This window comes from Pan troglodytes, chromosome 10 (genome assembly GCF_028858775.2).
Source record: "Pan troglodytes isolate AG18354 chromosome 10, NHGRI_mPanTro3-v2.0_pri, whole genome shotgun sequence".
Lineage (NCBI taxonomy): Eukaryota > Metazoa > Chordata > Mammalia > Primates > Hominidae > Pan > Pan troglodytes.
In genome coordinates, this window is record NC_072408.2 from 43,757,693 (window position 1) to 43,898,022 (window position 140,330).

Sequence of the window (140,330 nt, forward strand, 5' to 3'; positions counted from 1 at the left end):
TTCTGGGTGGGTGGAGGCTTATCCAACACGAACTGAGAAAGCTCGTGAAGTAACCCGTGTGTTTCTTCGAGATCTGATTCCTAGATTTGGACTGCCCTTACGGATCAGCTCAGATAACGGGCCTGCGTTTGTGGCTGACTTGGTACAGAAGACGGCGAAGGTATCGGGCATCACATGGAAACGGCATGCCGCGTACCAGCCTCAGAGTTCCGGAAAGGTGGAGCGGATGAATCGGACTATCAAAAATAGTATTATTGTCTTTCCCACTGGATATTAAAAACAATACCACAAGGGGCATCAAACCACCTGCCAAATTTGAGGGAATGTTATCCTGTCCTCCCCCCTGCCCCCGGATATTAGAGACAATAACATAGGGGTAATGTAAACCCACTGCTTTATTGGGAGAAGTATCATCCTCTCCCTTCTTGGATATTAGGAACAATATCACAGTGTGTGTGTACGCCTGTCGCAAAATTCAATGGAATGTCATCCTGTGCCTCCCTGGATATGACGAACAATGTCACGGGAGATGTACAACTTCTGAGATATTGGGAGTGATATCATCCTCTCCCCTCTGGAAGTTAGGGACAATATCACAGGGGTAGTGTACACCCTCTGTGATGTTGGGACTAATATCATCCTCCCGCCCCCTGGATATTAAAAACCATATCACAAGGGGTGTACACACACTTCGATATTGGTATTAATACCATCCTCTCCCTCTTTGGATATTTGGTGCAATATTTCAGGTGGGGTATACATCACCTGCAATATTGGAAGTAATATTATTTTCTCCCCCCCCCCCGGATATTAGAAACAATATCACATGGGGTGTGAACAACCCCTGCGATATTTGGAGGAATATCATCGTCTCCCCTCATGAATATTAAGAACAATATCGTAGGGGAGGCATACACCCCCTTTGATGTTTGATATCATCCTCTTCCCCCCTGGATATTAGGAACAATATCAGGAAGGGATGTACAGACCCTGCGACATTTGCTGTCATCTAATTGTCTCTCCCCTAGATATTAGGAAAAATGTAACCGGGGATGTGAACACCCCTGCGATATTGGGAGAAGTATCATCCTCTCCCCACTTGGATATTAGGAACAATATCACGGGGGGGGTGTACTGCCTCTGTGTTATTGGGAGTAAGATTATCCTCTCTTCCCCTGGATATTAGGAAGGGTATCAGAGGGGGAGGGTGTACATTCCCTGTGGTATTCAATGTAATCTTATCCTCTCCCTCCCAGGGTATTAAGAACAATATTAGAGGAGGGGTGTACACCCTCTGCGATATTGAGAGTCATATCATCCTCTTTCGCTCTGGATATTAGGAACAATATCACAGGGTTGTGTACACCCCCTGCGATACTGGGAGTAATATCATCCTCTCTCCCTCTGGATATTAGGAAGAGTTTCACAGGGATGTGTGCACCCCCTGTGATATTGGGAGTAATATCATCTTGTCGCCCTCTGGATATTAGGAAGAGTTTCACAGGGGTGTGTACACTCCCTGCAACATGGGGAGTAATATCATCCTGTGCCCCCTGGATGTTAAAAACCAAATCATGGGGGTTGTACACCTGCTGCGATATTGGTAAACGTTACTTCTAGTATCCCACAGAGGGTACACCCTGTGATATTTTTCATAATATCATAGGGAGATATTGCTTCTAATAACACAGTGGGTGTACACCATGTGTGTATACTCTGTGATGTGATAGCTTATATCCTAGGGAGATATTCCTTCTAGTATCACAATGAGTGTACACCCTGTGATATCATTCGTAATATCCTAGAAAGATGTTGCTGCTAATATCACAGAGGGTGTGCCCCCAGTGACATCATTATTCGTAATATCCTAGGGAGATGTTACTCCTAATGTCACAGGGGTGTACACCCTGTTATATTATTCGTAATATTCTAGGCGGGTGTTACTTTTAAAGTCACAGGGGTGTACACCCTGTGATGTTATTCGTAATATCCTAGGAAGAGGTTACTCCCAATACCACATGGGTTATCCTATGAAGAGGTTACTCCTAATATCACACTCCTAATATCACACCCTGTGATAGCATTCAGAATATCCAAAAGGGATGTTACTTTTAATGTCACATGGGGTGTACACCCTTTGATATTATTCGTAAGATCCTAGGGACATATTACTTCAAATATCACATTGGGTGTACACACATGGTGTACACATTATGTGTGAACACCTCCTGTGATATTATTCATAATATGCTAGGAAAATGGGACTCCTAATATCACAGTGAGTGTACACACTGTGATATTATTTGTAATATCCTAGGGGAATATTACTCCTAAACCAAAGTCGTGTGTACTCCCTGTGATATTATTCGTAATACTCTCATATACTCACAGTATATGAGAGGGATATTAGCACTGAAGTCACAATGTGTGTACACCTTGTGATATTATTCATAATATCCTACGGGGATGTTGCTCCTATTGTCACAGGGGGTGTATTCGCTGCGATAGTATTCGTAGTCTCCTAGACGGATGTTACACCTAAAGTCACAGGGTGTGTACATCTTGTTATATTATTCATGATATCCTAAAAAGACATTCCTCCTCATGTCCCAGGGTCTGTATACCCTGTGATATTATTCATAATATCCTAGCGAGATGTTACTTTTAATGTCACAGAGGGTGTACATCTTTTGAAATTATCCGTCACAGTTTCTTGGGATGTTACTCCTAATGTCACACGGCGTGCACACCGAATGATATTACCTGTAATATTCTATAGAAATGTTACTCATAAATCACAGGTGTTCTACACCCTGTAATGTTATTGGTCATATTCCAGGGGAATGTTACCTAAATTAATGTCACCCAGGGTGTACACCTTGTGATATTATTCATAATATCCTAGCGGGATGTTACTACTAATGTCACAATACGTGTACACCCTCTGATATTATTCGTTATATCCTCACGGGTTATTACTCCTATGTCACATGGGGTGTACTCCCTGTGATATTATTCGGAATATCTTAGGGGGATTTTACTTTTAATGTCACAGGGGGTGTACACACTGTGATATTACTCATGATGTTCTAGAAAGATGTTACTCCTAATGTCACAGGGGGTGTACACCCTGTGATATTACACAGGCTAAACCCCTGTGACATTATTCGTAATATTTTAGCGGGATGATACTCCTGAAGTCACAGGAGATGTACGCCCTGTGATATTATTCAGAATATTCCAGGGGGATGTTACTCCTAATGTCACAGGTGTGTATACCCTGTGATATTATTCACAATATACTAGCGGGATATTACTACTAATGTCACCATGTGTGTACACCTTCTGATATTACTCGTAATATCCTGGGAGGATGTTACTCCTAACATCACAGGGGTGTACACCCTGTGTTAATTATTAGTAATATTCTAGGGGGATTTTACTTTTAAAATCACAGGGGGTGTCAACACTGGGATCTTATTCGTAATATCCTAGGAAGATGTTACTCGTAATGTCACATGGGGTGTACACCCTGGGATACTATTTGGAATATCCTAAAGGGATGTTATCTTAATGTCATAGGGTGTGTACACCTTTGATATTATTCGTAATATTCTAAGGAGATATTACTTTAAAAATCACAGTGGGTGTGCACACATGGTGCACACCCTGTGATATTATTCACAATATCTGAGGGAGGTATAACTTTTAATGTCACAGTGGGTGTACACACTGTGATATTTTTCGTCGTATCCCAGAAGTATATTATTCCTATTGTCACAGGGGTTTAACATCCTGTGAAATTATTTGTAGTAATCCAGGGGGATGATTATCCTAAAGTCGCAGGGTGTGTACACCCTGTGATATTATTCATATTATTCTAGGGGGATGTTACTCCTAGTGTCGCAGATGTGTACGCGCTGTGATATTATTCACAATATACTAGCTGGATATTGTTACTAATGTCACAATGCGTGTACACCTTGTGATATTATTTGTACTATCCTAAGGGGATGTTACTCCTATTGTCACAGGGGGTGTGCTTTCTGTGCTATGATTCGTAGTATCCCAGGGGGATGTTACTCCTACCATACAAATTGTGTACACTTTGTTATATTATTCATAATATCCTAGAGGGATGTTGATCCTCATGTCACGAGGGTGTACATCCTGTGATGTTATTCTTCACATTCTAGAAAGATGTTAACTCCTAATATCACAGAGGGTGTACAATCTGTGAAGTCATTCATAATAGTTTCGGGGGATGTTACTCCTAATGTCACACGTGGTGTACAAACAGTGATATTATTTCTAAAGTTTTTTTGGATATGTTACTCCTAATATCACAGGGGCTGTACACCCTGTCATATTATTCTTAATATCATAAAGAAATGTTACCACTAATGTCACAGGCAGTGTACACCGTGTGGTATTATTCCCAATATTATAGGGTGATGTTACTCCTAATGTCACAGAAGGTGTTCACACTCTGATAACATTCGTAATACCCTAAAGCGATGCTACTACTGATGTCACAATGCAGGTACACAATCTGTTATTATTTCTTATATCCTCGGGCGATGTTACTTCTAATGTCACAGGGGTTGTACATTTTGCGATATTATTCGTAATATTTTAGAAAGATGTTACTCCTAATGTCACAGAGGGTGTACACCCTGTGAAGTTATTCACAATAGTTTTGGGGGCTGTTACTCCTAATGTCACCCATGGTGTACAAACAGTGATATTATTCGTAATATTTTATGGACATGTTACTCCTAATATTGCAGGGGCTGTACACCTTGTAATATTATTCATAATATCCTAACGAAATGTTACCTCTAATGTCACGGGGGGGGACACTGTGTGATATGGTTCCCCATATTGTAATGGGATGTTACTCCTAATATCACAGGGGGTGTTCACACTGTGGTAATATTCGTAATATCCTAAATGGATGTTACTGCTAATGTCACAACACGTGTACATCCTCTGTATTTGTTCGTTATATCCTTGGAGGAGGTTGCTTCTACTGTCACAAGGGGTGTACTCCCTGTAATATTATTCCTAATATCCTAGGTGGATGTTACTCCTCGTGTCACAGGGGCTGTGCGTTTTGTGATATTATTCACAATATCCTAGAAAGATGTTACTCCCCAGGTACACCCTGTGATATTTTTCGTACTATCCTAGGGGATGTTACTCCAAATGTCACAGAAGGTGTACACTCTGTGATATTACTCGTAATGTGTCAGGGAAATGTACTCCTAATGTCACAGGGCATGTACACCATGTGCGCACAGCCCCTGTCATGTTATTTGTACTATTCTCGAGGGATGTTAATCCTAATATTCCATATGCTGTTAACCATGTGGGAACACCTTTGTGGTATTATTCCTAACATACTAGAAGGATGTAACTCCTAACATCACATGGGGTATACGCCATGTGTGTACACATTCTGTGATATTATTCATAACATCCTAGGGAGATGCTACTCCTAGTTTTACAAGGTGCGTACGTTGTGTGTGTACACCGCCTCTGATGTTATTCATAATATTCTAGGGGAATGTTGCTGCCAATGTCACAGGGAGAGTACGCCATGTGTATGCAACCCTGGTAATATTATTTCTAATATCTTGGGGGGATGTTGCTCCTAATGTCACCTGGAGCATACACCATGTATGTACACCTTCTGTGATATTATTCGTAAATCACAGAAAAATATTATGCCTAATGTAACAGGATGTGTACACCGCGTGCATCAACCGCCTTTGATATTATTCATAATATACTAGGGGGATGTGACTTTTAATGTCACAAAGGGTGTACAAAATGTCACAGGGTGTGTATGCCTTATGATATTATTCCTGATATCCAGAAGGATGTTACTCCTAAGGTCACAGGGGGTGTACACCCTTCGATAATATTTGTAGTCTTATAGGGAGATATTCCTGTAAATCTCACAGTGGGTGTACACTACACCCACTGTGAAATTATTTGTAATATCTCAGAGATATTACAGAGTTATAGCTCTCTGTGTTATATTAGAGAGTTATATCTCTCTAAGACAGTACAAACGATACCACAGTGGGTGTACCTTATGTGTGTACACCCACTGTGATATTATTTGTAATATCCATGGTAAACATTACATCTAATATCACAGTGTACTCCCTTTGATATTTTTCATACTATCATAGGGAGATATTGCTTCTAATATCACAGTGGGTGTACATCATGTGTGTACATTCTGTGATATGATACCTTATATCCTGAGAGATATTTCTCCGAATATCACAGTGTGTGTACACCTTGTGATATTATTCATAATATCCTAGAAGGATGTTACTCCTAATATGACAGAGGATGTACACCCAGTGATATTCTTCATAATATCCTAGGGAGATGTTACTCCCAATATCACACGGGGTATACACCCATTATATTTTTTGTAATATTCTAGGGGGATGTTACTTTTAAAGTCACAGGGGGTGTACACCCTGTGATGTTGTTCATAATATCCTAAGAAGATGTTACTCTTAATGTCACATGGGGTGTACACCCTGTGATATTACTCGGAATATCTTATGGGGATGCTACTCCTAATGTCACAGGCTGTGTATACCCTGTGATATTATTCAGAATATCCACAAGAGATGTTACTTTTGATGTCACAGACGGGGTCCACCCTTTGATATTTTTTGTCGTATCTTAGGGAGATATTACTTCAAATATCACAGTGGGTGTACACCCATTATATTATTCGCAATACCCTAGGGAGATATAACTTTTAATATCACAGTGGGTGTACACACAATTTGTGAATCCTAATATCCTAAAAATAAATAAGACACCTAATATCACAGTTGGTGTACACACTGTGATATTATTCGTAATATTCCAGTGGGATGTTACTCCTCAGGTCACAGGGGGTTAATACCCTGAGACAGTATTCCTCATATTCCAGGGCGGTGATACTCCTAAAGTCACAGGGTGTGTACCCCCTGTGATATTATTTGTCCTATTCTAGGGGGACGTTACTCCTAATGTCACAGGGAGGTACACCCTGTGATATTATTCATAGTATACGAGAGGGATATTAGTACTAATGTCACAATGCGTGTACACCTTGTGATATTATTCATAATATCCTAATATCACAGGGGGTGTGTTCCCTGTGATATTATTCCTAATATCCTAGACGGATATTGTTCCTAACATCACAGGCTGTGTACACCTTGTCATATCATTCATAATATCCTAAAACTACGTTATTCCTCATGTCACAGGGGGTGTTCACCCTGTGATATTATTCGTAATAGTTTTGTGGGATGTTACTCCTAATGCCACATGGGGTGTACACAGAGTCACACAGTGATATGACCTGTAATATTCTATGGAAATATTACTCGTAAATCACAGGGGCTGTACCTCCTGTGATATTATTCTTCCTATTCTAGGGGAATGTTACTACTGTTGTCACAGGGGGTGTACACCCTGTGATATTACTCGTCATATCCTAGCGGGATGTTACTACCAATGTCACAATGCGTGTACACCCTGTGATATTATTTGTAATATCCTAAAGAGATGTTACTACTAAGGTCACAATGCATGTACACCCTCTGATATTATTCGTTATATCCTCGGGGGATGTTACTCCTAATGTCACATGGGGTGTACTCCCTGTGATATTATTCGTAATATCCTAGGGGGATGTTACTTTTAATGTCACCGGGGGTGTATATCATGCGTATTCAATGTCTGTGATACTATTCCTAATATCCAAGGGGCATGTTCCTCCTAATGTCACATGGGGTGTTCACCATGTGTGTACACCTGCTGTTATATTATTCATAATATCCTAGGGGAATGTTACTCCTGATGGCACAGGAGGTGTACACCATGTGTGTAAACCGCCTGTGTCATTATTCATAATATCCTAGGGGGATGTTTCTTTTAATGTCACAAAGGGTGTACAAAATGTCACAGAAGGTGTACAGCTTGTGACATTATCTGTAATACCCTAGAAGGATGTTACTCCTAATATGTCACAGGGGTTTACACCCTTTGATATTATTTGTAATCTCATAGAGAGATATTACTTCAAATATCACAGTGGATGTACACACATAGTGTATACCCTGTGATATTATTCATAATATCCTAGGGAGGTACAACTCCTGGTATCACAGTGCGTGTACCCCGTGTGTGTACACCCTTGATATTAGTCGTAATATCCAGGGTAAATATTACTCCTAATATCACACAGTGTGCACACCCTGTGATATTTTTCATGATATTTAAGGGACATACTGCTTCTAATATCACAGTGGGTGTACCGCATGTGTGTATACTCTGTGACAGTATATTTTATATCCTAGGGAGGTATTACTCCTAATATCACAGTGGGTGTTCACCCTGTGATATCATTCTTATTTGACCTTGCTGCCTTTTTTAACCCACACTACAAAAGGAATGGAACAGATAAGAAGATATTGAGATTAGACAGTGCTGCCGTGCGGCCGCCGCAAGACACTTTTAATATCCCTGTTTCCCAGGCTATAGATAAAGGGGTTAAGCATGGAAGTGACCGCCGTGTACATCACTGCAGCCACTGCACCCTTTCTGGGGGAAGATGACACATCTGAACTGAGGTACCCTCCAACGCCTGTTCCATAAAATCAGCAAACAACTGACAGGTGAGACCCACAGGTGGAGAAGGCTTTATACTTCCCACCTGATGAAGAAACCCTCAGAATGGAGGAAACAATTTTATAGTAAGAGAAAAGGGTCCCCAAGATGGGAAGAAAACCAAATATGGCAGCAGGGAAATACATGATTATGTTATTGATGAAGGTGTCACAACGGCAAGATGGGGGAGTTGAGAAGGGTCACAGAAGAAATTAGGAATTTCCACCTCCTTGAAGCAGGTCATTAGTAAGGCAATCAAGTTGTGCAGCTGGGAGTCCAAAAGACTGAGAAAAAAAAAAAGACAGCAAAAGTAGGAAGCCACAGAAACATGGGTTCATGATGGCTGAATGATATAGAGGGTGACAGATGGCTACAAACTGGTCATAGGCCATCACACTCAGGAGCATGTCTCTCTTCCATGCCTCCAAAAATGGCAAAGAGAGACTTCTGAGTCAGGCAGCCTGCATAGGAGATGACTCTGCTGTGAGACTGGATGTCCACAGTCATCTGGGGGACCGTGGTGGAGGTGAAACCGATGTCAGGCAAGGACAGGTTGGAGAGGAAGAAGTACATGGAGGTGTGGAGGTGGGAGTCAGGGCTCACGGCCGGATGATGAGCAGGTTCCCCAGCACCGTGACCAGGCACATGGACAGGAACAGTCCAGCGAGGACTGGCTGCAGTTCTGGATCCTCTGAGGGTTCTAGGAGGAGGAATATAGAGACATCTGTTAGATTCTGTGGGTCTGTATAGTTTGGACAACTTTCGCCTAGAAAAGAGCGTTGAGAAATCAGAAACAAGTAAACCAACACCCAGCATTGTGTCTGCATTTTGGATACAAGCAATTCACAAGTAATGTTTACAGATTCCAGAGCAATCCACACTCAGGAATATTTTGCAGTTCTGACAAAATCAATTGTCTTATAATGCTTTCATCATTGATTCTGTGTTATTCACTTCTTGCTGTACACACCTGCCTTAGAGACACTAGATTCAAGAATGTTCCAAGAACCAGATCATCATATATAACAAATTCATAATTGCTAGAAAATACAGCCTATCTTTTCCGAAGAAAAATATGTAATAAAACCATTCTCTTCACTTTAAGAAAAAGGTTATCCTAACTAAAGGAAATTAAGAACTCAAATATTTTTTATTCTAATAGATTGATACAAATTCCCTTGATTTAGAACATTTATAAACACTGCATAACAGCTGAGACCATGCCATCTGGAAATGAACTTAAAGTTGATAGTTCATAAGCAGAAAATTCTTCCACATGCCAGTTAGGTCCTAGTGATTTCATCATTATGTTTTCTGACTTTTCTCCTTCAAAAGAGTAATTGCTTACTCAAATCGGTGGGTCTTGTTTTAAAATTCATGTAAGCTATAACTCCTGTCCTTAGCTTAGGTGGACTTAGAGTTTTCATCAGAAAGTTTGGCCAAACGCGGTGGCTCACGCCTGTAATCCCAGCACTTTGGGAGGCCTAGGAGGGCAGATCACGAGGTCATGAGATCAAGACCATCCTAGCCAACATGGTGAAACCCCGCCTCTACTAAAAATACAAAAACTTCACCCGGTATGGCGGAGGGCACCTGTAGTCCCAGCTACTCAGGAGGCTGAGGCAGGAGAATGGCTTGAACCTGGGAGGCAGAGGCTACAGTGAGCTGAGATCACACCACTGCACTCCAGCCTGGGCAACAAGAGCAAAACTCTGTCTCAAAAAACAAAAAACAAAAAGAATCACGTAAGTCGAAGTCACACTGATGACAGCCAATTTTTGTGAACCAAGGAAGTGTCAATTCAATAATTCACATAGATGTTTACTTTTGCTGTCTCCTATGTGCCAAGCAAGATGTAGGCTCTGGGGAGTCAGAAACAAAAGAGACTCACTTGTTCCTCTCACAATACTCAGTACTTACTGAGATAAGGACAAAATAAAATGTCCTGTCTGGAATGCAGGGAAACCAGAACTTCAGGTCAGGGGATATTTCCATTGAATTGTATGGAGTTTAAGCTTAAAATATTAACGAATGTATCTAAAATTCACTTTACCTTTACTTTATGCATCCATCATAGAGATCATGCAGCGGGCGCCCACGATCGGTTTAATCATCACTCACTTCCATTGGATCAACTAGAAATCAACTCAGACGAGAGTGCTGAGTCTCAGAGGATGGACATCTCACCCCTTGCCATACAGATAAGTAGAAAGGGTGGTATTCAAAATTAATGGCCAGACTCTAAGTCCCAGATACTATACTTCATGGTCTTCCAACTCTCAAAAAGTTGTGGGGTTTTGTTTTTGTTTTTTTGAGACGGAGTCTCATTCTGTTGCCCAGGCTGGAAGTGCAGTGGAGTGATCTCAGCTCATTGCAACCTCCGCATCCCAGGTTCAAGCTATTCTCCTGCCTCAGCCTGCTGAGTAGCTGAGATTACAGGTGCCCGCCACTATGCCCGACTAATTTTTTTCTATTTTTAGTAGAGACGGGGTTTCACCATGTTGGCCAGGCTGGTCTCGAACACCTGAGCTTGTGATTCGCCTGCCTCAGCCTCCCAAAGTGCTGGGATTACAGGCGTGAGCCACCGCGCCCAGCTTCAAAAAGTTTAAAGCAGAGCTCAGAGGTCTTAACCACAGGTACATCTGAGGAGCATTTTTGAAACGGTTTCCAGCTTCCTCAACAGGAACGGAAGCCAAACTCCGAATTTATGACTCCTTTGAGGAAGTCGAGAGCTGTAAGGAAAGCCAGGAACGGGGCAAGGGAGAGATACATCCCGAATGATCCTGTGCCAATTCTTTCTGGAATCTTTGATGTGATCTCAGCTGCCCTTTCTATACTTGACACAGTGATTGTGGCACCCACTGGTCTAGCTGTGGTCTACAAGGAACCCCCAAAGGGAAGGGCACAGTGAGGAGGGGCATCGGCCTGAGTGACAAGGATTTGAGAGGGCAGGTTGGATGCAGGGAGAGGACTGGCCAAATGCCATGTGTCTGGACTTAGGCTGCCTGGTTCAAACTGGACTTCACCCTTTTTGACTTCATGATCTGGTACAAGTTATATGAAAATGCGTTGCTCCTTTTCTAGTCTGTAAAATAATAATGAAATGTGCACTAATAACTGGGAGACTACGCAGAGGAAATGAAACAAGCTGCATAGACCACAGAGCTCAGAGCCTGGCCTTTAGGAAGCCCTCAGTAAGGGTTCATGATGCCATGGTGTCTGTCATCATCCTCTTTATCCTCATCATCACCTTCATAATCTTTTTATTGTTCTTAGGGAATAGTTTAGAGGGACTCATTCCCTGCTATCATGGGTGAGATGTCTATGAAAAGGACAACCAGTGGGGGAGGAAAGCAAAATTTTGAATAAGATTTCTGAGACCCCCCCCCCACACCATAACCAAGAACAGAAACTCCACAGTCTGCTGAGCCGACAGTTTGCACGTTGGTCTCCTCCCATCTGCCCACTGCACTCTCCTGTTTTTTTCCTGAGGATGAGGATACAAAACAAGGCTCCCAACCATCCCTCAGCACTCACTGAACTGCCCTTCCCCTCTGCTGGGCCATGACCACGGAGAACAGGTCCACTGTTCTCCCTGCGTGGTGCACGATGGAGGCTCAGACTCCGTCCTCAAGGCTGGCAAGAAGACAGGGTGAGACATGAGCCTCCTGATACAGGTGACGGGTGTGGAGCCCACAGGACTGGAACCTCACACTGCAGGGCTGGAGGCACAGACTATTTACTACTCTATGGCCTGGGGGGCTCAAGGCACAGAGCTCCTCATTAGCCAAAGTCGCCCAAGTTCCCCAACCTTTAAGGATTTCCTCATAATAATGCAAGAAGAAGAAGAGAAAAGTGAGTGTCCATAGAAGCTTTGGGGCTCTTCCTCTAATCAGGAGAAAGCTGGTGTGTATTATTCACTTCTTTCTTTTCTTTTTAAAGATCCAACTGCTTTAATTTTAATCTTTCATTATGGGAAAATATACCACATATAAATATTAAAAATTATAAATATATATTATTTCATATAGAATGGCCAGTATAAACATTTACAATTTCCACTGTTTTTCAGTTTACAGTTTAATGACATTAAGTACATTCACATTGTTGAGCAACCATCACCGCCATCATCTCCAGAACAGTTTTATCTTTCAAAATGGAAATTGCATCCATTAACCAAACTCTCCATTCCTCTCTCTCGCCCACCCCTGGGGGCCACCATTCTAGTTTGCAACTCTATGAGTTTAACTACTCTAGACCCTTGATATAAGTGGAATCATACCGTGTTTATTTATTTATTTATTTATTTTTTGGAGACAGTCTTTCTCTGTCGCCCAGGCCGGAGTGCAGTGTTGTGATCTCAGCTCACTGCAACCTCCACAAGTTCAAGCGATTCTTGTGTCTCAGTCTCCCGAGTAGCTGGGATTACAGGCGTGTGCCACCACACCCAGCTAATTTTTGTATTTTTAATAGAGACAAGCTTTCACCATATTGGCCAGGCTGGTCTCGAACTCCTGACCTTAAGTGATCTGCCTGCCTCAGCCTCCCAAAGTGCTGGGGTTACAGGTGCAAGCCACTGAGTCTGGTTGTGTTTATCCTTTTCAGATTTATTCATTTCACTGACGATAATGTCTTCAAGGTTCATCCATGTTGCAGCCTGTGTCAGAAGTGCCTGTCTGTTTTGTTTTTTGGTTTTGTTTTTTTTTTTTTTTTTTGGTTTTATTTCATTTTGTGTTCACATGGAGTCTCACTCTGTCACACAGGCTGGAGTGCAGTGGCACAATCTGGGCTCACTGCAACCTCCGCCTCCCGGGTTCAAGCGATTCTTGTGCCTCAGCCTCCCGAGTAGCTGGGACTATAGGCACACGCCACCACGCTTGTCTAATTTTTTGCATTTTCAGTAGAGACAGGATTTCACCAAATGGCCAGGCTGGTCTTGAACTCCTGACCTCAGGTGATCCTCCCACCTCGGTCTTCCAAGATGCTGGGATTACAGGCGTGAGCCACCGCACCGGCCAGAAGTGCCTGCCTTTTTAGGGCTGAATAGTCTTCCATTGTATGAATGCACTGCAGCGTGTTTTTTCATTCATCTGTCCACGAACCCTTGGCTTGCTTCCACATCTTGGCTGTTGTGAATAATGCTGCTATGAATATGGGTGTACAAATATCTCTTCCACTCCTGGCTTCTAATTCTTTTTGGTAGGAACCCACAAGTGCAACTGCGGGAACATCTGATGATTCTGTTTCTAATTTTTCCAGTACACGCCATACTATTTTCCCTGTTCCTTCATGGTTTTACATTCCCTCCAATCATATTCGAGCATTCCTACTTCCCTCTAGTTTCACCAATGCTTGTTTGTTTATCATATCCATCCTAATGTGTGGTATCACATTATTGGTTTGATTTGTGCTTCCCTATGATTAGTGATTTGAACATCACTTTAGATGTTTATTGGCCATTGCTATATCTTCTTTAGGGACACGTCTACTCGAATCTTCTGACCATTGTTAATGGGATGCTTTGGGTTTCTTGTTGTTTAGTTCTGGCTGTTCTTTATATATGATGGATATCAGCCTCTTTTCAGATATATGATTTGCAAATATTTTTCCTAATCCACGGGTTATCTTTTCACTCAGTTCACAGTGTTTTTTGATGCACAAAAGTGCCTGTCATTTAGATGTAATCCAAGGAATCTAATTTTCTTTTGTTGCCTATGCTTTTGGTGTCACATCCCAGAAAGCGTTGCCCAATCTGATGTCATGAAAGTGTGGCCAATGTTTTCTTTTAGGCATATTATACTTTTAGCACTTGGGGTGAGGTCTTTGATCCAGTTTGTGTTAATTTTTGCACCTGGTGTGACATAGGCTCCACCTTCATTCTTCTGCATGTGGAGATCAAGTTTCTCCAACACCATTTCTTGAAAAGGCTGCTTTTCCACCAATGAACTTTCTTAGCACTCGTGTTAAAAATCATTTGAACATATAGGTGAGAAGTTATTTCTGGGCTCAAAAACAAACAAACAGCAAGAGACAACAGATAAAGATACAGCATGGGCCGAGCGCAGTTGCTCACGCCTGTAATCCCAGCACTTTGGGAGGCCGAGGTGGGCGGATCACCTGAGGTCAGGAGTTCAAGACCAGCCTGACCGACAGGGAGAAACCCCCGTCTCTACTAAAAATACAACATTAGCTGGGCGTGCTGGCACATGCCTGTAATCCCAGCTACTCGGGAGGTGGAGGCAGGAGAATCGCTTGAACCCAGGAGGCAGAGGTTGCGGTGAGCCAAGATTGCACCATTACACTCCAGCCTGGGCAACAAGAGCGAAACTCCATCTCAAAACAAAAAAAAACAAAAAAAATATGATTTCAAGAGCAGAAAGAGAAGAGCTTAAAAACCAGCATAATGAGAAAGTTAGGAAGCTTCTTACCAAAGCGTCTGGAAATATGCAAGAAATTCTTGTGAGTTAAATTTTCATACTGTACTATCAAACACTAGAACTCACTTATTCCATCTTTCTGTATTTTGGGACCCAATTATCCACTTCTCTTCATTCCCCATCCCACCCCTTTTCTTCCTAGCGTCTGCTAACCCCCTTTATACTCTCCACCTTCCTGAGATTCCTTTTGTGTGTAGGTGTGTGATGGAGTCTCTTTCTGTTGCCCAGGTTGGAGTATACAGGCACAATCCGGGCTCACTGCAACCTCCGCCTCCCGAGTTCAAGTGCTTCTTGGGCCTCAGCCTTCCGAGTAGCTGAGACTACAGGCACACGTCACCACACCCGGCTAATCTTTTGTGTTTTTAGTAGAGACGGGGTTTCACTATGTTGGCCAGGAGGGTTTCGAACTCCTGGCCTCAAGTGATCCGTGCGACTCGGCCTCCCAAAGTGCTGGGATTAGAGGCCTGAGCCACCACACCTGGCCAAGATTTTCTTTTTTGTTCCTATGTATAAGTAAGGACATGTAATATTTGTCATGCTGTGCCTGGCTTATTTCACTTAATATACAGACCTGCAGTCTCATCCATTTTTTTCTGCAGTGGAGAGGATTTTATTCCTTTTTAGGCTGAATAACACTTCATTGTTTGTGTATACCATAGTTTCTTAATTGAAACAAATTTCTAAAAAGCAAATATTTTTTAAATGTCTTGGAATGTGAAACTTTAGGGATACTGTGCCCATTTTATTCTTTTCTACTTCCCATTTTATGTATATGCAAGTGTATGTAATAAAGCAGCAATCAATGTGTGTATCAATCTATAACTTCAACAAATGTAAAATGAAAATGTTAAGTGGTGGCTGGGCGCGGTCACTCACGCCTGTAATCCCAGCACTTTGGGGGGCCGAAGTGGGTGGATCACCTGAGGTCGGGAGTTCAAGACCAGCCTGACCAATATGGAGAAACACTGTCTCTACTAAAAATACAAAAAAAGAAAAAAAAAAATAGCTGGGCGCGGTAGCGCATGCCTGTAATCCCAGCTACTCAGAAGGCTGAGACAGGAGAATCGCTTGAATACGGGAGGCAGAGGTTGCAGTGAGCCGAGATTGTGCCATTGCACTCCAGCCTGGGCAACAAGAGTGAAACTCTGCCTCAAAAAAAAAAAAAAAGAAAGAAAGAAAATATTATTCCCGTTATCGCAGGGGGTGTTCACCCCAATGATATTGTTTTCTAATATCCAGGGAAGGAGAGTATGATATTACTCCCAATATCACAGGGGGTGTACACCTTTTTGTGATATTGTGTCTAATATCCAAGGAAACAGAGGATGATATTACTCCCAATATCGCAGAGGGTGGACATCCCCCTGGAATATTGTTCCTAATATCCCAATGGGGAGAGGATGATATTACTCCCCATATCGAAGGAAATGTACACCACCCCTGTGATATTGTTCCTGATATCCAGAGAGGAAAAGAATGATATTACTCCCAACAGCGTAGGAAATGTATACCCGCGCTGTGATATTTTTCCCAGTATCCAGGGGGGGAGAGGATCATATTACTTCCAATATCACAGGGTATGTACACCCCCTGTTATCTTGTTGCTAACATCCAGGTTTGGGGAGGATGACATTACTCCCAATATCGCAGGGGAAGTACACAACCCCCCCGTGACCTTGTTAGTAATTTCCTGGGTGGAGAGGATGATATTACTCCCAATATCACCAGGGTGTACACCCCACTGTGATATTTTTCTAAATATTCAGGGCAGGAGAGGATAATATTACTCCCAATATCGCAGAAGGTGTACATCCCTCCTGTGATATTGTTCATAGTATCCAGGGAAAAAGAGGATGATACTTTCAAAATAGCCGGGGTTTTCCACGACCCCCATGCCATGATGTTGTTCCTAATATCCAGGTGGGCAAAGCATCATATTACTCCAAATATCGCAGGTAGTATACAACCAACCCCCTTGTAATGTTGTTCCTAATATCCAGGGAAGGAGGGAATGATATCACCACCAATATCGCACCAGCTGTACAACCCACTGTGATTTCGTTTCTGAAAACCGTGGAGGAGAGGATATTACTTTCTATATCGCAAGGATGTACACCCCCCACCCCGTGATACTGTTCCTAATATCCAGAGGGCGAGAGGATGATATTGCTCCTAATATCACAGGGGGTTTTACACCAATATCCCAGGAGGTGGACACCCCCCTGTGATGTTGTTCCTAATATCCAGGGGGAGAGAGGATGATATTACTCCCAATATCGCAGGGGATGTAAACCACCCGTGATATTACTTCTAATATCCAGGCAGAGAGAGGAAGATATTACTCCCAATATCGCAGCAGGTGTACAACCCCCGTGATTTGGTTTTTAACATCCAGGGGGCACAGGATGATATTACTACTCATGTTGCAGGGAGTGTACACACCCCTGTGAAACTCTTCCTAATATCCAGAGGGCGACAAGATGATATTACTCCCAATATCGCAGGGGGTGCACACATCCCTGTGAAACTCTTCCTCATATCCAGAGGGAGAGAGGATGATACTACTCCCAATATTGCAGGGGGTGTACACAGCCTGTGATACTCTTCCTAATATCCAGAGGGAGAGAGGATGATATTACTCCCAGTATCGCAGGGGGTGTACACAACCCTGTGATATTGTTCCTAATATCCAGAGCGAAAGAGGATGATATGACTCTCAATATCGCAGAGGGTGTACACCCCTCCTCTAATATTGTTCTTAATACCCTGGGAGGGAGAGGATAAGATTACGTTGAATATCGCAGGGAATGTACACCCTCCCCCTCTGATACCCTTCCTAATATCCAAGGGAAGAGAGGATAATTTTACTCCCAATATCGCAGAGGCAGTACACCCCCCCCCCCGTGATATTGTTCCTAATATCCAAGCGGGGAGAGGATGATACTTCTCCCAATATCGCAGGGGTGTTCACATCCCCGGTTACATTTTTCCTAATATCTAGGGGAGAGACAATTAGATGACAGCAAATGTCGCAGGGTCTGTACATCCCTTCCTGATATTGTTCCTAATATCCAGCGGGGAAGAGGATGATATCAAACATCAAAGAGGGTGTATGCCTCCCCTACGATATTGTTCTTAATATTCATGAGGGGAGATGATAATATTACTCCAAATATTGCAGGGGTTGTTCACACCCCCTGTGATATTGTTTCTAATATCCGGGGGGGAGAAAATAATATTACTTCCAATATTGCAGGTGGTGTATACCCCACCTGAAATATTGCACCGAATATCCAAAGAGGGAGAGGATGGTATTAATACCAATATCGAAGTGTGTGTACACGCCCCTTGTGACATGGTTTTTAATATCCAGGGGGCGGGAGGATGATATTAGTCCCAACATCACAGAGGGTGTACACTACCCCTGTGATATTGTCCCTAACTTCCAGAGGGGAGAGGATGATATCACTCCCAATATCTCAGAAGTTGTACATCCCCCGTGACATTGTTCGTCATATCCAGGGACGCACAGGATGACATTCCATTGAATTTCGCGACAGGCGTACACGCACACTGTGATATTGTTCCTAATATCCAAGAAGGGAGAGGATGATACTTCTCCCAATAAAGCAGTGGGTGTATGTTACCCCTATGTTATTGTCTCTAATATCCGGGGGCGGGGGCGGGGGAGAGGATAACATTCCTTCGAATTTGGCAGGTGGTTTGATGCCCCTTGTGGTATTGTTTTTAATATCCAGCGGGGAAGAAAATACTACTACTCTCTATATCACAAGAAATGTACATCCCCCCTCTGATATTGCTACTAATATCCAGGGGTAGAGAGAATGATGTTACTCCCAATATCGTCAAAGTGTCCATCCCCGCTTTGGTATTGTTCTTAATATACGGACGGCAAGTATCATATGACTCCCATATGGAAGGGGGAATACACGCCCCTGTGATATTGTTCCCAGTATGCAGTGGAGGAGAGAATGATATTACTCCCAATATCGCAGGAGGTGTACACCCCTCTGTGATCTTGTTCATAAGGTTCAATAGAAAAGATGATCTTACTGGAAATATTGTAAATACACTGTGTGTCCACAGTGGCTGCTAACATGCAGGGAGGGACGGGGGTTGATATCACTCTGCGCATCAGCGGGGAGTGTCCACACCCCAGCGATGTGGCTCGTACTATCCATGGGGAAGGGGGGTAGATATTACTCCCTGCATCACTGGGGGTGTCCACCCCCCTGCAATGTGGCTCGTAATATCGGGGGGGGGGGTGATATTTCTCCCCGCATCGCGGGGGTCGCCCGCCCCCCTGCGATGTGTATCGTAATATCCAGGGAAAGAGAGGGGGGTGATAGTACTCCCCGCATCGTGGCGGAGCCTATGACAGGTCGGGATACTATACACCCCCTGGGATATTGGGAGCAATATCATACTCTTCCCCCCTGAATATTAGGAACAATATCATGGAGGGGGTGTTCACCCTCTGCCATATTGTGAGTCATGTCATTTTCTCTACCCCGGACATCAGGAACAATATCACAGGAGTGGTCTACAACCCCTGCGAAATTGGGAGATATATCTTCCTCTCCACCTTTGGATATTAGGGACAATATCACAGGGGAGGTCTACACCTTCTGGATTATTGGGATTAATACCGTCCTCTCCCCGCCTGGATATTAGCAATAAGATCACAGAAGGGATGTACACCCAGTGCGATATTTGCAGTAATGTCGTCGTCTACCCCTGGCTATTAGGAACAACATCACAGGGTGGTGTACATTTTCTGCGATATTGTGAGGAATGTCGCAATATTACGTATCGCAATTAATAATATCAATTATTAATTGATATAAATTATCAATATTAATAACTGATAATATAATTTTTAAAATCACTACCGATAATAATGACAATATTCAATAGTTATACTGACGATAACAATAAATTATTAATATTAATTATTAATAATGCCTGATATTAATAACCGGTACTGATCTTATTCATCAGAAAACAGTAATATTAGCTCCTAATAATTACTATTAATGTTAATAATCCAAAAACTTTTTATTATCAATTATTTCTTAATATTAATATTGGTAATTAATATTAATGTTAATAATAAATGAGTAATAATTAATACTAATATTACTCCTAATACCACAGTGGGTGTACACCCACCTGTGATATTGTTCCTGATGTCCAGGGAGGGAGAGAGCATGGTATTACTTTCAATATCGCAGTAGGTGTACACCCACCCGGTGATATTGACCCGAATATAATATCCAGGGGGTGGAGTATGACGTTACTCCCAATATAGCAGTGGGTGTACATCCACCCGGTGATATTGCTTCTAATATTCACGGAAGAAGAGAATGCTATTACTCCCAGTATCGCAGGAAGTGTACACCCCTTCTGTGGTATTGTTCCTAACATCCGGAGGGGGAGAGGGAGATATTACTCCCAATATTGCAGGCTGTGTACAGCCACCCTGTGATATTATTCCTAATAGCCAGGAAGGGAGAGGACGATAAAACTCCCCATACAACAGGAGGTGTACACCCACCACGGGATATTATTCCCAATATCCATGGAGAGGAGAGGCTGATATTACTCCCAATATCGCCAGGGGTGTACATCCATTCTGTGACATTGTTCTTAATATTCAAAGGCGGAGAGGTTGATATTACTCCCAATATCACAGAAAGTGTACAAACCCATGTGATATTGTTCCTAGTATCCAGAAGAAGAGAAGATGATACCACCCCCCATATCGCAGGAGGTGTACACCCACTCTGTGATATTTTTCCTAATATGCAGGACAGGAGAGGATAATATTCTTCTTAACAGTGCAGGGTGTGTACAGCCCCCTGTGATATTGTCCTTAATATTCCAAGGCAGAGAGGATGATGTTACTCCCAATACCGCAGAAAATGTACACCACCCCAGTGATATTGTTCCCATGATCCAGGAGAGAAGAGGATGATATTACTTTCAATATCGCATGGGGTGGACACACCCCCAGTGATATTGTTCCTAATTTCAACGTGGGAGAGGATGATACAACACCCAATGCCGCTGAGGGTAGAAACACTCCTGTGATATTGTTCTTAATATCCAGGGGGAACAGGATGCTATTACTGCAAATACTGCAGAGGATATACACCCGTCTGTGATATAGTTGGTAATTTCCAGAGGTGGAGAAGACATTACTGACAATAACGTAAACACGCTATGGGACCACCGTGGATCATAATATCCAGCGGGGGAGAGGGGGGTGATATTACTCCCCGAATCGCGGGGGGCGCCCGCCCCCCTGCGATGTGGATCGTAATATCCAGTGGGGGAGGGGGGGAGATGTTACTCCCCGCATCGCGGGGGGCGCCCGACCCCCTGCGATGTGGATCGTAATATCCAGCGGTGGGGAGACCAAGGAGCGTGGATCACTTGAGCCCAGGAGTTCAAGAACAGCCTGGGCAACATAGCGACATCCCATTTCTACAAAAAAAAAAAATTTTAATTAAGTGGGTGTGATGGCACATGCCTGTAGTCCCAGCTACTCCAGAGGCTGAGGCAGGAGGATCGCTTGAGCCCAGAAGGCGGAGGTTGCAGTGAGCGGAGATCACACCACTGCACTCCAGCCTAGGTGACAGAGTAAGATTCCATCTCAAAAAAAAAAAAAAACCAGGGGGCAGGGGTGTAGGGTGGGCAGTCTATGTTCCCTCTCCTTGAATCTGGACTGGCCTTGTGACCTGCTTTGACCATTGGTCATATTATAGCAGAAGGTCATCAACTAACTTCTTGGGACCTAGCACCATGTGAATACGCTCAAGCTAGACTTTAAAATGAGAGACCCAGAGGAGAGACAGAAGCTCCACTAAATCCAAAGAACACCTAGATGATCAACAACAGAGGAAGCAAGGACAGCAAAGGGCACTGCAGAGGCCAAGAGGTGAGAGCACAGCAGGAGGGAGGAGCAATGAATGGTCAGCCACAAGTGTGTTTGGAGGCCAAGCCATACCTTGACCAACATCCCAGGGGGTACAGAGGCGCAGGTTACCTGGATGTGCATGGAAGAGTTTCCCTCTTTGAGTGAGCCTTAACCCAACAAGAACAAAGCTTTGTGTTGGCCGGGCACAGTGGCTCAGGCCTGTAATCCCAGCACTTTGGGAGGCCAAGGCAGGCAGATCACCTGAGGTCAGGAGTTCGAGACCAGCCTGGCAAACATGATGAAACCCTGTCTCTACTAAAAATACACACCAAAAAAATTAGCTGGCCATGGTGGCACACGTCTGTAGTCCCAGCTACTCGGGAGGCTGAAGCAGAATTGCTTGAACCCGGGAGGCAGAGGTTGCAGTGAACTGAGACTGTGCTGCCACTGCACTCCAGCCTGGGTGACAGAGAAAGATGCCGTCTCAAAAAAAAAAAAAAATCAAAAACTTCATAGGAATTGTTCAAGTTAGATTTTTCTTTTTTTCTTTTTCTTTTTTTTTTTTTTCCGGAGATGGAGTCTTGCTCTGTCACCCAGGCTGGAGTGCAGTGGTGCAATCTCAGCTCACTGCAACCTACGCCTTCCAAGTTCAAGCAATTCTCGTGCCTCAGCCTCCCGAGTAGCTGGGATTACAGGCACCCACTACCACACCCGGCTAATTCTTCTATTTTTTGTAGAGACAGGGTTTCACCATGTTGGCCAGGCTGTTCTCAAAATTCTGACCTCAGGTGATCCACCTGCCTCGGCCTCCCAAAGTGCTGGGATTACAGGCGTGAGCCACCATGCCCCACCCGGCCAGATTTTTCCAAAAGGGTTGCTTTTGTTGAATGATAATCCAATTGAATAAAGAATCTGTCCATTTCTATTATGTTAGTCCGGCAATAGAGCCGACCTGACAATCTTCAGCCATAACCACAGAAGCCAGCATTACAACCCAGAAGCTAAAGTTCCAAATGTATAACATGATAAAAACATATCAAGATAAGCTTGATTAATTTAGTAAAACATTACCAGTCTCTCGGCCAATACAGCCAACTTCCCAGCAGAGACAGCGAGTCAGGCCTTTAGGCTCCCTGGGTTTGGCCCCGAATCCCCATACCTCAGCCAACGGCGCAGCCTACTGACCCCAGTCTCTGGGTCAGTTCATTTTAGACAACAGGGTTGCCGGGCTGCCACAGAGATCAGCAAACAAAATAGTCCACCTGCAAGGAACAGGCCTTCCTTGTGACAACCGTGCTACAGGAAAACCAGCCAAGTTGCCGGAACCACAGAGTACAACAAAGTTTGGGTAAAATAGTTGTGGCAAAAATGAAATTCTGGGGCTACATTTCCATCCTGTATGAAACTATTGAACATCCTTGGCCAACACTCTCTGTAGAGATTTGTTTTATGTAAGTTGTAGTTCCAAAATGTGTGGGGTTTTTTGTTTGTTGTTGTTGTTGTTGTTGTTGAGATAGGGTCTCGCTCTGTCGCTAGGCTGGAGTGCAGTGGTGAGATCTCAACTCACTACACCCACTGCCTCCCGGGTTCAAGTGATTCTCCTGCCTCAACCTCTCGAGTAGCTGGGACTACAGCTGTGCACCGCCGCACCACGCCAGTCTAATTTTTTCTTTATTTTTTTTTTGTATTGTAGTAGAGACGGGGTTTCACCGTGTTAGCCAGGATGGTCTCGATATCCTGACCTCGTGATCTGCCCGCCTCGACCTCCCAAAGTGCTGGGATTACAGGCATGAGCCGCCATGCCCAGCCCAAAATGTGTTTTTTCTAAATCACTGTTTAAAAGAGTTTTTTAAAAAACTACTTTACTAAAAAAAAGTAAATTTAAATTTAGTAACATGGCATTACAATCCTTGGGAATAAAATTAATTTTATGCTGTTGTCCTGACAAAGCAAAGGAAATGCATCTGAAGTGGCATGGTTTGGTTTGGTTTGGTTTTTTTCTAAAATTGTTCTACTCTTCCAAAGGGAAGGTTTTAGAATGTTTCCCAAAGCATGAATGTTGGAATGGTGGTCCCATGAGATGCTCCTCTAAAAAAAGAAGGAGGTGAAAGAATTATTTGGCCAAATCTGCTTTGAAATCCTCTCCCTTTTAGATTCATCCTAATATTGGCATAGTAATGCCTCTTTAAAGAACTACAATAAAGAAGCCTGTTTATCTTTGCTTAACACAGAATCCTCAAGTTATTAACCACCTTTTTTCAAGTAACACCCATAAAAGTCCCTTGGCGCTAGAGGACCTTGGAACCCACTGAAAGAAACACCGCCTTGGTCTCTGGGGGAGGAGAAGTGCGACATAACTCCCTGCTTTCTGACAAATGGTTTTGAAATATTCATCATTTCTCTCAAATGACAAAGGATGAAATATTGTTTCTACTTTTAATTCATTTCCCCTACAACTCTTGTAACGTTTGGTTTGTAACAAAGACATTTTAAACAAAAAGATACATTCAAAATTGGGAACCAGCAGGCAGCAAAGGGTTCCATTCACCAGCCAGCTGTGCCTTTGAAGTGGTTGAGTCTGTTCCCAATGTTTTCATAGCCTTTGGAACGCCCTCCCAGGTACAAGAGCATGCCGTTCAAATTTTCAACCAATTACGTGGCCGTGTCACTCTCCACCCCGCCTGCACACTGGGAGAAAACGCAAATCCATGAAGGTGGTATTTAAAGAATTGACAGCCTTGAAAACATTTTGGAATTATTGGATTTCCTCACAAAACTTCATTATTGCTAAATCCAAAAGATGAGCCTGACAATATCTGTAAGTCTACCAACTGTCCTCCTTAAACTTTGCTGTTAACACTTCCCTAAATCTTCTGTTCACGCCAGCAGCATATCATATGACCAACTCCAATGTGCCTCCATCAGATTCTGGGACATTTCTGGGAGTTCATACATTTTTGTTTGAGAAAGTTAAGGAGCTATCATACATCTACAGTTCCACCCTCCTCCCCACTCTATGATCAAAGGAAAAATTTAAGGGGCAGTTCCACTTGTTCAATAACATTCAATAACATATTTCTCCATGGTCCTCCATGTGCAGTGCAAAACAGCAGAAATCCCCATCCTAACAGAGCTGGCATTTGAGCAGATGGCTCGGGCAGGGAAGTTCCCAGCGAATATAGTGTCTCTTATCATGCAAACCGGTCCAAGAAGCAGACACATCCACCTTGAGCCAGATTTATTTGCAAGGAATGGGTTCAAAGTCATGAAAAGAGGAGAGTTCACATAGACTCAATTTCAACAAAAAGTAGCTCTCATAGGGGTGAATGGGTTTAGGTTGCTCAAGAAGAGAGAGATTCCAAAGATGGAGCTTGAGTTGAAGCCCCCAGGAGCTCCCCCTGCAGAAAGAGCAGAGGCTCAGGCTGAGGACAGCTCCCTGAATGGCCACCTGAAACCTGAAATCCGTGATGGGAACGCAGAGGGGACCATGGAGCAAAAACGCCAGGGAACTCTATATGGTGGAAAGGAGATAGCCAGATGTGGTGGCACACCCCTGTAGTCCCAGCTACTGGGGAGGCTGAGATAGGAGGATCACTTGAGCCCAGGAGTTTGAGACTAGAATGAGCCATGATTGTGCCACTGCACTCCAGCCTGGTGAAAGAGTGATACCCTGTTTTCATAAGAAAAAAATAACAAAAACAAAAACAAGAAAGGAGAGAGTTGGCTAAGCTTTATCACCTTTGTGGGTTTGGAACCCTTACTTGATCCTTCACTAAAGTACTTCTTGGGCGTCCAGTGAGGTTCAGTGTGTATTGAGAGGATGGTGAGGATGGCAGCCAGGCGTGGGACGTGTATTCAAGAAGAAGCTGCCCCACTCGCTGGCCATGTATGGATTTCCAGCCAACAAGCATTTCCAACCACCTATGGATTTCCAACAACTGAGAACTCATGAGACTGGCTGCCCGGTCTTTCCTCTCTGCCAGAGCATGAAGAGGCCTCCATCATTTCAGGTTGACGCTCTGGTTCGAGCAGAGCACACTCTTCAGTGGCTTCCTGAGAAAATGTGCAAGACAAGTCCATTTTCTGGCTCTCCATGGAAGACCCACTTCACCTGCAGCCTCTCTGTGTTCTCATCAGTACTCCCTGCTCACTCACCGCAGCCGCAGCTCCCTGGGCCTCCCCATGGTTCCCCGACCACAGCAGGCGCGCTCCTTCCTCTGGGTCTCAGCACTTGTTCCGTGGCCTGGAGTGCTTCCCCCCCGCTCCCTCCCCACTCTCTCTATTGCCCATTCTCATTCAGGTCTTTGCTCTAATAACACTTTCTTGGCCGGGCGCAGTGGCTCACACCTGTAATCCCAACACTTTGGGAGGCTGAGGCAGATGGGTCACTTGAGTTCAGGAGTTCGAGACCAGCCTGACTCAGCCTGCCCAACATGGTGAAACTCCGTCTCTACCAAAAATATAAAAAATTAGCCAGGTGTGGTGGTCGCGTGCCTGTAATCCCAGCTACTCAGGAGGCTGAGGCAGGAGAATCGCTTGAACCTGGGAGGTGGAGGTTGTAGTGAGCCAAGATCACACCATCACACTTCAGCCTTGGCAACAGAGCAATTCTCTGTCTCAAAAATAAACAAACAAACAAACAAACAAACAACACCTTCTTGGCGACACTTACCCTGATGATTCCATTTAAAATTCCAGCCTTTCCCCTGCTCTCTCCATGCACCCTCCCTGCTTTGCTTTGCTCCATAGGTTGAACTGTGTCCCCCCCAAAAAAGACGTGCTAAAGTTCTAACCCTGAGTACTTCAGGATGTGACCTTATTTGGAAGTAGGATCATTGCAGATGTAATTAGTTAAATTAAGATGAGGTCATACTGAACTGGGGTGGGCCCCCAAATCCAAAAGGACTGGTGTCTTCATAAGAAATTTGGAGACAGAGACGCGGGAAGAACACCATGTGATGGGACAGAGCTGGGCTGTGCAGCTGCAAGCCAAGGGACACCAGATATTGCCGGCCACCACCACCGGTCACCACCGGAAGCGAGGCGGAGGCAAGGACGGATTCTCCTGCAGGTTTTTGTTTTGTTTTGTTTTGTTTTTTTGAAGGCGGGGGTCTTGCTCTGTTGCCCGGTTTGGAGTGCATGGCACAATCATGGCTCACTGCAGCCTCAACCTTCCAGGCTCAAGTAAGTCTCTTGTCTCAGCCTCCAGAGTAGCTGGCATGCACCACCATGCCCGGCTAATTTTTTAATGTTTTTGTAGAGATGGGGAAGGGGGTCTCACTGTGTTGCCCAGGCTGGTCTTCAATTCCTGCACTCAAGTGATCCTCCTACCTCAACCTTCCAAAGTGCTGGGATTATGGGTGTGAGCCGCCCCACCCGACCCCCCTACAGGTTTCAGAGGGAGCATGGCCCTGCCAGCACCTGGGTTTCCTACTTCTGGCCTCCAGAACTATCAGAGAATAAATGTCTGCTGTTTCAAGCCACCCAGCTTGTGGTATTTGTTATGGCAGCCCCAGGAGCTAATACACCATCTGACAGGCTCTATTTTTAAATTGTGTACTTTATCATCTGTCTCACATCACAAGAAAGCAGGCAGCACAGGGGCAGGGAATTCCACCGGTTTTGTTCCCTTGGTGCCTGGAGCAGTGCCTGGCACACAGTACAAGCTTTACAAGCAGCGGCGGCTGGATGAGTGAGGGGTGAATGGTTGGAGCCTAGCACTCCTCCACGGCCACTGAAGACTCGGTGCCTGGCAGAGGGGTGGGCACAGCATCCTCAAAGGCCCAGAAGACTGGAGATGGTGGAGCACGTGAGGGACAGTAGTGAGAGATACAGGAGCAGGGAATCAAGAGGGCAGCAGTTTGGGGGGCCACAGGAAGATGCCATCCTATGAGCAGTGGACATCACATTGAGGGAGTGTGAAACAGGGACCAGACAGTGTGGCCAGACAGAACGCGCCTCTGCTGAAGACGACTCTGACAACAGTGTGGAGGATGGGTGGGCTGAGAAGCCCCAAGGGACACAGGGACCAGGTGCAAGGCGAGGTGGCGGCCGGGGACATGAAACGAAGCTTTCCGTCAGGCAGAAGGGACCATATTTGGTGACGCACTGGCTGTGGAGGGGAATCGGGGACAGCTGCTGGGGTGGAGAAACCATCCTCTAAGATGCAGAACCTGCCAGGGAGACGGCTCCTGAGGGAAGAACCTGGCTGTGGGTGTGCTCTGGCACCTTCCACAGTCCTTCCCCATCCGCACTAGCCTCTTGGTGTCCCTTCAGACACGCCAGGCTCATTCCCACCCCAGGAGCTTCCCGCCCCTCTGGCAGGAACACTGTGCCCCAGATCTTCCCTGGCTGAAGTCACCTCACAGGCCAGGTCTCAGCTCAAGTGTCACCTCCTTGGAGAGGCTTTCCCTGGCCACCTTCACGAAAGTCTCCCACAGGTTTCCATCCCGTCACTCTGCTGTCTTTCCGTTGCAGCACAATCACTCTCTGCAGGCACCTCATGCATTTGCTTACAGGTACACTGAAGGGCCCTTCCCACCAGCAAGTGCGCAGGCTCTGTGGGACAGCGACCCCTCTGTCTCATGTACAACACATTCTCCAGTGCCTGGGACAGTAGCTGCTCAATAAATCTCTGTAGAATGGGTGGGCAGATTAACATGGCATTCAGGGGCCAGGTTAGGCTGGAGCTGCTGATTTCAGAGCCACGGGCCGAGAGGTGGCGATTTTCATCCAGGGAAGGGCAGGGAGCCCAGGGGAAGATCTAGGAGAGAGCCCAGAGGAACTTGGTGTTGGGACAGGAAAGAGGAAACCCTGGTACAAGACTCTCAAGGAGAGACGGGAGATGCCCCAAGGGCAGGCCTAGGAGCTGAGGGAGTCTGGATTCAACCCGGCAGGCGCTCCAGAGCCCCGGCGCCCAGACACTAAGGTGCGCTTCATCTCATTTGAGTGTTGCCAAGTGGGCATGATCACTATCTCATTTTCCTAAGGATGGAGAGGATTTAACTCACACAGCAAGTGGCAGACTCGGGGGGAAGACCCAGCAGTGTTCTTCTGGAATCCAAAGTCTCATCCTTTCCTGTTGATGGCACCGAGCTTCTTCGGGAACTGCCACAGGAGCAGGAGGAGATCTGTGAGAAGGGGTCAGCCACAGCAGATGTGGCCAGGAGAGCAGCCGCTGGAGCAACCACCCAGGGGATCTGACGACCTGGCCGTCAGCTTAGCCGGGTGGAGGCCAGGCTGGAGGCCAGGCTGAAGAGGATGGAGACATAAACAGGAGGCAAGGAAGTGGGGACGGCAAGCGTGGGTAACTTTGGAGAAGTTTGGCTGTAAAGGCAAGTGAGACATAGGATAGTAACCGGAGGCGGCAGTGGGTGCAAAGAGCGCTATTTTAAGGTGGCAGAAACCGGAGTATGCTTGGACGTGACAGCCAGCAGAGGAGCAACTGAAGAATCGAGTTAAGGAGGAAGCGGGGTGGCTCAGCACCGGGATGGAGGGGCTGCAGAGGCGGAGGCCCGGCCCTCCTCTGGCCACTTATTTTCCATGGGAAGTAGGAGGAGGAGAGGGCACCTGAGCAGAGTTGGGAGGTGGGAGGGACAGGTTTGAAAGAGCAGGGAAGGCTTGCAGTAATGCAGCAGGAGAGAGAGCTGGCTGCAGCAAGGGCCAGGCAGTGGGACCCCGTGACCATTCTCAGTGCCATCAGTCTGCTCAAGGGTGTGATGTTCTTTGGGAGCACCCAGCAGCCTGGGTAAAAGTTCAAAGGACAGAGAGTTGAAGTCATCCAGGCATGAGGTTTCACTGGGATGGTTCTGTGGATGGAGTGAAGTTAGGACATGGGCAAGACAGTGACTGAGGTAATGAGCCAAGCAATCTACACTGGAAGTGGGGCAGCCGGAATAGGCTGAGGGTCAGGGAGGAAGCAGAGGTAAAAGAGGTCAAGGGACCAGAGTGACAATGTCAGAGTGAGCAGGTTGAAAGAGTAGAAGGCATGGCCATAAAGCACAGCCTCTCAAGGAGGGATTCCAGAGAGGCTGCAGCTCTGAGCCAGGGCAGGTGGACACCCAGAGGAGCCGTGGGCGTGGGTGTGCGGCTGCAGCCTCGGCCTCTTGGCAGGACTCACAGAAGCCTCGTGGAAGTCAGCTGCGGCTAGGAAGGGCAGCCTGGCAGCTGTGGAGCAGGATGAGGATACTTTTTGCGTGTTTGTTTGTTTTTATTGTCTTATTATGCCTAGGTGAGACATGTGCCTGGGATAGCATTCATACAGCATGAAAGAGTATATTCTAATAAGTCTGTTCTTCACCCTGCAGTGGGCTCACAGACCAGAGGCAACCACACCACCATCTTCCTCTGTGTGGAGCTTTTCTTGGAGCCTGAGGGGTAGTGGTGGTTGCAGCTCAGATGGGCAGAAGGCTTCCCCACTTCTTCCTTCCAAGGTCCCAGGCTGCAGGTCCCCTCTCAGCACCCCAGAACTGCTCAGGGTATGGAGGCCCCTGGCCAACCCCTCAGTTTCTGAAATCCTCTCTTCCTCAACTGCCAAGAGAGCCCACTCCTCGGGCTCCCTCCCCCATCCCTGAGCACTCCTTGTCTGCTCCTGCCTTTAAGTGGTGGTCCAACAGGGCTGCGTCCTGCATCCGCTGCCTTCTCGCCTCATTCTGATGCATTCCTGCAGCTTTACTTTCCACCTCCAGCAGCATCGGGGCTCAGAACTCTCTCTCCTGAACTCCAGTCCTATATACTCATTGTCCACCTGACAGCTCGCCTCCAACTCAAGGAGCCACAGCTGAGCTCATCAGCTGCCTGTCTGCCCATGGCCCCATCAGCAGCGGACATGAGTTATCTCATGGCCACCCAGCATCTGTTCACCCCAAGACTGAACAGGCCCAGATTTGGTGCACAGACAGCCCTCTGCTTTGGACCCTGTGGTCTGTGGTGTTCCTTCCACCTCTACCCCAACCCAAGTACAGCATGTTACCAAAATCTAGAACATTCCATACTCTCAGCGTAGTACTGTTTCAGGGTTAGCACAGAGTCAAACAGGCCCAATAGCAGCAAACCCCAGGGTTTGGCCCAAGTGACATGGGAGAAGACCTCCCTCTTTCCTGATAGGTTTGAACCTGAGAGGCTTAAAGCCAATGTCCTGCCTCACATGGAGGCCGGGAACGCACACCATCAATACTCACAGTGCATTTTCTTGGCATGAGGTATGTGCCAAGCACCCTAAATGTGTGGATCTCACTTCATCCTAACAAAACATGGCACGAGCTAGGCCCTATTTTTCCCCACCCTAAAGAGGAGGGAATTGAGCCACAGAGAGGTTCAGGGCCTTGTCAGGCCATGCAGCTAATAACTACGGTGCCAGAATTTAAATCCAGACCATGTGATTCCAGAGTCCTTGCTCTCAACCACCAGGCTCTACTGCCAGAAGCCGACACAGGCAAGCAGAGCTACAAGAGGAGGGGAAACTGAGGCCTGCTCCCACCATGGAGCCCTGAATCATGCTGGGCCTGTGGCCAGAACCACCCTTAGACTTTTCAGTTACATGGGACAATACGCTCCCTTCTGCCTGAGCCAAATATAGTTTGGGTTTTCTATAAATTCAGACCAAAAAAGTTCTAACTGATAACACATCCTCTCAGTGGGTGGCGCCACCGCACACACAGTATTCAGGCTGGAAACCAGAACATCGTCCTCCCCTCCTCCCTCTCCCTCATCCCTCACATCCAACCAGTGACCACAGCTGGTGTCTCAGCCCTGGCCCTCTTCTTACCCCTGGTCCAGGCGACTATCATTTTTGTTGGGTTTTGACAACAGCCTCCTTGCCTCCTCTCTACTTCCAGCCTGCTATCCCCACCACAGACTTACCCCCAAGTTCTTTAAGATCCAGATCTTAACATGTCACTTCCCGTATGAAACCTTCCAGACACCTCACTGCTCCTGGGGTAAGCTCCAACTCCTGCCCAGTCTGGCCCTACCCACCACCCTGGTCACACCTCCCTCATCCGCCCTGCCCCAGCCCCCCTGCTTCCGAAGCTCGCTGCTTCACACCTCCAAATCTCTGCCTGAAATGCTCTTGCCCTCTTCTTGCCAGGTAAATGCCCAGTGGTGATGCCACTTCCTCTGTGAGTTGTGCTTTGCTAATCCCAGCAGAGCTCTCATTCTCTGCTCTCGGCTCTTTCACTCTGGGCTCTTTTCATTGTCTACTTTAACTTCAGTTTTGTGAGCACCACTGTTTACTAGAATGTGAGCTCTTCAGGGGCAGGGGTTCTGTCTTGTTTTTTTGTGGTTTTTGTTTGTTTTTTTTGTTTGTTTTTTTTGTGGTTGATGTTGTTGTTGTTTTGAGATGGAGTCTTGCTTTGTCACCCAGGCTGGAGTGTAGTGGCATGATCGCGGCTCACTGCAACCTCTGCCTCCTGGATTCAAGCAATTCTCCCCATTATAGGCATGCACCACCACATCCAGCTAATTTTTGTATTTTTAGTAGAGACGGGGTTTCACCATGTTGGCCAGGCTGGTCTCAAACTCCTGACCTCGTGATCCACCTGCCTCGGCCTCCCAAAGTGCTGGCATTACAGGCATGAGCCACTGCACCCAGCCCTGTCTTGTTTATCTCCTCATCCCCACGTCCCAGAGTATGCCTGGCACAGAGCGGTCACTCAGTAAATACTCATGGAAAAGAGAATAAAATGAGTGTTCCCAGGAATAGAGGGCTGGTTCTATACCACTTCTCTCCTCTCCTCTCCTCTCCTCTTCTCTTCTCTCCTCTCTTCTTCTCTTCTCTCCTCTTCTCTTCTTCTCCTCTCTAGGAATGGTCAGATTCAGGGAAAATAATGATGCCACAGGATGATTACTATGCAGAAAGACTTTTTTCAATAAATAAGCATGTTACCTATTTGATCAATGACAAACCTATGATATTGTCACCTACATTTTATAAACTAAGAGACTGAGGTTTAGGAAAGTTTTGCAATCTAGAATTCCATGCACTTGCTCACGATACCCACTCCCATCTCAAAGCCGAGGCTCAGGCTGGACTCTGATGAGACAGACCCCAACAGTGACTGGTTTAATGAAGCGGTGCTCTTGCCCACACTGGCCACAGGGGGGCAGCCGAGTGCTGGCGTGAGGGTGGCTTTCTGCCCCACTTCACACCCACCCTCGGAAGATGTGGATCTGAAGGTGCAAGGGGAAAAGCCACCACTGAGGAGAGGCCAGGGGACAGGGGCTGGGGTTGCTATATCTGCTAGAAATAGGTAAAACTGGAGGGGAGTCGGGGAACAAACCACTAATTCCTAGAGTCAAAGGCTGGAGACAGATCATAGACCTGAAGCTTGCATCACCAGCATATTTAATAACAGGCCACAGAAAGCGATGCAGCATTCCTGGATTGAGGGGGTGCTGCAGGCCTGCAAATGAGAGGCACTGACTTGCAGCAGGGGCCGGTCACTGTCAGACCATTGCTGCCTCACACCAGACAGTACAGGCGCTGCACTCATGTCCTCAGAGGCCAGAAGGCAGGGGGCACAGCCAGCACCTGCTGCACCAGGCATCCAGGATGTGTGGCCACTTCAGTGCCCAGGACATGCAGCAGGCCTCAAGCGGGCTGGAAGTGCAGGTCTCCCAGGTCCAGGCCCACACCGAGCACTTCCAGAGGTCCAGTGGAGCAGTTCAGAAGCAGCAGCTGGGTGCAAGGATCCCAGGTTGAGGTCTCACCACAAGCCAGGTATCTCCCAGTCTGTCATCTGCAGCAAGAATGGGCTGAAGGTGGCAGGGGATCCCAAGCGGCAGCAGGAGAGCAGGCTCTCTTGCTGGCAGACGATGTGGGGCTCAGGAATCTGTAGAGAGAGCCACCCCCGTCTTTGCTGCAGAGGGAGCTGCACTATGTGGAGACTGAGGAATGGACTCCATAAACCTCTCACAGGCTTTCCCAGCTTAGGGAAAATCTCAGGGGCTGGAGGAAGGTTAGGGCAAAATCTGAACCCATCAGCCGCCCCAGCCCTTCCCCTATGGACGGTGCAGGCTAAGTGAGCTGGCTAGGAGTTCGGGTGCCTGGCTTCTCTCCCTGGCACTCAGACCTGCACCCATCCCCCACATCTCACTCCCAGCTGGAGCCTGATGGGGTAACAGCAGCACCCACTTCCCAATTTTCCACATTCTTTCCTGCCCACTCAGCCTGACAGCCTTGACCAGGGTCAGAATTCCACAGCAAACATCTCAGTCCCTTCCCACAGGAACACTGAGGTCCCTGGCACACCCCACGCCCTGCCCTCCAAGCACTGGACTCAGGAACAGCAACGGGAGGAAGTTGGATGAAGAAAGCCTTTGCCCCCACCTCTACACCCCCGCCCCAGCCCTGTCCTGGGTGTGAGCAGACACGATGATGCTGGGGGCACAGCCCTTCCCGGCACCAAATCACTCTACACCCTCACACCACAGGAACTTGAGCCCAAAGGCCAAACGGAAGGTCATCAGCCTTCGGCCCTGATCCCTCGGCTCTGACCGCTTGGATTTTTTTCCACGGATGTTTATTCCAGCTGACCCTCTAAGCCCATCCCCCCTCAGGTTCAGGCCAGGAAAGCTGAGCCCAGCTGGCTGAGGAGCTGCTGCCGGCATCTGGAAGACTGCTCCCCACAGCAAGAAGGTAGGCAGGGCCCCGGGGAAGCAGAATGGGAAGGGGGCAGTGGCACAGGGGTTTGGGGGTCCATCCCTGATTCGCAAATGTATGAAGAGAGGCCGCGTTTTGCACCAGCATCTCAAAGAGTGATGAGAAAGCAGGGAAGGGAAGAGGACAGAGTGAGAGGGGCCCCCAAGTGCCAGAAGGGGGCCTGAACTTGGAATCAGGGCCCAGGGTCTGCTTCCAGCTCTGTCATTCATGTGAGCATGTCACTTACTGTTCTCCCGCGTGTAAAAGGAAGGGGTTCCCAGTGATCTGGAGACCCTCTCTCCCAGCTGAGAAAGGAGAGAAGAGTATGGGGCCAGAGGGTGACAGGCAAGTCAGCTGGGTGAAACCGGGTACAATCAAGAGAGGAAGTTCCCACCCTCTCCCCCAGCAAAGGGAGGGGGGAATGTCCCCTGGGCCCAGCCCCCTGCCTGTGCCAGGTGCAGTAACAGACACACCACACACACGCCTCAGGGCCCTGGACAACCCTCCCTCCTAGGGGGTGGAGTGGGGGAAGCTGAGGGGGCCCTGAGGTGAGAAGTCCCTGGCTCAGCAAGGCCAGTGTGGTGCCGCTGCCCAGGATTAGTGCCAAATCCTGGGCTGCTGGGCAGGGATCACACGTTGTCGTTAGCTTCGCAGCTGCTTAGCTGCACCTGCCCACACCCTCCCGCTGCCCCTCACAGGCACTCAGCCTGACTCCTTTCTCGGATGGAAACTGGGACCCTGCCCTACCCCAGATAAGCAGGGGAGGGGCTCCAGAATCGGGGGAGGGGGGGCAAGAGAGGCCAAAGTCACCCCTGACAAACACTCCCACCCACAGAAACCCCCAGGGCTCCTAGGTACAAAGCTGAACAGAGGGAAGGAACAGAGAAGGCCTCTCCAGCCCCTGTGGCTCTGTCCCAGGTGGATTTCGCCTGTAGTTACCTTGTCCTCAGGCCATCCAGGCCCTTCCCTCCAGATGGCTCCTGTCCTTGGAGAGACAGAGGGAGACACCCAGACAGAGCCCCCACAGCTGGAAATCCTCAGCCCCACTTCCCGGAGCAGCGCTTCCGAGGCCCCCCAGCTGCGGGGAACCCTGCCATCCACACCCCCCCAACACACACCACACAAAGCTCCTTGCTCTGGGCTACATCTACTCCCCCACCCCTTACCACCCCCTCCCCACGACCTGCGCAGGGTCCAGGGAAGGGCCTTCCACACACCTCCCCATTCCCCAGGGCCACCCAGGCCCCTGGATCTGCCCTCAAACATGACCACACTCCCCTCCCTGTCTCAAGAGGGAGGCCAGGCAAGGAATCTCCCTCAAGCACCCTCCCAGGGAAAAGCCTTCAGGAAGCTGAGGCCAAAGGCTGGAGCCGTCTGCCTGTCTCCTCAGCCCCGTGGAGTGGGCAGTGCTGGGGCCCGCAGAGTTGGGCCTAGGACCTATAGGGGCTGGGGCAGATGCAGACCATGGAGGTGAGGGTGGGGGCTAGGGAAGAAGCCCCCAAAGCACACTGTGGCCTCCAGACTCTCTCCTCTGTCATCCTCCTGCCTCCACAACCACCCCACAGTTACACAGCAGCCTCTGTTCGTAGAAAACATAAGGCTGAACACTTAAGATGGGAGGAGGGGGCCAGAGCTGCAGGAGACACAATCCGGGGCGGGGCGGCCTCCTCCTGATCCCGCACACCTGGGTGGGCTGCAGCCCCACCGGCCGTGGACTTACAGAGCTGGGAACCTGAGTCGCTGAAGAGCGACTCATTCTCCAAAGACAGGTGCCTTGCCGCGCCCCAAGAAGCCTCCTCAGTAAGGAAGCTACTGTAGCCCCCCGAACCCCCGCGCCCACACTCCCGCTACCCTCCCTCTCACCTGTGTGGGGCGCGCCGCTTCGGGTAAGGGGTCGGGACCGCAGCAGCCGTCGGGCATGCTCCGGACCGCTCGGAGTCAGGGGCTGCCTGGAGGCCGCGACCACCGAGCGCAGCCGGGCGCCTAGGAGTCGTCGTCGCCGTCCTCTCCGCTGGCACTGCCCGGCTCGGGCTCGCGGGACGCGCGCTGCTCGCGGGTCAGCAGCGCTGTCAGGCCCTGGGCGCGGAGGAGGAGGCCGCCGCCCAGGAACAGGACCCCGCAAAGCACCAACAGGGACAGCACGCCGAGCACCACCGCCTGCACCGCGCGCGGCCCCTCGGGGGGCTCCGGCGGCGACGCCGACTGGTTACAGCAGGAGCTCAGCCAGGCGGCCTGAGCCGCGGCGCCCGCCTGAGAGCCGTTCATACTCCAGCGCCGGCTGCCCAGATGTGGCGGGATCGCCAGATGTGCAGGAGCCCAGACTGGCGGGCGGGCCGGCGGCTGCGTCGGGGAGGGAACCAAGGGGCGGACCCCAGGCGCCCTACGCCCCTACCCCTTGCGCAGAGCGCTCGGGCACTTCCTAGACAAAGAGCTCCAGCCGTTGTGGCTACGGCCCTTTCTCCACAGGCCCGGACTCCGGGCCTGCTGTATTTCTTCTCATCCCCAAGGCCCACAGGCACCCCCATGCAAGTCCAGTCAGCCAAAATCAGGAGCCCTGTCCCCAAGAGTCCCTCCCCTTCGCAAAGTGGGCCAAGAGGTACACCTGGGCAGAGCCCTGAGAAGATCCTCAGACCCCATCCCAGCTGCAGGCTGGGGTGCTGCCCCTCTGAGCAGGACACAAGACAAAGGTGATTGTCTCCATTCTTGGGCTTTTTATCCCTAGACCAAAGTTCTATGCTGCTAGGTGGCCCAGGTGGCTGCTGAGCCAGGAGGCACACGGGCAGCCATAAGGGTGAGTCCCACCCTTCCTCGTCCATCATCCCCTTCAGAAGCCTCCTGGGGCTGGACAAGCAGGCCAATGCCTCCTCCACACTCCACAGCAGGGAGACATTCAGGTATAGCAGAGCAGAGCAGAGCATGGGGAATTTAAGGCCCACCCCCACTCCTTTTCTCAGGCCCCATAGGCCAAGGAGAGTCACATTTACAGACCAATGGGAGAGCACAGATTTGATCCACCAGGACTGCAGTCCTGACTCTGGATAAATTAGTCCCCCACTTCAGAAAATCGCAATGCCATAAGGGAAGGGAATGTTACTGTCCCGTCTACTAGGGTAGCCCATTGCCAGCTAGGTGTCCCACAGCCAAGCCAGGGTGGGAGAGTGGAGCAGAGTCCAGCTGCAGAAAAGCAGAAAGACTGGAAAAGTGGACAGAGAAGCAAGACCCTCCTGCCAGGTCTACCAAAAAATTCTGTAGCAAGCCTTGAGTCCTCTTCTAAAAAATAAAGTCACTGCCAGTCAACTACCTGTACCAGTCCCCTCAGAAGGGATTAGATTAGCTGATGGCTGTCTGGTAGGAAAACAGGAAGAGTCCCCAGACTGCAGCAGGCCAAGTGGGGGACTTGCTAGAAATTGGCCTTCTTCAACTATAAACCCTCCTCCTGAGTCCTGCAACTCTCTGATGCCCCAGAGATCAAGAGTAGAAACATCACATGGCCAAGGGTGACTCGGAATGGGAAAAGCGCATTCCAAGTGCAAACACTTCCTGGTCATCCTGACTACCTACCCTGCTCCAGGACCATGGACAAGACCCCCCACTCCCACCCCATTTCTCCCTCAGCATCCCTCCCTACACACAATTCATTTAGTCTGGTTAGAACTGGCCCAGAAACAGCCAAAAAGCATTGTAAAACATGGACTGTATTGATGAGAGCATAGCACACAATGGGGGCTTGAGTATGGGGGTACAGAAATGAATGTGAGTTACCGAGGCAATGGCAAGGGCCAGCCCAAGCTGGAAGAAGTGTCACCAGATGCCGGATAGTCTCAAGCTGGCCAATGTGTCTCCAGACATGACCCACATCAAATGACCTTTCTGGTGCACATGGGGATCTATGTGCTCTATGAAGACAGAGAAGATACTCTCTGGGGCCATGGTGAAGCAAGACCAGACAACATAAAGGCCAGGGATGTCACAGCTTCCTTAGAAAAGGTGGAGATAACACAGGAACAGAAAACCAAATACATGTTCTTACTTATAAGTGGGAGCTACATGATGAGAACACATGGACACACAGCGGGGAACAATGCACACTGGAGCTTTTTGGAGGATGGGAAGAGGGAAAGGATCAGAAAAATAACTAATGGGTACTAGGCTTAATACCTGAGTGATAAAATAATCTGCAAAAGTTTACAAAAAAAAAAAAAAGGAAAGTGAGTTTGGAAGTGTTGAAATAGGGAGTCGATTGGTGGGGGGAAAAGGGAGGAACAGCTCAGTCACATCCAAAAGCAACAGACCCTCACCCTACAATGCACCTTCCTTCATGAGACTGGCTATAGCCACATCTGGATAACACCTGTTTTGTGTGAATATCCAGCCAAGTACAAAATCTGTCCATTTTCATACACCTTTAATCCCATCCACCCACCCCCCTCATCTTGGAGCAATGCCCTCAACACACACCTGTGTCCTCACAGGAATGCCAGAAAGTGTTAACACGTCAGGCAGACACAAGACAAGGGAGAGATGGCTCAGCCCAAACTCATGTTCTCAACTTTATTCCCCATCCCAGTGGTGGCTCTTCTGTACAGTGGAGAAAGAAGGGGGACCCCACCAGGGCTATGGAGAGACAGTAGAGGCAGGACTCAACCGTCAGCAAAGATTAAAAGGATGACCAGAAGCTGGCAACCACAAAACCAAGAAGCCAGCGGGGGCTGCCCCTTCCAAGTCTCACCAATGACCCAGAGCAGGTTCCAGAGCCCAAAGGCCCAATAGTACAATTCCCAAAAGCCAAGGTCTGGGAGCCATCAAGGAGCATCCAGAGATCCAGCGATGCTCAGAGGGCAAGGGTGTCTTTGATGAGCCTGCGCATGGTGGTGGTGACTGAGGTGCCCAGGGCATCAGTGATCTGGAAGGAGATCTTGTACAGGTAGGGCTGCACGTCCCGCAAGCCTGTGTCAAACACGTTATCCACCTCCGACTGTGTGGGCATCTTGGGCAAGTACTCATGCCGATTCATCACCTCCACGATGTTGATGATCTTCTCGCAGAGTTTCTCACCCACCTTCTCCCGGCAGATCTGCCGCTCCTGCTCTGTGGCCAGGGCTACCACATGCACCTTGACCGTCCACACTTCCCATGGGATGCACTCGTCTGAGAATGGCCAGCGAGACTTCTTCTTCTGGTAGAACTCCAAGGACATCTGCCCCAGCCCATCGCCACCAGAGTTGCGCAGTGCATCCTGGGAAGAAGGGAACGAATGAGCAAGCCAAGGCCTCTGAGTTCCCACCTGTGAGGGCCTGCTTCCCACACCCCAGGGAATTATGCTCTCTTAGCTCTAGTCATCATCCAAGCATGGCAAGGAAACAAGACTGGGAGAGGGTAAACAATCTGGGCTTAGTGACACAACAAACTGCCAGCCTGAAATTGTGTAGTTCAAGCAAACCAACAAAATCTGTCTCCAAGCCCAACTCCTCCAGCTTGGTGAAGAACTGATATTACAGGAATAACTACTGGTCTGCAGGCACGTATTCTGTGCTAGGAACTTAACACACACAATCCCACTGGCTCCTCCCAACAACCCCATCAGCTTTCACCAAGGCACAATGAGGCTTAGAGAAGTAAGGTAACTTGCGAGAGTCACATGCCTATGGATGGCTGGACCAGGGTTTGAATCTGCATTGTCTGATTTCTAAATCCTTGCTTTTCACCTTTGCATTGCATCAAGGGCCTCCTCCTTCCACACCACCCCTTTAGCCCATATCCTTCAAAATGTTCTAATCACCTCGTCAACATTTCCCTCTTCCCCTGTAAACTCTATTTGTCTTCTCCACTGCCAATTAAACATAATTCTTTTGATATTTTTTAAAGAAACTGGGTCTTACTCTGTCACCCAGGCTGGAGGGCAGTGGAGCAATCATGGCTCACTGCAGCCTCGGACTCCTGGGCTCAAGCGATCCTCCCACATTAGCCTCCTGAGTAGCTGATACTACAGGCACACTTGGCTAAGTTTTAATTTTTTTTATTTTGTTAGAGACGGGGTATTGTTACGTTATCCAGGCTGGTCTCGAACTCCTGGGCTCAAGCAATACTCCTGCTTCAGCCTCCCAAAGTGCTGGGATTACGGTCACAAGCCACTGCACCCAGTTCACAGTCTCTTTTATGAGCTAAGGAAGAGGGAACTGTAGAGCCCAGTGGTCCTTGCTCAAAAAGAGGGAAACCAAGCAACAGAATGGGGAAGGGAAGTTGAAGGACAGACCAGACCTGGCACTTCTCCCTCTTCTCCCCTGAGAGGCAAACAGGACCATCCAGTCCAATGATTCTGCCCTTGCCACCCCATGGGTGTGAGTGGCCCCATACTCCTCTTCCTAGGGCAGCCAGGACCCTGAAGTTCCTTTCCATCTGAGTTAATACCAACCCAGAGGGTAAGGATGCCTGAAATCCTGAACCACACTCATCAGGGAAGAGGCTCTCCTTCACTGACAAACCAAGGTCAAGTAACCTTGAATGGCTAATGCATCTGTAATGTTTACTGTGTGCCAGGCTCTGTTCCAAACACTGGGCATATTTGACTTATTCAGTCCTTGCAGTGCACACACCCTTTGAGGTAAGCAAGATTATTATTGCAATTTTGAGTGGAGCCGCTAGCCCAAGGTCACACACTTGCTGGGTGGCAGACCCCAGCTCCAAAGCCCATGCTCTTCACCACTCTGCTCCACCTGCCTCTCATGGACACCTGGAGGATACAGGGCTGAGTGCTGCTGCTGCTCTTAAGGGTGACTAGGAAACCACTTATGAACTTGCCCTTTCTGGGTTTGGAGGGACAATGAGAGACAGCTTTCACCTGACACTGGGCAACCCCCTGCAATGAGCACACAGTACCCAGCACAGTGAAGGGCTCTGCAAACATTTATGGAATGAAAGTCAGACACACAGCTCCCCCGTGTTCTAACCCCAGAGCAGATGCCTTCAGGCTCATGCCAGTAATTCAAGACCAGCCTTTAGTTCAAGACCAGCCTGGGCAACACAGTGACACCCCATCTCTACAAAAAAAATTATTTTTTTTTGGAGACAGGGTTTTGCTCTGTCACCCATGCTGGAGTACAGTAGCGTGATCATGGCTCACTGCAGTCTCGAATTCCTAGGCTCAAGCAATCCTCCCACCTCAGCTGCTCAAGCGTCTGGAACTAGAGGCATGTGCCACCACGCCCCACTAATTTTTGTATTTTCTGTAGAGATGCAGTTTCGCCATGTTTCCAGGGCTGGTCTTGAACTCCTGGGCTCAAGCAATCCGGCCATCCCAGCCTCCCAAAGTGCTGAGACGACAGGCGTGAGCCACCAGGCCTGGCAAAATAAATCTTCAAAAATTAGCCGGGCATGGTGGTGGTGGTGTACACCTGTGGTCCCAGCTGCTTGGAAGGCTGCAGTGGAAGGACTGCTCGAGCCCAGGAGTTCAAGACTGGGGTGACATAGTGAGACTGTGTCTCAAAAAAAAAAAGGGAAGAAAGAAAAATTATCTTTGCTACTTTAAAATTTAAAAGTACGCACTCAATGAAATGGTCAAACACTGTGACTCTGAACAAAGACCAGAGGAGAAGGCACACTACCACTCCCACCTCCTGAGGTGACCAACAGCAGCAGCCGGCCGTGTCCCTTCTACATCTTTCTCCTACCCAGGCACACAATGCCACACCACCAAAAGGGACACTCCCATCTTGGATGGCAGCCACCTGAACCAAGCAAGCCGTCCTCTGGGGGAGTTTCATGTGGGAAAGGAAAAGTGGAAGCAGAAGCAGAGAGAGCTGTAGCCAGAGAGGTCAAGACCACAGAAGCAAGGATGGCCCCAGGGGACCTGGCCGCCAACACTGCTCAGCTTCCTGCTCTCCCTTTTCCCCCAGGCACATTTATGAGTGTCTCCCTCCCCCACCACACACACACACACACACACACACACACACACACGCGCGCGCGCGCACGCGAGCGCCCGCGCGCCCTCCCCTGAAGAGGAGCTCTCAACACATCTGTTTCTCAGAACCTGAAAGAACCCGATTCACGCACTCAGGAAGAGAAGGCTGGTTCAACACCAAGCTGGGGTGGAGGAGCACTCGAGGCCCCCCTGCCATCTGCTATGCCACACCCTTACCTTGAACTCCCCGACACCCTTACCTTGAACTCCCCAACAACCTTGCGCAGGGCACGATCCAGTTCCTCAGAAGAGACACGCACGTAAGTGAAGTCGATGAAGTCACAGTCAACATCCTGGGTGCCCACGGTGCCAATGGAGTAGGTGCCCTCCTTCTTGTAGTGGAACTTGCCTGTGCTGCGGTGCAGAAGCACCGTGTGCAGCACAGCCAGCATGGCCTCCTCCACCTGCCGCCCCTCCACCGACACCTCCAGCACCTCCGAGCGACAGTTCATCCTGCACCCAGTAACCCACACCAAGGTGCGGAACTAGGATAAAGACAGGCGATCTTCACCCTACCCAAGGGCCACCCTGCAAAAGGAGCGCAGGTCAGAATGCTGACAAGAATAGTCCACGTGTTATCTGTTCACTTCCTTCCAGGCTCAGCTCAGCCTCTGCCTCCACTGGCCCTTCTCTGCATTTTGGCAGCACACACTATCAAAGAATCATCAACTCTCAGGATCAGAAAGTGCAAGAGCTTCAAAGTTATCAGTCCAAATGACAGGCTGGGATTCCATTTTACAGCCTTCAATGTAGTTTACAGCAGATGCTCACTGTGCAACATTTGTCAGGTACTAGACATCAAAGGCAAGCACGGCCCCTGCCCTCAGGCTGACAGGATGAAGAAAAAGCACGCAACTAAACATTATCACCATGGAGAGAGTACAGGGTGGGAGTAAGAAGTACAGAAAGATTGGAGTCTGATTTCCTGGGGCCTTGAATGAACAGGTTAAGGCATTTGGACTCTGTCCTAAAAGCAGGGAAGAGTCAATGCATCACTAAGCCAAGATCAAATCTGTGCATCAAAAAAGTACCTCTAGGCCGGGTGTGGTGGCTCACATTAATCCCAGCAACTTGGGAGGCCGAGGCAAATCACTTGAGCTCAAAAGTTCAAGACCAGCCTGGGAAACATGATAAAACCCCATCTCTACCAAAAATATAAAAAATTAGCTGGGCCTGGTGGCAGGCGCCTGTAGTCCCAGTTACTTGACGGGCTGAGGCAGGAGGATAACTTAAATGTGGGAGGCTGAGGCTGCAGTGAGCTGAGATCATGCCACTGTGCTCCAGCCTGAGTGACAAAGCGAGACCCTGTCTCAAAAAAAACAAAAATACAAAGTAATAAAATAAATTTTTTAAAAAAAGACAAGTACCTTTGGCTAAAGGGCAAAGAATGGCTCTAAACCGTATTGGGGTCACAAACTGCTCTGAGAAGTGAATGAAGCCATGAAGGCTGGGCTTTAAAAACATGACTCTCACACACACACATATACCAAATCTCACCTATTTCTAGAGACACCCACATCCACAGACTCCAGGGTAAAAACTTGTGGATTTAAGGCACAAAGGCTGGGCACGGAAGTCAGTTAAAGACCACTACAGTAGATGTAGTTACAGAAGCAGCATAATCAGGTGTGGGCGATTTTTCATGTCCTACAGTCCTGGGTTTGAATCCCACCTCATCTACATCTTGCTCTGTGACCTTAAGCAAATCACTCAACCTCTCTGAACTTCTTATCTGTAAATGGGGATAGTAGTGAGAATTAAGGTAACACATGTAAAATACAGTAGAAAAGTGGTTGAAAACGATGACTTGAAAGCCAGACAACCTGGAATGGAACTCCAGCTCTGCCACTTGCTCCATGCTCATGATCTTGGGCAAGCTGCTTAACACCTATCTGCCACATATACAAAAGAGATAATAATGGCTACCTTGAAAGGGTTGAGGGCTGAATGAGCTAGCATGTATAAAACACTTAAATAAGTACCTGACAAATGGTAAATATCCACTAAGTATTAGCTGCTATAATTCATTATTACATTGTTACTGCCAAGAGATGATGCAAGGCTATACCACAGCAGTGGTAGAGAGAGTAGGAAGGAGAGAACAAGAGACTTGAGAACTAGAACATAATAACTAAATACATGCCCAGAGGGAGAGGGAACTTCAAGTTCCTTATAACTCAGAGTATTCAGCTTGCAAACCTCCCCTGACTGGGAATTCACTAGCTCTCACAACAACCAGTCAATGTTCAGGAAGTTCTATTCAGTTATTCTGATTTATTTATTTATTTTATTTATGAAATGGGGTCTCACTCCATCACCCAGGCTGCAATACAGTGACACAATCTCTACTCACTGCAACTTCTGCCTCCCAGGCTCCCATCCCAGCCTCCCAAGCAGCTGGGAACACAGGCGAACACCACCACACCTGGCTAATTTTTTGTATTTTTGGTAAAGAAAGGGTTTTGCCATGTTACCCAGGCTGGTCTCGAACTCCTGAGCTCAAGAGATCCACCCGCCTCGGCGTCCCAAAGTGCTGGGATTACCGCACCCAGTCCAGTTATTCTTTCTGCTGAAGAATCTGTCTCTTAGTGCTTCAAACCACTTTTAGTTTTAGTTTTGGTACCCAAAGCCACACAAAATAAGTCTCACCTCTTTTCCACAAGTGAGTTTTTATTTAGGGGCAGCTATTCCACCACCCCCTCACCCTTTCTACAGGCTGAAGGTCCCCAGTCCTCAAAAACATGTCTGTTCCACATCACATCTTATCTGCATGGAATCCTAGCAGCTCTCCTCTAAGTATATTTCACTCATCTGGTTGACAGATGGTGAATATAAAAAGTATATTTCAGTTTGTGTCTGCCCCTTTTAAACTGTTGCTCAGCACAGGATACAGGGCAACGGTCTGTGGACTGCACAGAGATCAGGCCAGCTCTGCCTCTCAGCTGGCGATCAGCTCGCGTCTACCTGTACTATCAAGCACCATTACGTTGTGTTTTTGTCTCTACCACTAGGCAAACAATTCCTATATTCTGCTTATAGGGCAGAGACTATATTCCATTCATCACTATAATGGATAGTACCTTCTACAAAACAACTGCTCAATTGATCCCAACCCAGGAATTCCAGGTTCTTCCAGGGGTTGCTGGATTAGTTTCTCCTACATGCTTGGATCAAGAATGAGAAGGGCTCTCTTGCTCGTTTTGCCCTCCAGTTTTACTCCATCCAGCAGTTTTCTTCCCATCTAGAGACTCCCGGCTCTGGTCCGGCTCCCTTTCTTCCACGACTTCTCCCTCCTGTGTCCCCCGCAATCGTTCACACAAGCCACACATCTCACTTGTGCCCCAAGCCTGGGCTCCATCCTCATTCTACGTGCTATTTTAGGATCCACTCCTCCAAGAAGTCAGTCCTGACCAACCCCATTCTCCTTCCCACAGCAGCCACATTTGGTCTGTGAAAACCTTGTTGTCCCCTGCCCCACACAGTGAGCAGTGAGCAGCAGGGCCCACCAGAGTAGGGTCTGGAAAGTCTCGTCCCTCTTGTCCCCCCGAGTGGCAGAGGCTAACAGCCGCCTTCTCAAGCCTGGCTGGAGCACAGGGTGCGCCCATTCCCACCTTGAGTGTAGAGTTTGGAGCACGGATTCCTCAAGCTCGGCTCATGCCCTTCCTCCTCCTCCTCACGCCCTGGTGCGACCTCCGCAGGTACGCTTCAACCTCCGCACGGCGCTGAGCCACAAGAGACCAGCTAAAAGCAAAACCAGAAAGCTTACTTGGCTCCATATCAAGAGACTCGGGACGGACGCAGGAAGGAATTCCCGCCCGGGTCCCGTATCCCCCGCCGCCACTACGCGCGAACCTCCACAGTCCACGTAACCAGGGAGGAACGGACTCCTCGGGTGTCTCGGGGGCGGCGCCCCGCGCCCAGGCTGGCTGGACTCGGAAGCTGGAGGAGTGCCCGCGTTCCACTGCCCCGGGGGATGCCCACGCCGGCACATGAGAGGGGGCACACGGTTAAAACAGCTCCCACCTCCCCCAACCACAGTCCACGACCAGCCTCTCAGATGCCACCACTCTCCCGGCAGGCTCCAGACCACCTGGGTCGGAGGCTGAGCCGGGACCGGAAGCCGCCCCGCCCCCCGCGCGCCGGGAAGCTCACCAGATCCCACGGCCCCGGAGGGGGCACCTGCCCAGCTCGCCGGGCCCCCGCATGCATTTGCCGCCCACAACATCCGCGTAGTCACAGAAGCACACGCAGATAGTCATGCGTTGCTCTCTGATCTGGGGGCTGCTCCTTTCGTGGTTATGTCTCGGATTTTAAGAGTTGATGGTGATGAAGATCCCCCTCATGTGGACGAGTCCATTCAGCCCACCACCGAGAACGCTGTGGTGTTTCGGCCCGTACAACTCACTTCCGCCATAGAGACTGGAGGGAAGGAGGAGCCCTACGGGCTCTCGGCCGCCTCCCTAGGCCGAGCGGAGTCATCGGCGGCGAGCCTGGCCGGGAGACGCTGACGCGGTGCCCAACTCAGTCCGGACTGAGAGGTCTGGAAGGAACACTGATCACCGCAAGATGAGGGGCGTACCCCGTAGAGAGAGGTCCTGGAGATGAGCCCACACCGCTGTACTGCAGGACGCCCAGTGGATGGCAAAACTTGAGTTTGTTCAATGTGCGTAACAGACGGGATCCCTGGCCCTCCACCCACACAGATGCTGGAGAAAGGGGCTTCATCTCTCAGTGTTGCCTTTATGCAGCAGCACTACTTGATACCCCATGGTGACCAATCTGGTGACAGTCCTTCGGAGGCTAGTAATTCGGCCATTGCTTCTCTGCGTGACCCTCAACATCACTCATCCTTTCTGATGCTCTCTATAAACAGGTGGCTGTTGTGAGGATCACAGGAGATAACTCATATGAAAGATTTTTGTGACCTGTAAAGTCTAATATGAATACAAGTGTATTTTTAGTGCTGTGTAACTTCCTGGAGCGCATTTGGTTCTCCATGCAGATTGTAAGCCCAGAGCAGACAGGGCTTCGAGAGCTCGGTTAATGCACCCACCTCCAATAGGAGGCAGTATTTTTTTTTTTTTTTTTTTTTTGAGACGGAGTCTCGCTCTGTCGCCCAGGCTGGAGTGCAGTGGCGCTATCTCGGCTCACTGCAAGCTCCGCCTCCTGGGTTCACGTCATTCTCCTGCCTCAGCCTCCTGAGTAGCTGGGACTACAGGCGCCCACCACCACGCCCGGCTAATTTTTTTTGTATTTTTTTTTAGTAGAGACGGGTTTTCACCGTGTTAGCCAGGATGGTCTCGATATCCTGACCTCGTGATCTGCCCGCCTCGGCCTCCCAAAGTGCTGGGATTACAGGCGTGAGCCACCGCGACCGGCCAGGAGGCATTCTTAAGGTGTTAGCTGGGGATTACCATGCTCATTTTCTGGCCATTGGGGTGCCTCACGCCTGTGATCCCAACATTTTGGAAGGCTTAGGACAGAGCATCACCTGGGGCCGGGGGTTCAAGACCAGCCTGGTCGACATAGTGAGACTCCCATCTTTAAAATAAAAATTAAAAATTTAGCTGGGCGTGTTGGTGTACCCCTGTAGTCCCAGCTACTTCAGAGGCTGAGGTGGAGGATCACCTGAGCCCAGGAGGTTGAAGCTGCAGTGAGCTATAATCACGCCACTGCATTGCAGGCTGAATGACAAAACAAGATCCTGTCTCAAAAAGAAAAAAAAAAAAGTCGGGTGTGATGGCTCATGCCTGTAATCCCGGTACTTTGGGAGGTCGAGGCTGATGGATCACTTGAGGTCAGGAGTTTGAGACCAGCCTGGCCAATATGGTGAAACCTCATCTCTACCAAAAATACAAAAAAAAAAAAGCCAGGTGTGGTGTCAGGCACCTGTAATCCCAGCTACTTGGGAGGCTGAGGCAGAAGAATTGCTTGAACCTGGGAGGTGGAGGTTGCAATGAGCTGAGACTGCACCACGGCACTCCAGCCTGGGCAACGGAGAGAAACCCTGTCTCAAAAAAAAAAAAAAAGCGGATTTTTCTAACACATGCTTTTATCTCCCAAAACGATAATAGATAACATTTATTAGCTGGAATGGAAAGGTCATGATTTTAAATACCATATATGTGTACATATAAATTTAAACCTGATACTAATCAATCCTGCAATATAGATAAGAAATTGGGCCGGGCATGGTGGCTCACGCCTGTAATCCCAGCACTTTGGGAGGCCGAGGCAGGTGGATCATTTGAGGTCATGAGTTCGAGACCAGCCTAACCAACATGGTGAAACCCCGTCTCTACTAAAAATACAAAAAAAAAAAAAAAAATAGCCAGGCTTGGTGGCACACACCTGTAATGCCAGCTACTCCGGAGGCTGAGTCAGGAGAATCGCTTGAACCGGGGAGGCAGAGGTTGCAGTGAGCAGAGATCACACCACTGCACTCCAGCCTGGTGAAAGAGCGAGACTCCGTCTCAAAAAAAAAAAGAAAAAGAAAGTGACTGGGGAGAGGTTAAGTAAGTGGCCCAAGGTCATTCAGTAAATAACAGAGCCTTGAGTTCAAATCCAAAGCTCTTTGCCACTATGGGAGCTCTCTTTCTGGCTGGCTTCTTCAGCCAACTCTCTCCTATGTACCACCACTCTCCAATACACCCCCACCCACCAGTGGTGTCCTGATAAATGCTTCACACCTGCTCTCTGGTAAGGGAAATGCCTTGATTTGTAGCATTTGCCCATTTCCTATCATAGGTGATTTCAAACCACAAGACATCAATGAATGCAGAGTCCAGAACGGATGGATGATTGCATCTTGATCGTCAAGGTTAAAATCAGCCCTTGAGGGCCAGTGCCAGCTGGCTCCAGCACACCACTGTCACCACCTCACCCTTAGGCTTCCCCCTCCCATTCAGTTCTTCGAAACCTGGCTGCACAAGCTCCTCCTCAGGCTGGCCTTTCCACCATCATCTGTTCCCTATCCTCTTTCCTTCCTCCCCACAGTTCTGCCCTTTTTCAGCCCTTGCCTCTTATCCCAGGTGTGGGTGCCTCTCCTGGGAGAAAGAGAAAGCTGCCTGCCCTACAGACCAGCAACCTCTTCGGGAAGCTGCACAAAACCAGAAGGCAATCAGGAGGAAATATTGAGAGGGAAGGGTCTGTAAGAAGCTGAGAGAGGGACCAAGGGAGGTTGGAACCAGTCCTGGAGTGGAGGAGGTGCCAGAGCCCATCCCCAGAGACTGCCAGTGAATAAGGGAAGTGACTGATCTCTCTGGCCATCCACACACTCCACCTCAGCCCTTTGCGACCACTAGCCTGACATCATCATCATCATCATCGTCATCACTACTACCAATCATTGAACCTTGCTAGGTACAATGCCAGCACTCATAGGCCCTATTGTGCTGATTTTTCCAACTACCTTTCAAGGTAGATACAGTCCACCTCCCCGACACTCCACTCTCTGATTTACTTGATATTATAACTGAAGCCCAGTCATACACAGTGATGCATAGTGGTTTCCTGTGATGCTTAATTTTACGTGTCAGCTTGACTGGGACACAGGGTAGCTAGACAGTTGGTTAAGTATGATTCTGGGCGTGTCTGTGGGGTGTTCTGATGAGCCTAACATTGGAATTGGCAGACAGTGAAGCCGATTTCCCTTCCTGGTGTGGAGGGGCTTCATCCAATCAGTTGAAAGCCTAGTAGAACCAACAGGTTGACCCTTCAGTGAGTAAGGGGAACTCCTGCCTGACTGTCTTAGAACTGGGACATTAGTATTTTCCTGCTTTGAAGTTCCAACTGCCTTCAGATAACTGCTTCTCCTAGGTCTCAAGACTGCAATGACACCATCAGCTTTCCTGACTTCAGATCTTAGGACTTGTCAGCCAGTTCCTTATAATAAATCCCTCTCGGCCAGGCGTGGTGGCTCACACCTGTAATCCCAACACTTTGGGGGGCCAAGGCAGACAGATCACCTGAGGTTGGGAGTTCGAGACCAGCCTGACCAATGTGGAGAAACCCCATCTCTACTAAAAATACAAAACTAGCCAGGTGTGGTGGCGCATGCCTGTAATCCCAGCTACTCAGGAGGCTGAGGCAGGAGAATCACTTGAACCTGGGAGGCGGAGATTGTGGTGAGCTGAGATCTCGCCATTGCACTCCAGCCTGGGCAACAAGAGCGAAACTCCATCTCAATCAATCAATCAATCAATCCCTCTCTTTCTCCTGCCACATATGTATGGGGGAGAAACTCTCTCTCTACATTATGTGTGTCTATGTCCTACTGCTTCTGTTTCTCTGGAGAACCCTGACTAGTACACGTCCAAGGCCATGCAGCTGCTCTTTCCTCCTTCCACCAGTCTTTTCACCCACTTATGTCCCTACCCCGGCACTCACCTTTCCATGGAGCCTTGCCTACTGGACTGGGGAACATAAGGAAGGCTGAGTCCTCTCACCTCTTTATCTCACATGCTGACCCACACTTGCCTCTTCCTACCTCCCTGAATTCTTACAGGGAAATTCTCACTGCAACCCTGGGTCTCAGCCCCTCTGAGTAGTCCCATCAGGGAGGGGAGGGAGTGGTTAAAAAACTGGGATTGTGTGGGATGAATTATCTCATTCTATGCCCCTACCTCTGATGATCAAGACGTAATCGTCTATTCATTCATTCATGCCACACATGTGGAACTGTCCACATGCCAGGCCCTTGTAATACCTTGTGATGCCAAGGGGGACAAGTCACAGTTCTAGCCCTCTGGGAGCTCAGAGTCTTCAGAGGAGGTGGACCAGGAGATACCTGTGGGTAAGAAAACCCAACAAGTGGTATGAAAGAAATGGCAGCAGGTTTTGTGGGGACCCAAGAGGGCCAGGATGGAGAGATGCTGGTTACCTGGAATAAAAAGTGACACATTCAGGCTGGATGCGGTGACTCACACTTGTAATCCCAGCAATTTGGGAGGTCGAGGCGTTGGATCACCTGAGGTCAGGAGTTCGAGACCAGCCTGGCCAACATGGTGAAACCCCATCTCTACTAAAAATAGAAAAAGTAGCTGGGCCTGCTGGCACATGCCTGTAATCCCAGCGACTCGGGAGGCTGAGGCAGGAGAATGGCTTGAAACTGGGAGGTGGAGGTTGCAGTGAGCCAAGATCATACCACTGCAGTCCAGCCTGGGCAACAGAGAAAGACTCTGTCTCAAAAAACAAAAAACAAACAAAAAACAGAAAGCGACACATTCAGAGTGAAGAGGAGTCCCAAGCCCTGCTCTCAGCAAGTTGGGAAGTGACCAGGCACCAGGAGAAAACGAGGACAGCTTGAGAGAGCACCAAGCAGCAACCTAGGGAGATGGCAGGGGAGGGGGTTGATTCCAGGAGGAAGTGGGAATTATTCTAGGAAAGCTCCCTGGAGAAGAGGGAAGAAAAAAAACAGGGGGCGGGGGCAGAGAGTAGAAACTGAGGGTTCTGGGGGTGAGAGAGGCAAGGATAAGAGAGAGCAGATTTTCAGCCCGAGCCCAGAGCCACAGCTGCCAAGCAGACAGGCGACTGGCTCAGACTCTCCGAGCCATGCCTGCAGCAGAGGCCTGTGGGGAGACCTTGAAGGCCAACCCAAGACCTTGGGAGTAGGCAGCTGGCTTCGCCTGGTGAATGTGGCCTCAAATGGCCCCAACTCATCCTGGTGTGTGCCCAGGGGAGAGCTAAGCCCCAAAGCTGCCCCTGCAAGCCACCCCAGCTGCTCCAGCGCTGACCCCAGTGGCGTCACAGGGAGTGACTCAAGCCCCAGCAACAACAGTGAGTGGGACTGACGTCAGGCCAGGGCTCCTGATGGTGGCCAGGCTGGCTGGAAAGCCAGCACCCTGCCTGCTGACCCTCCAGCCTGGGCAGGCTGAGGGGGTGAGGAGGACCAGCTGTCCCTCTCTGACATCTGCCCCCTGGACCGTGGGCAGGGGCTCTTCCACCTCCCACCCTTTCTGGGATGTCACTTCCAGCCCCCACCCTCCCTGACGGGGAAAATGTCTGGGCGGATGAAAGAGTGGCAGAGAGCGTGAGAAAGGGGCGCCTCCCAGCCCCAACCTGCCAACCTCACCAGGCAGCCCGGAGACCAGGACCAAGCCGGGAGCAGCTTGTGTGCTGTCTGTTCTCCTGAGGACCCAGGGATCTGTCCATGTTGGGGAAGTGTTTTGTGGCTTTTTTCTCTTTTTTTCATTTTTTTCCAGAAAGGTCTGTGTTTGGCCAAGTTGGGGTAGAAGCTGGGCTTTATTTCTGTGCCTCCGTCCCTCGGGGGTGCGGGACTGTCTCTCCTTGCTGCAAGATCTGTTCCTTTGGCAGGCCGTTCTGAGCATCTGTCGTTCTTTAAGGAAGAGGATTCTGGGCGACTGTGCTTGCAAACGGTTAGGGGGCTGTTTATCTGCCCCAGATAAGGCAGTCTCTATATCTGCCACTGGGGAGCTGTTTTTCTGTCCCTGCTTTCTTGCGGGGCAGGGGCCATCTCTATCTGTCCTTGTGGTATCCCAGCTACCTGGGGCCCTGGGGTGGAGTCCAGGTTTCCTGCTTGGCTATGCCAAGGCTGGGCTCCCTGATTGGAGGCCTCTTTCCTCTGATGTTCTCCAGGCTAGGAGTGCAGCAACAGTCAGCACCCTGCCCGCCTGGCTTGCAGCTGGGCACTGCTCCCTGCTAACGCAGCATGTACCAGGACAGGCCCCCCCGCACTCCCCTCCCTGTCCCAGCTGCCACCCCCAGCCCCTGCGGCCACGCCAGGCCTGATTTATGGTCCTGAGTTGGGGCTGGACAGTGCCAGCGCCTGGGTCAGACCTTGAGGAGACCTCAAGTGGCACCCTTGGTCTGGCAGGGTCAGGGCCCAGGAGGAGACGATGGGGAGCCAGGGTGCTGGGGAGGATGAACACAGCAGGGGCCCAGGAGTGGCCGGCAGGAGGTGGAAGCCAAGGCCAGGGCCTCCAGGGGCCCATAGACTTCCTGCCAGCTCCAAGTCCAGCTGGGGACCTGGAAATGTGCCTCCTGCCTTCAGAAGGTCTCTGGCTTGTGTGGGAAAGGAGATATTGGAGAGTGAAAAGGGCTTTTCCTCTGCTTTGCACTGACTCCTTCCTGTACCCACCATCAGAGGCTGGAGGTTTCAAAGTCCCACTGGCCAGCCTAGGCCAAACCAGACAGTGTCCCAGCCTGGGGCCCAGGAAGAGGCCTGAGAGCCTGAAGCTGGAGCAGGATGGAGGCAGAGGTTTGGGGCAGAGACTACAGCCCGGAGCTGAGCACTGGCTGCCCCGGGGAAGACAGAGCAGCTGGTCCCTGAGCTATGAGGCTGCAAGGCTAGGCCCCTGAAGGGCTGGGTGCCAGATAGACACCCAGGGCTCACCCCTTCAACCTCATCCTCTGAGGAGGCCCAATGGCCCTGGGGCTCTGCTGCACTCAGGGACTTGTGAGAGAGGGGCTGGGGCTCGTCCAGATGTCCAAGCTAGAACTCTCTTAGGATCCCAGGCCCAGCTCACACAAGGCCACCCAGCACTGCCTCACCAGGGCACAACTCTGACGTGCCTGGCACAACTGCCTCATGGCTGCAAAAGGATGTCACTGCTGACTATCCAGGGACCACACAGTGGCCACCTGCCTCTGACAAGTCTCTCTCAGGCTGCCCTCTGCAGCAGCGGAGCTGCTGCCACACAGCTGAGCATGCTGGGTGCTCAGAGCAGGCCATGTGGACAGGACACCCCATTATAGCACGGTCTCCCATGACCTTCAGGTGCTTCTCACATCCTGGAGGCTGACCCTTGCCACACCCCTCCATAACCAAGACCAGGTGGCTGGAGCCCAGGTGTGGGGCAGCTTCCTCCACACTGGCCTCAGGGAAGGGCTACAGGCAGAGACCCCCGGAGTACAGAGCTCTCCCTCAGTCCCTAGACCTCAAAGCCACCCCTCCCCAGTCACAGTGGCACCTCAGGGCTGGGGAGGGGGCCAGGGGCCTCTGGGCACTGGGCCCAGCGTGGGTGCGGTTGGGGAGACAGAGAGGCAGGCTTCCTGGGTCTCCGCGTGAGGACAAACAGCAGACTTTGAGGCCTTGGAAAATCCCGCCTGGGATTCCAGGCCCTGCCGGCGTCACTGCCTTTTGACTATTGTCCCCGTCGGAAATGGGCCCAGCCCCCGGCCAGCCTGGACAGAGCAGCCATTGTGAGGCCCCATCAGGCTCAATGCCCCCTTGTTTGCCCTCCCATCCCATAGCAAGAGTTGGAGGCCAGTTCTTCCAGTTGCTGAGTGGAAAGAAAGGGCCTGCCTCCAGGCTCCAGCCCTTGGGCGGGGCAGGGTGGGGCAGGGTGGGGCTGGAGGAACTAGCCCCCCACCCCGTACCCTAATTGCCAAGGTCCTGAAAAGGAACCACCATCAATGGAGCTTCTTATTTTTGAGGCCCTGGGCAGGGAGACCTAGTGGTTAAGTAGCCAGATGCACCCAGCTCAGCTACTCACAAGCCAGGTGACCTTGGGAAAGTCATATCCTTTCTCTGAAATGAATTCTCCTCTTTTGTAAAAACAAAAGCTAATATTTATTGGGTGTTTGCTGTGTGCCAGGCACTGTGAAAAACACTTTGTATGTATTCACTCCTATAATCCTTATAGTAACTTCATAAAATAGATTCGTTTTCTTATTTCTAGGTGAAGACACTGAGGCACAGAAAGATTAACAAACTTGCCCCAAATCACACAGCTAGTAAGAGCTGGAGCCAAGATGTAAACCCAGGCCTCGGGCTCCAGGGTCCTTGCTTTCGCCACTCTCCCATGGTGCCCCTGTGAGGTGGGAATAGCCAGGCTGTCTTCATGGGATGGCAGCTAGGGCTGGAAATCACAAGCACAAGGGCTGGAAATCACAAGCGTCTGATGAAAAGAATCTGCCAGCGTGAACCCTAATACCCGCCAGCCTCATCCATAGATATAGAGATGCTCCCTCGGCCCCACTCCACTCCCAGCCCTGGCCCCTCCCTGAGCATCTGAGCAGCCCTCTTGCCTTCCCCAGTGCCTGTCCTGTCCTCACGTCTGTCTGTGCTAAAGGCAGGGAGCTGGAGGCGAGTGACACAAAGGAAAAGGACTCGGTCCAGCCACCTGGCGGGAGATTTCCCAGCAAGCTCTGCTCCTAACCAGCCTCACCTCCCCACTGAACAGATGGGAAACTGAGGCTCGGTGAGGAGGAGGGACTTCTCAGAGAGCAGCATGGAGTTGGAGGCAAACAGAAGCCCACCTACTGATGGCCCCATGTCGTCAGGCGCGGGTGCAGCTGACAAAGCCTCGCTCAGGGGTCTGGGGCTGGGTGGGCGATGCCAGGGATACATGTTTGGAAGTCCACAGCACTGCTGGGAGCATGTCCCAGGATCGGGACCATGGTCTCCCTACCCCAGCCTCACTCGGACCTTCAGCAGGCCTGAGGCTGGACTGTGCTCCCAGAACTCGAGTGAGGGTATGTGGATGGGGGCTCCCTGCAAGCTGTGGCTGGAGCACCAGGGAAGGCCCTTGCTTCCCCCCATCCACAGCTGAGAGCCCTATTCTGTCGGGCCCCATCCAGTAGGAGCTGCCCCTCAGCCAGCCACTTCCCAGGAGCCATGGAAGTGGAGACTTGGGGGTCCTAGGCCAAGGGCTGTGAGGAACACGTGTGAGGGCACTGCCTTCAGGCCTCCTGCTGGGTCCTAGAGAAGCAAACAGTGAGGCTGGGTGAGCACTGAGCACAGGAAGGTGCCAGACCCTGCATGATGACCAACTCCCATGGGCCTCAGGTTAGGTCCATCTACATCTGTTTCTCAGAAGGGTGGCCCCAGGCCATCTGCATCACAAGCACCTGGGTACTTGCTAAAACTGAAGGTTTGTGGGCCCCCTCACCTCCCCAAATCTGAGTCTCTGGGGGTAGATCCCAGGAATCTGCATTTTAAGCCAGCTGACTAAACAACTGATGAGCCTAGGGGGTTGGAGGGCCTACGTGGGGACACGGGCACAGGTAGGGACTTCAGTACAATCTTCTTGCCGAGAAGGTGAGGGCCGCCAGATCCCTGGATCTTCTTGCTGGGGTGGCAGGAGAGTGGGGAGGAATGTTGAGAATGGGGATGTTAAAACCCTGAATGTAACAGCTACTACCAATTTGGGCTTACTTAAACCCAGCCCATGCTAAGCATTACACACACACTCCTCTGATCGTAAAAGCTCTGTGAGGCTGGGTCTATTCTTGTTTTATGGATGTGGAAATCAAGAATCAGAGAATAATATGTCCAGCTTAGGAACCATGACAACCCTGAGATCTGCGGCTAAGTCTATTGCTAGGGCCCTGCAGTGACCCCTGGGCTAGTCGGCCACTGCAGACCCCAGCAATGAGCCAGGCACAGCTAATGCAGGCTTCCCACGTGTTAGAAATTAGTCTAAGTGCTTTGCATAACAACCTCGTGAAGCAGGTGTCATTATTATCCGCCTTTTACAAATGAGTACACTGAGGCCTGACAGCTCAGGCTGGTAACATCCAAGTTTCATCTTGAGCAGCCCATCTCTTATGTAATGATGGGGTGTGTCTGTTGGGGGAGTGGGGAGGGGGCATCAGAGACAGACTGAATCCCAGTTCCAGCTACATGTCTATTTTTTATTCAATATATTAAATATATTAATCAGAAAAGTCACATACTATAAATCCAGGAAAATACACAAATATAAATGTCAGAATCTGTCATTTGTCTTCTTCCTAGAGTGACAGTTTATGTACATGTGGAAGGAGGGTAGGAAGAGAGAGCCAGCAGGAGGCTGGAAAGGCTGCCCAGGAAGGCGGGGCCCATCCCTTCCTCCCAGCGCTGCTCCCACCTCAAGCTCTTTCTTCCTGTATTTACAGCAGCACTGGGCTTATTTACAGCACGGCGCTATGTGTTAAAAATGGTTTATCTTACAAAAAACATAAAGGCCGGGGCCAGGCTGGGGGGATAAGACAAATCGTGGGGTCACCCCCATGAAGGCATCCCCCTCCCCAAGGGCTTGAGCTCCCTGCAAACCTCCTGGAGCAGGTGAGAAGGTGGAGTCATTCTGCAGCTCAAGCCCAGGCTTGGGGATGCTCTGGGGGTCCGTGGACTAAAGGCACGTGGGGTGGCATATGAGAGTGCGCATGTGCACACGTGTTCCCAGGCGGGGGTCAGAAGGGCAGCGTGTCCATGAAGATCTTGTCAATGATGGGTGGAGGGGGCACCAAGTCCTCCAGCTTGAGGTAGAAGATGCGCTGCAGGCCCTGGGTGCACAGGGTCCGCAGCTCGGGCAGTTTGCCCAACAGACGTGACAGGCAGCTGGCTGGCTGGGGCTCGCCCGCCACAGCTGCCACGTGCTCCTTCAGGCAGCTGGCGATGCGGTTCTGCAGCTCCTCCACCCGCCGCGGCTCCTGCAGCCCATGCCGGTCTGCGGGAAGGGTACAGGATTAGCTGTACATCTGAGAACCAGGCCCCCAAAGCCCTAGCCTCCCCCAGGCCCCTAAAACTGCTGCCCCTGACCACCCCTCATGCTCTGCTGGCACTTCACAAAAGCGCATTCACATGTTGGCCATTAGTAAGCATCGTCACAAGTCTGAGAAGCAGTAACCCTCATTATCCTCATACTCCAAGTGAGAACCCAAGGCCCAGGAGGCTAATGACTTGCCCAGGGTCACAAACGGGAAATAAAATCCTAACCTAGGTTTTCTGGCTAGATCATTGGGTTTTTAAAATCTAGACTGTTCTGAGAAACCCAGCCTCAGAACTCAGCACTCCCTCAGCCCAGAGTACCTCTGATTGTGTTCTATATAGTTGGGTCCCCTGTGCAATTTAAGTGAAAAAATGAACGAGGGTGGATTATTTCCTTTAAAAAACAGAGAAATCTGAAAACCTCTGCATTCAACACCAGATTCCATCCTGCAGAACTACATTTACATAAAGTCCAAAACAGGCACAACCAATCTGATCTGCACTGTCAGAAGTCACAGTGAAGGGCTGGGCGTGGTGGCTCACACCTGTAATCCCAGCACTCTAGGAGGCTGAGACAGGAGGATCATTTGAGCCCAGGAGTTCAAGACCAGCTCGGGCAACATAGTGAGATTCCCATCTTATTTTTAAAATATTTAAATAAAAAGTAGTGGTTACCCTTAGGGAGGGCAAATGACTGGAAGGGGGCACAATAATGGGTTCTGGGGGGCAGTTATGTGCTCTTTCTTGACCAAGGCGCTGGTTGGGTAAGTGCGGTTTATGAAAATTTACGTTTGTGTACTTTTCTATATGCAGCATAATTGACAGGAAGGTTTTAAAAACAAGCCAATACCCTAGGCCACATACATGACACCTGGATCCTGACAGTCTGGGACCAAAGGCTGTCTTGGGCTTTAGAGCTGGATGCAGCTGAGCCCATCTGCAATTCCTATGGTCCCTACTTTACTGCTGGCATGAGCCCGGGGCAGTGCAGGGGCCCAGAAAGTGCTAGATCCCGGCCCACCAAACTCCCTGGGACAGTGCCCTCCTGAGAACCAGTCAACCCCCTGACGCCCATTCCCTTGGACCTGGTGTGGTGCTGGTCACTCACCGGTGATGAGGACAAGGGCAGAGAGGCAGGCGAAGGCAGGGACATCGACAAGCAAGCTGTGCAGGGACCTTGAGAAGGCCAGGATACTGTCAATCCAGTCCCCGAAGCCACGGGCACACTGCAGCCGGTGTAGCACCAGGCCTGAGCAGAAGATGAGCTTGCCCTCGCCTGGCTTAGACCTGGCAGGCAGATGGGCACGAAGAGCGATCAGGGTGGTTCACAGGCAGGTGTATCAGGGAAAGGGGCTGGGCAGACAGTCAGTAGCTCTCACCTGTACGCCAGGCGGAGGATGAAGAGCTCCAGGAAGGCCGACTCCAGCAACAGGTCCTGGTCAGCCGGTGACAGCTCAGCAAAGCCAGGGATCTTCTCCGCCCACTTGCGGATGACCTCCAGAGAACCGGAGAGCAGGTCGTAGAACTGCTGTACATCCTCAGCATCCTCCTTCCCAAAGCGGGGCAGCACCAGCTCCTGGAACTAGGAAGACGGTCCAGTGGGGTCAGCACCCCAGGCAGGCTCCTACACCCACTGCCACGTATGGCTGTGTCAGACACTTGGATGCCAGATCCCGGGAGTGGGAGTGGATCTGAGATCCTGCCCAGGCTCTCACTTGCCAAGTCTCACATATTAACCCAGGGCTGCAGCTGCCAGAAGGACATATTTTTCTAATTGGCCACCTGCCTGAGGGGGTGCATTTTCCCAGCTGGTCAGCCGAGAGGGGGATCCTCTCTTTGATCTGTTGAACTGGAGGGAGTTGCTTTTCTTTGTTTCTTTTTTAAACCTCCTTTCTTATTCAGTCCTTCCAGAGGGGGTAGCTCTCCTAACACGCACAAAGGCACTGCATGTGCTCATAGACCTCCCCAAGGCAGACGCGGGGTGGGACCTCACCTTGGAGTAGTCCAGTTTGGCAGTGCTGGGCCCTGAGTCCAGGTGTGCACGGACCAGGGAAGTGAGGAGATTGGCAGGGGAGGCATCTGGGGGCTGCTTGGGTTTTGAAGGTAGCCGGCCCCGCCGCCCCTTCAGGCTGTCTGTTCGGACAACTGCAAAGGAATGGGTAGGGGTGAGGAAGGAAGGGATCTGAGGAAGGGCCTCTCAGCCCAAGCCGTGCACACCACTGCTGAGACGCGCCCCACCGAGTCCCTAGGACCCAGAGTCCCTGAGATCCAAGGTACCCTATAGGAACCTCCCCCTGCCACCACCCTCACAATCCAGGCAGGTGTAGGCTGCCTCCCTCCAAGGCCTGGGGTTCAGAGGTGGGGTGGAAATAAGATGTGCCCTCCTCTGGGTCCTCCAGGGCAGAAGCCTGGGGGCCCTGCTGGTCCCATTCCACTCAAGCCTACCCTTGCCCCGCTGGGCCGCACCCCAGCCACACACCTTCCTTCACCATGCCCACCGCCAGGCACTTCTGGAAGCGGCAGAACTGGCAGCGGTTTCGCCGCCTCTTGTCCACAGGGCAGTCCTTGTTAGCCAGGCAGATGTACTTGGCGTTTTTCTGCACTGTGCGCTGGGTGGGGGGGCAACACGGAACAAGCTGTCAGAGTGTGGGGTGGGGAGGGGGGAACTTAGGGGAGGGGACCGTCCAGATCCTGCTGCCATTGCAGACAAAAGCGCTCTCTGTTCACAGCTATTTTTCTAACATTTGGGTGGCAAGGGAGGGAGAGATAGGGGGTTGGGGGGGGTGGAGAGAAAAGTCTTGAAGACATTGGGGGAGGTTTCTCACTCTGAGGAAGTCCCCAGGACACACTACTGGGGGCCAGGGTCTCCCTGGCAGTCTAGACACCTGTATTTTTTCATGGGCCCTTGTCCACCTGCCCTCTCCCTAGGGCAGACAGGAGAGGGCCAAGGGGCTGGGGGGTGGGGACGGGAAGCTAAGCAGGCACCATCACTGGGACAAACACACAGCCTGTTCCCAAGTCCACCCCCAGCCCTCAGGAACCAAACCCTCTGCAGGGATCCTTTCATCTCACGCCAGGAACATGAGAGCCTGGGGGCACCCCTTCCCACTAGAACCTTGAGTTGGGAGAGGACAGGCAGAGGAGCAGAGGAAAACCAGAGGCTCGCCAGGCACCCCTGCAGCTCCTATCTGCCCCTATCTCACCCCTCCCTCCAGCTCTGTGCAATCCCATGGGCCCGAGTGTCCCGGCAAATGAAAGCTTCCAGCCCTGGCATCTACGGGTCTCCAGGAAGGCGGCCCACCTGGCAGGGCTGATCCCACCCTGCAGGACAGGACTTAGCTAGGAGGAGAACCCAGGGGGAGACCACAGGTCCCAATGGGATGAGGCCAGCCTCTCTCCATTTCCAACAAAAGGCCCCACCTGGGGCTGCGCGGTACCTTGAAGAAGCCCTTGCAGCCCTCACATGTGCGGACGCCATAATGCTGGCATGAAGCGTTGTCCCCACACACAGCACAGCGGCCTTCACTTCCACCTGGGGCCCCGCTCCGGGCCTTGGTTGAGGTCACGGGTGCATCCAGTATCCCCGAGCCCTCAAGGTGTGGAGAAGTGGGTGCCAAACCTGGGAAGGCCGTAGGCATGGAATAGCTCTCTCCCTCCCCCAGCTGGTGGGTGGCCTGTGAGGGGAACAACTTCAGGGGGCTCTGGGCCAGGCTGGGGCTGGGGCCGGTGGGAGGACTGAAGGAAAAGAAGGCTGGAGGCTGTGGGGGCCCAGAGGCTTTGGGCAGCTGCTCTGTCCATGCCCGCAGGCCTTCGTAAGTCTGGCTGGGCGAGAAGTGGCCGAATGAGCCATCCCAGGGAGAGAGCTGGGGTGGCTGGAAGCTGGGCGTGGAGGGCGACGGGGCCGAGCAGGGGCTGCCATAGTAGTCAGAGCCACTGGAGGACAGGGCCTCATCCACTGGGCCACTCAGGGGGCCGGGGTAGCAGCCGTACACCTGGAAGTCCTCGAACTTGAAGGAGGCAGAGGCAGGGGAGGTGGCTGAGGACGAGGATGTGGAGGAGGCCGAGGAGGAGGCTGAGGAGCATGGCTGGACTGTTCCCGGCAGCTGGTAGAGGAAGGTGTCAAACTCTCCTGTGTAGCCGTCCATGAAGGTGCTGAAGCTGGGCAGGGCAGTGGGGGCAGTGGGGGCTGCCTCGGGGCTGGCCAGGTCCATGGTGGGCTTGATGAACTCAGGGGTCAGGGGGTCGCTTGCCAGGTGGTCATGGGGTCCTGGACTCGGTGCTGGTGTCCCATATTGGGCTTGGATACAGGGCATCTCTGGAGAGAGAGGAGACCCCAGGGAGGGAAAGGAGAGTCAGTGGGACAAGCCTATAGCCTTGTCTCAAAGTATTTGGGCCCCAGAGCAGCAAGGTGGCAGGAATCCCAGCCTAAAGATGAGACAGAGGCACCGGGACCAGAGCACCCAGGAATCCTGACCCCTGGCCTGAGTACCATCTCGACCTAGGTGCCACAAAGCCCCTGGGCAGCGGCCCAGCATGAGTGGGCTCCATCAGAAGGCCAGCCACACCCTAGTCAGCCTGGGAACCCTAGGGGAGGCATACAGCCAGCATTTCTCTGCTGGAACAGGGGGAAGCTGTGTTCCTCCAGCCCCCTGCCCCTCCCCCCTGGGGAAGGCGTGGTGGGGGCCGGGAGAAGGGTGAGTGGGAGAGGCAGCCCAGCAAAGCCTCAGCCCAGCTCCCAGGAGCAGCTCCCTGGTTGTTTCGCCAACCAGGCACTTCCTGGGAATACTCCCAGGCACACCCCAGCCTCTGCAAAGCCCCTTTTCTCCTCCCCTCGCAGTGCCTAGGAAGAAGGACATCGTGGAAATGGAAGAGGAGCTGGAAGTGAAAGCCCAGCTGCCTAAGAAGGCAGCCTAATGCAGAGGCCCTAGCCTGTCCCCCATTTCCACCCCAACCCTGCACACTGAGCAAAGGCAGCAGATCCCAAACCCACCCCAATCCTGCCATCTGGGGCTGGGAAGCCACTCTGCACTGCTCGAGATGCTCCCAGAAGCAAAGAGGAAGGGAACCTAGGCCTCCTCATCGGTAACCTGGCTCCAGACCTTTAAAGGCCATTTGCTGGGGACAGGGCAAGGGGGAGGAAGGAGACCACAGCCCCCTGGACTCCCAGGAGAATGGACAACAGTACCTAAAAAGAATGTTCTGCTGCCCCCAGTTATCTTAATAAGAGAACTCTGAGAGTCCAGCAGAAGACTTAAGGAGAAGCCTGCTGGTGGGTGGGTGGAAGACATTCTGCCCCTGCCTGGGTCCCTCCACTAAAGCAGGGTCTGTGCCCTGAAGAATCCAGAGGCTCAGGCAAAGGGGGTTACACAGCCCCAGTCCCGAGGAGCCCGAAGAGAGCCTGAACAGAGATAGCATCATTCAGGCAGATCCTTACATTCACAGAATGGTCAAAAAATAATGCAGAGGAGGCTCCAGGACAGTCTCCCTCCCAACCTACACGCCTGGGGTCTGCATAACTCTGGCCTCACCAGTCAATGAGGGAAGCTGGAGAAGAAATCAAGCAGGAACAGAGTACCATAATCAAGGGGTGCAGTGATGGGGGCAAAGGCTGTCACCACCTCCTGGCCAAGAGCCCAGGAAGTCCTCTCTGGTCCTAGCCTTCCTTCTAACTCCACAGGCCCTGAACAGGGCACCTCCACCCCTAGCCTGACATTCACATAACCAACCAAGACAACAGAGACCCTTGTAGCTCAGGCCCCACACACCCAGTGGCACCAGTCCACAGGCACGCAGCACCCTGCGAGAGGTGAGGGTGGCCACATCTGCCTGCACTAGGACAGCCTGGCCAGGGATGGGCTGGGGGTGAAGGAGGAAAGACAGCAGTTGGGCAGAACTGGGCGCTTGTTCCTGCCTTATTCAAATCCTGTTTCTCCACCTGGACATCCCACATCCGGATCAACCCCCATCAGTCCCTCCCCCTTCATGCAGGTTCTTAACAACACAAGATATGGACCTACATCTAGCCTCACAGGAGGGGGGAGCAGTCCCACAGGAGGAGGAAGAGGCGGGGTTGAAGGAGGGAATGGGGAGAATCCGGCTTCAGGCAGGTCTTGGCAACAATGTGGCTTGCACCTGTTCTGCTGAACAAGCCTCAGGCTGCACCCTACCTGTAAGATCCAACAGAGACTACTGGGGGAGGGGGCATAGGGATGATCAGCATCTGGAGCTGGAATGGTTGGGAGGTATCCTCTAGGCAGCACCGCCCCAAGACTCCAACACTGGCAACTTCTATCCAGGATCCCCAAGGACAAGGGTTTCCACCTCTGTCTGTCTCTCTCTCTTTCTCTCTCTCTCTCTCTCTCTCACACACACACACACACACACACACACACGTGATCCAAGCCCCAGCGAAATCAATTCTCCCTGTGCTTACAGAGACCCTGCCCCTGACCCCAAGAAGCCTCCTTTATTCAATACACAGCAAGCAGCCCTCCACAGCTCAGCCACCAAGCCAGTCACTTCCTTCAATGATCCGGAGGCTTCCTAACGCACCTCAGACAGAAAGTTCAGGGTGGGGAACCCCTGCCAACTCAGCCACAGCCTCCAAAGTGTTAAGAAAACAACCGGGGCACTGGGAGGGAGCTGACAGGCTGGGAGGAAGGAGGGCCTTTTGGAAATCCAATCCCAGTTGGAATCGTACGGATCCCAGCAGCGCCAAAGCTCTGTGTACCTGTTCCCCCACGGTGCTGTGACCCCCATCCACACCCACCCAAGTTCAGAGCACCGTGCGCCCAGTTGGGCACCCTAGGAGACTGAACTAAGGCCAGCCGCCTGCTGGACAAGTCCCTACTCCCGGCGCCAACCCCAACCCCCTACAGCTTCCACTCTGCAGGTAGTCAACCTCCCCTACCTCCTACCCCGCACCCAGTAGTTTCCAGTCTGACCTGGGTTCTCATCCCGTTGTGCTACAGCTGCACACTACACCTACCCTCTTGCATGCCGGCCCTACAACATCCTCTCTGCCCGCGCGTACACCCATCTCCTTCATGCACCGCTCCTAAAAACAGATGCACGTTCCCCGAAGGGAACCTACCCGGCCGGCTCCCACTGCCCCTGCCCGGACTGGCGCCCCGAGTCTCAGCCTGGTCCCTGGTCCCGCGTGCGCTCCCGAAGTTCTTCTGTGCACTCCCCCAAGTTTCGTAGCCTCCGCCACTGGGACTCCCCGGGCGAGCCCGACCCTCCTCTTAAGCGCTCCGTGACGCACGGGGAGGGGCGGGGGCGCCACTGACGCAGGCTGCCCGTCGAGCTTTGGCCATACAAGGGCGCGGGGGGCGGTGCGGTTCCGGCGGGAGGCGGCCAGGGGGAGGTGCGGCCCGGGGAGCCCGAGGGGGCGGGGCGAGGAGGGGGGGCCTGGAATGTCTGCGCGCGTGACGCACGCGGGGTTCCATTGACGCAGGGAGCGCGGATTGTTTGATCTATAAATAGGCTCCTCGCGCCCGCTGCGCCCGCTAAAAATAGCAGCTCCCAGGCCCACTAGGCTCCCCGCACCGGACTCGGGTCCCAGCTGGGGGCCCCCAGGTCCAGAATAACCAGCGGGAGGGCCAGAGCCCGAGAAGGGGCGCTGTAGAGACGCGGCCGCGGGGCTTCCCCGGATGAGGATCTCCTCACCCTCCAGTTGCTCCCGGGAGCCAACCGCGCCCGGTCCCTCCGGCTCCCTCCGAGCCTAGCCCCGCCTTTGCACCTTCCCAAGCCCTTCCTGGAGCCCTAGGGTGTCGCTGCTGCCGCTGCTGGACGGTCAGGACAGGCCGCGGGCTGGGGCGGGCAATTCGGACACACCCTGGGGAGCCTGCGCCCTCACCTCAGCCCTAGGCGCAGCTAGTGCACAGGACGCGGCTTCCCCAGCAGGGTCTCAGGCTGAGAGGCTGCCCCTGAGACGTCAGTTAGAGCCCTCGCTTAGTCCTTCCAGGCAGTCTCCCTACACAGGACCTTCCCGAGGGCAGGCGTTGGCCAGGCCCAAGCTCGGCCAACAGCTCTGGCTCCGCTCCACAAGCTGAACTTGGTTTCGCACCGTCCCCTCCCCAGCCCCTTACAGGGGGAGTGCACCCTAGTTGGGAAATTACCGAATTTCAGAACCGGGTGGAGCCTGAGAAATCTTTTCAAACTTGTGCCAACTCTTCCTCATTTTATAAATAAACAGGCTCAGAGAAATAATGGCACTTGCTGAAGGTCACACAGCCAGGTGGTGGCACACTGGGTTGGAACCCAGGGCCACAGACTGCATCTCTAGGGATCTCTCTACGCCTCTTATCAATACCCCTCCCCCTGTCCACATCAGGGAGCACCGGCCCTCCCACCTCACCTCCAGCACCTGTGGGGAGACAGCTCTGACCAGTTATCACCTGCCCGGTGGAGTGTGGAACAGCCCGCCAGGGCCCTGCTGGGCACAGACCAGGCTTCAGCCACCTGGAGCCTTCCCTGGTTTGGCCGTCACCCTTCCACCCTGATCTCTCCTGAGCCTGGGGAGCCCTCACGGAAAAGTAAGAGAAGAGGGAAGGGCAAAAAAACAAAAACAAGGAAAAGAGAGCCCTGCCACCCCACTGCGACCCCCATCCATTCCCCTTCTCCCATGTAAGTCAATATCCATGAGTTTCTGCTTCCATTGAGCCTGCACCCACCCACCCAGTTCTCAACTCATCTGGTCACCCCATAGGACTTCCTCTGCCCCGGAGGCTCTGCCGGCCCGATTTCCGCCCTCAACCCCCATCACAGTTTTCCCACACCCTTGTCTCCAGCCCCCGCTTCTGCCCACTCAAAGGTCCCACAAGCACCTCAAATTTCATCTGTTCCAGACAGAACTTGTCATTTCTGCACCCCCTGCCTGCCACCTAATCTCTGCTCCTGATGCCCCATTTGCAACTTTTCACTGTTTCCTGAAATTCTTTTTTGGAACATCTCTTGGGTCCTTTCCTCTCCCCGTTTTTGTTTTGTTTTGTTGTTTTTGAGACAAGGTCTTGTTCTGTTGCCCAGCCTGGAATGCAGTGGCACGATTATGGCTTACTGCAGCCTGGACCTCCCAGGCTCAAGCCTCTTGCCTTGGCTTCCCAAAGTGCTGGGATTATAGGCATGAGCCACTGCACTCAGCCTCTCCCGCTTTCCTACTGCCAGCCACAGCCCATGCCTCACTAGTCCCACAGACCAACTGCCTGCGCCCAGTGACCACTCCTCCTTTCCCACACCCATGAAGACCATCCATTAGCCTGCCTGTCTCCTCTTTCTAAAGCCTCACTGTCCACCACAGATGGAGCAGTCTTCATACACAGTTGACCCTTGAACAACACGTTTGAACTGTGTAGGTCCACTTATATGGGGATTTGGGGATTTTTTTCAATCCAACATGGATCCAAAAACCCACATATACAGAGGGCCGACTTTTAGTATCTACAGGTTCCACAGGGCCAACAGTGAGACTTGAGTATTCGCAGTACAAGTTGGGGTCCTGGAGCCAACCCCCTTCATATACCAAGGGGTGGTTGTAATGCTGATGGCATTCAGTCATCTGGTCAGAACCTGCCAGAACCCTCCATCCCAGCATACAGTCTCAACGTGAATGCGTCTGCAGAGAGCTCTGGGTTGCTCCAAACCATCTTCCTTCAAGGCCACTGGTTGAATGTGAAGTGTGGGCAGGATGATGCCAATTGGACCCATCCAGGATCCCTACCTCATTTCAGGCAAAGTTTTGCTTTTCTTTCTCTTAGGCTTTTCCGTAAGATTTTGCTTAGATTTTGTGGAATCCTTTTGTGGAAAATGACTCCACAGCTTAAAAAAAAAAAAAGGTTTAAAACCACGTATAGAATTCAAGTCCTCCCATTTTGCAGATTAGGAGTCAAGGGTTCCAAGAGGAGCTACACTTTGCTCAGGAGCACACAGCAAGTCTTGCTGGGTGGAACTGATCCCAGCTGTGTCACAGGCTGACTTCCTCACCTAGCACCCGCTTTGCCCCAGGATGTCTCCCTCCACCCCAGCAGGGCCTTCCCTAGAAAATAAAACTAACTTTTTTTTTTTGAGACGGAGTCTCGCTCTGTCGCCCAGGCTGGAGTGCAGTAGCACAATCTCGGCTTACTGCAAGCTCCGCCTCCCGGGTTCACGCCATTCTCCTGCCTCAGCCTCCCGAGTCACTGGGACTACAGGTGCCTGCCACCACGCCAGCTAATTTTTTTGTATTTTTAGTAGAGACGGGGTTTCACTGTGTTAGCCAGGATGGTCTTGATCTCCTGACCTTGTGATCTGCCCGCCTTGGCCTCCCAAAGTGCTGGGATTACAGGCATGAGCCACTGTACCCGGCCAAAATAAAACCAATTTTAATAGGTAGCAAAAGATGATCAGCCAAGCCATTGTTCTTCCTGCCAACCAGCAAGAACAAGTGCGTTATCTGTGGCTTGACCAGTCTGTGCTCAATCTCAGCCTTGCTAGCTCTTTTTCTGTTTTTTGTTTTTGTTTTGTTTTGTTTTTGAGATGGTGCTGTCGCCCAGGCTAGAGTGAAGTGGTGTGATCTCGGCTCACTGCAAGCTCCGCCTCCCAGGTTCATGCCATTCTCCTGCCTCAGCCTCCCGAGTAGCTGGTACGACAGGTGCCTGCCACCACGCCCAGCTAATTTTTTGTGTTTTTAGTAGAGACGGGGTGTCACCGTGTTAACCAGGATAGTCTCAATCTCCTGACCTCATGATCCGCCCGCCTTAGCCTCCCAAAGTGCTGGGATTACAGGCATGAGCCACCGCCCCCAGCCCAGCCTTGCTAGCTCTTTGAGAGTTGAACCAGCCTCAGGCTCAGGCACCCTCCTCTCCTCCTCACAACTTGGCATTTGTAAAAAGTGGCACAGACCATCCTGTGGGGTAGGCCCACCCATAAGCCCAAGGAAAACTGAGTGTGGTGAGGAGCTGTCCAGGTCCCTGGTCTGAATCTCAGCATCTAGCCTCCAGATCTGGGCCTGCAGCCCAGGCCCCACCTCCCCAAGCTGCTGCAGGTTATGGAGGCTGCAGTCCTGCTGCCCCAAAGCCTGGAGGAGGATAAGGAACTACAGCTGCCACCTGGTCATGCTTGCAGGGGTGGGAGATGGTGGGGGTGCTCAACACACCACATTCTGAAAATAAGTAAATAAGGAGAAAAAGGCAAAGTCCCTCTGTGGAAACACAGCTGGGGCCACCAATGCAGGTTCCCATGTGGAGCACCTAGCCTAAGATAAAGGCGAGAGAGGTGAAAGGGGCTTGGGGATCCCAGGCCTTGTGGGCCCTCCAGGGAGGATGGCCTGGGCCTCTGAGAGAGTGGGGTCCAGCTAGTGGAACTTTAGAGAAAGGCACAATTGACGTGGACTTTGGGAGGCCTAAAACAAATGCTGGTCCCAGACTGGCCAGAGACTCCCAGCACACACCCCTCCAAGTCTAACCTTCAAGAACAAGGTCAGAGTGAACAGCTAATTGTCAGGGAGATGGGGTAGGAGGGAACAGGTAATAATGAGAGAGGTATCCAAAACTAGAGACAGGGACCTGGAGGTAAGGCAAGGTCATGACAACACGGAAGGGCGGGGAGAGATGTCACTATGGAGACAAGAGACAGCCCCACCTAGTCAGGCCCCCACACCACGGCCCAGCCTATCCATCTGCCCTCATCACCGCAGTTCCCCACCGACCCCATATAAGGACCTTGAGCTAAACCTTCCCACCACCCACTTCGCACATACTGTTTCACCCACTGTGCATACTGTTTCCCTTCCTCCTAGTAGCCTCCTGAGTAGCTGGGACTACAAGCGCCCGCCACCATGCCCGGCTAATTTTTTGTATTTTTAGTAGAGATGGGGTTTCACTGTGTTAGCCAGGATGGTCTCGATCTCCTGACCTCGTGATCCGCCTGCCTCGGACTCCCAAAGTGCTGGGATTACAGGCGTGAGTCACCGTGCCCGGCCCAAATTTTATTTTAAAATAGCCACGCCTGAATGAGAGGAACATATTTCTTCATATGGATCCAGATGCAGATGTAATTTATTGAGAACAAATTCTTTCAAGTGTGTTCTTCTGAAAGCACAGTGGCTGTTTCTCATTATGTATTTGTTCTATCAACAGATAGAGCACAAGTATGATTAGCAGGGAATGCAATATCTCATAGTAGAAAGGGGTCCTCCTGCTGACAACACAGTTTATTTTCTGAGCAGTTCACCAGGCCCTTACCCCTCCTAGTCAAATCTTATGGGGCCCAGGGATTTATCATATACTCAGACCCATCCCTCACCCACCAGTATGTGAACACCATGAGGACAAGGGCACTGTCTCCTAGTCCGTGGTGGGAAGATCCTTTGTACATCCTCAGTAGTAAGTAGCCCAGGGCAGGCCCCAAATGAGCAGCCAATGTCCACCACCATTCCCCAGCCCAGAGGGTAGGGGTGGAGATGGGTAAACAGGGGATGAAGGAAGTGGAATTACACAGCCCTTTTCCCACGCTGCCCCTCCACCTTGGGCTGGGCCCCACCCCTACTGAGTAGAGGTCAGGAACTTGCCCTACTTTCACTGAGACTGTCCCCACCCATGGGCCTCCACACCCTTCCCCTGGGGTGGGCAGAAGGAGTAAGCTTCGCCTTCTCCAGCTCAGAAGTGGCCCTGGGAGCTTCCCCTCCTCGGCCCCAGGGCCTATTGCCAGCCCTGACCTGGCCACTTCCTCTTCCTGCTTTGGCAGTAGGCAGGGGGATTTGCACTGTGGGCAGGGAAGCACTGCCTACTGCCCTGGGGGCTTCCCATGGGCAGCTCTGGGAACCAGGGGTGAAAGGTCAGGCCCAGGCTCTGCTCTCCTGGCCCTTGCCCAAGCCCTACCATGAGCACAGGTATCACTACCTCCCCAAAACCAGCCTTCCAGGGACCCAGGCAGGTCAGCCAGTGGCCACACTCCTCCCCTCAGCTCTCAGCAGGGGCGAAAGATGGAAGAGCTATCAGAGGCATCTTTGTCCAGGAGCTAGCAAGCCTGATGTGTGACCTGAGGCCAGTCCCTTGTCCTCTCCAAGACTGCTTCCTCATCTGCCTAATGCAGACATCACCAGTCCCAGTGCTGGTAGAATTCAGTTCACAATGGAAAGGAGAGGCTCAACATCCAAATGTAGCACTGCCTGGGGCCTGGGCTCCCCCACTGTCGTGGGAAACCTGTAATGGCAAGTGAGGGTGGAAGTCGGGAGGCAGGCAGTACCTCCAGGGCACAGGGAAGTGCTACAGGGGGATGCGTTCCAGGACCCCGACATATACCAAAATCCATGCATACTCAAGTCCCACACTCGGCCCTGTGGAACTCATGTCTGCAACGGGACAACCACAGCAGCCTGAAGCAGAATCCTGGGGCTGGCAGGGAGGGCGGCAGGGGCAGGAGATAGCAGGGTCCTCAGCTGGACTGGGGAGCCGGCAGCCCTCCTGCTCCAGGAACTACAGACAAACAGTAACCCCATCTCTACTTCTCCCACTCCTGGGCTGAGTGAGAGGAAAAGAGAGTGTGCCCAGAGATGTGGCTCTACCCAGCACTGGGAGAATTCCAGACTGTGTATGCAGCGAGTGATCAATTAATACTCTGGAGAGAGCTAGTTAATTAAGGAGGTCAGGCTATGGCCACAGAGGCTATCTTCAGTCCAGTGATTTCTCTACCCCTCCCTCCCTCCCTCTCAGGCCAGAAGAAATTAACATACAGCATAAAAGAATAAGATCAGACTTCAGGAAGAACAACCAGACGGGGCTAGAAAACACAGACAAGATTACAGAGTTCCTTTGGGAAAGGTTGCCCCATGCCTTGAACCTCCCTCAGTTTCCCTCTCAGTCTCTTCAGCTCCTGGCCAGCTCTCTTCTCCTCTCGCCTTGGAGGGTCTCCCACCACCTTGCAGAACATCAACACCCACCAAATTCCCTTGCCTCTGCCCAAGGTCTCCACCCAGCCTACGTGGGCAAAATTTCAAATTCCAAAATAAAAACTCTCTGATAACGAGTCCCAGCCGGAAAGACTGATGCACTTTCCTATTGTTAAAGTATTTTTAGTCACAGGCTCTGGATTCGTTTAGAGACTCACGTTCAGAAAGGGGAAAAATTTTTTTTGAGAACTGGGAAGGAGAGCACAGGAGCCTCCCACGTAAGGAGCTGCTGCCTGTTCCATGCCGGGCCAGAGTCCCTGGCCCAGGTCCCGGAGCATGTTTGTGGCAAGCTGGTTGGCGGACTTGCCAGACCTCTCTCCAGCTCTGCTTCTCAGGCACCCAAAGCAGCTGGGAGGCCGGGCAAGGGCCCGGCAAGCGGGGCAGGCCAGGGACTGAGGGCTCAGCAGAACGCCAAGCCCCTGGCCCAGCCATTCAGTCCCAACTAGTGGGGGCTCAGGGGCCCCACTCAGAAGCCAATCCTGAGATACCCCAATGGACACCAAACTCGCCGCAGTGACCAGTGCCTCATCCAGGCGGGGTGGAGAGGAGAGGAGGACGGAGACCCTGTGGGGAAGCTCTGAGAAAGGAGCTAGACTGCATTAGCTGTCTCTGTACACCTCTCCTAGTTCTCAGTCACAGCGTTCACAAGTCCAACTACCGTCATCCAGCTGTGGTCAAGCTGCACACTCATGCCTCCAGTTGTCGGCTACCCTTGCTTCCTCCCCACAGCCCAAGGCCAAAGGGTTTGGCATGACAGTCACAATGGGAAAAAAATCCAAACAGCCCAGCTCCCATTCCTCAATGTCCCTGTCCCAAGACTCACCAGCTTCCTCCTCACAATCTGCTTTGACCCTGGAAAAAGGTCCCAGACAACCGCACGAAGGGAGAATCCCAAGATTGGTTGGGGGCTCTTCCTGGTGGTCTCAGGGAGCCCTGTGGGGAGAGACGTGCTGCCCAGCCAGCCTATCCTCACAGCCGAGGCTGGGCAGCAGCTGAGCGAGCTCTGGACGTGGTGCTGCCTCCAAGCCGGCGTGTCCTCCTCTGTTTATATAGCAGAAACCAGAGCCGGCCTCTGGGGATGGGGGGAGCCACTTTGGGCCCTCTTGACTGGACCTGACTTTGGCCCAGGTCAGCAAGAGCCCAAAATAGTCAGCTGACGGGAGCCCCAGCATGAGCGTGACCCTGGGCCCGTGCCCAGGCCTGGCAGACGGGTGCCCACGTCACAAGACCAGCAGCTCTAGCACTCATGGGGCCCCGGTTGGCAGCCCCTCAGGGTGGCCTTGGCAGTATATCTGGCATGGGAGTTCCACCCAATCACCACCATCACCCAGACAACGAGGTAAACACAAGGAATTCTGCCCACCAGGGCTGCTGTATACCCAGAGGGAGGGCTGGGTGCTCAGGAAGCTGGGTCTGGACTGGGGGCGGATGTAGGGGCCGAGTTGAGGGAGGGACACCTGGCCACTGCTGTCATCCTCACTCACGTGCTTCCCAAGTCCAGATCTCCAGCTGACCAGAGAACACCTGCCTCTCCCCCTTACAGTAATTCCTCTCCCTGTCTTCAGCCCGAGGTTGGTGGTACAGCACCTGCTGCCATCAGGAGGCCAGGCACACACCCAGCCCTGCCCCCAGAACAGGAGGCCCAGCTTCCCAGGGCTTCCCCCTTCCCTCCAGGCTGGGACCAGACACCCCATCCTCCCCACCCCAGCCACCTCTCTGGGGCTCTCTGCACCCTGAACGCTGACCCCCCATGAGGCAACAGTGTTTGGGAAGCTGAGGGAGATACTGAGCCAGTGCGTGCTTCATCTGGGATTTCTCAAGGCCTGGGAGGGCTGCTGCTCAAAGATGGCCCTCTTCCAGGGAAGGAGGAAGGGAATCTCATGACCCCTGTCTGGGGTGTAAGGCAGAGCTCCAGCTCCTTTAGGCACAGAACCAGGACTACAGTGCCCTTGGCCCCATCTCATGTCCCCAGGAAAGGCCTGCTGAAAATCCCATTCCCGTCCTCCACCTCTCAGCCCCAGATCAGTGTGGGCCTTCTCTGGAAGCACCCTCAGTCAAGGAAGGTATGTCTTCCACAGTCAGACCAGGTGCCTGTGCTTGCCAGCCACCCAGGAGGCATGGTTCTGGGCTTGGCTCTACACATCCTCACTGCAGGACCCCTGGAAAAGTCATTTCTCCCCTCTGTACCTAAGTCTCCTCTTCTGTAAGTGAAGGAGATGTGCTAGAACACCAGTAGTGGAAGGGCTGTCCCTGCCTTCCCATTCACAGAGGCCACCCCCCACACCACAGACTCCATAGGCCCTCTGGCCTGCCACAGTGAGGAGGGGCAGGCACCATGCTTTCCACGAGGAAGGGGAGGTCCCAGCCTTCCCTTCATGCACTCACCTGGAGAAGTGTCTACACCTGGGAGACAGGCCAGTTCCCCGCTGCCACGTCTGCCCCATGATGCTCCCAGCCCAGCCCCCAGACACCCTATTCTACCCTATCTGCTTCCTGGAATCAGGCACATGCTGCCTTGGGAGCAGCTGTCATCCCCTACTCCCACCAGCCCGTGTCACCTGGGCCCAGAGAGACCTCCAGCCTATCCTGCCAAGAAAATAAAGCTTCCCCAGTCCCCACACTCACACTACCCCAACCTCTGAAGAAATCAGATCCCGCACACTGAACAGCACCTCCGCTGCCACCTCCCCAGGGCTTCCCCTCCATCCCCCTAACCACATCCGCTTTGGGCAGCTCCACCCCCACCTCTGCCCCCCAACCCCACCTGCTGGAGGGGTGTACAAAGGACAATAGCAGAGCACTTACCACTCTGGATGGACCAACAGGCCTTGGCCAACCACATTATCCCGTCTGCCTTCAGGGCCCAGCAGAAGGAGCCAGGCTGCCTGGGAGGGGCAGGGCCTGGCCTCTGTCCATGGTGGAGGCCTACAGAGGGAGAGTCGATGTGAGTGAAGAGAAACCAGCCAGCAGGCACATTCCCTGGAGACAGCATGACCAGGACACGCAGGAATGGGAGCAGTGGCAGGACCTAGGCCACAAGAGGGGGACAAGCCAGCGCCCAAGGACCTCCCCGGGTTAGGCATTGGAGCCTGGGGGCCGAGGCCCCAGGCAATCTGCTTCCAGGGGTGTAGGGTGTGGCCAGGAGCTGCTGATAGCATCTGGGGCATTTCAGAGCCATATAGACACATCAGCATCTAGCACCTCCACCTCATACCCTTCCCGGCTCTCGGCCTTTGACATGCACAAAAGGGCATGCTGCGGGCACAGGAAGGGAGCTATTGTGAGGACAGAGCGGAATACCCCACTCTCCTTAAGGGGCTCCAGTTTGGCCCCTAAAGCCTTGGAGGCCCCCAAGAGACAGGGGCTCCACTCAACTTAGAGTAGAGTGGATGTGGGATCCCAGACTGTCTAGGTTCGAATCCTAGCTCCACTGCTTATCACCTTGGGCAAATTACATAATCTCTTTGTACCTCATGCTCCTCATCTGTAAAAATGATGACATCTGTAAAATTAACAATCACAGGGTTATCAGCAGGCTTAAAAAAAAGTTAATGTGTAAAAGACTTAAGGACAGTGCTGGATACACATATCTACTACATATCAATATTAGGAGAAGTTCAATGAGGACACACACATAAAAGCTAGCCCCAGACCCTGGTTCCTAGTCCAAGGTACCCTGGGCACCTGGCCTCTCCTTCCAGGGTGGAAGCCAACTGTGTGCCTCACCCCACACCCCAGCCTCTTCAGCTCTCCCCCAACCCCGTTCAGCCACGGCACCTTGACCCACATCTCCCCTTCTCTTCTTCCATCCCCTCCAGTGCTCTCTCTCGACTACGCACCAGAGTGAGGGCAGGACCAGGCCTTCACTGGCTATTGGACTGCCCTTCAGACTGAGATGAGGTCTGGGAAAAGAGAAGGAGATGATGGGAGCTAGGAGGGGCAAAGAGGAGGAGGACCCCAGAGGGTGGGCAATGGGCTTCCTCACCCTCCTGACCTCTGCCCAAGGTCTACAGGCCAAGGGAAGATCCTCTGGCCCACAGTACCCAGGCTCTCCCCTTACAACATTGCCAGCACCCCTCCTTCCCGATCCTGTGGGTATGATGGGAAGCAGGAAAAGGCCACAGGAGACAAGGAGGGAAGGGAGGGCAGACTGGAACATCTGGAGCACCTTTAACCCCAAACAGAAAGCAAGACAAGGCTTCCAACCTGCTCCGGCCCATGGACTACACCTGCTTTCCAGGATGACAGTGTCATCCTCCCATCCCCCCGAAACTGGTCTGTAGTTTCCCCCAGCTTTGTCTTTTCTCCCTACCACCCCACTGCTGAGGAGGAAGGGTAGGGAGGGCCAAATACCACCTACCATAGTCAGGCCCAACCTGAGCGCCCAGGTCTTCCCCATCTGGTTCTCAGAACGGGGGCCAGAGTTTGGCACCAGGTGGTGCCCACAAATGATTCATAGCATCTTCAAACAGGTATCTGTTTCCCCACCTGTTCCAGATCAAAATGCCCCCCTCAATAGTCACATCACAAGCATTTACTGAGGACTCCCTGGGAGCCAGGCAGTGTGCCCCGAACAATAGGAGAGCCAAGAATGAGCACACCAAGATCCCAGAGCCCCAGGAGCTGATAAGGGATGAACCAAGGTCAAGTACAGTCTGCACTGTGCAGAGAGCAAACCAAAGGCTGAGTGGGCTTGGAGGAGGAGAAAGTGACCCCCAAAATGGGGTGGACCATCAGGCCAGACTTCAGTCCCCAGCTCCTGCTCCCCACCAACCTCATTTCCCAGCCACTCACTATGGTCCCATCACGTGGGCCTTCTCTCCCCACTCAGGGCCTCTGCATCTGCCATTCCCTCTGTCCAGAACTGGCTCTTCCTCATCAACCAGGTTTCCATTCCCATGTCACTTCCCTGAACAGCTTGCATCCCCACCCCACCACACTAGCCTGATTTTATTCATCATAGGTCTAATGTTCACATCTGTTCACTGGTTTATCACCTGTCTACCCAACCGGAATCTAAGGACGCTGTCCATCTCAATCACTGCAGAGTCTGCAGTCTCTAAACCCTGCTCAGCACTGGCAGGTGCTCAGTAAGTGTGCGTGGAAGGGTTGGGGATGCACATGCCTGCATTGGAGCTGTGCTGGGAGGAAGGTCAGCTAGGTGGGGAGAGCATTCCAGCTCAGGAGCTGTCCCTTCCATTTGGGGGCAGATCCAAGAGCCAGAGCAGAGGTTCTTCCTTATGTTGAATCACATCCCTGACTCTAAAAGTCCCCAGCCCTGGATCCCAGCTCTGTCCCCTGCACTGGCCCACAGGAAGCCTCATTCTAGTCCTTCCTAGCAAGTATTTTAGTCTTTTCTTAATAAACTGCCCCTTGCAACAGGACACCGCTGTCAGGCCCTCTGCCTGACAGGTCCTGGTGGCCTCCTGAGTACAAGCTCTGAATTGGCCAATATCCCTACCCAGAAGTTGGCATATTACTATTATTAGCAATAACAACAGCAGCTAATATTTGTTAAACAACATGTGCCAGATACATTAAGCACTTTACATGCATTTTCTCATTTCAGCCTCACAATGCTATGAGGAAGGGATTATTATGATGCACATTTTACCAATGAGGAAACTAAGGCCCAGAAAGAAATGTTAAGCAACTTGCCCAAGGTCACACAGCTAGGAATTGGCAAAACTGGGATTAGAACCCAGGGAGCCTAACCAAGGAGTCCAGAATCAGGCATTCTCGCTCCCCCTGCCACCCACTTGGACCTGTGTAGCGGATGGAGGCTTCACACTGCACAGAGCAGTCCCACAGCCTCCATCCAGAGAGCAGGGCAGAAGCTAAGGGCCTGGGTCCCTGGGCCTTTGAGCCAGGCACAGGGCCTGAACTCTTCAGCTGACTTTCTTAAGTCCAGCAGAGGCCTCAGCACAGGCCTCGTCAGTCACATTCACACCGTTAATCTCAGCCCATCCTTCTGCCCAGTTACCTTCAATTAGAATCTTGATTTTATACTGTGCACTTGTCATTCCTCACAGCTCTGGATGACTACAAGGAGTCGGCTGACTTCCTTTTTAAGTCTCCATCCAAGTCACTGATCTTAAATGTTCACTTGGAGTAGATCTAGGAGCAAGCCTTGTAGCCCCACCACTAGGGCCCCAAGCCAGGCCGACAACAGCCCCCAAATCCATCAGCACCCAGTGGGCATAACTGTTGTGAACCTACCAACCTCTGCCCAGCCTGTGTTTTCCCAATGTGCCCCTAATACTAGCCCCACAACCAAATTAACAATTCACTGTAAATAAGCCACCTCTGCAGCATTTCTCCCATCCCCAGGTCATCTATCAAAAACGAAGACATAAAAAGGGAATGAGCCTGCCAGGCGCGGTGGCTCACGCCTGTAATCCCAGCACTTTAGGAGGCCGAGGCGGGCGGATCACAAGGTCAGGAGTTCCAGACCAGCCTGGCCAATATGGTGAAACCCTGTCTCTACTAAAAATACAAAAATCAGCCGGGCGTGGTGGTGGGTGCCTGTAGTCCCAGCTACTCTGGAGGCTGAGGCAGGAGATTCGCTTGAACCCGGGAGACGGAGGTTGCAGTGAGCCGAGATCACGCCACTGCACTCCAGCCTGGGCAACAGAGCGAGACTCCATCTCAAAAAAAAAAAAAAAGAAAGGGGGGGCGTTGGGGGGTAATGAGCCAAGTCAAGGAACTATGCCCTGCCCTCCACACAGCCAGACCACCATGAAGGAGGTCTGGAAATACAGACCACCCCCGCCCCCACCCCACCCAGTATAAGGATGGAAGATGTTGCGGCAAAAAAACAAAACAACAACAAAAAAACACGCCTGGGAGACACAAGCCCCGAGTCCTAATCCCCAGCTCCGCCTTGGTCTCCACGAGACCCCCAGCCTTGGTTTCTTGACTCAGTCCCTCGAAGGGGTTGCATCACGCAGCATCGGTCCCTCCCGGCTGGGTCTCCTGGCAGACGAGCTCCCGCGCTCCTGGAACCGGTTCCCGCAGCCGGCGGAGAAATGGAAGGAATTTCTCTGGCCTGGCCACCTCCAGCGCCCCTCGTGGGCCAAACCCCACCCTTGGCGGACTGGGGAGAGAAAGCCTTGGCCGTCGCCCTTGGGGGCTGACTCGGAGCCAGCGGTTCCGCTGGGAATCCAGTCCCTCCCCCCGACTCCCCAGTTTCCAAGCGGGACTCCGGCGTGGCCCCGAGCCCGCCCAAAGGCATCCACCGAAGACCCGAGATTGCCCGGCCTCTCCGGGGCCCACCTCCCGCCACCCCGGCAGCCCCTCACCTGGCCCCGCGGGCTCCGCTCGCCTCTCCACCCCCGCTTTCCGGGGTCGCGCACCAGCCGGCCCTGAGCTGCTCTGCGCCGCAGGGGCGCCCATGCCTGGAGGCCGGGGGTCGCGGACGCCGCGAGGGGACCCCCGCCAGTTCCGCCGCCGCCGCCGCCGCCGCCACCTCCTCGCGCTCCTGCAGCCGCGCCGCAGCCGCTCAGCGCCCCCCGCCCCCGGGAAGCCCCCCGCCCGCAGTTCCGGCCGCGCGGCGCCCCCCGCCCCCGCGCCCGCGGCCGCCCGCGCGCTGTCCCAGCCCCGGCGCGCCTCCCCCGGCGGGCGGGGCGGGGACCGTGACGCGTGCCCATTGACGTCTCCGGAATCCCGGCGGCGGCGGCCGACGCAGCCTCATCAATGGGGCTAAAAATAGCGGCGCCCGGAATAGCCGTGAGCGCCCCGCCCCGCGGCTCCCCCCACGCCGCACACCCGGTTACATAACCCGCGGCCAGAGCCGGGGAGCTGGTTCTCAGGTGAGGGTGCCGAGGTCTCGCTCACACCTTCCGAGGCTGCGCACCTGGGGCTAGGTTATAAATAAACTTAGCCGGGGCTTCCCCAGGAAGAGGTGGAAAGAGCGAGGCCCAGAGAGACTCGGTGGCGGTACAAAGTCACACAGCGATTCGGCTGCTGGCGAGGACAGGGCCTGGCCTTTGAGTCTGCGGGCGCCCTGCCTGCATCGCTTGGCATTCATGCCACCCCAAGGGCAAGGAACCCAGGTAGCAGGGCACCCAGCTTCCATACGAGAAGGCAGCTTACAGAGAAATAGGACTTTCTCCTGAAGAGGGCACTTCCCGAGGCGGGGGTGTAGGCCCCGGCAAAGCCCAGGTGATGGATTCACTGATCTGGCTGCTCCCATACCACTGTGTGACCTAGGACAATCACTTGACTTCCTGAGCCTCAGCTTCCTCATCTCTAAAACAAACATGATATGATCAGATTATCCACCATATCTGGCTGTCAGGATGATAACAGCTGTGGAGGTGCCTTGTACACAGTAGATACTGAGTTAGTTCTCCCTCCTCTCCCCAATCCAAAGGAGTGCTTCATGCACTCAGAGGCCCACCACCGTGACCAGGAAGCCCTGGGAAGCCTACCCTCCTCTGACCAGAGTCTCCAGGCCCAGGCTTCCATGGTAAGAATTTTCCTGGGGGTGCAGGCACTTGGAAGGTTTCTCTCTCCCATGTGACTGGAGCCCTCTTTGGAAATGGGAGAACCATCCTGTCCTGAGCAAATCCTTCTCCCCCAGCAGCTGCCCACTCAGGAGAGGCTGGTCAGGAAGGCCCGGCCAAAGTTGGAGCAATGGGATTGGGGCTGGCTGGGTGGGGTTGGGGGTTACCATCTCTGCTCTTATACCCCCGTACAGGCAAGGTCATTGGGGAACACCCATTAGGGAGGATCCAGTCATGTGCTCTGCTGTGCCAGCCACTAGCCCCTGATCCTTTTTGGAGCCACCTTAAATTATGAGCATGCTATACAATCTCCAGCACCCAGCCCAGGCCCCACGCAGCAAAGAATCTCTTCTGTGCTCAAAATTCTCCAAAAGAGGCCCCACACCTCCACTCAGCCCTCATTCCAGGGGCTGCATTCCTCTCTCCACCCCCCTGCCCACCCCCAGAAATCCTTTGCTGGACAAATCCTAAACTCTTGGCGCAACTCAGAATTCCCTTTCTCTCATTCTTCATAATGATTCCAAGAACCTCTGCAGAGTTTGTCTCTCAAAATCACCTCCCAAGAACCTGTACATTTCTCTCCCAGGTTCAAGTATTAGGTCAATTTGCAGATAAAGAAACTGAGGCTTCAAAAATGACAAGGCGTTGGGGTGGGGGAAAGGGACTGACTTTTCCTCACTCACCCTGTGCCCTCCTGTTTCCTACCCCAGCAGCTTCTTTCACATGGGCTTCTTAGAGGAGCAGCTACCCCACCCCCTCTTTTCCTTTCTTTTTCCAGAAGTCTAACTTTTGAAATACATTTTAAAATATTTGCCTGTGTGGGAGAAATACATTTATTTAGACAGGAAGGGAAAAAAAGGGCTCAGTTACCAGTTTTTCCATGAAGGCTTCCAGCCCACAGAGGTCTCTCCTTTCCATAAATACTTTTAGCATAACTTGTCTTTATTATATATTCTCCTATTTATAATCAAATAAAACATATTCTAAAATGTGGAATGCCAGAACACGCACGCTTTGGGTGGCATGTGGAGGCGGCGTGAGATGGTGGAAGAAGCAGTCTCTAGAGGTCTGGGATGGACACTGGTTGTCGGAGGACTGAACAGATGTGGAGGTACCTTGTACACAGCAGGCACTCAGAGTTAGTTCTCCTCCCTGCTCTGCCCTAGGAGTCTCATTTCCCTAACCCACAAGAGGCTCTACCTCTTACCAGCTGCATGACTCCAGGGAAGTTACTTGCCCTCTCTGGGCTTCAGTTTCCTCACCTCAAACACAAAGATGATAAGAAACCTATCTCACAGGGTTGCCATGAGAGTGCCTCTTTGATAGCAGACATAAAGCATGAAGCAGAGTCTGGCACATCATGGCAGATCTGCCATTTCCATACAGGAGGACTTGGAGGACTTGGGACCTTGTCTTGAAGCTGTACATCCAAGGTGCTTACCCTAGCTTTGCCCAGCCAGTATGTTTATTGGGAATACTGGGGGCCTCGGGGGCTGCACAGATAGGAGCAGTGTCGCCTCTTAGTCACTACAAATGTCCAGTAAACGTCTGCCCCGTTGTTGTCTCCCTGATCCAGGTCACTCAGCTAGTGAGTGGCCCAGCCAGAACCACAGCCCTGGTCTTCTGTCTCCATAGCCCTGGTCTTCTGACTCCTAGGCCAGTGCTCTTTCTACCCAGCCTCTTGTTCCTTCATATCTAATTCCTCTCCTTTCTACAGGCACTGCTTTACAGCCCCTATTGCAGATAGGAAAGGTGAGGAGAGAAAAGGTGAACAACGTGCATGGCCCAGGGAGTCGGAGCAGAGGGGAGACAGGCCCCATGGCCAGTGACGCCCCACATTGTGGGAGGTTCCTAGAGGACAAGCTCCTACATAGAAAGCTGGCTCCTAGTCTGATGGGGAGGCAGGACACAAGAATAGGTATGGAAACCTTGCCAGGACATCCAAGAAGTGGCCTCCAAGAAGCCTTGAGCTGGCATTGGGGTAGAATCTAGAGGACTAGTCTCAAGAGGTCTCCCTGGAGGAAGAGAATGTAGGGCCCAGTGTGAAAGAAGAGACAGGACCAGGCAGGGTATAGAGAAAAGGCACTCCATGGAGGAGAGAGGCTGCCCCCAAAGCTTAGGTATGCGGCAGGGCAGGGCTGAGATCCTGAGGGTGGGAAGCAGTGGGCCAAGGTAAGCCACAGGACCCAGGACCATAAGCCAGACTCTCAGTGGCCCTCCCCAGGTGCCCTTCCATCTCACAGCATCTGAAACTCCACCCCACCTAGGAGACACCCTCCCACTCCACCTCCATCCTGGCCCTTGGGGGCGGGGGTAAAAGGATGTCAAGGGGGTTCCCTACGGCATTTGGGCCGAGAAGGGGCTCCCCTGCTCAGGCCCTGGCCCTGAATAAGGAGAGGGGCTGTGGAAGGGATTCCCTTCATGGTTTCCTTCCTCTTCTTGAGGATCAAGAACTACCTGGCCGGGGTCCCCCGACCTGTCCCCAGGCTTAAGAGCAATTTAAGGGCCGAAAAAATAGAGACACAAAGACGGGTCTTCCTGGGGCTGTCTCAGGGCTGAAGGGCTGTCCAGAGACACCGCCCAGATGGGGTTACACTCTCCAGATTGCATAAGGATGAGGAGACCCCACTTGGTGTTTTCGAGGCACTTCCACGTTTGCTCTTAGTTGCCATGGAAGGCGTCAGGGCCCCAAGAGAAAGTGGCCAAGGTCTCCAGACCGGAAATGGCAGAGCTGGAATTAATGCGAGATTTCCCCTAAATCCAGGCCAGGGCTCTTAAAAATCCTCTGCAATTTTATTTGTTAAATTACAAAATCAAACATGCTCGTGGTAAACAAATGTGAGCGTTTCAGGCCTGCGTGATTTACGAAGTGAGAGGCCCGTAATCGCACTCCCAGAGGAGCGAGGATTTGGTCATCCTCCGACGCCGGCTTCCAGATTTTTCTCCGCGTCGCCAGAGATGGGATCTGGCTCGGCGGTTCTCCCTGAGGGGCCCGCGACCGGAACGCCGGGCCGGAAGGAACAGGGCCGAGCCCCAGCTGCGCTCCCGGGGGCGGCCGCGCTGCGCTGCGCCGCGCCAGGCCGGGCTGGGCGGGGTGGGGCCGGGGAAGCCGCTACGTCACTAGCCAGTCCGGAGGGAGCCGCAGCAGGTCCAGCCAGGATTCCATTACCTCACCCGGCAGCGCAGAGCTGCGGCTCGGTCAACACCCCTGCACACCATTGGCTACGGTGCCGCCCCTCCGACCAATAGCACGGGCGCATGCAAATGAACCATTGAGCCGAAGCTTCCTTCGGGTCTGCTGCAGGCGAATAGACGTCATTGGGAGGATGGGGGAAATGAGTTAAGAGGGGTCCTGAAATCTGTAGAGTGCTGGTTTGGGGGCTCGCCATCCCAAATCTGTTCCAGCCTGTCCTGAGGAAAATGGAGTGTAATTAAGGGTGAGCACCCTTAATTCTTGAGCTGTCTTTCCAGATACACCTCGCTGCTTGGAGATTCAGTGAACCTAAGAAAAGGTGCAAAAACTATTTAGGTCAACTTGGAGAGCAGGGGAAGGAAGAAATAAGAAATAGAGGTACCGAAAGCTGGAACATACTTCGGAGAAACACCTAGGCCAGCCCTCTCACTGGAAACACAGCACAGCACAGAACAAAACAGACACAGCTCCTGTCCCCGGGCTGACAGCCAAGTAGGAGAGATGAATGTTCAACAATCTTGCACATAAGCAGTAAGTGCCATGGTGTTAGCCAGCGTTCTCCAGAGAAACAGAACCAATAGGATGGATATACAGAGATATAGAAAAAGATTTATTATGAAGCATTGGCTCCCATGATTATGGACGCTGAGAAGTACCCAGGATCTGCCCTCCGCAAGCTGGAGTAGTTCCAGTCCGCGTCTGAAGGTGCAAGAATCAGAGCATGGATGTCTGAAGCAGGGAAAATATGGTGTCCCACCTCAAAGAAGAGCAAATTTGCCCTTCCTCTGCCTTTTTATTCTATTCAGGTCCTTAACAGATTAAATTATGCCTGCCCATAGCGGTGAGGGCGGTCTTCTTTACTCAGTCTACTGATTCAAATGCTAATCTCTTCCGGAAACAGCCTCACAAATACACCTAGAAATAACATTTTACCAGCTATTTGAGCATCCCTTAGCCTAGTCAAGTTGACACTTAAAATTAACCATCACGGTGGCTCAAGCCTGTAATCCCAGCACTTTGGGAGGCCGAGGCGGGCGGATCACTTGAGGCCGGGAGCTCCAGACCTGCCTGACCAACATGGTGAAACCCCGTCTCTACTAAAAATACAAAATTAGCTGGGCGTGGTGGCGGGCACCTGTAATCCCAGCTACTCCGGAGGCTGAGGTAGGAGAATTGCTTGAACCCAGGAGACGGAGGTTGCAGTGAGCTGAGATTGCGTCACTGCGCTCCAGCCTGGGCAACAAAGCGAGACTCCGTCTCAAAAAAAAAAAAAAAAAAAAAATTAACCATCACAACCATAAAGAGAAAATGAAATGGAGGATGTCAGTGAGATATTTAACAGGTAGCTGTAATTTTCGCAAGGGATGGATAAGAGAAAGCTTCTCCAAGGAAGTAGCTTTTTTATTTGTTGTTTGTTTGTTTTGAGACCGAGTCTCACTCTGTTACCCAGGCTGGAGTGCAGTAGCATGATCTCGGCTCACTGCAACCTCTGCCTCCCAGGTTCAAGCCATTCTCCTACCTCAGCCTCATGAGTAGCTGGGATTACAGGCGCATGCCACCAAACCTGGCTAATTTTTGTATTTTTAGTAGAGATGGGGTTTCACCATGTGGGCCAGGCTGGTCTCACACTCCTGACCTCATGTGATCTGCCCGCCTCGGCCTCCCAAAGTGTTGAGATTACAGGCGTGAGCCACTGTGCCTGGCGGGAAGTAGCTTTTAAACTGAGGGAAGGCTGGGCACCACTGGAGGCTCATGCCTGTAATCTCAGCACTTTGGGAGGCCGAGATGGGAGGATCATTTGAGCTCAGGAGTTTGAGACCAGCCTGGGCAACATAAGAGAGACTTTGTTTCTACTAAAAATAATAATAATAATTAAAAAATAGCCTGCTTGGTGTTACGGGACTGTGGTCCCAGCTACTTCAGGGCTGAGGTGAGAGAATCACTTGAGCCCAGGAGTCTGAGGCTGTAGCGAGCTGTGACAGCACCACTGCACTCCAGCCTGGGCGACAGAGTGAGACCCTGTCTCAAAATAAATAAACTGAGGGGAGTTTGTCGGTGGAGAGTTAGGGGAAAGGGATAAGTTGCAGGGAGAGGAAACAGTAATGAAAGAGTGCCAGCTTGTTAGAGCAGCAGAGTAAGGCAAGTGGCTGGAGGCCAGTGACTAAGGGCGACAGAGCTGGGGATGCAGCGAGAGGAGCACTCAGCCCAATCCACAGGCCCTTGTGCCAGGCTCTGTGCTGATGACTTTTTTCCTTTGTCTCTTCTTTCAGCAGCCATCTAAGGTGGGCACTATTTTAGTATTGAGGAAACTGAGGCTCTAAAAGGTTAAGTAGGCCAGGTGTGGTGGCTCGCGCCTGTAATCCCAGCACTTTGGGAGGCCAAGGCAGGCGGATCACATGAGGTCAGGAGTTTGAGACCAGACTGGCCAACATAATGAAACCCCGTCTCTACTAAAAATACAAAAATTAGCCCAGCGTGGTGGCCTATGCCTGTAATCCCAGCTACTCAGGAGGCTGAGGCAGGAGAACCACTTGAACCTGAGAGGTGGAGGTTGCAGTTAGCCAAGATTGCACCACTACACTCCAACCTGGGCAGCAGAGCAAGACTCCGTCTCAAAAAATAATACAAAATAAAAAATAAATAAAAGGTTAAGTAAACATGTCCAGTGTCACACAGCTGAGAAGTAGCAGAGCATGGATTTGCATCCAGACCAGTGTGGCCTCAAAGTCCTTACACTGAGCTGCTATGTTATTGCTTCCCAGAGAAGAAGTTGAGCTTCCCAGAGGTGAAGGGATTTGCCCTTCATTTCATGGCTTGCTGCAGAGCTGGGACCCCTGCCTTAGAGAGTTCTGTAGATACTGTGAAGGGAGACAGGGCCTAAGAAAGGGGAGAGGGACAGGGAGGGTGGAGAAAATGCTCCTGCAGCAGCATTCCCTGAAGACCTTGCCTGTGCCCAGACCCTGCCCATGTCTTTGTGCCTTTGTGTGCAAGAGTCCTTCTTGCCCAAGCTGGAACTTAGGGTTCGCTGGGGTAGAAAGATGCAGAAGTTTGTAAGTGTCCACTTCTAGGGGTGTGCTGCTGGCCAGCAGCTACCGCCCTGAAGGCTGTAGGAGGGCTGGCCACTGGGGCAGCCCAGATTAGCTGGATTTTGTGTGCTGTGCCTGTTGCTAAGTAACGCTGCTCCTGCTCTCACCAGGGGAGCCAGCTCTGGTTACCGGTGACAACCCTCAAGGGAGAGTGCCTGGAGAGACATGAGGCAGGCAGGAGGGAACTGAAGGAAGCCAAGCCCTTCCCCACACAGGTTTATCCGGCAGAGGGGTAGGTATTCCTTAGCTCTCTGGTGTTCTGTTGTGTGTGTGTGTGTGGTTTTTGTTTTTGTTTTTGTTTTTGTTTTTTGAGACAGGGTCTCATTCTGTTGCCCAGGCTTGAATGCAATGATGCAACCATAGCTCATTGCAGCCTCAGCCTCCCTGGCTCAAGTGATCCTCCCACTTTTGCCTCCCAAGTAGCTGGGACTACAGGTGTATGCCACCATGCCTGGCTAATTTTTGTATGTTTTGTAGAGACGAGGTTTCACTCTGCTGCCCAGGCTGGTCTCAAACTCCTGAGCTCAAGCAATCCACCCACCTCAGCCTCCCAAAATGTTGGATTACAGGTGTGGGCCACCACACCGGCCGTCTCTGGAGTCCATTAGGGGCCTGTTTCCCCTGTGCCTTGGCCATGGGCTCAGAACTGCAGGACCCACAGGCACACAAGGAGGGTGCAAAGTCATGGGCAGGGTCTGGGCACAGGCAGGGTCTTCAGGGAATGCTGCTGCAGGCATTTGGAGGGCGTTCTGCCCCCATATCTGAGCACCAAGGAGAGAGGTGGAGTGTGTGTGCAGGTATGCGTCCCTCCCGTCATTGGACAGGCAATCTGTGGTCAGGCAGATGGGGCAACTCACTCACTTTCCACTGCTCTTTTAGAAAATGTCCCACACTTCTCCAGCTGGGGGCTTCCCACCTGTCAGAGGGTCCTGGAATCAGAGTGAACAGGTCCTAGCTCCCTGGGAGTGCCTATTATGCCTATTCCACTAAAGGATTTGGGGAATACTAGAGAGATAATTTCACTTAAAGCATTAATATTTTTAGGGAGAAGTTGAATTTTGGTCTTTTTGGTTTTGTTTTTGTTTTTTAAATGGAGTCTCGCTTTGTCACCCAGGCTGGAGTGCAGTGGCACCATCTTGGCTCGCTGCAACCTCCGCTTCCCCAGTTCAAGTAATTCTCTGCTTCAGCCTCCCAAGTAGCTGGGATTACAAGCGCCCACCACCACGCCCAGCTTATTTTTGTATTTTTAGTAGAGATGGGGTTTCACCATCTTGGCCAGGCTGGTCTTGAACTCCCGACCTCGTGATCCACCCACCTCGGCCTCCCAAAGTGCTGGGATTACAGGCATGAGCTACCGCGCCTGGCCTGGTCTTTTTGTCTTTTAAGCAGGTATCTTTTTTGTTTTTTTGTTTTTTTGTTTTGTTTGAGACAGAGTCTTGCTCTGTCACGAGGCTGGAGTGCAGTGGCTCAATGTCAGCTCACTGCAACCTCCGCCTCCTGGGTTCAAGCAAGTCTCCTGCCTCAGCCTCCCAAGTTGCTGGGATTACAGGCATGAGCCACCACGCCCAGCTAATTTTTGTATTTTTAGTAAAGACGGGGTTTCACTATGTTGGCCAGGATGGTCTCGATCTCTTGACCTCATGATCTGCCTGCATCAGCCTCCCAAAGTGCTGGGATTACAGGCGTGAGCCACTGCGCCCGGCCCCTTAAGCAGGTATCTTAAAGGCACAGAATTGGCGTGGCCATAATCATTCACACTTCTCTCTTCTTTTTTTTTTTTTTTTTTTTTTTTTGAGACAGGGTCTCACTTTGTCACCCAGACTGGAGTGTAGTGGCACAATCTTGGCTCACTGCAGCCTCAACCTCCTGGGCTCAAGCGATCCTCCCACCTCAAACTCCCGAGTAGCTGGGACTAAAGGCACATGCCACCATGCCCGGCTAATTTTTGTATTTTTTGTAGAGACAGGATTTCATCATGTTGCCCAGGCTGGTCTCAAACTCCTGGACTCAAGCAATCCTCCCACCTCAGCCTCTAAAAGTGCTGGAATTACAGGTGTGAGCCACCGCACCTGACCAACATAATAATAATTCTTAACATATGATCACCATATGCTGGGAGAACGCCCTCCTACACTCCTGAGCCTAGCCACGTTACTCTCAGAAGTAAGGGTGTATGTGCCTAGTCCCTGGAGGAGTGTGTGGCTCTGCCCTCTGCAGCGGGCATCAGAGTGTGTGGGTGCCTCCCTGTGCCCAGGGCCACCAGTTCAGTAACAGAGTGGGCCGTGAAACAGGAGGCATGGGGATGTGGGTGGAGTGCAGCCCTGGAATGACACCTGCAGCCCCCACGTGCACCCCGAGTTTCTCAGGCTCCTCTTCCTCTTTCCTTGCGGGCCCTTAGCACAGGACTCAGAGCAGCAGAGCTCTCAGCCCTCCCAGTGCTGACTGTCTGCAGAGATCCAAGTGCTTGCTCTGGGCAAGGCCCTGGCTCCCAGCATCCAGAGGCTGCCAGTGGGCACAGCGTGGCTGGGAGCTGCCTTAGCTGCTCAGGCTTGGGAGAGGGACCATCCTGCGGGCACTCGAACCATAAATGTCCAGACACAGAATCACATCAGAGCCATCCTCAGCAGACCAGGCAGGGCTGCCTCCCAGGGAGAGCTGGGTAACCCGAGCTGCTGGCAGGCCCTCAGGTCACTTCAGGAGCACAGGGCGGTCAGCTGACGCTCCTGGGGACCATTCATCACGTCTCCCAGCCCAGCCGGTACAGCCTCAGCTATTTCCAGGCCTGGGTATGCAGCAGCTTATGTAACGGGCTGGAAGTCGGGGCTGGGCTAAGGGGCACTTGTGGTAGGGATGGGGCTGCTCCCACCTCCCACTGTAAGGCCCACCCCTCAGTCCCTAGTCTCCCTATGGAGATGTGTGGGGGGCCCACAGCTCTGGCTGGAATCCCTGTGGACAGCCACTGTGCCTATCAACACACCTCTCACTTCCTGGCCAGAAGATGCCTGGCCATCTGCAGTCCATGGAGTTGAGGCCACCAAGCAGCCTCTTCCTCAACCCCATCAGCCCTGCCCAGCCTCTGTGCTCTCACCTTCCCCTCCCCGCTCAGAGGAAGAGTGGGTATGTCTGCTGCTGCCCTCCGAGAGAACCTGTGCACATTCCTGAAGCCCCTCCTAGCTCCTGCAGGCCTAGTTTGGTGGGTGGTTAAGCTGGGCTCAAATACACATATTCCCAGTGTGGCTTTAGGCGGGCTTTGTACATCTGCTAAGCCTCAGTTGCTTGTTTGGGAAATGGAATGATAATAATAATATCTCCCTTTTGGTGTGGCTGTGACTGTGGGGCTTTAAGAGCACATTCCAGGAGGCAGATTGCCCAGCCCTGTCTATCTGTGTGGCCTTGGGCCAGTCACTTAAGCTGTCCGGGCCTCAGTTTCCTTGCGTAGAACGGGACAGCGATGTGACCTACCTCCCTGAGTTGTTGTGAGGATCCAGTGAGTTTTTATGCATAAAGCACTTAAAGAGTTCCTGGCATGAGGTCAGCACCATGTAAGTGTTGGCTATAATTAGACAATGTTTGGAGATCACTTTCCTCTGCCTTGGCTCCTAATAAGCTCTTGGTGAAAGGTAGTTGTTATTTTTAACTTCTTCGTTCTCCTTCACTGTCTTAATTCCCACCTTCATTTAGCCTTGCAATTCCCTTTAAATACCTTATCTTCTCCCCTCGTTTGTTGTCAATCTGCTGCACTACCAATAAAGGTGTGCATAAATTATATTTGTCCCATGTTTACATTCATAAAACATTTCCCATGCACTCCTGTCCCAACCTCACAGCAAACGCGTGAGCGAGCAGTGAAGCTCATGTCATTGCCCTCATTTTGAGAGCCCGGGACAGGGTGTGATCTGTCCAGAAGCATCAGCTGCTCAGGGGTGTGTCCAAGCCACCAGTGAGGGTATTCCGACCTTGGGCACCAGAGCACACCGGATGATGCACCCAGGGCGTGCCAGCTCGCTGCTGCCAGGGCAGATTAGCGCAGGGGGCCCTCCTGCTTCCGGTCCCAGCTGTGGGAGCGCCCACATTATGGGAGGAGAGGCCTGTGGGCTTTTTAAATACCTCCCATCCCAGCAGGATCCCCTGCGGCCCCCAAGTGCTGTACGGTGGTGCTCTCTGCTGGTAACAGGAGGTACTGCTACCTCTTATAAGGGAGGAAGGTGGATCCCTTCACATTTACGCAAAAAGCTAGCCAAGGCCGGCTATGTGCCAGGCCCTCTTCTAGGAACCACAGAGGAAAAGAACCTCGGAAAGCCCTGGCCTTTCATGAAGGTGCCTTCTATGGGAGGGATAAAGACAAAAACATATATAAGAGAACGGCACATAACGAGAAGTGCAATGAAGAAAAACAGAGCCGGGTGAGCTGCTAGCGAATGATAGAGGGCGCTAGCGATACGGAACGGCCAGAGACGGCTTCTGCGAGGAGGCGACAATGTAGCAGGGAACTGAGCGAAGCTAGGAAAAGAAAGGCCCCTACCCGGGGAAAGGCCATGGAAACACAGGACGGGTGGGAAGGCGCTGAGATGGGGAAAGTCTGCGTACGCCGGAAGAACAGTGAGGCCCATGTGGTTGAGGGCAGTGCCGAAAGAGGCCTGGGGCGGTGGCTCACCCCTGTAATCCCAGCAGTTTGGGAGGCCGAGGCAGGTGGATCACCTGAGGTCAGGAGTTCGAGACCAGCCTGGCCAACATGGCGAAACCCCATCTCTACTAAAAATATGACAAATTAGCCGGGCGTGGTGGCGGCCGCCTGGAATCCCAGCTACTCGGGAGACTGAGGCAGGAGAATCACTTGAACCCGGGGGACGGAGGTTGCAGTGAGCCGGGGTTGTGCCATTGCACTCCAGCCTGGGCGACAGAGAGACTCTGTCAAAAAAAAAAAAAAAAAAAAAGCAGCAGTGAGCAAGGTCCGAGAGGCGGAGGCCTCCAGCTCCTTCCTTACCACGTGGTGCATGAAGAAGGCAGAGCTCGTGCAGGCTCAGGAAGCAAAAGGAGAGCCCTAACCAGCATGCACTGGGCTGTGTGCGGGGCCTCACCGCTGCCTGTGAAGTGGGTATTCCTGGCATTACCACCATTTTGCAAAGGAGGAAACTGAGGCTGAGGAAGGTAGAGGTTGTGTGGTTTGCTCAAGGGTGGAAATATAAAGTCACAGAGCAAGAACCTAAATCCAGGTTTGTCTGATTCTAGTTTTTTGGTTGTTTCTTTTCTTTTTGGTTTTTTGTTTTCTTTTTCTTTCTTTCTTTTCTTCTTCTTCTTTCTTTCTTGTGACAGGATCTCACTGTGTCACCCAGGCTGGAGTGCAGTGGCCAGTGGCACAATCACGGCTCACTGCAGCCTGGAACTCCAGGATTCAAGCGAGCCTCCCATCTCAGCCTCTCCAGTAGCTGGGACTACAGACACTCAGATCATTTTTAAAATTTTTTTGTAGAGACGAGGTCTTGCTATGTTGCTCAGGTTGGTCTTGAACTTCTGCTCAAGAGATCCTCCGGCCTTGGCCTCCCAAAGTGTTGGTGAGCCACCCCTCTGGCCGAATCTGGGCTTTAAAACATAAGTTAAGCACTTGGAGAGAGAGAAAAAAAGGCAGCACAGAACAGCACGTAGAGAAGGGCCACAATTGTATTAAAATACGTATATGTATATTTTATATCCAGAAAAAAGGCTGAAGGCAATCCACTGCATGTGATAATCTCTGGAGGTGACTTATGTTCTCCTTCCACTGTGGGGCTGGGGCAGGGAGAAGGATGGTCGTCACCCCCGCAGAAGGCAAAAGACTGCCCTTAGCGTTGATAACAACCATACCTCACACTCACAGGCTCCTTCGCGGTTACAAAGGGTCCTTCTTCACTGCTGAGCGTTTGCTCCTCACCACAGCCATTTCACAGGAAAGGAAGCCAAGCCTCAGAGAGGCCGCGACTCTCCCTCAGATAGCCCGTGGCACGGCTGGGGCCAGGACCGACCTCTGCACGTTCCGAGTCCTGCAGGCGCATTTCCAGGAGAGAGGAGAGCTGGCAGAGAGGTCCAGGGGGGTCCAGGAGCCGGGCCGGGGGCGAGGTGACGAGTGTGGCCGTTCCCGAGTCTGCCGGCAGAGGGCGCCGCCGCCCCGCAAGCCGGCCAGGCCACGCACCCTACCAGGACCCGCCCCTTTGCAGCGGGGAGCCACAGCACCCTGTGAGGAGCGCTGGGGTTCGAGGCCATGGGGATGAGAGGACGGTGGACGGGCTGGGCCGGGGCAGGAGGAGGAGCAGCAGGGGAGGGGCTGGGCCGGGGCAGAAGGAGGAGCCGCAGGGAGGTCACCGGCGGGCCAGGGTCTGCGTGGGTGAGGGGTTGAGAGTGCAGAGGCGCCCGCGTCTGCGGCTGGGAGCGCGAGATGGAGGCGGGGTGGGGGCGGGCTAGTGCGAGGGGAAGGTCCCGGTGTGGCGGGCGGCGGTGCGCTACGGCGCCAGGACTTCCTGAGGCGGCGGGACTAGCTGCCTCGGGAGGCGGTTACTCACTCCGGCGCTGCCACCTGCTTCCTTCCCAGATCCCAGCAAAGTATAACCCCGAGGCCCCCTCTGCGCTCCCACCCCACTCGCGGCGGCGGCACGCCCAGGAGGGAGCTCGCCTCTGCAGCTCAACCCACAGCCTCGCGGCCCCGGGGTGGGCGAGGGTGGAGAGGGAGGGCGGTGCCCGGCGGCCTCCACCCGAGCCGCACCGCCAGCCCCCAACCGCCGCAGTCTAGCCCAGGCCTTGAAGGCCAGCCTGCAGCCTCTTGAGCAGCGCGTGGGGCTCCAACCCCCAGCACCTCCACCTGTCCCATCTCTCCAAGCTGAGCCCCAACTCTGGTCTAGACGGGAACCCGTGAAAAGCAGACTCCGGCAGGGATCCCCTGCCGGCTGTGCGCCCCAGCCCCGCCTCCTCTCCATTCCGCTCGCCCCTGAGCACTGGCGACACCCAGCCAGACGACAGGGGCTGGACAGTGTGTTGAGCCCCACCCCCATCTCCTCCCTCGCCGCCACCCATACCTACCTCCAACCAAGGCGAGGACATAGATGTGTCAGCTAGGATCCCTGCCCTCTAACAGCTCCCAGTCTGTAGGGAGACGGCCACCATCCATACCAAAGCTTACACCAGGAAGCAGAAAGTGGTTCCGGGCCAGTGGGAGGCACAGGTCCTTAGCTCCCCAAGAAGACACAGCCTCAGGGAGCCGAGTTCGGCCAGTATTTAGAGTCCCAAGGATCTGTGTGGGAGGGAGCTCAGAGATCTCCAGAATTATCTTCAGTCAACATCCTTTCAATAAAGACTCACTAAGCACCTAGGGTGCTTTAAAAATACCAACGCCCCAGCCCACCCTAGAACTCCTGGATCAGAATCTCAAGGGGGCCAGGAGTGGTGGCTCACACCTGTAATCCCAGCACTTTGGAAGGCCGAGTTAGGAGAATTGCTTGAGCCCAGGAGTTTGAGACCAGCCTGGCCAACATGGCGAAACCTCTCTCTACAAAAAATACAAAAATTAGCCTGGGGTGGTGGCCTACGCCTGCAGTCCCAGCTACTCCAAACGTTGAGGATCGCTTAAACCCAGGAGATTGAGGCTGCGGTGAGCTGTGATTATACCACTGCATCCAGGTTGGACGACAGAGCAAGACCCTGTTTCCTGTTTCTTTTTCTTTCTTTCTTTCTTTCTTTTTTTCTTTTTTTTTGAGACAGAGTCTCGCTCTGTTGCCCAGGCTGGAGTGCAGTGTCCCAATCTCTGCTCGCTGCAACCTCCACCTCCCAGGTTCAAGCGATTCTCCTGTCTCAGCATCCCCAGTAGCTGGGTTTACAGGCATGTGCCACCACGCCTGGCTAATTTTTATATTTTTAGTAGAGACTGGGTTTCACTGTGTTGTCCAGTCTGGTCTTGAACTCCTGACCTCAAGTGATCTACCAACCTCCCAAAGTGCTGGGATTACAGGCGTGAGCCACCGCACCCAGCTGACCCTGTTTCAAAAACCAAAAAAAAAAAAAAAAAAAAAAACACAGAAAAGAATTGCAAGGGGGAGGGGAAGGGTAAAAAGAATGGCAAGAGTAGGAGTATGGCCCTATCTGCTGTTAAATGTCCCCCACCCTACTGACTGCTGTAGCTGCCAGCCACTGGTCTTGCCTTATTTGCCCAGAGACCACACTCCTCAGAGAGAGTGGCTCCAGCCAAGCCCTCAATTAGAGTGAGATTTGGGGGGCTCCAGAAGAAGATGCTATGTATGCTGGGACCTGGGTGGGCTGTCACTCTGTGGGTTGCTGAGTGGACCAGATCAACTGTGAGTCACTAAAGGCTAAGTGACTCTGTAGGGGAGCAGCTGGGAAAGAGACCCACAGGCAGTTTTGCATTTTTACTTTTTGCATAAATTTATATGTTCTCCCCACAAAGGCCAACTCCAAGATGGATCACTGAAGCTTAGGAGGTGTCCCTGAAAGCAAAAATTCATATGTCTTAGGCAACCTGGTGGCCTCCTGCTCCTGGGAGGTCCCCATATTGATTGCATGCAAGACACATCTCTAAAAATAAAAATAAATTATAAATAAATAATAAAAACACTCTTGCATCTTGCTGTTGAAAAGTATGTTTCCTCTCCGCTATCAACCCCAGTCCATGAGCTTTCATACCACACAGGGTTCTGTGCAGAGAAGGTCTGTTGGTTGGAGTCATTTAGTCATTTAGTTAGATGTTCTGAACTCAACTGTTCATTCATTCATTCAGACGTACCTGCCTTCGATCAGTGCTGGCATGAGATGGGGTTCACTCCCTTGGGAGCCCACTGGAGTGAGGAGAGGCCCTGGGACCAGAAGCAGTGGGAGGGTGTCTGAGCACTTCAGATAAATGATTGTGGGGTTCAGGGGAGGCTCCACTTTGTACGAGCGTGCAGCAGGCTGAGGAAGGGCTGAAGAGGTGGGCTCTAAGGAGGGAGGGAGGCTGCTCCCAATGGTTGGCTGATGGGAGAGCCCTGCTCTGTGCCCCTCTCCACCTGGTATGGTCCCGGCTCCCCACCAGGGGTCAGCACACTGCTGCACTCTGGCTGTTTTACTCTCTGGAGGAACTCTCTTGGGTTCCCTGGCCCCTCCACAGCCCTCAGCTTCCTTTCTGTCTCACTTCTCTGAGCCCATCACTCCCCAGTTACGGTCATTTCATCCACCTGTCGGTGCAGGACCAGGCAGCCTCCCAGCCAGCCAGCCTGACGTCTCTCCTGAGCTGGGGAATCCCACAGCCTCCCTCAATTCCCAGCCTCATGAGCTTGGGCTGGGCAGCAGAAGGGGCCTCCTGCTGTCCTTCCTCTTCTCCTGCTGCCATTCAGCACAAGGTCTCTGGTTTGGTTTCCAGGGGAAATGGGAGGGTCCAGAGGTTCACTCCTTCTAATAAGTTTTCCCACATGTGTTAGCAGAGCTCTTCTCCAAGCCCACCTCCCCTGTTTTGTGGACCCCACCAAGTCTCCAGAGCCCCCCTATGCTCCCCTTAGATGGGAATGCTCTCCCTCCCTCCAGCACAGCACCTGCATGCATGGAACCGGGAACTCTCTGGGCTGGCCCCTCCTCCTACTGCTCCCTGGCAAACCTTGGACCTGCTCTTTCGGGTCCTACCTCTCATATACCTCATATACCCACCATGCCAACACCACTTTTTCCACAGGCGAGGCCCCTAGCCTGAGAAGTTCAGCTCATTACTCACCATCTCTTCCACCCTGTCCTCACACCCCTTCCTCCAGGAAGACTTCCTTCTCACCACCCTAAGCTATAGAGACAAACAGGCATGAGAGCATCCTGGCCTTGCCAGGCGCCAGCTATGCTGCCTTAACCTAATTCTCAATCTCTTTATCTGTCAAATAGAGAGAGCTTTCAGATGTACTGTGAGGTCTCAGTGAGGTAATGGATGTGGAAGTGTTAGCCCAGCACATAGGGACACAGAAGTCACCTATCCTTTTCTTTCTTTTTATTTTTTGAGACGGAGTCTCGCTCTGTTGCCCAGGCTGGAGTGCAGTGGTGCTATCTCGGCTCACTGCAATCTCCACCTCCCAGGTTCACGCAATTCTCCTGCCTCAGCCTCCCAAATAGCTGGGATTACAGGCATCCATCACCATGCCTGGCTAATTTTTGTATTTTTAGAAGAAACGGGGTTTCGCCATGTTGGCCAGGTTGTTCTTGAACTCTTGACCTCAGGTGATCCACCTGCCTCGGCCTTCCAACGTGCTGGGATTACAGGCATGAACCACCATGCCTGGCCACTTATTCTTTTCTTGTGGTGCAGCTGCCACCCCCACTGCCCACCCCCCAGCCTGATGATGGGAACCTGCCCTTGCTAGGCGCACTGGCTGCTTCTGCAGGGCTCTGTGGGGACCTCAGACCAGAACCCTATCAGCAGGGCCATGTCCCTCCCCTGACCATGCATGAAGCCTGGAGTGGAGGCCTCTGTCCTTCCCTGGAATTGTTGGGAGCCCCTTCTGCCCTAGCATGGGGGAGGGGCTCCCACAGAGTTCCCTGAGGCTTTGAGAGGAGCAGAAGGCTGGTGGGAGGCAAAGGAGGGGTGGCAGGGCAGGGGGAATACCGACCACACAATATTCTGAGTCCCTGCTCCTTTTCCCATCCACCCCCACCCCCTCCGCCAAACACGATCCCTGGGTTAATTTTTAGCATCGCAGCTCGCACATTAGTCACTCCCTGTCACCCACCTACACGGCAGGAGGCTGCTGTGCTGGTGCCGTCATCCCATCAGCTGAGAGGTGGGATCTAGCCCCGCCCTGGGCACCCCTCACCCTCCCCTGTGAACTCACAGCTGGCCAGGAGTCCCCATCAGCCTGGGTGAGGGGGCACCGACATCACTCCTGGGACTAGCTACATGGCAGGGGGTGGGGACAGACTGGTGGCCAAGGGACTTGGACTCTCTACTCGGAGGAGAAATCTAGGGAGGCCCCTGCAGCCTTCCATCCCCTGTAAGGTGCCAGGTTATGCCCAGGCAGTTGGTCTCCTGGCAGCCTTGTATCTGGGAACAAAGGTGTGAGGGGGCCCCTCCCCTAGACCTGAGCCCCTGGGAGCCAATATTTGTCATTGTCACAGAGCAGCTGTTCAAACAGGGAGCTTGGGGAATCTCCATTTTCTTAATCAAATGTCCTCCCTTCCTGGGACTAGGGAGGACAGGGTGGCCAGGTGCAGGTGCCCTGGCTGGGGCCGCCACCCAGCCCCAAAGGGATTTTCAGAGAAGGGCCTACAGATGCCAGCTACAGATGGAGCAGAAGAGGGGCTGTCTCACCCAGCCCCTGGGGCTCAGAGGTGGGGAGGTGATGGTTACCCCTAGGCAGGGTTGGCCCCAAGGAGGCATTCACTCATCGGCATGAGTTAATAGAGCCCCTCCTGTGTGCCAGGCTCTGTTAGACCCTGGAGGTGCAACTTCAAACAAGGCTGGGTTCCTGCCCTCACAAAGGCAAGACAGAAACAAAAGAAGTCAGTGCGATTCCCAATTGGGAGAAAGTGCTATGAAGTAAAAAAGAAAATAGGCGCGGTGGCTCATGCCTGTAATCCTAGCACTTTGGGAGGCCAAGGCAGGCGGATCACCTGAGGTCAGGAGTTCGAGACCAGACTGGCCAACATGGCAAAACCCTGTTTCTACTAAAAATACAAAAATTAGCTGGGCGTGGTGGGCGCCTGTAATCCCAGCTACTCAGGAGGCTGAGGCAGGGGAATTGCTTGAACCCAGGAGGCAGAGGTTGCACTCCAGCCTGGGTGACAAGAGTGAAACTCTGTCTCAAAAATCAAACAAACAAACAAACCCAGAAGACTCAAGATAAAGAATAATAGGGTCGGCAGGGCGCGGTGGCTCACACCTGTAATCCCAGCACTTTGGGAGGCTGAGGCGGGCGGATCATGAGGTCAGGAGATCGAGACCATCCTGGCTAACACAGTGAAACCCCGTCTCTACTAAAAATACAAAAAAATTAGCTGGGCCTAGTGGCGGGCGCCTGTAGTCCCAGCTACTCGGGAGACTGAGGCAGGAGAATGGCATGAACCTGGGAGGCGGAGCTTGTAGTGAGCCGAGATTGTGCCACTGCACTCCAGCCTGGGCAACAGAGCAAGACTCTGTCTCAAAAAAATAAATAAATAATAAATAATGGGGTCAGCGAACTACTTCCTATTTGATAAGGCAAACCTCTCTGAGGAGGTGATGTTTCAGCTGAGGTGTGAGGATAGAGAAATCATTCTTGCAAAGAAGAGTATTCCAGGCAGAGAAGACAGCATGGGTGAAGGCCAGAGGCAGGAGAGAGCTTGACATATTTGAGGAATAGGAGCAGAAGGGATAGTGTGCTTAGATGTAACAAGTGACATGGAAGGAGAAACAATTTGAGATCAGAGGGAGAGGCAGGGACCAGATTCTAGAGGGATTCATGGAGGGCATCAGGATATAGTTGCAGAGGTTGGGTACTGCACAAAAGGCTCCCAGTTACCAAACTGTTGGGCCTATGTGGCTGCTGTCAGCCTGGAGAAAGGGAAGCTGTGTTGTTATTTGTCTCCCCGGAGGGACGTGTTATGGATAGGCCATGGTAAAGAGTTTGGACCTTATTCTTTTATTCCAGGGAAAGGCATAATGGGTTTAAGCAGAGGAGGGTTGTGATCCAGTTTCCTTTTTGAAAAGATCACGCTGACTGCTGTGTGCAGAAGGGATGCTCAAGGAGCAAAAGCAGAAACAGAAATGGGACCCACTCAAAAAGCAAGAACCATGGTGCAGGACAGGTGGGGAGGGTCTGCTCAGACCTCTCTCAAAGCCACCCTTTGCATGCTGGTTACTCCCCGGGAGGAGCACTGGAGCAGGGGCCTCAAGTCCCAGGCCCAGCTCTGACACTAGCTTGCTGTATGACCCGACAGGTCACTTCAAAGAGGTCGTGACTACCACTTGGAGATGCTTGAGCACACACCATGTTGGCACACACTGTATTGAGGGTCTACCATGTGCTAGCATCAGGCAAGAAAAAAGCAGTGAAGACAGAAAAGGCTCCTGAGCCCTGTGCAAGAAGCGTGCATCCTCCCGGGTGGGGCGGGCAGGCAAAGATAAACCCATAAAAGTCAAGACAGTCTCGGATGGCGATGCATAGTCTGATGGGAATAAAACAGGGCTGTCACAGGGGAGGGCATGACTGTATTTACCACTGGGTGGGAAGGTCTTCGGGAGGCAGGGCTGAGGACTGAAGGAGCCACCTGTGGGAGGGGTAAGAGCAGAGACCCTGATAGAAGGGGTCTGAAGTGTGCCAGGTACAGCCAGCAGCGCAGCCAGAGCGGGGAGTAAGAAGCAGAGGCCGGCAGGGGTCAGACTCTCATCCTGGGAGGCCGGGCGCGGTGGCTCACGCATGTAATCTCAGCATTTTGGGAGGCCAAGGCAGGCAGATCACCTGAGGTCAGGAGTTCGAGACCAGCCTGGCCAACATGGTGAAACCCCGTCTCTACTAAAAATACAACAATTAGCTGGGTGTGGTGGCGCCTGCCTGTAACCTCAGCTACTCGGGAGGCTGAGGCGGGAGAATCACTTGAATCCAGGAGACGGAGGTTACAATGAACTGAGATCGGGCCACTGCACTCCAGCCTGGGCAACAGAGGGAGACTCCATCTCAAAAAAAAAAATCTCATCCTGGGGTGGGAAACCGCTGAAGACTGCTAGAACAACAGAGTGATCCGTGATTGGGCCCCTCACAGGCCAGGTGGTAATGCCTCAGGTCCCTGCAGATCTGGCTTGTGCCCCTCAAGGGAGACCTCAGAAGCTGGGAAGAAAGGCATGCCAAGCACACGTATTTCTACAGGGATGGCTAAGGACTTGAGGCAAGCCTTGGCCACCACCTGCTTGGGTATCTGGGGAGGGAGGCTCAAGTTGTGAAGAAGCGTGGGGCCTCCAGCTCAGGCCCATACATGTAAGTTTAAATCTCCCAGCCTATTTCCCTGGCTTCAGGCTGCAAGAAAACAAGATGTGTGTGCGTTGGGCGGGGGTTGGGATGGTGGAGTCAGAGCTTGCCCCAGCCCAATCCTCCCCCTCAGGCAGTCACCACACTGACACAGATGCAAAAAACCATCCATTTATACAGTTTGTGGTTCAGAAGCAACAATATGCAGAACGGTGGAACAGTCTGTGCTGTCCCCACCCCACCTGAACCTGCCAGTTCCTGTCTCCCAAGGGGCACAGAACACAGGCCCCCTGCCTGGCAGGACCCGACTTAGTTACAGGCCCCTGGGAGGGGCGAAGCCCTTAGGGGTCGAGGCCAGGAGGGAGGAGGACCAGCACCTGATGCCCCTGGGGGCCCGCTGGGTCATGGAACTGTGTGTGTGGAGGGTGGGGGGTCAGCCCACCACAGGCCATTTCTCCCCAAGGCTAAGGGCGGGGGAGCAAGTAAAGCTGAGGAGAGGGCTTCATGGGACAGGGTTCCCATCCCCTGCTGGGAGGGTGTTCCTGGATACCCCACAAGGCACTACAGATGCAGACTGTAGGCGAGCACCCCCATCTTTGGCCCCCGATTGCCTGGTTCTCCCCCTGCCCCAGCTCCCACTGTGGTTTGGCGGGGGAGAAGAGAAGGGGCTGGGCCCCCCACTCCCTCAGCAGACACCAGCCAGGAACCGACCCGGCGGGCCGAGGCTAGGAAGGACCCTCTCCCGCTGCTCTGGGCTCCTGGGGTCCTCTTGGCTCGGCCTCCCCCTCTTTTAGCGCTGGCTGTTGCGAATAAATAAATAAATACCTCCCTGCCCGCCCCCGCCCCTACAGCTGGCTCTCCTCCTCCTCCAGGGAGCGGTTGAGTCCGGGGATGAACTTGAGCAGCCGCCGGCGGAAGCTGCGGTACTTGGTTTTGCGCAGGCCGGGGCCGCATAGGGCCTGCTCGCGAGCCTCAGTCCAGAGCGCGCCCGGCGCGCCCCCGCCTCCGCCCCCGCCAGGGCCCGCGCACCGCACACTGGCGCTGCGGCTCAGCGCGGCCCGCGGCCCAGGGCCCAGCCCCACGGCAGGGGTCTCGGCGGGGCCCGGGCCGAAGGCGCGGGCCGGGGGCGGCGGGGGCGGCAGCGCCGGCGGCTCGGAGTCCCCGAAGAAGCACGTGTGGTAGACGGCGTCGTCGGCGTCGCCCCTGGCCCGTCGGGCGCCTCCGCGGGGACGCCCGGGCACGGCGAGCAGAGGCCCGAAGGGCAGCGAGCCCGGGAGCAGGCCCGCGCCGTAGAGGCAGGAGCGCACCGACTCCAGCGTGTCGTAGATGCTGGGGTCCTTCACCACCAGGCCTGCGCAGAGACGGGAGAGGTAGGGGGCGGGTCAGGCCTGGACCGTGGTGTCCTCCGCAAAGGGTCGGAGGGCATGGGCGGGGCATCCCCGCTCCGTCCTGCTGACCATCTCTGTGGCCCTGGCCAGGCACAAACCTGAGACCCTACTTCCCTCACCCGCAAATCAGGAATTATCACTCAGATCCTTATGGGGGCCGCTTAGCACAAACGGGCCTCGGAAATAATTGACACAAACTCTTTGAGCCCTGGTGTTCCCCTCTGTAAAGTGAAGATGACACTATCTGTTACTTACCTGCAGAGGGCTAGTGTGAGAATAACCAGAAATGTGGCTGCGGCAGTACCCAAAGTAGTAGTAGCTCAACAAACCTTGCTTTACTGTGGAGGTTTGCTAGTAAACCGTTCTTTACTAGAACCCGCCAGTTCTGAGGGGGAAGCGCAGATGGGGTGTCTGTAGCAGAACAAGTGGCCCCTCACACCCCGGGATCTACTCACCATGCACCAGCCGCTGCTCCTGCACCATTAGGGACCTGTACTCTCCCCACTTCTCATACAGGGTTTGCTGCAAGAGACAGTCCCCACCCCACTGTCACAAGCTAGCAGGAAACTAGCAGGACGTGGGTACAGACGAGGGATCAGGGAGTAGACAAAAGAAATCTTCAGTTACAGGAGATTCAGCTATAAGTGACCCCCCACAGGGCAGAGGCTTGGGAAGAGGAGGGTGGAGGCTGGACGTTATCTAGGTTCCCCTACCTTCAGGTACTGCAGACGAGCCTCCAGTTCTGCCTTCCGAATTGATGTCCCATATAGAGTTTCCAGTCTGAGGTTGGGGAATCAAAGGCTGAGTGAGCCACAGGCTGAGGAAATACCAAGAGGCTGAGCTCAGGAATTCAGGCACCTCGGCTCCCAGACATACCTGAGAACATTGCCTGACGCCTTAATGATGTCCACAATCTCTCGATGCCGGATGCCTTCCACATTCAGGCCATTGACGCTGGCGATGGTGTCCCCTGCCAGGCAGACAAGGGGGTTAGATCTGCTCCATGGGGCATGCTAGAATACCAGCCTCCTACCTTAGCCAGAAAGGGGAGAAGGGTGGGTAGTAACTCCAGGGAATACTCCTGAACTCCCTCCTCCAACTCCTCATGGTTCTCTGTAGATCTCCTCTGACATCTCTCATACTCGATCCAAACACACAGAACCACAGCCATTCTTCTGGGCCTGTAGTGACTACCAGGTTGTCCACACCCAGCACCCCAGCCAAAGGGTGGGGACCTCACACACCCAACACCCTCACTCTGCCCTCAAGAAGTTCTGTCCCAAAGCTAAGCCCACCCAGGACCCTGGGCTACCCTCGGATTTGGTTATTTCTGTCCAGTCCACGCTGGCCATAAGACCCAGTCAATTCAGGGAAGAGCAGGTGAGCAGCACCCAGCTGGGAACCGACCCTGGCCCCAGGCATGGCATGGCCTCATGGATCCACAGATAATCAGTCCAGCCTCTGGTGGTGGGAGAGAAGCACAGGGAATGACTGGCCCCAGAGGATAGTTCTGCTACCCTGCACCACTGGAGAGCTTCCTGACCTCAAGCACAGTGTGCCCCATGTCAGGGCCCCATTCCTATCTGTAAAAAGGGGTATGGATCCCTGCTGTGGATGCTTCAGGGATGATGGGGAGGGAGAGTGGATTTGAAACTACCTTGAGAAGTTGTAGTATACCACTTGGCTACTGCTACCATTTAAATATTGTTTGTCCCCAAAACTCATGTTGAGGCTTCATCCCCAACGTAACAGTGCTGAGAGATGGTAGGACCTTTAAGAGGCATTTGGGGCTGAGCGCCGTGGCTCACACCTGTAATCCCAGCACTTTGGGAGGCCGAGGCGGGCGGATCACCTGAGGTCAGGAGTTCGAGACCAGCCTGGCCAACAAGGCAAAACCCCATCTCTACTAAAAATACAAAAATGAGCTGGGCTTGGTGGCTGGTGCCTGTAATCCCAGCTACTCAGGAGGCTGAGGCAGGAGAATTGCTTGAATCTGGGAGGCAGAGGTTGCAGTGAGCTGAGATCATGCCATTGCACTCCAGCCTGGGCAACAAGAGCGAAACTCCGTCTCAAAAAAAGTGGCATTTGGGCCATGAAGGATCTGCCCAGTGAAGGGATCCATGCTGTTTTGGGGGAGTGAGTTCTTGCTCTGGTAGGACTGGTTTAGTTACCTGGCGAGTGGGTTGCTATAAAGCAAGATCACCCATGTTTTGTCTCTTTTGCATGTGCCTACTCACCACTCTTGCAGGCGTTCCTGCCATGAGATGCCATCCATCATGTCAGAACGCAGCATGAGGCCCTCACCTGATGCGGCCACCCAGTCTTGAACTTCCCAGCCTCCAGAACCATGAGCTAAATAAACCTCTTTTCTTTATAATTACCCAATGTCAGGTATTCTGTTATGGTAACAGAAAATGGACTAAGATAGCTAGCACGGGCTGCTGGTAAGTGGGAAGGAGGTAGGGGCTTAGGGGCAAAGATGGTGGAGGGGGGATTGATTCATACAGTTTCAGGCTGCCCTTCCTGGAACCTGGGGACTCTAGATCTGCTCAATCCAGGGATCTCCTACTGAAGCATAATTTCCTTGTTAGAGGAAGTAACATATTGCTTTGGGAGGCAGAGGCAAGAGGAGGATCGCTTGAGCCCAGGAGTTCAAGGTTATAGTGAGTTATGATCACGCCACTGCACTCTAGCCTGGGTGACAGACTGAGGCCCTGTCTCTTAAAAAAAAAAAAAGTTTCTAATTTTTTAAAAGGGAGTAACATCGGTTCCTCAGCACTGGGCCCATTTTGGGGCAGGATTGGCCTGATCCCCAATATCAAACAGACTTAATGGAATGTTGCTTCTTCCCTGGCTCCTGCCCATGCTGACTGCCAGGTTGCTGGGAGGAATCAGAGCAGCAGCACCATCATCCACCATTAATTAGGCCCTGGCAGTGTGCCCAGGGAATCCCCTTGCCACACTGTGATGTTTGGATGCATTATTACCCTCATTTTGTAGATGGGGCTGTGCAAGATCACACAGTACATGGAAAATTTGCCTAGATCCAAAGCCCAGATTCTATCCATTCTTCTTTCTGGCCTTCTCAAAGAAGGAAAAGGAAGAGGAATTGATTTCAGGAGAGATTGCTCACCCCCTTTGCTTGGGAGTAAGGTCATATCCCCTTCCCAGACCTGGGTGTCCTGGGCTCAGGCCCCACCTGGTGTGAGCCCAGCCAGCTGGGCAGGGCTAGACTCATGAACTCGGCAGACAAAGGTCACCATTTCCACACGCTGCTCCTCCCGGTGGTGAAGGCCATAAGTCTGTAATGGACAAGGGGACCCTCAGCCCAGGGTTGGGACAAGTCCGTTCATCCCTCAGGCTGGTCATCCAACCCCCCTGACCCCTGTGTGCAGCTTCTCCCACCTGGATCTCAAAGCCGAAGGTCTGGTTATCCTCCTTCTCCAACGTCAGCACTTTCCTGCAAGAGACACAGGGGTCAAGACAATTAGGATTAAAAGGTGTAGCAGTCCCATAGCTTGGGCCTCCCTGGATATTGGCAACTGGTCTAGAACATTCCAGCAGGACTCTGTCTCCAGTGACAGCTCAGTCTCATCACAGATTATTGGAATGTCTTTCCCATACCCAATTGAAATCAGCCTCATGGAGCCACAGAGAACCAATCCAGCCTCTAGTGGTGGGAGGGAAGCACAGAGAAGGGCCGGTCCCCTGAAGGATGAGCCGGCTGAGTTTTTTAGCCACATCCCAGCTTTCCAGTGAGCCCTACAGTACCACTTACTGACTAGCTAAGGCCCGAAATTCAGCCACAGCCTGGAGCCTCCTCTGTTCCACAGCTTTGGAGAGAGGACTGGCCCCACCCCCAGAGGCCAGTCACGAGGCTCAGCAAGACCACAGCTGCTCCTCCCAGCTATGCTGGGGCCAGCCCACCAGATGTGGGGGCTGGGGGAGGGGAGCCTCGAGGCCGCCCCTTCCCGCACTGAAGGCCTGCCCGCTGGACACAATGGTCTGGAGCTGCTCCAGATCCTCGCCTGCTGGGGGAGCCCAGAGTTTCCTCTGCCCACTCCCACCCCCTTCCTTCCCGCCCAGCCAGAGGCACAGTTAAAGCAGCCTCCAAAGGCCCCTTCAAGTAGCTCAGCCTCGGAAAGGCCCTGGAGACCAGGCTTCTCCGCTTCCAGCCTGACCCAGATATTCCCCCAAATGCTGAGCAGCACCTCCCCACTCCAGCTCGAGCCCCTCTCACTCTGAACAGCAGGCCTTTCCCCTCTCTGTACTATTGGGGCAGGGAGCAGGGTGGCTGGGAGTTCCGCGTCTACCCCAATGTTCTAGGGTTTTTTGGAAGGGTCAGCAAACTTTTTCTGCAAAGGGCCAAATGGTAAATACTTTAGGCTTTCTTTGCAGGCCCCTTATGATCTCTGTCATATATTGTTATTTGTTTTTATTTTTACAACTCTTTAAAAATTATTAGCTCAAGGGCCAAACAGGCCAATCTGGCTAGCAGGTCAGTTTGCTGATCCATTTTAGAGAAAGTCAAGCCCAAATCAGGGATGGGACATGAGTAGAGAAGGGAAACTGTGGGGTCCCAGGGCCTGGAGTCAGCACCTACTTCTGCCCACACTCAGATCCCTCCTAAGAGGGCTGCCACAGGCTGGGACCAGAAGAGGACTGACATTCTGGAGGCAGGGGCAGCCAGCCCCAAGCAGCTGGACACAGCCTGGCTAAGGTCTGGGCCCGTGGGGTTTGCCAAGGCTAGGAGGGCTCAGGGGAGCCCAGGAGGCCTGGGTTAGGACGTTCCCCATAGACTTTGCCTACACCCCCTCCCAACTCCCACAACCGTTCATCCAGATCTCCCCAGGGAGGGGTAACTGGCAGGGACTGGGGGTGTGTTGAAGAGCACCTAATGACTCAAAAGTCCCTACCCCCTTTCTCTGCCACCCCCTTCACACAGCCCTCACCCCCACCTGCCCTCACTCCCAGCGGGGGAGCCATGTTTAAAGGCTAGGAGAATGACTACCCTCGCTAGGCTGAGATGCTGTCCTGGCACCCCCCAACCCAGCACCTCACCCCTTTGGACCATGGCAGGGGCTGGGTGTTGGTGACTCACCGCTGCTGTTCAGGACTCTGGCTGAGATTCTTCCAGCGGAATCCTGAGCCCTGGGCAGTAAGATGGTCAGAAGGAGCAGGTAAGGCGGGACTGTCCTTGAGCAGACACTGAGAGGCTACCCTGGACACAGCGACCCACTTCCTGTCTGCCCCTTCCCAGCTCCACATCCACACCTGTTTTGGTGCTGGTGGAACTATTTGCCAAGTGCCACTACTGGCACCACTCCTCAACTTTCTCTACAGGCCTTACCTTCATACCTGGGACTGCAGGGACACAACCATCCTCCTGGGTTCCAGATCCATGAACCTCTAAGCCCTTGCTGGTTTCCACACTGGCAGCAGGTGGGGAGATCATTATTCTAAAATGGTCTCCACCCCTACGGCCCATGTCTGTAGAGGCTCAGGCCATCCAGACTCCCAAAGCTGAGGCAGGGGCTCTTCCCCAGTGGGATTCAGAGGATAGGTGTCCCCTGGGCTCACCTATCAAGGTGCTCCGAGGACCTTCTGCCAGTTGGGTCTCTCCATCTAATTTCTCAGCTACAGACAGTGGCTTGGGAGGGCTGGGGTCAGGGACCCTGTCCTGAAGGGCTGGCAATCCCAGCCAGAATGTGGGGTCAGAGGTGCCAGGTCTCCTAAGGTACAGGCCGTTTCAAGGACCAGTTGTGGATCCCAGCTGCAGGTGACCAGCTGTGCCCAGCTATACCTGGGTCTCTCTCTCCATTGCCATATATTTTGTGCTTTCTGGGACAAAACATCTTAGATGTCAAACTTGTCAGCAAGTCTCACTAAAGGACCGAGATTGGGAGTTCTTTAGGGGTGGTGGTGGGGGGTGTGGAGGAAGGATGAGAGATGAAGGTTCCTGTCTCTTCAGGGTCCTTGATAAACTAAAGTAGTCTCTCACCCTCCCTAACTTTTTGGTCCTGGGAGGAGGTCCAGTCCCAGAGCAGCCCTTTTCTTTGGAGCCTGCACAGCCCAGGGCCTTTCTGTTCTGTGCCTTTGCTAACCCTCCCCCAAAGCTGCCCAAGGCAAGGAAGAGAAGGTTCAGAACCAGATTGGCCTCAGGGGTGGGGACAGTTCCCAAACGGCCAGGGAGGAAGGACTGGGCAGCACAGAGAGACCCCTTTGTCTTTCAACATGATTTTCATAAAATGCAAATTCTCAACAAGCTGTTCATTGTGTGGGGGCTAGCTGGGGGCCAGGGGCGAAGGAGGGCGGCTGGGTGAGGAAAGGCCACCAGGCCCCTCTCCTTAACCTGGTGTTGTGTAGGTTCTGAGCCTCAGGTCTCCTGGGGCCAGAGGAAGAGGCTGGCAGAGGGGACTCAGAGGTGGGCGCGGTCCGCATCCTTCCTGCCCCGCGGGCGCCCTGCGACCCCTCCCACTGCGTCCGGTTCCGACAGAAGTCCAGGGAGCAGTGGCCCTCGCGCCCCGTACGTCAGACGTGGGGCCAGGCGGCAGGCCCCCAGCCCAGGAATCGGGGAGTCCCCTCGGAAGGGTGTGCTATCCGGAGTCAGCGGCTCCCCACGCACTTCCTCAGAGTGAGAACGCACGCGGCGCAGCCACCGGCCCACTTCTCCCACCGGGGGCTCTCGGACCTTCAACTTGCCTGGGGCTCTCTGTCCCTCGGGCGAGGGGCTCCTGGGGACCCAGGACACCTGGCCACGGGGAGGCGGAGCATGGGGGGCAGAAAGCCAGATGGAGCGGGTAGGAGAAGGGGGGTGCTGGGAGGAGTCAAGGAGGGAGAGAGGGGGCGTGCATGGGGCGCGGAGTTGAGAGCCACCGAGCCTGGGCGCGGTGTGCAGGCGAGGGCCACGGCCTTCGCAGCAGCGGGGAACGCGGGGAGTCGAGGCACCCAGCGGGCCGGGAAGAAGGTGGGGGACTCCGCGGACGCCGAGGAGAGGGCACTGCGGAGTCAGCAGGCCCTGTAGGGAGTCGGAGAGGGGCTGAGCAGGTCCTGAAGGCGGGCGGGGGACGCACCTTTCGGCGGGGCAGGGTGCCCCCGGACACGGCGAGCGCGCGGTACAGCTCGGCAGGGTGATAGTCCTCCAGCGCCGCGTACAGCTCGTCCGCTGGGGGCCCAGGGGTGGCGGCTGCGGCAGGGGGTCCCGGGGTCGGGACCGGAGCGGCGGGCGCGACTTCCGAGTCGGGAGTCCGGGCGGCGGGGTCCGGGGTGGCCGCCGCCTCCTCCTTCTGCTGCAGCTTCCTGAGTCGGCGGAGGGTCATGGCTCCGGCGCCGGACGCCCCTCAGAGACGGCGCTGGCTCCCCTCGGCGGGGCTGGCGGCGGCTGGGGGATGCCAGCCGGGCGGGCCGCGGGTCGCCTCCCTTTATAGGCTCCGAGAGCGGGGCGGGGTTGGGGGCGGGCGGGGAGCTGCCTCGGGTGGCCTCGCCCCCAGCACGGAGGACCCTCCCCGCGAGGCGCCGCCGCCCTGGAGCCCCGCCCACGGCGCTCGACGGCCGGGGAAACTGCGGGAGCTGGGCGCTCAGTGGGGGAAAACGAGCCGCGGACGCGAAGGGGCGGGATGAGGCCCCCGGGGCGGGGCTCGGGGCTCGGGGCTCGGGGCTGCGTGATACCTGGAGGGGTCTGTGAAGGGACATTGCGCAAGGTTTGAAATTTAGGGACGAATAGCTCTGGCGATTCATGGAGTGGGGCACGGTAAGAGGTCACTGTAAGAAGCCTGGGGAGTCGGGGAGGTAGGGAGAGTCACGGAGATCCAAGGGGCTGCAGGAGACTCCAGGGCAGGGAGAGCGGCAGCGGGGCTGCGCAGGAGTAGGGGTGGAGGCCCGATGGAGGAGGGAGGAGACTCCCTGAACTCACTGCGCAGAAGCCCCCAGGGAGGGAGAGGGCCCAGGATTTTCCCTTGACGCAGCTGCCCCAGAAGAGTTGAAAGAGGCTGCCCCCTGTTCGCACGTCTAGGAAGAAGGGAAGAGGTGGAAACCCTGAACGCAGTAGGCTTAGTTCTGGCCTGTCCCCTCCAAGGGGCTTGAGTGATCCCTGCTGGCAACACCTTTCCTCAGCTCCTGATGCCGGGCTCAGATCCCCCTTCCCAGCAGACAGACGCTTACTGTGGACTTGACTCAGGAGGTTGGGATGAGCCCAGGCTGAGTGGGAGTTCAGGGCTGGGGGGATGGCCATGCTCAGCCGTTCTCTGACCCCATCTTAGGGACCATCCCCCAGGCTGTTACCATGGCTGCCAGGCGGTAGGAGAGGCGGGAATGGCCCAGCCGAAGTCTCTGTCGTCAGTGGTGCCCGAATAAGAAGTGAGAGGAGGAAGTGGAAGGCAGCGTCTGGTGTCTAAAGAGCGGCTAGCCACCACAGGGCGTCAGCAGCACAGGCTGGGGACTCCATGTCCCAGCACCCATCGGCCAAGAAGCAGAGGCGGCAATGCGGTGCCCTTGTCTGTCCCCTCCCTCCTCCCCCAGTCTTCCCAAATCTGTTATGCCTTCACAGTTAACATTTATTGAGCACTTAGCATGTGCTATGCACACTGTTTGTTCTGTGTGTCCTTTTACATACATGCATTAACTCACTTGGTCTTCATAACAACCCTACGAAATAAGCACCATTATCCTCCCTTACAGATGAGGAAACTGAGGCCCAGAGAAGATAAGTAATTTGCCCTAAGTCACTCAGCGGCAGAGCTGAGATTCAAAGCCAGGCAGCCTGGTTCCAGAGCCTGCAATCTAACCACTCTGTGATGTTGTCCAACATTTAAGCCCTGCTGTGTGCCAGGTACTGGCTGGGCACTGGGGTTACAGAGGCTCTTGGCCTGGTAGGGAGTGGTACCTTGCACATGTGCTGTGTTAGACACGTGGCATAAGGAGCACAGAGGGGCAATGGCCACGTCCACCTGCGAGGCCAGGAAGACTTTCTGCCTCCTGCCTGTCTCAGTTCTCGTGCCTGGCTCAGTCTTCTTCTCTAGTCTCCTTGACTCTGTGTTCTCCTCCCCACCCCCAGTCCTCTAGGCCCCCATCCCCTACAAGAGGTGTGGGTGGAAGAGGGTGCTTTTCCGCCCCTCAGTGATTGCACAAGTCCAGATGGCAGGATGCTTGTTGGGTGGGGGGCCGGGGTGGATTGAGGACTGCCAGGAGCTAAGAGGTAGCTCTCTTAGTGCCTTCTTCTCCCTCCTCCCACCTCCCGCCTTGGCACCACCAAGTGGCCATCAGCTGAGGGGCCGAGGGGGTGTCAGTGGGGAAACATGGGACTCTATTGTGAAGCATTAGCACAGATGGACCCCAGGACCGTCTGTTGCCTGCTCCTGACAGACAGCATCTGTGGGGGGCGGGAGGGGGAGACGCAAAGCGGAGAGGCAATGATGTATATTCCATTCATTCCATTGCTTATCCCCAAAGGGACCCAGCAAAAGGGCATCTTGCACAACCTCCTCTGTGAAGGAGCCACCCCAGCTATCACAGAGGGTTACCTAATGGACATGTCTCCTTGCCTGAAACCTGGAGAAGTGGATGCCACAGGTGTGGCACAGCCCCTGTGTCTAACAGCCTGTGGAGCCAGTCATCCTTCAGCTGACGTGGAGGCAGACTTCCCCAGTTTATGTAGGGCAGTCCACCTCCAGGCCTCCAAGTGAGTGAACACCACCAGAGGACTGAAATTCGCACCTTGTTTCCTCCTCTTGCTAGGCAGAAAGCCCTAGAGAACCCCAGAGTAAGGGTGGGCCCAGGAAATGCAATTTTTATCAAGTTCTTTGTGTGATTCCTTAAATCCTGGGATTTCAGAGCCAGAAATGGCCTTATGGTCTGGAAAGGATACCGTATGGTCCAAGCCCTCATTTAACAGAAGCAACTGAAGCCAGAGAGAGGAAGACAGAATCGTAACAGGGACTAGAACCCACTAGAACCCAAGTCTCTTGACTCCAGAGACTGTTTAGTTCAGCTGCTGGTAGCTCCCTGAGAGCTCAGAGATCCCTGCCTGCTTCCTCCTCCCAATTTCCCCAGTTTCTCCAAGGAGGGGCCCCTGGAGCCCAGGATGCCATACTGTGGAGTGGTTATGCCCTCTGGTGGCCATGAGTCTCCGGGGAAAATCTTCAAGCCAGGTGGAAAGGCTGGAAGACTCCACCTGGAATCCCAGCCCTGTTTCAGGATCCCCCACGGCTCCTCTTCCTCCCAAGAGGGCACAACTGGGATGCCAAGCTCCACTTTGGTCACTGAATTCTGGAATCTCACAGCTGTCAGTTAGGAAGTTTTTTGCATCAAAGCTGCTTCTGCTGCAGGTGAAATTCAGCAGGGAGAAGGCAGGCAGCTGGCGGGCCTTCTTGGTGCACTAACCTTCGCATGCCAGGCAGTATATATGAGGCCTCTAAAGCTTTGCCTTCAACTCTCCACAGCTTTCTCCTAAGCTTGAGTCTCTTGGCTAGCATCTGTTCTCATCCTATCCTCTGCAGCCCTTTAAAGCTTGGGCGGTGGGGGAAGCATTCTGCACACCACCGGCAGCTTCATACCAGGATACGTCCCCCTCCTCCTCCCTCCAGGAAGCCTCCCCACAAAACCTCCACCGCTCTGGCTCCTCAGACATCTGTACTCAATCTGTACCTTCTTCCCAAGCCAGCCTCTCTCAGAATGAGCTCTCAGGTTTCCCTCCCTCTGCTCTGCCTGCCCTGGCTCCTGACACTCGTGGCTGGCCTGGGGTGGGGGATTAGACAGTGGGGGCCCAGCTAAAGGACAAGGCCTAGGTAACACCCCTTCTCTTCAGGGCAACCCCTCGCCTGGCTATGTAACAGTCAGCAGCCCCCCAATGGAGGAAATTGGGAGAGCTGAGTCCACTGAGCAGCTTAAGCTCTAGGGTACCATGATGAAGTCAGAGCACTTGGGGCTAGTGCTGGCCCCTCTGGAGTCTGACCTAAGTCTCAGAGCTCTAACATGGGCCTTGTCCATCAGCGGGGCCCGGAACTGGCAGAGATGAATAGTTTACTGGGAGCTCCTCACTGGGTACTGTCACTGCTCCTAAGCTGGGGAGGTCGGGGGGAAGAGGGCCTGGGGCCCTGGCTCTCTGGTCTGTCAGGAATGAGGGGCTGGGCCCCCAGTTGCATGACATCACCTCTTGTGGGCGGTGGACAGCTGGTGGGCAGCTGACTGGGCGGGGAGTGGCTGTTTTTCTTCGTGGCTCCTATTGCCCGACCATTTCCATGGGACAGTGTCTGTGCATGTTCGGGGACCTAGAGAGAGAATCTAGCAGTATGGTTGATCTGGCACAGTCCAAAGATCTGATCCCAGGGGGTCTTGGAGTAGGATCAAGGTAGATGTTGCAGTTTATTTGCATTGAATGTTGGTGGTCTCTGGGTCTAGTCCTGTTCAAAGGCCAGGGACCATCTGGCCTCTTGGATGAAAATGGCAGGGCATCTCTGGCATGAACGGGTTAGAGTGGCAGAAGAAAGGAAGGTTAAGTCTCCAGGTTTCCTACAGCATCTGCACACAACTCCTAAGACACAGGGTATGTGTTATCTTACCCTGCCTCATTTCAGAACAGGTGCATATAGTGAAGAGAGAAAATGGCAGTTCTTAGGGCCCTAGACTGCCCACATCTCTTTCGGCTTGGCAAACACACTTGCTCAGCTGTTTCATCCCTGGTTCCCTCTCCTAGGGGACAGTGTTGTGCACCAACCCCCCTAACCCCCAAACACATATGCAGAACTGCCAGGCTAAGATTCTCTCTTTTACTCCAAACTGAAGTCAGCTTTCCTCTTTCCTTCACCATTCACATCTGATTATGCCCCAAACCTGAGTATTCTACCCACTGTTTCTCCTGCTGTTCTTCCCAGCTTCTTCCTTTTTTTTTTTTTTTTGAGACGGAGTTTCGCTCTTGTTGCCCAGGCTGGAGTGTAATGGCGCAATCTTGGCTCACTGCAACCTCCGCCTCCTGGGTTCAAGCGATTCTCCTGCCTCGGCCTCCCACGTAGCCAGGATTACAGGCACGTGCCACCACGCCCGGCTAATTTTGTATTTTTAGTTGAGACGAGGGTTCACCATGTTGGTCAGGCTGGTCTCGAACTCTTGACCTTGGGTGATCCGCCCGCCTCTGCCTCTGACAGTGCTGGGATTATAGGCATGAGCCACCACACCCGGCCCTTCCCAGCATGTCTTTCTTTTTTTTTTTTTTTTTTTTTTTGAGACGGAGTCTCACTCTGTCGCCCAGGCTGGAGTGCAGTGGCATGATCTCGGTTCACTGCAAGCTCCGCCTCCCAGGTTCAAGCGATTCTCCTGCCTCAGCCTCCCAAGTAGCTGGGATTATAGGCGTGTGCCATCACGTCTGGCAAAATTTTTTGTATTTTTAGTAGAGGTGAGGTTTCACTGTGTTAGCCAGGATGGTCTCGATCTCCTGACCTCGTGATCCACCCGTCTTGGCCTCTCAAAGTGCTGGGATTACAGGCATGAGCCACCGCGCCCCGCCCCTTCCCAGCTTTTCTTACTCTGCCACCAGTACAATTCCTTTCTAAAGTCAGCACTGTGATTTTCCCAAAACACAAGCAGGATCACATCACTCCCTTGCTTAAAACGCTCTACCATGGTCTGAATGATGGTGTCCCTCCAAAATTCCTATGTTGGAACCTAATACCCAATGTGCTAGTATTGAGACATGGGATCTTTAGGGGGTGATTAGGTCACGAGGGCTCTGCCCTCATGAATGGAATTAATGCCCTTATAAAAGAGGCTTGAGGGAGCCTGTTTCCCCCTTCCACCATGTGAAGACACAGAAAGCGCCATCTAGGAGAACAGGCCCTCACCAGACACTGAACCTGTTGATCCCTCGATCTGGGACTTCCCAGCCTCGAGACTGTGAGCATTACATTTATATTGTTTATAAATTACTCAATCCATATCACCCAATCCAAGGAACTTTTTAACTTTTTTTTTTTTTTTTTTTTTGAGATTGTGTCTCACTCTGTCACCCAGGCTGGAGTGCACTGGCATGATCTTGGCTCACTGCAACCTCCACCTCCTGGGTTCAAGCAATTCTCCTGCCTCAGCCTCCTGAGTAACTGGGATTACAGGTGTGCACCACCATGCCTGGCTAATTTTTGTATTTTTAGCAGCAATGGGGTTTCGCCATGTTGGCCAGGCTAGTCTCAAACTCCTGACCTCAAGTGATCCGCCCACCTTGGCCTCCCAAAGTGCTGGGATTACAGGCATGAGCCACCGTGTCCAGCCATCAATCTAAGGTACTTAGTAGCAGCAGCCAGAGCAGACCAAGACACCCTCCAATGGCCTATTCCCTACATCCACAATGACAAATGTGTTTTAACTTACGGGACAGTAAGCACGCTGTTGAGAAAAATGTGGAGACCAACTCAAGAGGACAAATTACTGATAGATTAGTACAGTCTGAGGTAGCTGTCACAGGGTAAGTGATGGCACCGGTGTTACCTATTTGCCATTTCTGGCCCCAGGATGAATTCCTGACCTTTCAGAACTCAGCACGGGAACAGCTCTAGCAGGCTCCCTCATCACACCCCCGCCATACTGAATATCTGTGGTTCTTGAATGGCAATTCTTTTTGACTAAAACCCCCTCCTCTCCTCAGTCAGCAGGCCGAAATTGATGTCCCTCTCTTGCCCCCAACCTCCTGTCTCTCTTATGTTCCCACAGTATTCTATCCCTATGGGAGTACTGATCTCCTTCCATCCTATCTTTTTACTCACCCATTCCACCAGGTAGGGAGCCGCTGTAGGGCAGGGACATGTCACTTCTTCCCCGGACACCTCATCTGTGGTCCCATGGTACTTTGCATACTGCTCTGTAATGGGATTTGCCCAAATCTGCCCTATTGTTGCCTGTACAAATCCTATCTGTCTAGATTATAAACTCCTTGAAGGGCAGGGACCACGGATTGTTTAGCTTTCTTTTCTTTTCCTTTTTTTTTAAGACAGATTCTTCCTCTGTTGCCCAGGCTGGAGTGCAGTGATGCAATCTTGGCTCACTGCAACCTGCAACCTGCAACCTCTACCTCCCAGGTTCAAGTGATTCTCATGCCTCAGCCTCCTGAGTAACTGGGATTACAGGTGTGCGCCACCACACCTAATTTTTGTATTTTTAGTAGAGATGGGATTTTGCCATAGCTTTCTATTCTACCTACCACTCCATTCATTAAGGTTGCTCGAAAAATACTTATTTAAAGAGCCCAGGCTATCCAGTTGTTCCTTAAACTGCCCTAAACCCCCATTAACCCCCCATTTTGGCTTCCAAGGAGAATTCTCAGAAGGACCCAGGGATATCTTCCATATTCCTTAAACCCCATCCTCTGACCAAGGAATCCCCAATAACTTTCAGGCCATAGTTGTCCAGTTGTTTCATCATATGCTATTCCAGATGTTGCCGTGAAGGTATTTTAGACGTGGTTAACATTTAAATCAGTAAACTTTGAGTAAAGCATATTACCCCTCCATAATGTGGGTGGATTTCATCCAACCAATTGAAGGCCTTAAGAGAAAAGCCTGAGGTGTCCTGAGAAAGGATTCTGCCCCCAGGACTGCAACATCAATTCTTCCCTGGGTCTCTGAGCCTGCTACCCTGCCTTGCAGCCCACACAACCATGAGTCATCTCTCTTTCTAGTCTGTCTGTCCATCCATCCTATCGATTCTGTTTCTGTGGAGAACCCTGACTAGTAACACCGTTCCTGGCCTGACCCGGGGCTTCTCCTACTTCCCTCACCTGTGCTGTGCATTCCTCTTATGTTCCTGAGTCTCTTGAACTCCACCACTCGTCATTCTGGTTTGGTTGTGTTTAGCAAGCATGTTCTAAGGCCTGTAAAGGTCAGAAGACATATGGGCTGGGGGACAGAAATTTAAGCTATGTGAAACAATAACCCAAGTGATACAACATTCAAATGAAGTCAAGCCTCCTGTGTCACAGGCCTTACTAAGATGAAACATTGTTGGCAACCTTCAAAGGCACAGGAAGAGGCACTAGAATGGTTGCCATTCTGATTTTCAAAATGGTAGAGTTGAGCCTGCAATCATAGCCTAGTGAATTTTAGGTCCATGCCTGGCAAGATGACTGACTATTCACAGGATGGCCTGTAAGGGGCCTTCATTTGAACCAGGCCGAGATTCACTACAAACCACTCTGTCTTTCTTTCCAATGAACAGGTAGATAGATCAAAGAGAGCCACAATGATACTTTAGCAAAGTACTTGGGCTTCTTCTGCTATCTCTGTCCATCTAAAAATTATGGGCCAGGTGAAGTGGTTCATGACTGTAACCCCAGCACCTTGGGAGGCCGAGGAGGAGGTATTCCCTGAAGCCAAGAGTTCAAAACCAGCCTGGGCATCAAAGGGAGATCCTGTCTCTATTTAAAATAATAAATAGTCTGGGAGCAGTGGCTCACACCTGTAATCCCAACACTTTGGGAGGCCGAGGTGGGCAGATCACCTGAGGTCAGGAGTTCGAGACCTGCCTGGCCAACATGGTGAAACCCCGTCTCTAATAAAAATACAAAAATTAGCTGGGTGTGGTGGCGGGCACCTGTAATCTCGGCTACTTGGGAGGCTGAGGCAGGAGCATCGCTTGAACCCTGGAGGTTGCAGTGAGCCAAGATCGCGCCACTGCACTCCAGCCAGGGCAACAGAGACTCTGTCTCAATAAATAAATAAACAAAAAATAAAAAATAAAAAATTATGGCCAGGACACAAGGACAATTTAATTAGCAGCTGATTAGATTATTGGGATAGATGCCAAACTTAAAGCAAACTTTTAGGAGTAAGTTACTTCATTTTCTCAGCCCAGCAGAGTCTCAGACAGGGAAACTCAGAACAATGGAAAACTCTGGGTAATAATCAGGATTTAAAAGTAGCGACAGGCTGGCGCAGTGGGCATGGTCTATAGTGAAGTTTAATAGAGTAAAACTATAAGGTCCTGTACTTGAGTTCAAAACATCAACTTCCCTTATACAAGCAGGAGAGGGTAGCTGGATTTTACTCAATCAAGAGATGAGATGCAGTCCTGGGATGTGATCTGCGGCATCAAGCACACAGTCTGTGGGGTTCTTGTTCTAGTCTGTGATGTCTGCTGATACCTGGGTGGAACGTTATGTACACATCCTTTGTGGCCCCAGACTCTAGCTGGGTTCAGAAGAGAGCGGCCAGCCTGGGTGAGGAACATGGAACCAGAGCAGGATAGTGCAGTGGGGGAAGGGCTGTGCTCTGCAGTCAACATCCCGGACCCAAGGTCTTTTCCACCAGTGAGCTACGTGATCTTGGGCAACTTATTTGACTTCTCCAATCCTCTGTTTCCTAATCCATAAAGAGAAGATAATGATGCCCATCTCATATGGTTGCTCTGAGGATTAAAACAGTTAATATACGTAAAGCAAATTTTGGCACATTGCTTAGCACGAAGTGAGTTTTCAATAAGTATTCACTAATATTAACTGAAGAAACTCGGAGCTTTGCTAGAAGATTCATGACGGCTGCCTGTAAATATTTTAAGGGATCTTATAAGGGAAGACAGAATAACTGCTTAGAAAACCCTGTAGAAGTCTCATGGAAGTTGCCCAGCTCTACAGAAGGAAGGGTTTTCCACTGAGCCACGGAGCCTACAGATGGAGCTGTGGTCCGGCATTAGCAGGGGGCCACACAAGCACCTGACAGGGACATCGCAGGGAAGTCGAGTGCCTGACAGTGAACTAGGGGATCTTGTGGGTCTCATCTAAACTGGAGACTATGATTCTAGGACTTGTTATTTTAGATTCCCTCAGCCCAGAGAGGGAGGACATTCACACCCACCACACGCTGAGAATACCAGAGGAGTAACCACTGAAGACTTACTCCTCAAAGTCACCTAAGCATCCCAGAATTCACAATTGCACTTCAGCTTAGGAGGAGGGCTCATGCCTCTAAGACATGAGAGAGTGTGACTAACCAAGAACATGACCCTCTTTTGTAAACAGGAAAAAACGTGAGAAGACAAATTCAGACAGAGCCCAAGAAAAGGGTGCTTGGTGTCTTCTGTCCCTTACATGCCAGACCCGCCCTCTAGGAACACAAAGCAACAGTCTCAGGAAGACCCAGGATGTTGGGAACAGCACTCCTCTTGCTGGGGTCTGCTACAGCTGGTGTGAGCGCTAGACCCGGACCTTAGAACATCCACCCCATTCCCAACTCCCCTGACAAAAGCTGGGTGGCCGCACTACATATGTGGGACAGATGGCACCAGAGCAGCTCTGTGAATAAAACTTTTAATAATGTACAGCAGAAATTGGACAGGCTCATTCTTATATTAAAACAAAAGATTTCCTATATTACAATTTATTTACATTTGCATACTGAAGAGGTAAAGTGTCTAAGTGGCTATTTTACAGTCCTTTCTAATAAAATGTACAAAAACAAACAGAAGTACCGAGAATGCCGTTCGGGGGCCTTTATGGCGACGTAAGAACGGGCTTGGACTTGGTCTGTGAATCCAGAATCCAGAGGTGCAGGTAGCACTATGGATCAGGGTTAGCCTCGGGGGGCCAAAAACACGGCTTCAGTTTCTCCCCAACTCTCACTTAGTGTTAAGAGTGGCAGGGGTGGGTGTGGGAGCTTCCCAAAGACCTGCTCCATCTTCCCCAGAGGTGGAAGAGTTGGACTGTGTGTGGGTAAGGGCAGAAGGGCCAACTGGGGAGTGGGCTAGTGGCTTGGGAGTGGACGTGTGTTGGCAGATCCCAGAGGCTACTTGTGACTCTGGGAAGAGGAGTCTAAGTTCCATCATTACCTATAAACCGCCGAGGTTCTGCTGCAGGGCGGATAGGTGGGAGGTCAGCAGGGGTAAAGACGGTCCCCCCCAATGACACAATGGTATTTAAACGAAATTAGTGGCCAGTAAATTGGCCCAAAGGTTAGGGGAAGATCTCCTTTAATGCAAGGAAAGAAGCAATAATCAGTCAAATAAATAGAAGGGCCAGGAGCACTGGGGAGCCTGAGGGCAGGGACAGGGCTCTCCCTCCTCCACAAGCTTTGGCAGAGAACTGCTGGGTTGGAGGCAGAGATGCTCTAAGGCTGCATACACAATACACCTCCCCTGGGGACAGGAAGGGGGCTCAGAATGAATGCAGTGATTTGAGGTCTCACCTGGGGTTCTAAACCCCAGGTCTCATCACCCGCCCCTGGTCTCTTTGTGGAGGGGGTTGTGGGGGTTCCTCTTTCTTCAGTGATCTTATATAAGAACAATAATTCTAGGCTCAAAAGGGTCGTAGAACCAATGATGAAAACTTCTGGTCTCAAAACAGGCATCTACTTACTTGAATCAGCTCTTTTTACAGTGCTCGAGGAGTAGGACCCAAGCATGTCTTGTCCACAGATGTATTCCCAGCACCTGGCACCCAGCAGGCACTTCACACACATTTGTTGAATAAATGCCTGGAGAGGGTACAACCAGCTGGACAGTGCAAGAAAGGGCCCTAGAGCAAAAACCACTCATGGAATTGGGGGTGGGGACAAAATACAAGAGAGACTGAGCCTCAGGGCAAAGAGGAACTCTCACTGCTAAGTGGGAACAGGCTCAGGTGCAAGGACAAACATTTCCAGTGTGATTGAGCTATGTGCATTCAATTGGATAATTTTTTTTTTTTAGGGATTTCTTTAAAAACAAATAGATTGAGAGGTAATCACAGAGATGGTTTTCCTTTTACAAAAACTTAATATTTAACAACATTAAAAAAAGTTAAAATCCAAACCCTCCCAATAAAATTAAAAAAAGAAATCAAACCACTCCAGTTAAAAGTTATGGCTTCAAAGTTATTATATACCTAAGATATGCTGACCAAATCACCACCCACAGCCGTGCTTCTAGGCTTCGTTAAATACTATACTCAGGTTAAATAACATGTTCGGCTCAGGCTGTTCCCTTCAGTAGGGCTCCTGAAGTGGATGCAAACCTCTCACCTTCCCTCCACCCTGATCAGACAGTCCAGTAAAAGAAGACCCATGCAGATGCCTCCCTCCCACCCCAGACTCCCTCCCTACTCCTTGCCCACCCTTCCCTTCCCCACCCCAAACCCACCACCACCAAAAATATACACTGCTGTTTCCAGGATCTGGGAGATGAAAGACAGATGTAACATTCCAATCTGAGTCCCGAGATCTGGCTTCACATTCCTCGGCCCTTCCTCGATGCTGCTGAGGATGATGCCCTTGGGCTGGCTCATTTCCCACGGCTGACACTAACACCCAAGACTTCCACCAGGATTCCTTCCCTGCCCATCCCACCCGCCACCCTCACATTTTGGCCCAAAAGCCTCTTTTGTCATGGACAACTGGGCCAGCTTTGGTTCCACAGTCTGAGATGGAGGAGGAGAGCTGTGCTGATGCTGGGGTGGGCAGAGTAGCCTGCCAGACACAGAGTACCACTGTGGCATGAGGGGCTCTGGGGGAGGGAGAGACCTCCAGGGAAGGGCACCAGGGAAACTAGATGCTGCTCACTACTGAAAAGAGGCACCAGCACGCACGGACAGCATGACGACCACACCCCCGACCTGCACATGCACAGAAAGCTCAAGCAGGTAAGTGCGCACCTACAGACACACACACACACTCACACGCACGTGTAAGGGCATGGCACGAACCAGGCACAACGGGGGACGCACCTCGGCACATGCACACACGGCTGGACAGACAAAGCGGCAGATTCCGTCTCCACTGGCAGTCTCCCGGCAGCGTCCATCCCAGGGAGGAGGGGAAAGCGCGGCTCAGAGCTGCCTGTGAAAGGGGCTGCACTTCTGGTTCTTCCGGGCCACCTTGGTGTGCTGTGGGCTGGTCCCTGAAGGAAACCCTCAGCGCAGCTTAGCACTGGCAACACCTCGGCTCCTCCGGCCCCTCCCAAGCACCCCTGTCATGGCTCCTGGCCACGTGCCAGATGCACCGGGTTTCGCGGGACTTCCCACTACAACCAGTTCGAGGTGTGGCACTGAGTTCTCCACACAATTCGCTCTCAGAGTCTCCATGCCATTAGGAGGTAAATAGAAAAGGTGTCTGTCTCAAACCCAACATGGGAGTGAGCGAGTCTCTCCCGGGCTCTGTCCCTCTTGCGGGCCAGGGCTCCTGGCCACAGAGGGCTGGGCAGAAACGAGAGGTAGGCCTCCATCGTACGCTCAACGCGGCAGCTGTGCGTAGTTCTCGCTGCCAGGAGCTCCGTGTGGAGAGAGGGAGCAGTTAGATCTTCACGTCTTCCTGCACGCTGAGCTGGGAGAGGGTCTTCTTGATGCGCAGGGCCGTCAGGCGGGCCGCGCCGTTGGCATACCAACACTCTCGCATCATCTTCCCCATCACCCGCAGCGCCTGTGCAGAGACCCAGGAGCCATCAGCTCGGTCATGCCCTGGAGAAGCCTTTCTGGTCTCTAGGCTCTCACTCATTTCCCTGCCACCTCCCGCTCAGTGCAGTCTGGCAGATCCACATCCACCCGGCGGCCGACCTTAGGGAAATGCTCTGCAAGGCTCCCTGTGTCCCCTGGCTCTTCCTTTTTTTTTTTTTTTTTTAGAAGGAGTCTCTCTCTGTCACCCAGGCTGGAGTGCAGTGGCGCAATCTTGGCTCACCGCAACCTCCGCCTCCCGGGTTCAAGTGATTCTCCTGTCTCAGCCTCCCCAGTAGCTGGGACTACAGGCACACACCACTACGCCCAGCTGATTTTTGTATTTTTAGTAGAGACGGGGTTTTACCATATTGGTTGGCCAGGATGGTCTCGCTCTCTCGACCTTGTGATCTGCCCACCTTGGCCTCCCAAAGTGCTGGGATTACAGGCGTGAGCCACCGCGCCAGGCGGCTCTTCCTTTTTAAGGGACAGCTTACACAAGTGAAAGGCAAACGCTGCAGCTAACGGCCAGCTCTTTTGGTCTCACCTGCCCTCTGAAGCAAACCCTGCCCCGAGGGTTCCAAGGAGTGCGGTGAGAAGTGCTGCTCTATGATGCAACACGAAAGCATCAGCTAATATGCAATTCTGTTCTGAAATGCAGAAATGCCCTCTAGTGGTTAGACTCGTTAAAGGCAGAGCCAACCTCTCTACTTGACTAGGTAAGTTCTGGGGCTCTAATGGACAGCAAGGTGACTAGAGTCAACAATACTGTACACCTGAAATGTGCTAACAGTAGGTCTCAACTGCTCTCACTACACACACAGGCAACAAGGTGAGGTGACAGATGTGTTCACTAACTTGTGTGGTAATCATGTCACAATACATACATGTATCAATTCAGCACTTTGTACACCTTTGTTACAATTTCATTTGTCAATCACACCTCGATAGAGTTGGGAAAAAAATAAGTAAAAGGAAATGCAGAACCGCAAGTGAAAAGGAGGCCCATGAGCACTTAGCTAGGCGAAGCCTGTTCCCCTGAACACTCTTAAGACCCTAGAATTCCATGTTTATTAGTACGTATGTCACAAACATGTCCTCATGTCAACTCTTTCCACCAAATGTTGTTTCCCCCACACCCCTGATTTCATCTGCCATCTCTCCCAAATTCACATTCTCCATCCCAATCCCAGCCCTGTCATACACATCACCTCCTCCCTTCTGAGTTTCTGGAAAGACCACTTTCCTCACAGGCATGTCCTCCTCCTCTGTCTGGTCTCAGGGCTTCTCTTATGGACACCTCCTCCTCACTCTTCCATGGAGCTCAGCTCAGCTCGGGCTCCAGAGCTGCTTTCCTAGTTTGGTGTCTAACAGCTCTGGGTTCAGTTGTCACTTGTTGACCACCTCCCTCATCTGTGTCTTGGAGACAAAGCCTTGTCCTTTTTCTTTTATGAGACAGGGTCTTGCTCTGTTGCCCAGGCTGAAACGCAGTGGCCCAATCATGGCTCACTGCAGCCTTGACCTCCTGGGCTCAAGCAATCCTCCCACCTCAGCCTCCCAAGTACCTGGGACTACAGGTGGTGTGCCACCAAGCCTAATTTTTTATTTCTTGTAGAGATGGGGTCTCCCCACATTGCCCAGGTTTGTCTCGAACTTCTGAGCTCAAGCTATCTTCCTGCCTCAGCCTCTCAAAGCGCTACGATTACAGGCCTCTGCCACCACACCAGGCCCAAAGCCTTTTCTTCTTCTAGGCTGTGAACTCCAAATGGCACCCTACAGGGTCCAGGACAAGAGACTGTAGCCCTAAAGGGCTTGGGATATGTAAAATAGCACCTAATAGTAAATAATAACTGACACTCTCAGGGGGCTCCTCTGGGGCCTGACCCCATTGTCAAGAAACCCTTTTCTAAGGCGGAGAAATCAGGCTGATGGGAAAGCCGCAGGAGGCCGGCTTCTTACCTCATAACTCTGCCACCAGTTGGGGATGTTGGGACGCAGCTTCTGATCACATACCACCTTTCGCATTTCCTCAATGGAAGGGTCAGAGGGCACTAAGTCGTAATATGGCAGCTGATATTCTTCATGGACTCCTGGGAGAAAAGAAAGTATCTACCTGAGTTATCAACAGCAGGAAAAGATTACTCAGAAGCCGGTGACAAAACCTACATTGTGCTCTGTAAATACCACTACCCCCTAAGGTTCCTTAGAAAGTTAGTTAATTCTAAGTATGGAACAAGAAATACACAAAAGGGGCCAGGCATGGTGGCTCATGCCTGTAATCCCAGCACTTTGGGAGGCCAAGGCAAGCGGATCACCTGAGATCAGTAGTTTGAGACCAGCCCCGCCAACACGGTAAAACCCCATCTCTACTAAAAATACAAAAATTAACCAGGCATGGTGGCAAACACCTGTAGTCCCAGCTACTAGGGAGGCTGAGGCAGGAGAATCGCTTGAACCCTGGAGGCAGAGGTTGCAGTGAGCAGAGATCATGCCACTGCACTCCAGCCTGGACAAGAGTGCAAGACTCTGTCTCAAACAAAACAACTAAACAAAAAGAAATACAAAAGAGTAGCCAGGAACAGTTTTTTTCATAGCCAAAGCAAGGAATCTATCAAAGACTACTGGGGTCACATCAAAAGGCACCAACTTGATAAGCTCCCAACTGAGCAAAGATGGGAACTTTTAAGTAACAATAAGACAAATAACTTCAATGGAAACAAATATTTTTAAAGTCTAAAAAAGGAAACTTCAGTCACCCACCTCTGTGGGAGGCTACAGAACCACCTCATTATTTTGAAAAATGGTAAATAAGTGGAAAGAATCAAGTATTTTTTCTGCCTCTCCTATTCCAACTATATATCATGGGAACCAAATACATATGTAGGGGAAGTAATATTCGCTTAGTTTTGGACAATATCACCACGGCACGTTAACGACACAAAAATAGAGAACCAACGCTACGCAACTTGTCACAGGACAGAGGAACCCCTGTGAAGGATACGTGTCCCCGAACCCCCAGAAATGATTCTAGCTGCCAGATCTAACTACCAATTCATAGGAAATACCAGGAAGAGTAGAATATGTGAACTCTACCTAAGCAATCTGCAAAATCTAGCCTGGGAAATTCTACAGGACAAATGACCTGGATTCTCCGAAAAAACAGAGTGGGAAGAAAAAATGAGGGGGAACATGTAGACAAGAAATGTAGGAGGTGTATTCATCAACTGCAGGGGATAAAACTTATTGGAACCCCGATCTGAACAAACTGCTTTAAAAATTTAGGAGACTGGGGAAATCTCAACACTGACTAGATGTTAAGTGACATTAATGTTTGCCAGGCACAATGGCTCACGCCTCTAATTCTAGCACTTTGGGAGGCCGAGGTGGAAGGATTGCTTGAACACAGGAGTTCAAGACCAGCCTGGGCAACATGGCAAAACCCTTGTCTCCACAAAAAATACAAAAATTAGTAGGGCATGGTGGTGCACCTGTAGTGCCAAGCTACTCAGGAGGCTGGAGTGAAAGGTTCACCCGAGCCTGGAGAGGTGGAGGCTACAGTGAGCTGTGATCACGCCACTGCACTCCAGCCTGGGTGACAGTGAGACTGTCTCAAAAAAAAAAAAAAAAAAAAAAAAGCATTAAATTTTTTTGTGTGTGTGTGAGTTTCACTCTTGTCACCCAGGCTGGAGTGCAATGGCGCAATCTCAGCTTAATGCAACTTCCACCTGCCGGGTACAAGCGATTCTTCTGCCTCAGCCTCCGAGTAGCTGGGATTACAGGTGCCTGCCACCACGCCCGGCTAATTTTTGTATTTTTAGTAGAGACGGGGTTTCACCATGTTGGCCAAGCTGGTCTTGAACTCCTGACCTCGGGTGATCTGCCCGCCTCAGCCTCCCAAAGTGCTGGGATTACAGGTGCGAGCCACCGCACCTGACCCCTAATGTTCATTTTTTTTTCCTTTTTTGAGACGGAGTCTCCACTGTTGCCCAGGCTGGAGTGCAGTGGCACGATCTCGGTTTGCTGCAACCTCCACTTCCTTGGTTCACGTGATTCTCCTTCCTCAGCCTCCCAAGTAGCTGGGACTACAGGCGTACACTACCAAACCTGGCAATTTTTTTGTATTTTTAGTACAGACGGGGTTTCACTATGTTGGCCAGACTGGTCGCAAACTCCTGACCTTGTGATCAGCCCACCTCAGCCTCCAAAAGTGCTGAGATTACAGGCATGAGCCACCGCGCCCGGCCTAATGTTCATTTTTTAAAGTGTGGTAATAGCACTGCATTTTTTTAAGTCCTCATCTTTAAGAACTACAAACTTAGAAAGATTTTCCATAATAAAAATATAGTTTTAAAAAGCCAATTTAGGCCAGGCACAGTGGCTCACGCCTATAATCCTAGCACTTTGGGAGGCTAAGGCAGGTGGACCACCTGAGGTCAGGAGTTCGAGACCAGCCTGGCCAACACAATGAAGCCCCATCACTACTAAAAACAGAAAAATCAGCCGGGAGTGGTGGTGGGCACCTGTAATCCCAGCTACTTGGGAGGCTGAGGCAGGAGACTGGCTTGAACCCAGGAGGCGGAGGTTGCAGTGAGCTAAGATTGTGCCATGGCAATACAGCCTGGGTGACAAAGAGAAACCCTCTCTCAAAAAAATAAAAATAAAAAGCCAATTAATTTTTCTCAAGCCCTTTTCCAGAAAAAGAAAAACAAAACAAAACAAAAAAACCCTGCTGTCTTGAGCTAATGAGACAATTTTTTTTCTTTTAAGTAGAGATGGAGTCTCTCCTACCTCAACCTCCTGAGTAGCTGAGATTACAGGCGCCCGCCACTACACCCGGCTAATTTTTGTATTTTTAATAGAGATAGGGCTTCACATTGGCCAGGCTGGTCTCGAACTCCCAGGTGATCCGCTCACCTTGGCCTCCCAAAGTGCTGGGATTACAGGCGTGAGCCACCATGCCTGGCCTTTATGTCTGGCTAATTTTTTTATTTTTGTAAAGATAGAGTTTCACCATGTAGCCCAAGCTGGTCTCGAACTCCTGGCCTCAGGTAATCAGCCCACCCTGGCCTCTCAAAGTGCTGGGATTACAGGTGTGACACAGTGCCCAGCCTGGGAAATATTTTTAAATAGAGAATTGGACTTGGTAATTATCTAAGGGGTAGTTACAGGCTTAAGCCCTGGCCTCAGCCTGTCCGAGTCTGAACCCTTGTTTACTAAAATAGTTATGTGACCTTAGACAAATTTCCTAACTTCTCTGTGACTCATTTTCTTCATTTGTAAAATGGCGATGATAATAGCACCTACTTATTATTTACTTGTAGTAGTAAAGATTAAATGAGCTTATACATAGCAAGTGGTGAATAAATGTCAGCATTATATATTTAGCCTCAATTTCTGGATGTCATAAGAAGAAATAAACTTATTCACAGTTTAAGACCTGTGTGACCAGATTTTTCTTAGTTTGTTTGTTTGTTTGTTTTTTCTTTGAGATGGAGTCTCGCTCTGTCGCAAGGCTGCAATGCAGTGGCTCGATCTTGGCTCACTGCAAACTCCGCCTCCAGGGTTCAAGCGTTCTCCTGCCTCAGCCTCCCAAGTAGCTGGGACTACAGGCGTGCACCACCATGCCCTGCTAATTTTTGTATTTTTAGTAGAGACAGGGTTTCACCATGTTGGCCAGGATGGTCTCGATCTCTTGACCTCGTGATCCGCCTGCCTTGGCCTCCCAAAGTGCTGGGGATTACAAGCGTGAGCCACTGCGCCTGGCCTCTTAGTCTGTTTTACTGCATATACTGATCAAAATTTAAGAGGTCCAATTCCATGAATACTACCTGGGCACTATTTCCATAATTTGGATTTTACCAAACATGTCATAAATGGAAGCTGGAAAAGGGTATTAATATACAAAACAGTTCTGCTGGAAGACTTGTCATATTTTTTGTAGATTAGATTTTTTTAATTTTTAATTTTTGTGGGAACACAGTAGATGTATATACTTATGGGGTACATGAGATGTTTTGATACAGGCATGCAATGCATAATAATCACATCAGGGAAAATGGGATATCCATCCCTTCAAGCATTTACACTGTGTTACAAACAATCCAATTATATTCTTTCAGTTATTTTAAAATGTACAATTATATTATTGACTATAGTCACCCTGTGGTGCTATCAAATACTAGGTCTTTAAAAAATATGGAACGCTTCAGGAATTTGCATGTCATCCTTGCCCAGGGGCCATGCTAACCTTCTCTGTATTGTTCCAATTTTAGTATATGTGCTGGCGAAGTGAGCACCACCAGTTCTTTTTTTCAATCACTTTCACTGCCCTGGAATCTCTTATATCACAGATAAATGGCTGAGAGTAGGGCTCTAGAGGTCCTGGAACTTAATCATGTGGCAGAATATATGGAAATTATCATAAAATACTGATATACTAAGTTGACAATAAAAAGTGTTTCTGCTAAATCTGATACTATTTCTTACTGGATTCTGTCATGAATAAGAAGCTGCAAATGCCAACGATTTTTAACTATGGGAGAAAAAACTCACTTTTAAGAAAAATCTATGCACTTTTATAAATTTAGAAATTCGCACTATTATTTTAACAATGAAACAGCAGGGTTTCCCATGAATGTGGCTTGGGAGCCACCGCGTTAGAATATACTGCTTCTGATGTGAAGGAGACCACTGCATGAATCCCGTGCTATTCGCACCGGGGCACTCCCCGCCACGGACTAATAAAACAATGTTTGTTTGTTTATAAAGCCAAACGAGCCTTCAGAATGGTTACCATAACACACAACGCTATTCAACAAACTGATCCCTGAAGAATAAACGCACCCTAAGCACAGCTACCTCCACACCTTTGATGGCAACCTTAAACGATGATTCAGGCTCTGGCAACAGGCATCCAACAGGTTGTAAAAAGAAAGGGGGCAGTAAAACAGCTTTGGGTGATCCAGCATCCTGGAATGGGAGGTAGGAGCAAAGGCAAAAAAGAAAGGTACCTCCAGAATTGCATCTTCGAGCAATCTCCCAATATACAAGCCCGAGGGCATAAATATCAGCACATTTAAAGGAGTCAAAGTGTTTCATATTAATGGTTTCATCAAGTACTTCAGGGGCCATGTATCTGCAATAGCAAAACAAACATGGTCACGCACAGAAAATGATGACTGCTCTCTTTAAATCAAAGTACTGATTCAGGAGCCCTCTGAATGTGGAAGAGTATCACCCTGATAAAGTCCCTTGGGGCAGAAGAAGTGTACACATCTCTTCATTGCAAACTCCCATGTTTTAAATTTGATTCTAAATATTTCAGCACAGATTTGGCAATACCAGGCTACTCTGATGTGTCTATTTTTAACCATCAAGATTTGTTTATTTGGCCAGGTGCGGTGGCTCACGCCTGTAATCCCAGCACTTTGGGAGGCCAAGGTGGGCGGATCACCTGAGGGCAGGAGTTGGAGACCAGCCTAGCCAACATCGCGAAACCCCATCTCTACTAAAAATACAAAAAATTAGCCAGGCATGGTGGCAGACGCCTGTAATCCCAGCTACTCGGGAGGCTGAGGCAGGAGAATCACTTGAACCCGGGAGGCGGAGGCTACAGTGAGCCATGACTGTGCCATTGCACTCCAGCTTGGGCAACAAGAGCGAAACTCCGTATCAAAAAAACAGAGAGTAAAGATTTGTTTATTTGAAGCATGTTTTGACTTCTTGGCAGAAGTACTTGTAATGTGGGTCACAGGGGCAGTAACAGTACATAATATTTGGTTGACACCAGGGTCTTTCACTTTATTGAATGTAGTCACAGCGATGGGTTGAGCTTAAGTTTCATTCCGAACTGCTTTTGTTATCTTACCTGACTATAGATATGTCAAAATGAATTCTAGAGGTGGTCAGTGGCACCCTTAATGACTCTGAGTAGTAATTATGAGTAACTACTATGATTCCAGCCACCCCAGCCCCCACAATAAATCAGGGGATAATCTTAATTAAATTCATTTAGATTCAGCAGATTTCCACCTCTTCCACTCTATTAAAAGGCAGTCCCATTTCCAACTCATGAAGTCAATTTGCAATCACAGCTCCTTACTTCTTACCTCACTTCTGCATGAAGTGGGAAGCAGGCCCATAATCTTGAAGGGTGCCCCAAATCTCTATCCTGGGTTACCTTTGCTATAGTTTGGCAAATCTGGTCTCCAGTCCCTAAGCACATGCTCCCTGCCTCCTTCACAGCTCTCTGCACAGGAGATGACAGTGTTTTCCCTCTTTCCCGAGCCACACCTGTTGCCTGCTATCCTTCTAAATCCTGCTCTAGATTTTCCTTCTCTACCCTCCGATCTTAATACCACCAACACCAATGTGCATACAGTTTATGGAGCTGTGCTCTCAGCACTTGTATCTGTTAGATGCAGTGATGCAACTTTCCATTGTGGGGAGTGCATGTTCAATTCAACTTTCAGTGGGCTGAGAGCAAGGTCCTCGCCTCCTTTTTCGACACCTCCTTCTCCTGCGCATATAGGAAACGGCACAGATGGGATACTCAGTAGAAGCTGCTTAGCAAGGGCAGAGTCCCAGGCCCTCCTACCGTTTGGTCCCCACCCTCTGATTCGGGGCAATGTCAATGGTGTCAGTGACTGCATCGTGACGGACAGCCAGGCCCAGGTCTGCTATGGCACACATGCCATTTTTCTTCACCAGAATGTTCTTTGACTTTAAGTCTCGATGAGCAATTCCAGGCTTCCCTGGCAGAGAAAAAAACAGGGATCTTTACAAAGAGATGATATAAATGTTAAAAGCATAGACTATGCAGCCAGACTGTATAGGTTTGAGTCCTGGCTTTGCCTCCCGCTAATCCAGTGACCCTGGAAAAGTGACTTTAGCCCTCTGTACCTCAGTCTTCTCATCCATAAAATCAGAATGACTACTTATTTCATGGGACTGTTGTGAGGATTAAATGCATTCATGTAGCTAAGTTAAGACCATAGAAGGACATGTGTATTTAGCTAATATTTGTATTAATATTTACTACTACTACTTGCCTTCCCTGAGCAAATATGCTCAGGTACAGAAGTGCTGAGGGACTGAAGGGAAGTTGCTGCAATGCCTAGTTCTCAAAAGGAAACAGACCCGATGATGAGAACTGGCACCGCACAGGCTATAGGAATAGGATCCAACTTTCATGGGTGATTTTCCATTGTGGCCCTGGTCAACCAGGCATCAGGGATCACACCTGCCATTGTGACAAGATCCAGGATCTCCCAAAGAACCGACATGATAATCAACAAGTAGCAGAGCTTCAGGTCTTCTTCCTCCAGGAAAACCTTCCCAGATTAGTAAGGCCCAGAATCTAATCCACCAAGTGGCCTTTAAGCCAGCTGTCCCCATCAATGAACATGGAAATCACTAAACTGATGTTCCCAGTACACTGGTTTATCTTTTTAGTTCCATTTTTTCTCATGTCTATTGTGGGATTCTAAGATGATTACTCCTTCATAACAAATGACTATGTCAAGCCACTGATTGACAAGTAGCTGAATATTGATATTATAGGGTTCCTGAGGGAGTTCTAAAGACAGAGGTGAAGGGAACACCCTGTAGATACCTCACTTAAGTGAAGCTCAAACCTCCTTTCCTTTAAATTAAACTGGAGTTCCTGAGGTCCAGCCCCAACCTCCTCAGTAAAAAGGAATTCTAGGAACTAAATCAGGACACTGCGGACCTTTCATGCCTACACCACTTCGCCGCTCCTGCGCTAGTCCACTCACCTTGGGTGCCCACGATCTCCATGTGCAGGTGTGCCAGCCCACTAGCAGCAGACAAGGCCAGCTTAATCATCCCCTCAATTGTCACTGTGTACCGGTTCAGATAATCAAACAGGGACCCGTGCTCATGATAGTCAGAAACAAGCCACAGCTGTGTCCAGGTGCCATTATCTGCAGAGAACCACAGATGAGTCCCAGAAAAAGTGTAACTATCAGCAAAACAGTGAAGGTTGGTAAGGATGAGTGTATACAACACAAAATCAGGTTAGACTCCTGAATTCACATTTCCCACCTCCATGCCCCCTGAAGCCCCATCTAGCATCCTTTCATTTATAGTGGTCTACCAGTTTGGGACCTCAGTAAGGACAGGGGAACACCATTTCTTTCTTAGGACTGCTCCTGATTTCTTTTAGGTGAACTGTAGGATTCTGAACATTCTGTCAAATTTGAAATGTGAGGTACTCAGGAAAGAGGAGGCATATGCCTGGGGAAGGTAACAGCTATCACCAGCTTTGTGTGCAGCACTGCTTTGATCCTGACCAAGACTTGCTCATCTGCACGGGAGAACCACAATGAGCTGGATCTACCACCACCAAACAGGAAAGCCTTGGAGGGCCTCCTGTGTCCCAGCGACCCTCTGAACACAGCCCAAACACAGCACCTGTCTCATCTGTAATGTTTCTTTTCAGTCTGTTGTTCTTACCAGGCTATGATATCTCTGTGAGTAGGAAAGATCTCCTTTATGGATTATTGGATTCCAGGCCAAAAAATGCTTTTCAGTGCATGAATAGACCACTTCCAAGTATTCCCAGAAAGGCATCTCATCCTTCAGAGGAGCAATGGAAGGTAGAGTGCATACACTTTATTTTCTCTTTTACACTAGGGACAGCAGGAAGGAGGAGAGCAGGAGGAGGGAGAAAAAGAAACACCAAAGCCAGGAATCAAATTAAGCCATGCCGTTGTCAATTGGAAGACTGGAAATTGAGTTGAAATCTCCAAAATTCCAGGCTGGCGCTGATTCCAGGGCACCATACTATATATACCCCATGTTAAAAAGGCAAGAACGAGGGAGTCTGATTGTTTCCCTTCCCTGGCCTTAAGGTGGGTTTTGAAAGCCAGATCCCTACTCACACAAGCTGCCAGAATCAATAAAGGGATGGATCCTGGAAACATACACATCTTGGCTTCTCTTATCACAAACAAGGGGCCCACCCAACACACTGCTTCTCGCACTCTAACCGGCCCCAAAGTCCTGAGGACCCTGCTAACAAGTTCGAAGAGAAGACATGATTTGATCCTTTTAAAACATATAAGATTTAAATTCTATCAAAAGGTGATAGTTTTAAAAAGGAATAGCTTACTCAGTGGGAATAAAAATCTTGCTCTTCCCCTTCCTCCCTTGTATTGGAGTCTAAGGCTCCTCAGCTTGGGGGCAGCAGAGACCATTACAACTTCCCACGGCAATGTGAGGAATGAGCAGTCTGCTGTTGTTTCAGGAATGAAAAACAAATAGCATCTTCTCTAGGCTTTGTAGACACTAACTTCTAAATTGCACCATGCCACAGGAGCAAGTCATGTCACAACTGCTAGAGAGACCCTTCCACAATGTGAACCAGCCACGCACAGCATCCTCTCTGTGCTCCAGGTGCCACTACCTGTCCACGTGTCTGTCCCCTTCTTCCTGGGAGCTCTGTGAGGGGAGGGACTGTGTCTTGCTCTTATGTGTGATGGTCCAAGCAGCCAGCAGAGGTCTGGCCCACAGCAGTCAATAAATGTTATAGAATTAATGAATGAAATTTTAATTACTACCCACTATCTTCAGAATGGAATACAATCCTCTCAAAAAGGCCCCTCATAATCTGGCCTCTGCCTCCCTCTCCACCCACAGCCATCCAAGTTACTTGCTGGGCCCCAAACCTCACCTTCGCACATGTCTGCAGTGCCCTTCCCTGCAAGGAAGGATTTTCTTCCTGACCAGTTCTTGCCACCTTTGTCTCAACTGGGCTCAGGTGCGAGTCAGCCCCAATTTGTGCTCAACACAACAACTCGTGTTTACCTCCTCTAATCACCCTTACTCATCATCCTTTGCTAGTCAATGAGGTCCTCAAACACAGGGAGGTGCCTGGCACATAAGAGATTCAAAAACTAAAGCAATAAAAGGGAGAGGAAGAAGGAAAGAATCCTCAGGGACAGGACTGACCAAGAGCAGAGTCCGAAGGCGACACTTCGTGGACTACAGGCTTTTCTGTCGTTATCCTCCTTGCCAGGGTTGAGGCCGCAATTCCTCATCCTAGTGATTTTCTTTCTTTTTTCTTTTTTTTTTTTTGAGACGGAGTCTTGCTCTGTCGCCCAGGCTGGAGTGCAGTGGCGCGACCTCAGCTCACTGCAACCTCCAGCTCACTGCAACCTCCGCCTCCTGGGTTCAAGCAATTCTCCTGCCTCAGCCTCCTGAATAGCTGGGATTACAGGTAGGTGTCACCGTGGCCAGCTCATTTTTGTATTTTTAGTAGAGATGGGGTTTTGCCATGTTGGCCAGGCTGGTCACGAACTCCTGACCTCAAGTGATCTGCCTGCCTCGGCCTCCCAAAGTGCTGGGATTACATGCGTGAGCCACCGCGCCCAGCCCATTCTAGTGATTTTCAAAATAAGCTTACGGGACCCCCTGCAGGAACTACAATGGAGGTGGGTTTGGGGGAGTGGAGAAAGAGAAATTGAGCAGGTAGGGTGAGGGGATGTATCTTGTTTATCTGAGTAAGAACTGCTTGTTTATTTGCTTGATAACCTGGATTTTTGTATAAGCTTTTCATGGAATAAAAGGCTCCACACTTTAAGGAAAGCATGGAAACCTTGACCTTACTCAAGTTTTCTTTCTACGGGTTACAATGATGAAGGCAAACAGAGCTGTGCACCCCATAGCTATGCACTTTCTCTAGCATCCTCTATCTGGGAATGCTGTATCCAAGCCCAGCCCTTACCTTTATTGTCAGCAGCAATAAATCCAAGGATGTTTTCATGGCGCAGCATGACCGTCTGGTATATCTCTGCTTCCCTGAACCAAGACCGTTCTTCACGAGAAGAGAATATTTTCACAGCCACATCACCACCCCTCCAGCGGCCCCGCCATACTTCCCCAAACCGACCCTTGCCAATAATCTCTTGTAAAACGATGGTTCGGGCCACTGTGCGCTGGACAAAGAGGGGTAACCCTGTGAACCAAAGAATAGGAAGAAACCTGACATTGCAAATTTGACAAATTTTCCAACTCCCACACTAATTGGCACAACAGAAACACCCTTAACATGGTGTCTTCATCCTACGCTGGTCCATTAACCATGGAGAGCTGCTGCTGCCCATACACATTTCTAGGTAATCTACCAGAGGGCTGAGCCAGGCGGAGAGATAGGGAAAGAGTGAACACAAACAGGAAACGTGTATGATTAGCTACTCCTTATCTAGGCAATTTCTCCTCTCAGTAAGCACGGATGATAGATTTGAATGTAAATGTTTGACCAGATTTACCAACTCTTCAGCCAGCCACCTGTGGGCCGATCCACCCACATCTGCTTTATTTTGGTGGAGGAAGGAAAGAGGGCAGAGAACATGAAAGTGTGGGCTCATGTGCTGGGGGCCACCTTCTGGCTGTTCTGCTTATTAGCCACTAGAGGGCAGTGCTGTGCGGCCCATGGGTTCCCATCTCCAAAGAGAGCAATGCTCTGCTCAGAAGCGAACTCCAGGTGTAGAATGGAGGACTATCTATGTTTAGTCTAGGATTAACTTTACTGTCTTTATAAAACTCAACATTGCTTCATTTGACTCATTCAATGTATCTCTATATATCCAATCACCCTTACCATCACAAGTGACTCTTAACTGTCTTACTCCCACCCCCAATCAAATAATTAATACATTATTAATCCCTAGGTCTGGTAGATGGGACCTACCATTTACTGCATGCTTACTATGCATTAGGCTCCATGCTAAGGGCTTTACATAAATTATCTCACTTCCCCAAACCACCTGGAAGGTAAGGCACTGTTATCATCCCCATTTTATAAACAAGAAAACTAAGGCTCAAAGAAGAGGTTATGTAATATTCAAATTCATACAAGCAGTAAGTGGCAACGCAGGGCTTAAAATCTAGGACTGTCTGACTCTATAATCTATGCTTTTAATGACAACAGTATAGAACCACCAAAATGTTTCTCAAATTAGCCCCCGCCTCTCCATCTCCGTCCGCCTGTCCTACTTTTGGACCTTCTCTAAAAGACTTCCAACAGGTCTTTTGCCTCCCATCTCAGCCTGCTCTTGCCCTGTGCACCCACACACACCCTGCCTCACCCCACCCTTCCCAACAGAAGGCTGGTAGTGAATGAATTCATCCTCCACACCACTGCCAGAATTCCTTCCAAAGGAAAAAATGAACATTCATTTCCCACATGGAAACTTTCAGTAGAAGCCCCTTACCTAGAAGATAAAGGTCAGCCCTCAAGATCCTGTACACCTGGGGCAGCCTGACGTCCCCCTGCTTCCCCAGCACAAGCACATCATGCTGGTCTCCTCATCATAAAAGTTCTTTAAACATACAGTGGACCTTCATGCCTTTGTCTTTTTACTCAAGGTATTTTCATTGGCCTGGAATGTTCTTTGCCCTCTTGCCTCTCTTAAAAATTCCAACTCATTCTTCAAGACTCCTTTTTTTTTTTTTTTTTTGAGATGGTGTCTCGCTCTGTCACCCAGGCTGGAATGCAATGGTATGATTTCGGCTCACTGCAACCTCCACCTCCTAGGTTCATGTGATTCTCCTGCCTCAGCCTTCTGAGTAGCTGGGATTACAGGTGCCCGCCACCACACCCAGATAATTTTTGTATTTTTAGTAGAGATGGGGATTTCATCATGTTGGTCAGGCTGGTCTCGAACTCCTGACCTGAGGTGATCTACCCGCCTCGGCCTCCCAAAGTGCTGGGATTACAGGTGTGAGCCACCGTGCCTGGCCTTTTTTTTTTTTTTTTTGAGACGGAGCTTTGCTCTTGCTGCCCAGGCTGGAGTGCAATGGCATGATCTGGGCTCACTGCAACCTCTGCCTCCCGGGTTCAAGCAATTATCCTGCCTCAGCTTCCCAAGTAGCTGGAATTATAGGTGTGTGCCACTACACCCGGCTAATTTTTTGTATTTAGTAGAGACAAGGTTTCACCATGTTAGTCAGGCTGGTCTCGAACTTTTGACCTCATGTGATCTGCCCGGCCTCAAGACTCCTTTAAATGTGCCCTCCTCTGTGAGACTCTTCCCAACAATTCTCCTGTCTCTCTGATCCAATCCTGGGTCAGCCTTTTCTTTTTTTTTTTTGAGACGGAGTCTCGCTCTGTTGCCCAGGCTGGAGTGCAGTGGCGTGATCTCGGCTCACTGCAAGCTCCGCCTCCCAGGTTCACACCATTCTCCTGCCTCAGCCTCTTGAGTAGCTGGGACTGCAGGCGCCCGCCACCACGCCCGGCTAATTTTTTGTATTTTTAGTAGAGACAGGGTTTCACCATGTTAGCCAGGATGGTCTGGATCTCCTCTGACCTCATGATCCGCCCACCTCAGCCTCCCAAAGTGCTGGGATTACAGGCGTGAGCCACTGCGCCTGGCCGGGTCAGGCTCTTTCTAATCTGTTTAAAACCATATCACCCAGAAGGTATTCAGTATATACTTATTTAAATGAATTGAAAGTCATATGAGCAGCATGGACTTACTACTTTAAAAACCACATTATTAGAAACCTAACACCTTGGAAGCTCTGCATATTCTGAATGAAGAATATACTAAACCACTCAGAGGGAAATAGTTATTAACCATTTTACCACAGACGACTAAACAACTACCATGGCCCTTCCCTTGTTTCAGCTGGTCTGGGTCTTAAAAAGACTTTGGAAAACCCAATCTACCCTCCTCTAGCAGCAAATCAATTCCCACAGTCAGCCAGGAGGTTCTAACCACTGCCCTACCTCTTTCAACAAGGAACAAGCCCTAGATTTTTGCTGTTTCTAAAAATATGCAGCTTTTAAATATATCCATCATTTTGGTGCTCTCTACTGCAGAGCTTAATAAAAGCAAAGCCACTGAAATTCAGGAGATGTCACAGCTCAAAGTACTCCTGTGTCAAGCAGAATGTCTGGGCATGACTGATGGCATAATTTCCCCACAGAACAAGTCTTGTCCCACGTCAAGGAAACATACATAAAAACACGCAAAGTTCTCACAAATAAGATCCTCTGCGTTTTAGCTAGAATGGCAACAGTGATCTTTGTGGATTTTTTTTTCTTTTTTAAGAATGGACTTGAAGCCAAGAATTTGAGACCAGCCTGGGCAACAAAGTGAAACCTTCCACACACACAAAAAAAAAAAAAAAAAAAAAATTGCCAGGCTTGGTGGCACATGCCTGACATCTCAGCTACTCAGGAGACTAAGGTGGAGGATCTCTTGAGCCCAGGAGGTTAAGGCTGCAGTCAGCTGTGATTGCACAATGGCACTGCAGCCTGGGCAACAACAGAGCGAGACCATATCTTAAAAAAAAAAAAAAAAAAAAAAAGGAATGCAATACCATTGTCACAAAAATAATGGTTTATCTTCATTAAAAAAATTCTTTGCGAGGCAGGCGGATCACCTGAGGTCAAGAACACAAGACCAGCCTGGCTGATGTGGCGAAACCTTGTCTCTACTAAAAATACAAAAATTAGTCGCTGTGGTGGCGCATGCCTGTAATCCCAGCTACTCAGGAGGCTGAGGCAGGAGAATCACTTGAACCAGGCAGGTGGAGGTTTCAGAGAGCGGAAATTGCGCCACTGCACTCCTGCCTGGGAAACAGAGCAAGACTCTGTTTCTAAATAAATAAATACATAAATAAGTAAGTAAAAAAATTCTTTTGCATTCATGTTCACATTTAATAGCTAGCTGAGCTATACCCTGAGACCTAAACAACCCCAAGCTCCTTTATCTTAAATTCTCGTCTTATGCCAAGGTCCAGTGTTTGGTTCATTTGCCTCATCTGAGAAAGACTTGGTCAACAAAAGGCAGTACAGGAAATAGTGCTGATGCTATGCTGGAGGCCCACATTGCCTTTATTTTCACCCCCACCAAAAACCCTTGGGCAACTGGTACAAGTCAATGATTCACCAAATCCCAACTCTAAGCTTTACTGGATGTCCTTAAACTCCCCTTGTGGTTGCTCAGAGATCAATGATTAGCTGTCACCACCTCACAGGAATCTGGCACACTCCTGTTTCTCAAAAGGGGCCCTGAAATTGAGCACTCCACTGCTCAGGTGGAACCAGCTGAATTTTAATAGATGTACGTACAGTTGCAAAGCTTAGAGAGGCAGGACTTCTGTAGTGGATAATTGTGTACTAGACCTTGGGAATCCCAGGGAATGAGAGATTTTCTGTGAACCCATTATCTTATCTTATTACACGTCAGACTCCAAAAGAAGGGGAACTAGGAAACCAAATGACTCAATGCTGGTAGAAACAAATGCAGGGCCTCCAGCCTTCTCTATAAGCACTCTATCCTGCTGGGAAACTGATGAAAGCCAAGCACAGACACGATGCCCTGGAGAACTCGGTACCTGAGCCAGACCCTGAGGTGGAGAGATCGTAGACAAGATCCTGGAGCGTCTTGTCTTTGGAGAGACACATCTCACATGAGGGATCTTCCATGTCCAGTCTCTGGCGGTTGTGATAGACACGCTGATGATAGTTAATGACAAGGAAAACAATGATGATGATGAGGAACAGGAGGAACACCGGGCCGGCGATGATGCCTACCAGCTCCACCGGGCCCCACATGGACGGGTGCTCGGGCTCCTTGAGATGACCTGAGTCAAGTGAGAGAGGAGAGGGAAAGAATGAGAAGTAAAAACAAGGGAAAGAGTAAAAACACCTCCCTCAAAGTGAAGAGTGAAAAAGACCCCTTTCCCTGTCGATGTGTTCAGGCTTCCTTGATCTCTCTGATCTTCCTGGGCTAGTCTTGTCTGCCTAGATGCTCTCAAGTGCCCAACTTCTTTAGTTAAGGCACCTCTTTCCAC

The 140,330-nt window shown here is 51.5% G+C and overlaps 5 protein-coding genes, 1 non-coding gene and 1 pseudogene across 22 annotated transcripts in view; all 7 read right to left on the minus strand.

The window, feature by feature from the left end:
* Positions 1 to 8,507: 8,507 nt before the first annotated feature.
* On the minus strand, positions 8,508 to 9,513 carry LOC134807562 (olfactory receptor 7E24-like; annotated as a pseudogene).
* On the minus strand, positions 8,834 to 39,150 carry SMIM41 (small integral membrane protein 41). The gene is made up of 2 exons (XM_054663310.2): positions 36,581 to 39,150; positions 8,834 to 9,397 (listed from the first exon to the last, which is right to left on the minus strand). Exon 1 carries the CDS (start codon positions 36,980 to 36,982, stop codon positions 36,701 to 36,703), a length of 282 nt encoding a protein of 93 aa, XP_054519285.1. The 5' UTR covers positions 36,983 to 39,150; the 3' UTR covers positions 8,834 to 9,397; positions 36,581 to 36,700.
* A 93-nt stretch (positions 39,151 to 39,243) lies between these two features.
* ATG101 (autophagy related 101) lies at positions 39,244 to 51,460 on the minus strand. Of its 3 annotated transcripts, XM_054663309.2 has the most exons (5): positions 51,302 to 51,460; positions 46,830 to 47,611; positions 46,289 to 46,418; positions 42,878 to 43,205; positions 39,244 to 39,953 (listed from the first exon to the last, which is right to left on the minus strand). In XM_054663309.2, the coding sequence occupies exons 4-5, from the start codon at positions 43,127 to 43,129 to the stop codon at positions 39,549 to 39,551; spliced, it is 657 nt and encodes a 218-aa protein (XP_054519284.1). In that variant the 5' UTR covers positions 43,130 to 43,205; positions 46,289 to 46,418; positions 46,830 to 47,611; positions 51,302 to 51,460; the 3' UTR covers positions 39,244 to 39,548. The 3 variants fall into 3 exon arrangements, with proteins under 3 accessions (XP_054519284.1, XP_001144538.1, XP_001144690.1); XM_001144538.7 differs by lacking the exon at positions 51,302 to 51,460 and having other exon boundaries at positions 46,701 to 46,837; XM_001144690.5 differs by lacking the exons at positions 46,830 to 47,611; positions 51,302 to 51,460 and adding an exon at positions 46,530 to 46,827.
* Positions 51,461 to 57,254: 5,794 nt separating this feature from the next.
* On the minus strand, positions 57,255 to 93,976 carry NR4A1 (nuclear receptor subfamily 4 group A member 1). 8 transcript variants are annotated; one of them, XM_063786659.1, is made up of 8 exons: positions 93,868 to 93,976; positions 74,840 to 74,959; positions 61,548 to 62,425; positions 60,590 to 60,719; positions 60,104 to 60,255; positions 59,490 to 59,692; positions 59,219 to 59,397; positions 57,255 to 58,069 (listed from the first exon to the last, which is right to left on the minus strand). In XM_063786659.1, the coding sequence occupies exons 2-8, from the start codon at positions 74,874 to 74,876 to the stop codon at positions 57,813 to 57,815; spliced, it is 1,836 nt and encodes a 611-aa protein (XP_063642729.1). In that variant the 5' UTR covers positions 74,877 to 74,959; positions 93,868 to 93,976; the 3' UTR covers positions 57,255 to 57,812. The 8 variants fall into 8 exon arrangements, with proteins under 8 accessions (XP_063642729.1, XP_009423636.1, XP_003313739.1 ...); XM_009425361.4 differs by lacking the exon at positions 93,868 to 93,976 and adding an exon at positions 79,336 to 79,463; XM_003313691.6 differs by lacking the exon at positions 93,868 to 93,976 and adding an exon at positions 78,018 to 79,342.
* A 6,924-nt stretch (positions 93,977 to 100,900) lies between these two features.
* Positions 100,901 to 109,540, minus strand: TAMALIN (trafficking regulator and scaffold protein tamalin). Of its 5 annotated transcripts, XM_054663306.2 has the most exons (9): positions 109,207 to 109,276; positions 107,484 to 107,974; positions 107,235 to 107,284; positions 105,539 to 105,593; positions 105,333 to 105,435; positions 103,010 to 103,103; positions 102,847 to 102,913; positions 102,589 to 102,655; positions 100,901 to 102,096 (listed from the first exon to the last, which is right to left on the minus strand). In XM_054663306.2, exons 2-9 carry the CDS (start codon positions 107,619 to 107,621, stop codon positions 101,591 to 101,593), a joined length of 1,080 nt encoding a protein of 359 aa, XP_054519281.1. In that variant the 5' UTR covers positions 107,622 to 107,974; positions 109,207 to 109,276; the 3' UTR covers positions 100,901 to 101,590. The 5 variants fall into 5 exon arrangements, with proteins under 5 accessions (XP_054519281.1, XP_016778847.3, XP_054519282.1 ...); XM_016923358.3 differs by lacking the exon at positions 107,484 to 107,974 and having other exon boundaries at positions 109,207 to 109,540; XM_054663307.1 differs by lacking the exon at positions 109,207 to 109,276 and having other exon boundaries at positions 107,235 to 107,565; positions 107,714 to 109,200.
* Positions 109,541 to 119,395: 9,855 nt separating this feature from the next.
* ACVR1B (activin A receptor type 1B) overlaps positions 119,396 to 140,330 on the minus strand; it is a 45,725-nt gene continuing 24,790 nt past the window's right edge. For 3 of the 4 annotated variants that reach the window (XM_001145219.8, XM_063786661.1, XM_009425365.5), the window contains exons 3-9: positions 139,872 to 140,120; positions 135,250 to 135,480; positions 132,278 to 132,445; positions 131,098 to 131,254; positions 129,512 to 129,636; positions 124,461 to 124,591; positions 119,396 to 122,490 (exon numbers count right to left, since the gene is read on the minus strand). In XM_001145219.8, coding sequence (XP_001145219.1) covers positions 122,365 to 122,490; positions 124,461 to 124,591; positions 129,512 to 129,636; positions 131,098 to 131,254; positions 132,278 to 132,445; positions 135,250 to 135,480; positions 139,872 to 140,120 — 1,187 coding nt within the window. In that variant the 3' untranslated portion in view covers positions 119,396 to 122,364. Of the gene's footprint in view, positions 122,491 to 124,460; positions 124,592 to 129,511; positions 129,637 to 131,097; positions 131,255 to 132,277; positions 132,446 to 133,635; positions 133,759 to 135,249; positions 135,481 to 139,871; positions 140,121 to 140,330 lie in introns of all 4 variants that reach the window. The other variant, XM_003313692.7, reaches the window with a different exon arrangement.
* LOC112205208 (U6 spliceosomal RNA) lies at positions 128,691 to 128,797 on the minus strand. Its single transcript, XR_002939045.1, has one exon. It is a non-coding gene; the product is annotated as a U6 spliceosomal RNA (small nuclear RNA).

What these genes read in the sequence shown, in the direction of transcription:
- TAMALIN (XM_016923358.3), bottom strand. Translation starts at nt 109,452, where the DNA reads ATGACCCTCCGCCGACTCAGGAAGCTGCAGCAGAAGGAGGAGGCGGCG. An exon ending in CTCGTCTGCAGTACCTGAAG is followed by an intron (nt 102,656 to 102,846) that starts GTAGGGGAACCT and finishes TGTCTCTTGCAG; the next exon opens with CAAACCCTGTATGAGAAGTG. An exon ending in GGAGCAGCGGCTGGTGCATG is followed by an intron (nt 102,097 to 102,588) that starts GTGAGTAGATCC and finishes GTCTCTGCGCAG; the next exon opens with GCCTGGTGGTGAAGGACCCC.
- SMIM41 (XM_054663310.2), bottom strand. Translation starts at nt 36,982, where the DNA reads ATGAACGGCTCTCAGGCGGGCGCCGCGGCTCAGGCCGCCTGGCTGAGC.
- NR4A1 (XM_009425361.4), bottom strand. Translation starts at nt 79,429, where the DNA reads ATGGGCGCCCCTGCGGCGCAGAGCAGCTCAGGGCCGGCTGGTGCGCGA. An exon ending in CTGTTGGTCCATCCAGAGTG is followed by an intron (nt 62,426 to 74,839) that starts GTAAGTGCTCTG and finishes CTCTCTCTCCAG; the next exon opens with AGATGCCCTGTATCCAAGCC. An exon ending in ATCCTCCGCCTGGCGTACAG is followed by an intron (nt 59,398 to 59,489) that starts GTGAGAGCTACT and finishes TCTGCCTGCCAG; the next exon opens with GTCTAAGCCAGGCGAGGGCA.
- ATG101 (XM_054663309.2), bottom strand. Translation starts at nt 43,129, where the DNA reads ATGAACTGTCGCTCGGAGGTGCTGGAGGTGTCGGTGGAGGGGCGGCAG. An exon ending in AGGTTGTTGGGGAGTTCAAG is followed by an intron (nt 39,954 to 42,877) that starts GTAAGGGTGTCG and finishes CCTTCTTCCCAG; the next exon opens with GATGCACTGCGCAACTCTGG.